The 119,808-nt window shown below is 38.8% G+C and overlaps 12 protein-coding genes and 1 long non-coding RNA gene across 17 annotated transcripts; 6 read left to right on the plus strand and 7 right to left on the minus strand.

The window, feature by feature from the left end:
* The first annotated feature begins 1,196 nt into the window (after nt 1-1,196).
* LOC145901078 (uncharacterized) lies at nt 1,197-1,634 on the plus strand. Its single transcript, XM_082988909.1, has one exon. It carries the CDS (start codon nt 1,197-1,199, stop codon nt 1,632-1,634), a length of 438 nt encoding a protein of 145 aa, XP_082845035.1.
* A 5,207-nt stretch (nt 1,635-6,841) lies between these two features.
* Nucleotides 6,842-34,725, minus strand: LOC145917826 (uncharacterized). The gene is made up of 19 exons (XM_083003116.1): nt 34,584-34,725; nt 34,326-34,415; nt 33,748-33,836; nt 33,439-33,637; nt 32,612-32,752; nt 31,612-31,779; nt 30,663-30,813; nt 14,853-14,976; nt 14,568-14,721; nt 14,099-14,319; nt 13,889-14,032; nt 13,611-13,689; nt 13,467-13,552; nt 13,115-13,313; nt 12,902-13,039; nt 12,269-12,430; nt 11,942-12,089; nt 11,540-11,720; nt 6,842-6,971 (listed from the first exon to the last, which is right to left on the minus strand). The coding sequence occupies exons 1-19, from the start codon at nt 34,651-34,653 to the stop codon at nt 6,885-6,887; spliced, it is 2,631 nt and encodes an 876-aa protein (XP_082859242.1). The 5' UTR covers nt 34,654-34,725; the 3' UTR covers nt 6,842-6,884.
* LOC145913008 (rhamnose-binding lectin-like) lies at nt 16,692-19,862 on the plus strand. Its single transcript, XM_083000517.1, has 9 exons — nt 16,692-16,743; nt 16,833-16,950; nt 17,377-17,549; nt 17,764-17,881; nt 18,324-18,505; nt 18,836-18,956; nt 19,030-19,205; nt 19,418-19,535; nt 19,691-19,862. Exons 1-9 carry the CDS (start codon nt 16,692-16,694, stop codon nt 19,860-19,862), a joined length of 1,230 nt encoding a protein of 409 aa, XP_082856643.1.
* On the minus strand, nt 25,352-28,092 carry LOC145912280 (uncharacterized). Of its 2 annotated transcripts, none has more exons than XM_082999714.1 (6): nt 27,863-28,092; nt 27,217-27,444; nt 26,500-26,697; nt 26,085-26,202; nt 25,876-25,916; nt 25,352-25,699 (listed from the first exon to the last, which is right to left on the minus strand). In XM_082999714.1, exons 1-6 carry the CDS (start codon nt 28,077-28,079, stop codon nt 25,518-25,520), a joined length of 984 nt encoding a protein of 327 aa, XP_082855840.1. In that variant the 5' UTR covers nt 28,080-28,092; the 3' UTR covers nt 25,352-25,517. The 2 variants fall into 2 exon arrangements, with proteins under 2 accessions (XP_082855840.1, XP_082855832.1); XM_082999706.1 differs by having other exon boundaries at nt 27,214-27,444.
* A 1,054-nt stretch (nt 34,726-35,779) lies between the features above and the next one.
* Nucleotides 35,780-36,137, plus strand: LOC145917829 (uncharacterized). Its single transcript, XR_014405725.1, has 3 exons — nt 35,780-35,823; nt 35,880-35,935; nt 35,998-36,137. It is a non-coding gene; the product is annotated as an uncharacterized LOC145917829 (long non-coding RNA).
* A 133-nt stretch (nt 36,138-36,270) lies between these two features.
* On the minus strand, nt 36,271-42,065 carry LOC145917828 (uncharacterized). Its single transcript, XM_083003120.1, has 13 exons — nt 41,760-42,065; nt 41,518-41,687; nt 40,551-41,392; nt 40,421-40,489; nt 40,280-40,348; nt 40,082-40,153; nt 39,352-39,426; nt 39,134-39,219; nt 38,697-38,877; nt 38,153-38,293; nt 37,890-38,048; nt 37,605-37,761; nt 36,271-37,473 (listed from the first exon to the last, which is right to left on the minus strand). Exons 1-13 carry the CDS (start codon nt 41,802-41,804, stop codon nt 37,347-37,349), a joined length of 2,193 nt encoding a protein of 730 aa, XP_082859246.1. The 5' UTR covers nt 41,805-42,065; the 3' UTR covers nt 36,271-37,346.
* LOC145917827 (uncharacterized) lies at nt 41,806-50,982 on the minus strand. Of its 3 annotated transcripts, none has more exons than XM_083003119.1 (17): nt 50,871-50,982; nt 50,373-50,500; nt 50,041-50,102; nt 49,805-49,974; nt 48,529-49,364; nt 48,387-48,461; nt 48,260-48,307; nt 47,858-47,932; nt 47,688-47,747; nt 46,845-46,946; nt 46,478-46,569; nt 45,355-45,535; nt 44,954-45,094; nt 44,674-44,832; nt 44,355-44,493; nt 42,159-43,725; nt 41,806-41,845 (listed from the first exon to the last, which is right to left on the minus strand). In XM_083003119.1, exons 2-16 carry the CDS (start codon nt 50,437-50,439, stop codon nt 43,602-43,604), a joined length of 2,331 nt encoding a protein of 776 aa, XP_082859245.1. In that variant the 5' UTR covers nt 50,440-50,500; nt 50,871-50,982; the 3' UTR covers nt 41,806-41,845; nt 42,159-43,601. The 3 variants fall into 3 exon arrangements, with proteins under 3 accessions (XP_082859245.1, XP_082859243.1, XP_082859244.1); XM_083003117.1 differs by having other exon boundaries at nt 46,830-46,946; XM_083003118.1 differs by lacking the exon at nt 50,871-50,982 and having other exon boundaries at nt 46,830-46,946; nt 50,373-50,582.
* Nucleotides 50,983-52,043: 1,061 nt separating this feature from the next.
* Nucleotides 52,044-54,769, minus strand: LOC145908424 (uncharacterized). 2 transcript variants are annotated; one of them, XM_082995705.1, is made up of 4 exons: nt 54,529-54,769; nt 53,715-53,991; nt 53,257-53,442; nt 52,044-53,047 (listed from the first exon to the last, which is right to left on the minus strand). In XM_082995705.1, exons 2-4 carry the CDS (start codon nt 53,953-53,955, stop codon nt 52,395-52,397), a joined length of 1,080 nt encoding a protein of 359 aa, XP_082851831.1. In that variant the 5' UTR covers nt 53,956-53,991; nt 54,529-54,769; the 3' UTR covers nt 52,044-52,394. The 2 variants fall into 2 exon arrangements, with proteins under 2 accessions (XP_082851831.1, XP_082851840.1); XM_082995714.1 differs by lacking the exon at nt 54,529-54,769 and adding an exon at nt 54,355-54,469.
* Nucleotides 54,770-55,473: 704 nt separating this feature from the next.
* LOC145902170 (MICOS complex subunit MIC60-like) lies at nt 55,474-63,099 on the plus strand. Its single transcript, XM_082990043.1, has 17 exons — nt 55,474-55,611; nt 55,683-55,750; nt 56,119-56,274; nt 56,547-56,731; nt 57,245-57,376; nt 57,893-58,054; nt 58,120-58,257; nt 58,892-58,994; nt 59,247-59,382; nt 59,600-59,729; nt 59,941-60,164; nt 60,509-60,654; nt 61,494-61,642; nt 61,865-62,001; nt 62,154-62,342; nt 62,585-62,749; nt 62,940-63,099. The coding sequence occupies exons 1-17, from the start codon at nt 55,573-55,575 to the stop codon at nt 63,051-63,053; spliced, it is 2,373 nt and encodes a 790-aa protein (XP_082846169.1). The 5' UTR covers nt 55,474-55,572; the 3' UTR covers nt 63,054-63,099.
* A 1,493-nt stretch (nt 63,100-64,592) lies between these two features.
* On the plus strand, nt 64,593-84,086 carry LOC145899855 (glypican-6-like). The gene is made up of 13 exons (XM_082988784.1): nt 64,593-65,028; nt 65,410-65,568; nt 76,541-76,673; nt 76,773-76,956; nt 77,982-78,062; nt 78,409-78,574; nt 79,619-79,749; nt 80,254-80,517; nt 80,890-80,993; nt 81,538-81,723; nt 82,017-82,171; nt 82,471-82,555; nt 82,861-84,086. The coding sequence occupies exons 1-13, from the start codon at nt 64,836-64,838 to the stop codon at nt 82,979-82,981; spliced, it is 1,962 nt and encodes a 653-aa protein (XP_082844910.1). The 5' UTR covers nt 64,593-64,835; the 3' UTR covers nt 82,982-84,086.
* A 330-nt stretch (nt 84,087-84,416) lies between these two features.
* LOC145903960 (general transcription factor 3C polypeptide 2-like) lies at nt 84,417-90,889 on the minus strand. Its single transcript, XM_082992161.1, has 10 exons — nt 90,426-90,889; nt 90,100-90,296; nt 88,727-89,323; nt 88,151-88,377; nt 87,893-88,077; nt 87,022-87,179; nt 86,457-86,624; nt 85,797-85,991; nt 85,309-85,412; nt 84,417-84,841 (listed from the first exon to the last, which is right to left on the minus strand). Exons 1-10 carry the CDS (start codon nt 90,859-90,861, stop codon nt 84,637-84,639), a joined length of 2,472 nt encoding a protein of 823 aa, XP_082848287.1. The 5' UTR covers nt 90,862-90,889; the 3' UTR covers nt 84,417-84,636.
* A 2,092-nt stretch (nt 90,890-92,981) lies between these two features.
* Nucleotides 92,982-97,646, plus strand: LOC145902416 (ileal sodium/bile acid cotransporter-like). The gene is made up of 5 exons (XM_082990372.1): nt 92,982-93,285; nt 93,913-94,141; nt 94,595-94,811; nt 96,144-96,274; nt 96,513-97,646. The coding sequence occupies exons 1-5, from the start codon at nt 93,063-93,065 to the stop codon at nt 97,030-97,032; spliced, it is 1,320 nt and encodes a 439-aa protein (XP_082846498.1). The 5' UTR covers nt 92,982-93,062; the 3' UTR covers nt 97,033-97,646.
* Nucleotides 97,647-97,793: 147 nt separating this feature from the next.
* On the minus strand, nt 97,794-100,822 carry LOC145906579 (complexin-2-like). Its single transcript, XM_082994015.1, has 4 exons — nt 100,726-100,822; nt 100,047-100,222; nt 99,517-99,646; nt 97,794-98,429 (listed from the first exon to the last, which is right to left on the minus strand). Exons 1-4 carry the CDS (start codon nt 100,754-100,756, stop codon nt 98,347-98,349), a joined length of 420 nt encoding a protein of 139 aa, XP_082850141.1. The 5' UTR covers nt 100,757-100,822; the 3' UTR covers nt 97,794-98,346.
* Between the last annotated feature and the right edge of the window lie 18,986 nt (nt 100,823-119,808).

Below are 119,808 nucleotides of genomic sequence, written 5' to 3' on the forward strand. Positions count from 1 at the left end.
CACGAGAAAGGTTCGTCTTTATTTTTCTTGATCCGGAAGATGGCTTTTAACATCGGCATGACTCCCCCGCATTTTAGAAACGGAGACAATTTTAACTCATTTTTACAAGTTTTTAATTCTAATTGCGCCAGCATAAAAGCTACCGAAGAGGTTAATAAGCACCTTTTCTTCACAAATGTTGACAAAGACTTTATATGGGATATTCAAAACGGGGCCGATAATCTGTACGAAATGCAATTTGAAGAGATAGTTACTAAAGCCACAGCAGTCGGAGTAAACGCCACTGGCCAATGCGCGCTGAGAAGTCAGTTGGTCAACCGAATCCAAGGGCCACAAGAAGACGGTAGAACTTTTGTGTATGCCATAGAAGCTCTAGCCGCCCGTGCATACCCGAGGGCAGCCGACGCCGCCATAAAAAATGAGGTGATGCTTCTCGCTTTATTGCGGGGTCTCAAGGACCGCCAACTAGTGGATTCAGTTAGACGAAAGTGTCCACAGCGGGATTTCAGTGTTTGTGCTAAAATGGTCGTCGAGTCCGATGTGTCACACGGCTCTCTTCCCGTTACATCGATAAGTTCAACCCGAAATCCTGAGTTGGTCGAACTCAAAAACACTTTGGTCGAGCTTAATTCGAATGTGCAGCGATCTATTGATAGCTTTCGTAACGAGCTCGATGCCATGCGCCGTGATCTCGACGTTTTCCAGCGACCCGGACCGCAATTATTCTACTATACGCGAAAAGAATTGTTAGCTGTAGTACACGCCGTTAAATTGTATAGGTGTTATTTGCTTGGCAGGCATTTTCTACTGCGGACTGACCATTCGTCACTCCGGTGGTTGTGGAAGTCGCGGGAGATGTATGGCCAATGTGCGCGTTGGTTTGCGCGCCTCGCAGAGTACGACTTCACACTGATTCATCGCCCGGGAAAAAAACACGGCAACGCCGATGCACTAAGCCGCTTGACCGGTGAAGAAGAAGAAGCGATGCCGTTCCCGGTCAATACTTCCTACGGCACAAACAGTCGTCGCAACGGTACAGGAGAAGTTTATTCCTTAGACTTGCGTCGCTCCATTGGACTGTCATATGAGGAAATAAGTAAAGCCCAACACGACGACCCCGAAATTTCCCCGGCTTTTAGGTGGTTAAACCTTGGCAAGAGACCACCTTACCGAACTGTTAGGTCTGCCTCGACTCCATGATACGGAATTACGTACAGCGCGATGAACGGTGCTGGGATGAGGCGCTGTCGGCGGTGGTCGCCGCCTATAATGCGAGTGTCCATGAAAGTACAGGTGTGTCACCACATTATTTGTTAAATGGCCACGCTCTACGACTCCCAGCAGATTTATTCGGTGCTCCCGCCCAGCGCGATCCATTCCCGGCACCACTGGAAGGTCTACGCGCTAGGCTCCAGTTAGCTGAAGAGGTGGCCCGTGAGACGTTGCGGAAACAAAGACGGCGCATGGCGTCGCAGTACGACCGACATAAGAGGGGCAAACCGCTGAATGTGGGTGATTTTGTTCTCTTAACAGACCCCGCGGTGAAGCCAGGGATGGCGAGGAAATTCTACCTTCCGTTCAAAGGCCCGTACAAAGTGGTGGACATCAAGTCAGCATCAAAATGTGACGTATGAGATCGAGGACGAAGAAGGACACCGAAAAGTCTGGAACAAAAACAATGTGCAAGGCATTTCAACTGCTTGGTTACAAAACTTCTTTCTTCTTTCTTCTTTCTTCTTTCTTCTTTCTTCTTTCTTCTTTCTTCTTTCTTCTTTCTTCTTTCTTCTTTCTTCTTCTTCTTCTCTTAATGTCATTTGTTCTGTAGCCATTTTGAGTTACGGGATATAACGCCCGATTTATTCTGATATGTACCAGTAAAACAGCACCACAGGTACATAAATTTTGCCAAATCAAATTCATGCATTTCAGCAATTTTTAATATCCTAGTTTGTTTGTAGAGATATGCAGTGTTGCAGCGATAAGGACTGTTTGCAACTAGTTTCAGAGCTCTGTTTTGTAGGACTTGAAGACGATGGAGGTTCATCTTGTTGGCGAAACCCCATGAAAGTAATCTATATGACAAGTGAGGGTGAATTAGGGCATGATATACAGTTCTAAGTGTTTGCTGAGAGAGTTTGTGCTTTAATTTAGCTAGGACACCAATGCCTTTGGCCACTTTGCTGCAGACCAAATCAATATGTTTTTTCCAGGTGAGATCGTGATCTATCATGATTCCAAGATATTTGATGAATTGTACTTGTTCCAATTGATGACCATTGAGTGTTAGATGAAAGGTAGGTGTGGATTTGTGATGGTTTCCAAACAACATATACATTGTTTTGAGAAAATTTAGAGAAAGTTTATTTGTATCAAGCCAATTTTTCACTTCCTTTATTTCCTTGTTTACAGATTCTTGCAGGGTATGTGGGGTTTTGGCTGACAACCAAGTGTCATCCGCAAATAATCTGGTGTTGAATGAAGTGGAGTTCGGCATGTCATTTACGTAGATTAAGAAAAGCAGGATTGAACCCTGTGGTACGCCACATGAGATGTCTTGCAACGTTGATCTTTCTTGATGCACCATCGTATATTGTTTTCTTTGTTGCAGGTAGCTTTGAAGAAAATGGCAAGTTGTCCCTCGAAAACCATAGAACTGTAATTTTTGATGGAGTATGGTGTGGTTTACTGTGTCGAATGCTTTGGCTAGGTCGAGGAAAATTGTGCATGTTACATAATTTTTATCATTGGCTTCAATAATATTCTCATGTATTTCAGCTACAGTCATGCTGGTGGAGTGGGATGACCTAAATTCGTTTTGAAATTTCGACAATAGCTGATATTTCTCCAAGTAGTTTACCATTCGTTTGTATATGAGTTTTCCAAAAATGTTTGCAAGTATTGGAAGAATGGAGATTGGTCGATAGTTACTTTTTGTTTGCATATCACCCCCTTTGTGTAGGGGCAGCACACTTTTGCCATTTTTAAACAGTTGGGAAAAGTACATCTGGCTATGCAGGTATTGTACAGATTACACAAAATTGGTGTCAGTGTCGGAGCTGCTAGTTTTATGAGCTTTATTGGGAGGTCATATGGACCAGCAGCCTTATTTGTGTGTAGCATTGAAATTGTGTTGAAAACTTCGTTCTCCTCTATGTCCACAAAGACAAAGGAGTTTGATTTAGAGTTCTTTAAGTAGTTACGTGGTGACAGAAGTGTAAGTTGGATTGATGATGCCATGTCAATTCCAATACTTGCAAAGTAATTGTTAAATGTATTTGCCATGTCAATGTGGTTTGTTATCAAAATGTTATTGTCAATAATTTGAGATGTGAATTGTGATTTTTTCTTGTTATGTGAGGTCAAATTGTTAATTATTTTCCATGTTGCCTTGCTGTTGCCTTTGTTTTGATCAAAAAGTGTTTTGTAGTGATAATGTTTTGCAGTCCTGATGATGTTTTTAAGTTTATTTGCATATGTTTTGTATTTGGTTGTTGTTAATTTGTTTTGTATGCATTTTTTGTACAATTTGTTTTTCTTTTTTACAGATTTTAATATACCCATTGTTAGCCATGGTTTATTGATATGTTGTTCTGTAATGACTGTTGGGTGAGGAGCATGCTGGTCAAATGTGTTTTGGAGGTGAGTGATTTTATATGAACATTTGTTTCATGTGATATGGCGTTGCTGATTTTAATGATATCTTCCATGAACTGTTCTAAGTTGAATTGCCTGTAGTTTCTAATTGTTTTGCAAGATTTCAGAGTGGTTGTGACTGTTTGATTTATCATAGCAAATACAGGCATGTGATCAGATATATCAAAAGTTATTATTCCTGGGGTGATGTCATGCGTTAAATCATTTGTATATATGTGGTCGAGTGTTGACGATATACCACACCAACTATGATGGAAACGCTGTCATCAACATGCAGCTGTATCCATAAATTTTCGCATTTGGGGATATCAATGTGGTAGGTTTCTATTTTGCAATACTGCAAATAATCTCTAATATATAATCCCACTCCACCAGCATGGGTCACTGAATTTTCTTGCAGAAATATGTAACCAGGAAGACTAACATTGTCGGAAGTTTGTGCACTAAGCCTGGTTTCTGATATTGCAATTACATGTGGAAGTAATTGACATGACGCAAGCAATTCTTCCAGAAATGGTAAATTGCGTGATAGACTTCTTACATTTAAATGCATCAGTAATAAATCTTGTTTTCCCATGCAACTAATGAGTGAATCAAACTTGCTGGTGTCATAATATTGGGACCTTCTAATGTTAGTCATGTCAAAGTAGCTTGGGGGTTTACTTTACTAAGCAGTTTTTCGAAGCGCTGTGTGGGATGTGAAATGTTGTGACAACATGCAGTATAATAAAAACATGCAATGTGTGTAAGTTTCTGCCCCAAAAAGTAATGTAATATTGCTTTTACACAAATGAAAAGTGACACATTTTGCACAAAATTTGCAGTGGTGCACATTTGTCAAAGATCTATTCAAGTGCTTGAAGTTCATGTACCTAGTTCTCCAATGGGATATTTTGCTTTTGAAGTTCCTCTTCAGTCTTGATTGCCAATTAGGGGGATGATTCATTTTTCTTCAGCATAGTAATAAGTATTGCACTCCGCAAAGCAAATTAGGTGCCTTGTTTTTGTAATGTAAAAACTCACCAAACTTTTCCAGTTTTATGTAGATTGAAGATATTGCCATATAAAACAAATGTCGGTTTCATAAGTTGATGCGATATCTGTGCTGTTTGACAGAAAATTCCTCTGGGTCTATTGCTTCCAATTCCCCCATTATCTTTGTTAAAAAAAACATACTTTCCAACAAAGGAATCAGTTCTGCTACTGGCCCAGTGATCTGTGAACACAATACTCGAAAACAATGCAAAACCATCCCGGTTTTAAGACACGCGGTTAGGTTTTGTTGACCGACCAAAGGTGAACATCCGTTCAAATACAAAGTAGGCCTACCTAGTCGATTCCAGTATGATTCCAACTATAGTTTTGAAAACTGCCATGACGTATTTTATTTTGTGAGCATCCTTCGGTTGTGAAACTTCACGGATGTCGTAGAAACGTACAAGTGTTCCCACAGCCGAAGTTCAGATTTGATAGACACATTTTTTTTTTTTTTAATAACTTGATTTCACTTCAATGACTGTCCCTTTTTTTCACCACGGAAGTGGCCAAACAAGTGAGTAATTACATTAACGCTTGAATGTGAGAAGAGGTACCGATTATAAATTGTCTTACATTCATTGTACAGGAACTGGTTGAAAACAGTAAAAAATACTCATTTTGAGCTCATACTCTGATACTGGTTTGTAAAATTCAGTGTTTGGTCGTGACAGATGCATCCAGCAATCTATTCCAGGCAAACATTTTGGTGATTGGTGGAAGGGTAATGAGAAGAATTAATGTGTTAAGTATGATAGCATGACGAAGCTACTAAAACAGATGCCAGTAACCATACGAAAAAGTTTGTCCACTAATACAAACAATCGTCTGTGTTGTGGAAAACAAATTTAATTGTAACGTTGTGAACTTTCGAGCGTTCTCGCCCTGGGTTGCTTGGATGCCGAATTTTCAAAAAAATTTCACGGTTCATCCGATTGTGCGGTTGGCGGACCGTTCCTTTCTCCTATGTAGACATGACCACATGCGGGTGGCTCGCTCTTCGCAGCCACACTTTCCCAAACAGTTCGCGGGCAGCGACAGATTCTGCCGTTTAAGTTTATTAATTTCGACCTGCATCGTTGCGATTGAGGCTCTCAGTCCTTAGGCTTGTTCCGTCTATAATATTTCAATGTGTTCCAGCTTGTCCAGCACCGTTTCCATCCAAGCATTTCTAGACTGCACTGCGGTGACTTCTATAGGGGCTGGAATTGGGCGATTTGCAACGAAACTGCAATTAAACTTGAGAGGGAAAGCGGTCGGTTACTAATATACACTACTTCGTTCTTTAGTGGAGCCACTGAAACAAACCTCATTTTTAAAAAAAGTAGAAAAACACAATAGCTGTGTCTTGCTAGCGAAAAAGTGGTGACAGGCAATTCCAAGGAAAATTCGTATTGTAAATGTACCATTCTCCACACAACCTCCACACTACTTCTACAAAACGCACAACCTTCGGTGCAACGACCCGATGTTTTCCTTCGTTTATTCGTATCCCTCCGACTACGTTTGGCGTAGGGCCAGCCTAGCAGTCAATGCGCTGCACTTTGAACCTTTCTGTTAGGTACAAAAAGAGAGTTAAGTTGGTGGCGATGAAAGAACACGGTGGAGACATGTTTCATTGGATTTTTTCTTGTTTCTGCGCGACATTTTTTGCGAAACCACATGTTGCTCGGTATCTTAAGTCGACACGTCATTTAACTGCAGGTGAGTCATTTAACTGCAGGTCATAACACTTCATGTTTCTGTCGCAGTGATAAGGTTAACTAGCACAAAGCTATAAGTTGGTTTCATACGATAGCAAAAACGAAGTTGAAGCATGAAAGTCATACTAGCCGGATATTCGAAAACTGGAACAAAAACAATTTGCAAGGCATTTCAATTGCTCGGTCACAAAACATACGACTTGATGGAGCACAAATATTATCACTACAAGGATTGGGTGAAGATTATAACAAAAGGTTCAAGTGTTAAGGATTTACAACGTATGTATGAGGGAGTTGACGCCGTCACTGATGTACCTTGTTTGTGTATTGGGAAGAAATTCATGAAGCATTTCCAGATGCAAAGGTTTACTGTAGTGCAATAACCATTCCAGCAATACAATATAAAAATCAACTTGATTGCAGATAATTCTTACTCTTCGGGATGAAAATGAGTGGTATAAAAGCCTGGTTAGACAATTTGACGAATATCATTCAAATTACATGATGTGGCTTTTCAGCATCTTTTGTCCTGCTTGGTGGATTCGACGAAGTTACGATTACCACACATGTAGGTTCTATCTGTAAAAAAATTCCAACTTTTACCGACTATTTCCAGTCAAAGCATACATCGAGCTGGCCCGCTTCCCCAGCAACAAGGTTACTCTGTTCAGTGAAAGAATGCTCAAACAAAGATATAGAAAACACAATATTTACGTGATAGAGGTAAACACAAACCCAAAATCCTACATGCACTACAGGCCGCATCTCACAATTAAATCCTAAAAATTGAGTTTTGGAAGTCATTTGTCATTGTGCACCTGGTTACAGTTTCTCTTGTTTGCCAAAAACAATTGGCGGGTCTGATGACTCATGAAGGGGGACTACTATTGCTGAACAAAAAAAAATTGATTGCAGCTGCATGGGTTTGCAAAGGCTAACTGCTAAACTGTCACTCCTAGGGGGTGTACAAACAGCCCCGGTGGGGCCCCAAGACAATTACAAGACATCTAATTCTTCATGAATTGTGTAGAGGAGGGTTGGTGGCTTCACTTAATCGCAAATGGAGGTAACTTTCTGTGATTCATTTTTTCACAAAACAAACCTACACTTTTTTCTGCTTTTTTGGCCAAAATAATGGCCAACAGAGGGTCAAAATGCCCCCGGGGGAGCAGTTTAAGTAGTTATTTCCATTATAAATTTGGCCACAATTCCTTGCCAAGGGTCGGCACTAACAGAAAATCACAAATTGAACATACTTTCTGTGATTCATTTTTTCACAAAATCAACCTCAATATTTGGGTAGTTTTTCAGCTACATGTACAACAGCATCCTCTACCAATGTACTGCCTGACTAATAGCCCTGAAAACCAAAGTAAAACTGTCCCAAACACGCTGAAAATCGCCCTGGTAACAGCCTGTTCATCTGCGCTCATTCAACCAAAACACTGGCGCCCATGCATGACCCATTGCATTGTTACACACAATTTTACTCTGTTACGCAGGAGTTCAAGAAGGGCAATTCCCAACCGGGAAAGTCTTTTCCATAGAAATACAGAGATGCGGCCTACAGTTATGCTTAAAAAGTATTTACTGATAAACTCATGAAATTATTTGTTTGCTATATGATTATTACAGAAAGCACCCAAAGACAAATTACTTGTGTACGAGGTTTCACAAGGTTGGACACCATTGTGTGAGTTTCTCGGAGAAGTAATTCCAAATCAACCATTTCCTCACAAGAACAAAGGTGGAAGCCCTATTTGATGAAATGAGCCAAGAAAATGACGCCATGAAAATTCTTGTTCAGCAGGGCATGGTTTCTCTTGGAATTGTTGTTACTTTATTGAGTTATGCTGGGTACAAAGTGTTTCGCTCAGTTAAGTTTCATCGCGCGTTCATGGGAGCCTTTCACCACGTTAAAAATGTGAGCACTTGGTTTCGATTTTATTCAAATGTTTAATTAATGAACATTCACTCCCAGTTCTGGCCCAGACATACAGTTGCAGACAATATTTTAGCAGACATGCAGTTGATTCAATTGAAAATGTTCAGTTCGCGGACAACTATGTTAACCATGAAATTCATTATTTTTTTGTACAGTCCACAAAACAATCAAAAAAGTCGTGGGCCGCTAAGCACATTGCTATAGAAGACACAGATATATTGGATGTTGCAGTGGGTTTTAAGGATTCCAAGACTTGCGCCATCCATGCTGTTAGTCGTTATGATATATTCGGACACATTCTATGCAATAAACGTGGCTGTTCCACATAGATTTTTAGAATTTGAAAAGTTCATAATTCAAACGTTTACATTTGGGCATAGAAAGTGAATTAGTGCATGTGACACGGAAAAATAAAACATGTTAATAATTAAACTAAGAGATGTTCATAACTTTAAAACATTTTTGGCAAAAAAGTAGCTTGATACGGCGACTGGTATCTGAGCTGATCAAAGTCGCGTTTTTTACCGCTGCGAACGAAATTGTGCGAAAGCGAGATTATTTTATATTATACGTGACGTCATAGAAGGCGCTTTGGTCGTGAGAGTGCTGGCAGCAAGCCTTATGCGTAGGAATGGAAAACATTGTAAAACTGGTTTAGCATATAGTTTTGCATTAAACAGGGGACAGCACGAAAGTGCAACAAACGGATTTTGATGTTAATTTGAGCTGCAGAGAGATGGCCACCGTTTCGACCTAATATGTCTTATTTAGTTGTGTAATTATAAAACAGTTACTGGGACAGGGTGTTCTTGTTGTTGCAGCATTTATGATCGCTAACGTGATACATAAACTTTTGAAAACACAACAGAGACATACCGTTAGTTTAGCATTGTCGTTTCGTCCACTCACAGCAAAAGATAGAAGTAGGTTAATTAAATTTTGAGGCTGGCAAAGACCGCCGAGAAAAACCGATCAAATTAGCTGATTATGCAACACAGTTATTCTGTCATAGTACAACTTTTTGCCTGGCAGTATCGTTGCCTACGAGTTCGCGCCATAAATGATTTATTTATTTCGCCACAATCAACCACTAATGTATTTTTCGCAATATAGTTGTAACTAGAAATATTGGAATCACCAAATTAAAGTCATAATTACGGACAAATAAGCCTTTGGTTTGTGACATCACAGTGACATATTTTTGTGTAACCTGGTACTGACCTTTGAGGTAACGTAATCTGAACTTTCTCCTATGTTTGAAACTATTCGATATCTGCAATATAAGGCGCCTTCTCCTATGTAAACAATGCATTTTTTTGTCAATTTCGCCACAGCGCAAAAGGTTTACGATTTTTGGTCGCCGCTACTTTCCGTGCAGTTTTCTACATTTTTAGTTGACGTATAACCGAAAAACTTTGGAAATATGTTTGTTGTAGATGTACCTTTAGTTTTACGCAAAGTTGTCATGGCCGTGTCACATGCACTTTAAATGCTTTCCAAAGCAAAATCAAATCAAATGTTGCTGAGCGAACGCAGAATAAATTTCGGTTCATAATCCGGTTGTCACGTTGTCCTTGTTTAACATAAAACAAGGTTGTGACCTGCTGTAAATATTCATGTTGCCAAGTCTATTGTAAACTGTGTAAAATTGTTTTCAAAAATCGTGATTTGTCAATTACACATCCCGCGTATTCAGAAGTTGTCGAGGATCCTCGGACAACGATCTACTGACCTGTGATAGTTTATCACCTATCATGTCGGTGATATATTGGTTTATATGTACAGAGATGTTGGTTTAAATTTAGTGTTGATCTAGCCTTCTGCAAACGCGAAATCATTGCATTCTACGCCAAGAAGTCTGACGGGTCAACACACATGCGTTGCACATAATCCAGCGTATTTTACCACTGCAATCAAAACAAAACGTCCACAATTTAAAAAGCACCAAGAATGAATAATTAAAACACGTAAAATGATCTTTCCGCATGTGGAAGGTATTGAGGAAAAGAAATCTATATGTTTATATCCAACGAAAAGGAAACAATAATCAACATGAATCAAATGCACCAAAATAGAGCACATGCAATTACCAGTAAAACTGGTAAAAAAAATATTTATATGAATGTAAATATCAGCTTAAATTTACTTTTAATCAGCAAAAGAATACTACAAGTAATTAAATAGCTTGAGAAGTTGCGAAATTGAACAACTCTTTAGTTTCAAAACATTCAGACCAAGAGTCTGCTTCTGCATCGTAAACTTCCACAGAACTGTAATACCTATGACAAATTTCATAATAATATCATCCGCTCATTAATGCCGCAGTCTTACTGTTTTGAAATATCACGTTATGTGTGATTACTTGTTAATTGATTTTGGGAATCAATTCCCTATCTGTTCCAATTGGCCCTGACGATTTCCACCTTATGTATAGTTATAGTACAATCACAGAAACGTAAACCTCCAGGTTAAAATCTGTCAGTATTGCTATATAAGACAAATATATTTCGCTTTTGAGAAAAAGCGTCCTCTGTGCCTTTAAAAACAATACAAGAAGTGGGGTTAAATTGAGAAAGCTCACCACTACCTCACAACACGCCCAAGACAACTAAAATCCTGTCACGTGCAATAGGTGGAAGCGTTGAGAAACGTATGGGAAAGATAAAGAGCACGGGGAAAGCAAAAACACGGGAAACAGTGTTTCTGTCAAAATAATCGGGACAAGCAAACGCGTCATTCACATCACGGTAAAATCATTTTTTGTATATAAATTTTAGCATTAGGTTGCATTACAGCGTAGCTGGATCAGCCAACAAGTCGGAGCTAGATTTAAAAAAACAAGGTTTGAACCCACGTCCCTAAGCTAACCAGGCCCCACGCTGTTCCACCTGAGCTGATGTTTTATGCAATAGCATGATTGGCAGGATCGCCCCCTGCACAGGTCCTTACTTGGCGATCATAGCTAACGTAACGAGATGTGGCACGGTGACTCGACCAACGAGTGGCAAAACTATTTTCCGTTTGGCCCACATATTGTTCCTGACAGTCATCCACACTCGTTTTCAAAACATCTACCAATTGAACTATGCTACGAGCGAGGTCACATTTGTTAAGAACCATGCACTGCAAACTTAGACGTGGCCGAAGGCAAACGGTAAAATAAAATAAATGCCAACATAAATATACGAAAAAATAATTTTACCGCGATGTAAATGATTCGTTTCCATGTCCCAATTGTTTTGACAGAGACACTCTTTTTTTGTCTTTCTTGTGTTTTTACTTTTCCCGTGTCTCTATCTTTTCCATATTTCTTAACGCTTCCATCCGTTGTACGTGGCAGGTTTTCAGTTGTGTGCAGGGAGTGTTGTGAGGCAGTAGTGAACCTTTTTTTAACTCACTTCTTGTAATTTTGTTTTATAGATCATGAGGATGCTTTTTCTCGAAATCGAAATATATTTGTCTTATTAATTACAAATCTAAAATTCAAAATGTTGAAAGCAAAACTAAATGCGTTTTTTCCGCACATGTCACATTATAAAATAAAATAACAGGCATTTAATATAACTACATTCTAGTCTTGGTACATATTTTAGTGTACACTTACCCTCCAATCACAAAAATTTTTCCAGAAGAAACACAAGCAGAGTGGCCGCTTCTAGCTTTCAAAAGAGGTGCAACATAATCCCATTTATCAACTTTGGGATCATACTTTTCAACCGTTGAAATATCTTTATTGTTGTTATTCATTCCACCTTAATAAACAAACCAAACAACAACCATTTAGAATGAAAATAAATCACAAAATTGAAGCATAGGTGTGTGGTATGAAGAAAATTTGTTGCTTTAAGTAAACAGAACGAAACACAATTTTTAGGAATGTGGTCACAACTCACAAATACATTTTTTTTAATTTATGTACTCTATGCCCCACCTATAGCATAAAAACAATGATTCAAGACAACACACACAAAATACATCCTCCCTTCATTAAGTGATGCAACTTCATTCCACCTGTCGTCAGATTTGAGAAATCTTTCGCATGATTTTGTGTATTGTCCGTCCTTATCCATACCTCCGATACAATAAATTGCCCCTGGGTTACAAGATTTAACTATTAATTAATAGGAAATATACATCTTACAGATTGGTTTCCATCTATCTTACTCCATAACATTTTATGTTGCCTTAGTTTTTATTATTTAGAGGAGGAAATACCCAGATCGATTATATTTTAAATACACAAAATATAGACGTCATCCTACAAATATTCAGTTTGAATAACTTGTAGTAAACTTCATATTTTCTACATTTGATGCCACAAAAGACACGCAACGGATGTTCTTTAAAAGCAATGTTTTCCAACGATATTAATAGAAATGTTTTCAGAATATTTGATATGTTGCAAAACGTTTTTCAGTGCTTGTGTTTAGCTAATTGAATTGTGATACTTGTTCCTTTAATAGCGTAATACCACAACCAAATTAACATAAATCAGGTATATTTTTAAAGCTGAAAGTTATGCCTTAATTTTTCAAGTAAGCAGGTATATTATCCAAACATTGACCTTGATATGCAACACATCCATGACCATATCTTGCATGAATCATGTCAGCAAATTCCATCCATTTGTTGGTACTAATTTCAAACTTTTCACAACTTGTCATGGCTCTTTGATTGAAACCACCAGTAACAAACATGATCCCTAGCATTAAAATCTTGTCAAATACGTATAGTTTCAAAAATTATAGAAAAACAACTTAAAAAAAAAGTTTTTTACCATCAGTATATCCTACACCACAATATGTGCGACAATGAATCATGTCATTGATTGCATTCCATGTAGTTGGGTTGTTCAAATCCAAAACTTCACAACTGCTGTAAATTTTTGTCGCATTTTTAGTTTCAGCACCACCTATCACATATATTTTCCGCTCCACTTTCACTGATGTTTGGCCACATCGGCCAGTGATTAACTGCTGCAATAAATCATTTAAAAAATATAATTTTGCATTAAACTCAATAATATAAAAATCCGGTATGAGCAACAGTCTTGTATTTTAGGTAACTGATAAAATATATTTTAAGATCTGATTTGTGAATATCTTATGAAAATCATAATGCAAACTTACTGGCATTTGTTTTGATTGACCACTTTCTACATCGTACTTCACACATTCATTCATTGAGGTCTCGCCACCCATTACAAGAATCTTACCTAGAGTTTGAAGTCATTATTTTATGAAGCACAAAAGTTGTACAAGCATTTGTCTTACCTGTGTCTGAGAAAGTAGTAATACTTATGTATGTGTCAATCAACGAATTACACAATGAGTGATGAGAAACAACTAAACTCTATACGAAAAAAAATAGCACATATTTGTTGTTTGTGCACATAAGATATAAAACCTCATCAAATTAGTTCACCGACATACCACTCAAATTAAACTGAAACTGTGATACATCATGGAAAATTCTATACACAAAATCTTGAATAAACATGACAAAGACATTCACTTATCAAATAGATCATCAAATTGAAACTAGACATTACTTGTTTAGCAACTTCAGCAAGAAAGGAATTCGACATTGCTGAAAGATCAAGTAGAGAAAACAGTTTCTCAAAGAACTCCTCACGTTGCACTTTGTCATGGTTAACCCACTGGACAATTCCATTAAATGCAGCTTCCTCACTATTCTAATGTCGACATGATATTGGTATTAGGCACAACAAGTTAGCAACAAAAAATAAAATTCAACGAACCACATTATTGTTTTTTTCTATGACAAAAGCCTCCATTTCTTCATACTCAAGATCCAAAAAATAAGCACTTTGCAATATTTGTAAAAAACTTGTTTTTATTGTCTGCTCACATTTTTCCAAAACATCAGTTAGGTTGTGTGTTTGACCAAACAATTGAAGTTTCAAACAGTTGTCAGGAGTTACCACTGACTGAATGAACTTCGCACAAATTAACTTTAAATCTGTAAATTAATTTGCACTTAACGTCATGTCCAAGTGAAAAGCAGTTTTGAAAACCAAGGTGTGCTTAATGTAAATATCATTTATAACAAATATTCATGGAACAGTGATGTACTATGTACATTTATCAATTCTGTGTAAGTTATTCCTGATATTCAGAAACAAATTTTACACAAAATAGAAAGTGTTTTGAAACAGCTGATATTTCACAGAACTTCATTAAATGGCATTTACCAACTCCTATACATACCTTCCAACTGTGTATATTCTGCATCTTCAATCACATCCAACATATTTTCCTCATTAACAGATATTTTGCCAGTATAAATGTAATCAATTATATTCCCAAGACGTTCTGGTGGAATTTGTTTGATGACAACCTGTTCTGCATATTTTTCTTTCATCTGTAAACAAGCCAATTTGAAGAGACAACGCAGATACATGTTAGGTTAGAAATAGAACCTTTGTGTTTCCCCAATTTAAAGGTCTTGACTGCTTGTAAATTGGGGACTTATTAATTTTTTTTATGTGTTACCTCAACTGTGAACATGGTTTTGAAATACTTGGATGAAACCATCAACACATTTTTGTGAACATGAAACTCCTTTCCCTGTGAGTTTAGAATCAAATCACAAGTGCTATCTTCAGTATTTCGATCTCTAAGCAAAAAGTTACAAAACTTACATGTTAGTTTGGTATGCATGCAGATTGCGAAAAAAATCACTTACTCGTCCAAAAGCTGTGCAAGCCTGGCTTGATGTTCCATGACTTCATTGTCCGTGATGTCCATATTTTGTAATAGGCTATACCAGTCATAAAGGGTAGCAGCAGCTTGTCTGGTTTAAACAAAGGTTACACTGTAATGCCTCAATAGAAATACAGAGCAAAATATTAAACAATTCAATACAAGGTTGTGATTTTGAAAAACCTTTAAGGAAATGTTTAGCTTGTTTAAACACGGATTTTGTCAAAAATATGCTTTGAGGAACTATAAAACCGTTAGGGAATTTCCCTTGTGGAAAACAAAAGTTGCAACAAATAGAATTTCTATTGTTTAAAGTACGATTTCTACACATAATGCGTCACACTGAAAAAAGGGCACAGTTTACAAGATTAAAACCCTGCGGTAACTTAGCTAATATAAATAGTTGCTTTTTTGGTGAGGTAAAATATTACGGATGTGTTCGCTACCTTCTGCACTCGGTTGTCTTACCAAAGCTGCGTTGTACAATGCAGCACTTTGAATTAAATTAATTTTGCGAGTGCCTTTAGTGCAGTAAATCCTACCAGGTATATGAAATATACATGTTGACAATTAAGGAATTATCTCTATACTATTAGGATAGTGTAAATAACTCTAATTGTCTCGGAAACTGTCATCGGCTTCGTTAAAACGGTATATTGCAACTCTTCAATAGAATGTTGAGAGAATAGAAGCGAATAGAATCGAGTAGAATCGAGTAGACTAGACTTTACATGTAGAGCTTGGGCTTTTTAAAGCTCTCCGTACTGAGCGCTGATTGGTCACATGATGTCATGAGGCGCTTGAAGTAATATAATACAAGAACATAGGTGTGGTGTGACATAGGCATAGGAGAACATTTTATGTGGTAAACAGAATGTTAAATGAATTACTTTACTCAGGAACATTCGATTGCAATATTTTTAAATCGATTACTTCCGCCAATGAATATTAGGCAGCTTTTTTCTTTCCTGTTAAGTGCCTCTATATAACGATTAACGAACCGAAATGTGGTCAGTTTTATTAAAATAGATATTTTCCATTTGATCTAAATTTTACTAAACATCCACAACCTGATGTCCCATTCAGCGTTCAAAATACGAAAGTGACCTGTATCTCTCACCTGCTAGTGGTTGCCATCAAACTTCATCTTGTTTTAAAGGAGTAACGAGGTCATATTAGTTAGATAACTGGGCAAACTGTCCTTTGACGTAATTGGGGTTGTTAACATGATCGAATTATCGGTAACAGCGTTCCTGCAAATACTTGTACAAATACTTGTAGATACACGGATTCATAGCGAAGTAACCGAAGTGGGAGTATCAGACAGTAATACCATCATCAGGTTATATAAAATGCTGGCATTTAATTTCGAGTTGGACTTCTATTTTGACAAGATATGAGTGGTGTCGATAATGCTTTCGACTTGAGAAATGGTTTCATTAGACAGACAAGCATATGAAACAAATAAACATCGTTTCGCAAAGCTGTTAATGTAGAATTTGAGGTTTACCAGTAGACCATCATCGTCCTTACTTCTTGTTTTCAAACGTATTTTTTTAATTTTCCATCTTTTGCTATCAATTTCAAAGAAACAGGTATACCCACATACACAATTTAGTTCATCAAAAAATGTCGAAGATTGTAATCGGGCTCTTGGTGATAATTTTTAGTGCAATTACAGGTAACCACAAATCTTTCAATAACCTGATGTCTTGTATATTGCTTGTAGTCTTTAGTTTTGTGGATACAAATGTTCTTTCTACTTTACAGTTAAAGCTGGGATACAAACGGTCTTTACTTGCGAGCATTCGGAAGTTACAGTAACATGTCCTGTGGGAAAGGTATTGGATGTTTGTTCAGCTTTTTACGGTCAGAGAGAGCCTCACAGGTAAGTTCCTAACTGTTGCGTAATGGCTTACGTCACATAGTTCATATTTCATACAACGGTAAACGAAGTTCCAAGCCAACTACATAACACCGTGAGTCAAATAACTTACTTGCGAAGGGTAAAGTCTCGCGGGCACCATCGAAATCTTACACAGTTAATGTCCCTATGTGACGCAGGTCATCACGTTACAATAACTAAACTAAAATATGTTGAAGCACTGCACAAGTTTCAAAACACACCGTACAATAATGGTTGAACAAGTCAAATTAGTGGTTTTGTGCAAGTGATTTAAAAAGGCATCTTATGGCGCATGACTTTTGATAAACTAAAAAATCATCAATTTAAACTTCCGTTTTGAATACATATTGATCAAGCATCAATCTTTCATATCATTTTGCGTGTAGTGACTGTGAAAGTGTTTGCCAGATGCGATTATTCCGGAAACATCACTTGCGTTGCGGAAGGTTCCCTGGAGAAAATAAAACGGATATGTCAGGATCAAAATACATGTACACTGGCCGCTAACAGCAGAATATTTGGTGATCCATGCCGTGGTGTCCCAAAATATGCTAGGATGGATTACAAATGCGTGGATCACGGTATGCTTGCTTTGAACAATGCAGTACATTACAGTGTTGTATCAAAGTTTTACATGCAGTGTTTTTTCGGAAAAGTTTTGACCTTTTACAAATTCGGTAACTGCTGTCACACCATCGTTTAAATTTAACTTTTCCTGCTAACAGGATAGTGGAAAATGGTTGTGGTGAGTCTCATTTGCAAAACTTATTCATTCTTGTTTTTTGTCTTTTGTAGTCCGTTACAAGCCCCGGAAAGCGATTGTCTGCGAAGACAGAAGTATTACAATTTCATGCAGAACCGATGAAGTCATTATAATAACCAAGGGATTTTATGGCCGAGACGACGGCGTTGGGTAACTGATCAAATATTTGTTGTTATAAGTTTGATCAATACGTTAGTGTCAAAGTTGTTTTAGTATTGTTGAGGTGTCAAAATTTACCCACAGGCTTTTTAATATCTTTCAAAGATATTTTTTATCTACTTCGCAAACAACTTTGCTAAGGTTAGTTTGTGAGGGAACTTTTCAATACCAAAATGTAAAAATCTGTACTCCAAAAACCATAACATGCGTTTAAGTTGTGTAAGCTGCAGACAGATGGCCACTGTTTCGACCTAAAAGGTCTCATCAGTGAAGCTAGTGCGACTTTCAGACGACTTTGCTGACCAAACGGCCAAGCAAAGACTTCCACTTTGTGGTGACTATACAATCACCGTCACCCGTTGGGCACCAAAGTAGATGCAACCTTACTGTGAAAACAAGGTGGAGACACTATTGCTTATGTTATGCGTTTAAGTTGTCCAGGAAATATCTTTACTACGAATTGTGCTGCTGATGGTTCATTGGATATCTTGCGTACGACTTGCAACAACAAGCGATCGTGCACCATCTCAGCAAGTAATGACATCTTTGGTGATCCGTGCCTGTCCACCTCCAAACTTATCAGAATAGAATATTATTGCGTTCAAACAGAAGCAGGTCGGTTGTGACTACATTAATACAAGGCATTATTTATTAGAGGATTGCTGGAAATCAAACATAAAAATCAAACATTAATTCACATATGAATGTTGCTAACTTTATTCATAGCAATATTCTTAACCACGACTAGTTATATTTTCTCAACTAGTTATATTTTCTATATTCCTAACAAAACTTTGCACATTTGTCAATGATTGTCACGTGTAGATAAACCATCAAATATCCCTTTAAATCTTAACAATTAATAAACGATAATTATCTCTATCTGAAAATATTCATTTTTTATCAAGAATTTTAACGAATTATCACATATTTTCACAGCGCCAGCCGTCATACAGTTACGACGCGCATTGGCTTGTGAACAAAGTGCTGACGTCAAGATCAGATGTCCTATAGGTCAAGTAATAATAGTGGCAGAAGGCTTCTATGGACGTGATGAAACACAATCGTAAGTGCTTGTCGACACTAAATGGGGCACAGACACTTGCAACGTCATTATAACTGTCGTTACGGATGGTCAGGTGCCCAGGAAATGTGTATACCACATATTGCAAAGCCGAAGATTCCTCAGCTTACCTTACATGCAACTGCAACAACGAGATATCATGCCTTTTGCAAGCTTCTAGCAAGGTCTTTGGTGATCCCTGCATCAACACCGATAAGTTTATAAAGCTCGACTATTATTGTGCTAAACCTCGTAAGGAAAAGAATGCAAAACATTTTTAAGCATGTTTTTCTCAGGTTTTACTTAAAACCTTTTAGTGTTTACTCAATAAGAGGGCTTTAATCTTGTCCAATAGACTGCATGAGATGGACTAAATTGCTTATGATGAAAAATGGAAAATTTGATTCAATTTTTATCAGAAGAAAATTTAAACAAACATGACAAGTTTTTTATTTTAATTGCAGCCAATCAGAATCTTGTGGTTGCTTGCGAACACCGCAACTCTGTCACGGTCCAATGTCCTGAAGGAATGCACATTGCGGTGGAGGATGGATTTTACGGCAGAGATAAGGATGTTGCTACGTAAGTAACACAACATGAGCCTTCTTTTACACTGTCAATTTGATACAGGGAACTGAATATAAGTTTGTGGCATTAGTATGTTTGTCTTCATGGGTCTGACTATTATATTACCGTGAAAAACATGATTTGTAATTAAAAATGCCTTTCACGTTTAGCTGTCCCGGTAACGTGTTCACTACTGACTGTGTGTTTCCTGACACTCTTGCAATGCTCAAGGAGATCTGCGATAACCGAAACATGTGTAATCTGCACGCAAGCAACTCCGTGTTCGGAGACCCTTGTCTTCACACGAACAAGCTTATCAAGATGTATTACACCTGCGTTTAGTCGTGTTCTTAATTCTGGGTATCGTTTGCGCAATTGTTGGTTTTGCGAATTTTTGGTAAAAACAATATATTTGAAAATAGTGATGTTAAATTTTGGAATGTTTTCCTGTATTTGAAGGAAATTAAAAAAATTACATAAACCTACTTAAATTCAAACGCTTCATGCGAAGATGGTCCCTAGAGTGACTTAGTATTTGTGCAAAGTAAACAAAAACTATTCCCTTGGTGTTACGTAAGGCTTGTCCTAGAAAAATTGAATTGAAAATAGACTGGGTTAGACTTCAACCCAACTTAATCATCATTTAATATAACTACGGGGTTCAACTATGTGCCATGAAGCCGTTTAGGTGTGTCACCTGTACTTTCCGTTTATATTTGAACTGACGTAAAATTTTGGCAAACGAATTAAGAGGATCGAAGCATGCCATGAGCCTGAAGGGTTTGAGAATCTCTGATCTGGGGATTCTCATTAAGTTTTGCCGGCAGAGTTGTTGATATATCGATGGCAATAATCCATGTCGATATACCATTTTCGCAGATAGGCCTATAATAAGTTCGACGTTGACCGAAAGGTACCACAAAGTGGAGATTAGTGTGCCTGCTAGTGTAAAAGCTAGCACAATGCCACTCAACAGCTGCACTGATGGGACCTTACAGGTCGAAACAGTGCGTGTACACACCCTGTCTGCAGCTTTCCGGCCTATAATAAATTTCAGCATCAATTCAACAACCAAACATGTAACTTAACAGAACGATTCAAACAACAATTAACATTAAACAGATCCATCCTGTCAGTACTAATTTTGCATCGATGTTTAGAGTTAATGTTTGCGTTAAGTGGGTTGCTGGTTGGAAGCACGAATACCAGAAAATGATCCTCTGTATGAAGTTCTAACTGTAATAATATCTGCACTTTATCATTACAAAAAGCTTTAGTTAAAACTTCCAAGTTTGACGGTTCTTGACGCTCCTGACGATTCTTTTGATAAGTGCAACAAAAACAGCAGCGTTTCTTTTATAACGAGCCCATGGATGTTGGGCTTTAAAGAAAACTATGAGTTGCTATGTTATTCGTAGCACACACCTGTTGGGAAAAAAAATTATAGATTTTTGTGTTAAATGTTACAGTAAATACAATTGTTAAATAATAGAAGCGCGCCCCAACGTGCATATGACAGAAGGTGTTGCAGAACACAAACCAGTGCATCTACACGAGTATATTCAAATAAAACTAAAAAATAAGATCGTAAATCAAATGCAACCAATTTAACACGATTTGTAGGCATAACCATAAAATTTTAACAAAATAATGCATTCCATATCCTTGACATGCAGTAACATTCACTTCGCATACTTGTACCAGGGTCGGGACAGGACGACAGGCAATAGTGCTAATAACGCAGCCAAATGTAGGGTCATACTTTCAGATGGAACACGAATATTTTCTCACAAAAAAATTTGGGTTAAACTAACAATAAAATATCATAAAAAGTGTCTGATTTCATGCATTTACCACTAGCCTTTCAAGCGTGATAAGTTTACATGAGGCCGTAGCTGCAACACTTAGGTTGCTTACGGTCATTGAGTTTCAGTTACAATCCATGTTGTTGCAAATGCTAAATGACATACCGCTTCCAACTGGTCTTAGATTGGCTTGTATTGAATACACAAACGTTTTTGAATAAAAACTCCTACGTAGTTTGGATGAATCAGATATTTTCCCACGTGGCGAATCAGCTGAAATAAAGCCAAGTAATTTATTAGTCACAGCACGTATTTGGGTGCTTTTAATTTCCGCCTTCGTGTTTAAGTCGACAAAGAAAGTTTAGGTAGTCGTTGTTAAAGGCAACATCGGCTAATTGCATTTGTTTCTGACAACAAGTAATCTTCACAGAATGTAGTTGATCACAACGCACACTTATCTAATATACTGACACTTTCCGTTTATATTGCAAAACTATTACGAGGATTGATAAACGAGTGTAAAAAAAATCACACGGAAATTTTGAATATGACAAAATTATGTAAGGGTACAACACAAAACTGGAAATAAGTAATAACATTAAGACGTGCGTAAAAAAACAATTCACAGCATGAGTCATGCAACGTCTTATACAATTATTCGTGCGCTGGACTCTCACAGGCGCAATTCACAAAATGTAACAGTCTCAAGAATTTTTTCTTTGAGCTGCTATTTACATAATACTCTCGGATAATCGTCCAGCTCTAGAATGTATTATTTACTCTGCCCTGTAGTCCACATTTAGCTTGGGGAAAATCTATAAACAGTATTATTTTCGCTACGAATACATCGGTCTTTGTGTAGATACATTGGGCAGTAGTCAAACAAGCACAATTTGAACGCAACGCGACGTTAAGACGTTAATCAAACACATTTACTAATAATAGTATGTACAAAATGTGATTACAAAACTGCATATTAACGAATTTAGGTTGTGTAGTGATAATGTTCTTTCAGGGACTCTGTGCTTTGTTGGGTTTCCTGACTGTTGTGTAAAGTTGATCGGCAGAGGTGGAGGCAGTGGTATTCCCACTCATATGTACAACGTTGTTCAACCGGTCGTACGTATTTCGGTCATTGGTGTCTTCTTCAGGCAAAGATTTGTTTCCCGATGCCTCCAAACCGGCAGGTTGATTGTAAGTATCCTTGTCGCCTCCATCGCGTTGCACCGTGCTGTAGACATAGCAATCGTTTAGGCGACCACTGGTATCGGAACAGCCTGCTACTTCCGGATTTGTGGCAACGTCATAGAGATTGTATTGAGGATGTGTGACGTTTTCATAAGCAACTTTGCGTTGCAGGCTGACGTGGGTTTCGGTTGGAATTTCGGCGTATGTTGCTTCTTGTTCGTAGTTGTCTGCGGCTGCAATGACATTTTGCCCAGTTAAGTATTTGACATTACAAATCTCGGTTTACCCAGAATGATTGAATTTGTTTAGGTTTATTTGCTTACCATCTGCATTGTTGGCAATTGACTGTAACTCTCTTGGGGGCACAGACCTAAATACACGGTAGTATTATGTCTAACAATAAACTAAAAATATATAGTGAAACATACACATGTAGACAGTTTACAGTGGTCACTTTGCATTGCAAATCTATTTCCACTGACTTAAACACTTTACACAGACTGGTCTAAGAAAAAAAGGGGTCATACCTTTGAGCCTTACGTTTTTGTGAGATCACGATGAAAACAACAATGCAGATAATAGCGATTATGCCGATGACACCAACAATCGAACCAATCACAATGGGTAGATTAACGCTTTCTAGTGTTTCTAGCACATGAATATATTTTGTCATATTTTCTTCTAAATACACATCATTGCTCGCATACGACACACATGTGAGTTAAAATATCACACAAACTTATATTGGAGTTGTGGTTCCCAACCTGAATTCGCGGATCCCAATTGGTCCGTGGGATGGTTTCAGGGGGTGCGTGAATGCAAAAACTGTTTTTTTTTTCCTAAAATTTTTTCGTTATGTCACAATTATCCTTTATTTAAAGAAATGCACGACTTAATTCGAGACAATACGTCCAGGGTGGTTTATAAATAGAGTTCATGAGCAAAAAAAGATTGGAAACCTATGTGCTAGAGAGTTTGCAAGTTGAAGTGTTAGAGCTGATTTGAAACTCGTCAAGTTTAGAACTCACGTTTATGCAAGGGAGTCAAAACCGTGGTAAAAGGCTTCGCAGTCGGCATAGATTCGTTACCGACTGTCGCTCTGCTGGTGCTCGTTGCAAGCGTGGTGACATTGCGGATGGTTTCAGTGTTTACTGGAAAGGAGATGGTTGTAGTGGCTGTGGCGGCTGATGTAGTGGTTGTTGTGGTAATAGATCTGGTGGTTTTTGTGGTGGTTTCTTTGACAGGACGTGTTGTAGCTCTAGATGACGTTGTAGTTGCTTTTAACGTCGTTGAAACTGTAAATAGGTCTTATATCATGATGTAACCAATCACCCCATTGAATGCAAACGTGTTGTATCACACTTCACACAATTTAAAAACTTCTATATTTATGTAACCACAATAATAATTATTATAGAGCGATTATAACAGACCATCAATTTTCAGAAAAGGAACATTCGACGTTTGATCGTGAACACAGTGTTTACATGACAACTTTTACCAGAAAAATATACTTAGGTTTCTTTGTTTAAACGTAATGTTGAGAATAATATTTTGACTATGTTTTATTTTTTGTTTCTTTTGAATACATTAAATTTAGGATTAAATTTGAATGGGAAGTGCTTAATACGGCAAGTTAATTGATATGATTGACATTGTTGAAAGAAAGTCATTCATATATTTTACAGCAGTACGTTGGCGTTTTTCCTGTAAATGTTAATAGTTGTACATATTTTTTGTTAAAACCTTCCTAAGGCATCCCACCTGAAAATCTTTCACAAATGTATCGTGACGCATATTTGCATTTAACATCAACCCATTGCAACTTTGGGTCGAACTGGAAACGATAACCCATAGTCACACAATTTTCCTTTCCTTTGAAGTTGTTTGGTTCGTTCCATCTCCCCCTTTTCCTCCACTGTTCGTTTACAACAATTGTTCCATCTGACCAATCAAAGTTATCTGTCCCAGTAATTCGTCTCGCTCCAATGAAGTAGGAATAGGGTGGGTCTAAAATCAAACACGTGTTATTAATTTAGTTCCATATTTAATTTCATTTTAGCGGAAAACTTCACATATGTAAGTTTGCATTTTACCTTTTTCTAACAATCCAACAACACAATAATCAAATTGTGAACAAAACAAGACTTACTTTTTAGGGTTCCAATCTTAGCCACCAAAAAATCAAAAATATCTTTCGTTTTGACGTTGGCTACATGTGCGTTCCATCTTTCACATGCAGTTTCTGCTTTAGAATAGCTGTTGACTTTGTTCGCTCTTGACCCAATCAAATATTCACTTGTCCCATGTTTATACCAAGTTTGGGAGAAGACAACAGGCAGTAGTGTCAATGACAACACCAAATTCATATTCATGTCTTTGAACAAAAATTAGATACTACGACTAAAACTGTATCAGGATTATCTCTAAAGAAAGGAAAACGTTTTTCCGGTTCGTTTGTAACTTGTTGTGAGGGATGAGTGCGTCATCGGTTCGTGGAAGTTAGGAATCACTGCTTTAAGTTGAAACAATCAACATGCTTGCAGTACTTAACCATACTTAACAACAGCTAAAACTTTTGCTTTCAATGACTGAATCTTCCATACCGTGTTTCAAGCTACAAATTTACATCAAACCGTATCCTACTATCTCAACGAGTAGTATCAAAATTAAGGGAATAAACTTCCGCGTAGATCAGTTCTTTTACTTTCAAACGAATTCAGCAAAAATGATGCCAAGTCTTTCATTTCTCACAACGCGTCTTTGGATGGATTTATTTCCGCATTCGAAGTCAACGACAGGAGAAATAAGTACATGATGACGTATTTGGTCGGTTGGCAATAGAGCGGTGTCGCCTGCTGGCAATTTCTATTATTTTCTATAACGATCTTTAAAAATATGTGGAAAATATCATGATTAGTATCAACATGACAAATATAAGCAAGAAATCAGTTTCCAGAGGCTTTCCTGGAGACTTCGCGACCACTTTGAAACCGACAGTAATCTAATTGCAATTAACGTAAGGAGATTCGTTTGTGGTGTTTACGTATACAGGGTGTTTGATGACCTCACAATAGTGGACGTCATGATTTGGTTGGTCCGGTGGATGGTTTCTGGATGGTTGTAAGTTGTAATACTGGACAGTATTCTGATTAATGTAAACTACATCTTGGTTGAGGTCAGCAGCTGGTCAACGAAAAAGAAAATTAAAATCAATAAAAATTTACCGACACAAATCCAACATTCTAAATTCACAAATCTTTCAGGAAATTTTTGCTTGAATTTTGTGGTAATTAGTTTTGTAGTAGATATTTGGTGAAGTTCGAATCACACTTCATTTCAGAGTTGGTCATTTTACTTACCCTCTGCCCGGGCGTTCGGATCGTGTGTATTTCCACGTGCGCTAAAAAGCATGACATTGAATTCAACCAAAAATACGAAGTTGACTATTCAAAATTATGTGAACGCTCATAAAACAAATAGTGTAGTGAAGAGCCAATATTTAAACTAGAATCAAAGAAAAAAAGGAATATATCATCACAATCATCAGTTTAAAAAAAAAGAAACTCACTTCTGGTTTCTACTCCGTTGTGACGTCATACAGACTGCCACGCATATAACACCAATTAATACGACGACTCCAAAAATCGAACCAATTATCATAGCCAGGTTGCTTTTTGTTTTTGTGACTGAAACAGGAATAAGATTAATAAGTTGAATGTGACCACTACTATGAAACAGAATAAATTAATGGACACTTGGATAGTGGATTCACGTTTTGCGGCGATTAAGCAATGTTTGTTAAGTGGGAATATAAACAATAGTCGCTGTTTTTTGTGGGATGTAGATTTGTGATTTCATCGTTATCGGACCATTTATTTAATATATGTTGTTGTGTGCGATCTTATAAATGGTTGGGAACCTCTGTGTTATAGATAAGCATAAAGTGTTGAAGTTGCTTGAAGAGGATCCTTTTTTTAACTCACGTTGGGGAAAAGAGTCCAACTGTGTGGTTGAGAGCTTCATAGTTGGCATAGATTTGTTACCGACTGTCGCTCTGCTGGTTTTCATTCCAAGTGTGGTAACATTGTGGATGATTTCAGTGTTTAGCGATGAGGAGATGGTTGTGGTGGCGGATCTAGTTGTTGTTGTGGTAATAGATCTGGTGGTTCCTTTGTTGGTTTCTTTGACACAACACAAGTCAAGCACTTAAAAAGGAATCAAAGGCCACTCCAAACATAACATTGTTGAAATGGGTAGGCTTGGCATTTTCGAGTTTGTGGAGCAAAAGAAAAACGTACAGGATTAGGGAAAACGAAAATTAGTGTATCGCGGAAATAGTATCATATGGATCGAGGGGCATTAAATATCGATGCCAAAGCTATGAAGTAACTGCTAACATATGCTATAGTAATGTTTTAAACACAGATCGACTCGAGTTATTGTGGCATTCATTTAACAACATTTCGTCGTAGACAAAGACAATCCTGCTCGACACGTTTGGATATAACATGTTTTAACTTAATAATATGTTGTATAACAGGCGAAACGTCGGAATAAAGGTACGTTTTTATATATGCCAGAAGAACAGATTATTAAGATACAATATGCCTGGCAGCAAGAAAAACATTATAACATGTTTTAGCTGCTTCAAAGCTTTCATGTTCGAAGTAATTGTTGGTCAAAGAATTCGCTCTTACCACGGTTTCTTTCACAAATATATCTTGAAATTTTTGTGCATTTGGTGTCCCACCATTCATATATTTGGTCGGCAACAGAATAACTACCCATTCTAACACAATCTTCATCAAGTTGATTAGTAGGTTGGTGACGTCGCCACTTCCCGTACGTAACATTACTTCCATCCGTCCACTGGAAGTATTTCGTACCTGGAACTCTTGTTGCTCCAATGTAGAAAGAGTGCGGGGACTCTTTATACAAAATGAGGGAAATTGGCAACAGTTTTGAAAAAATCCAAAGTCTAATGTGCGCATTGCACCGTTCTTTCGAGAGGTATTGTTGAAATTGTATAGTAGTAACGCCTGGCATACTCATGCGCTCACTTGTAAAAACCCATTTAGGAAAAGAAACTTATAAATGATCGACCACTGAAGGATGTGTATTGTAAAAAGTTTACAAGCGCCACAACATTATTGGATCGAAACCTCACACTTCGGTGACGTCATTTATATTATAGAGCACACATTGTCGTTAGTGGCTGATCCAGCTTGGCGACTTTGTTTGGCTGCGATGCCAGTGAACTAATTGTTAATTATGACGCAACTTTTGCATGGAAAGCAAATATCTACTTAAACATATACCACTGTTAAAACAAAAATTACAATTCACCTTTAATTTTTTGTACTTCTTGCTTTAAAAATTGGAATATATCTTCTGTTTTAACGTTGGCCACATGTGCACCTTGTTCATTGCAGGCTCGTTCTCCTTCTTCGTACGAATTCACTTTGCTTCCGATTAAAAATTTGCTTTCATTAAAAGTGCGCCACGATTGAGATACGACGACGTGGGGGAAGATTATGCACAAAACCGCAGTCAAATGTTTCATATTTTTGTTCAAATGTAACACTAAGGTTCAAAAATAGAACTTTTATTAAGTCAGCTGTAAACGATTCTTCAATATTTCATCCATTTTCATTTTCTTTAAGAAACAATGCTTCCCTTTCCTCTTTCACTATAATTGACAACAGTAAATAATAAGACCTACCAAACCTCGAGACAACCTGAATTCCAATCCATGCTGAAAGTGCCATTGCATGAAACATTACTGCATGCCCTGAGTGATGCTGAATTTCAAATATGGGAAGTCAGTTACTTCCAATATGAAACACGGAAGAAGTTAAGCGAAACTGGAATAACAATGGAACTATCTATAAAAATGTGGCATAGTAAACCTAACATTACAATGCATCATAAATAGCGAGTAAATATATACAAAGAGATGATTGAACACAGCTTTACATGATCTTCTTGTAGAAGCGGAAAATCACAGACGCAGAGTAAATCTTCCTCACACCACTCGGTACATCTCACTTCCATCACTTACACAGTACAACATGAAACGACGTTTATAACGGGCTAAAGGTTGATACTCCTCCACTGACATGAAACGCATGACCCCCAAGCATCCAAGAAAATTGTAAACAAACCGACCAAGCTCAGTGATGACAGCACCGTAGATGACATCAACAAACAAAACCAAACAGCTGGTAAAACTCTACTCTTTGGTCTGTAAAACTGTTATTTCCATTATCGTGTTACAAAATTGGTAACTCACCATTTATATTTTACGTTACCCCATGATCATCAATTCACGTCAGCCTGCACTGAGTTATTTTCCTTTCCCACATTCCTGCTCATGCAAGCGTTCCGCCGACACAATGGGTGACAATGGTGATAGCCATACAAGGACATTCAATAAAAAATTTATCCGCATTGACGTTTAGTCGTTCTTCAAACACATAACCAATCAAAAGTATACAAAAGGTAACAAAAAAATAAGTTTAGAATGTTACTTTGCTGCCAGGCATTGTTTAAATTTAGAATATCTGACCTATTGGGGCAAAAAGCCACGTAGATAATATTTTAACCGATCGTCAAACTGCCATCTGGCGAAACTTCTCCAGGCTTAGGTATAGTTCTTGCAAATAAAAGTTGTAGTTTATTTTCACACAAAACTGCGTGTTAACGAATTTAGGATGAATGGTGATGATGTTCTTCCAAAGACGCAGATTTATATTGGGTTTCCTGACCGCTATTTTCCCACTTACATGATCAGCGTTGTTCAACCGGTCCTATGTATTTCGGTCGTTGGCGTCTTTCTCGAGCAAAGATTCGTTTTCCGATGCCTCCAAACCGGCAGGTTGATGCAACTGTGGTTGGTTGTAAGTATTCTGGCGGTCTCCGACAGACCCATTGCGCCTGCGTTGTCATACCCTTTGCCAAAATCGGTAACCAGACAATTTATGCAGGCCCCACATCTGTGTTAAATCCCCCAAATCAAGTGTTGAGGGTTATCAGCATTAATACAGAAGCCTAGTGAATTGCTTTTTTGCCAAAAACGATGCCTGCGGCTTGTGACCCATGAGGGCCTATACTAGTTCTACGTAAACGGAAAAAAATGATTTTAGCTGCATAGGAAAATGCACAGCAAGGAGCCTCCAGGAGGATCTTATGTCCTATACCTATAGGAACGCAGGAACAGTCCTTGGAAGCTGCCAAAGCAAGTTTCCTATGATAAATTTTGTCGCCATTGCGTGGAGACTAAATTGCAAATCGGGTATGGTTTTTGTGACTGATTTTTTTCACTAAACCAACCTACATTTTGCAGCAGTTTTGTCCGACCATATGGACCAAATTCCACCTAAATATTTGGATGTTTGTTTAACTAACTTTTGGACTACACTTATCACCTAATGACTAGCTGACTGAAGTGATTAAAAATGCACTAAAACTGCCCTAAAAACGCTTTTGATCGCCCTGGCAACAGCACATGTGTACCTGCCTATTCAAGCCTTAATTTGGTGCATCACCGGATGCTTTGCTACGTTTCGTCTTTCTTTATGACAGAGGAAAAACTTATATTTTTGCACGCTGCCAAAATTTACTTTAATAGTGTACGATCTGCACCGCGATAAAAACTGTGTTGCATTAAACTATACATACAAAGATGACAAAAGCAGAGAGCCACAAACAAGCGGCTTGCCTGTGGAAAAATGTCCATAAAATTTTACCAGCCTTAGACACCAAATAAACATGTGGCATGCAGCAGTATCATGTATTGTGGAAAGTTATACTCCAACAGCAGTAGCACCCCAAATTTCATCATTGCTCTCAAACTCTGTTGCCCAAACATTCGAAGCAGGATCATAAACTTCCACCTGATTTGTAACTCCAATATTGCCTCTAAGGTGAAAACAAATAACATGGTCAAAATACACACAAAATTCTCATTTTTAAAAAAAACATTTTAATTGTGATAAATTAACTCCCAAAACTGCATTTAATTTGTGGATTGCTATTTTGTTGAAATCAAGGTAACTTTATACAGAAGAGGGCAATAAAATTTTAAACACCAATAAAACTCTGTCAGGAAATTAGCTTGACAAAAAGAATTATATAAATATCTTACATTCCTCCAATAACATAGATCTTGTCTTGAACAACACAAGCACAGTGATTTTGACGAGGTATTTTTAGTGATTCCACATATTCCCATTTGTTTTTGCTGGGTGAGTATCGTTCAACTGTGGCCAACTGTTTGCGACGATGAGTTGCACCTCCTATGAAAGACCGATATACACAATATTAGCTTTTTCAAATTTCTTTTAGGTTTATTGGTTGTCTCATTCAGTAAAATTCCAAAATGTATTGTTGAATATTAAAATGCACTGTTACTGATGCTGCCACTGCCAGGTATATTTATTGCTGAATGCTGCCCTTCTGGCAAACTTGGGCAGTATTCAGCATTAAAATGCACATTCATTTACAAAAATACCAACTTTATAGTTTGACAGTCTTTTTAAGCTCAGCCATGCCTCGTACAGCCAACAAAATGATAATCATTTCAAAAAAATTACGGGAAATTCTTGTCATGGTCATATTTTTCCACAATGTCTTATAATTTTGCACAAATATTACATTATTTTGACCAAAGTCCCAAGCCACATTTTTGCACTTGTTTTCACTATTTTTTTCACACATATCATAAATTGAGAAAATTTTTTTAAACTTCAGGTTGCTGACATATGTTTGGGTAAAACTTTTGATTCTCGGTATGATTAAGCTTCTGGCTCACATTTTACTCCTTAGATTTTGAAAATGCGGATTAATTTAAAATAAAATACTTTCTTATTGTTTATTATGATTTATAAAAGCCCTAAATAAATATTATCTGTAATTCACTAAACCAGTTTCTCCAATATCAATGATCTGTTTTAGAATATTGAATAAACACACTAAAAATAATCAGGAGCAATGTCAATACTTGATTTGACATTTTGTGTGAGGCATTTTAGAACCACCAACATGTCCCTTATTGTGTATTTCTCAACCAAACTGCATGGCAAAATGTTTCTTACCAATGGCATATATCATTCCTCCAAGCTCAACACATGCTAAACATGCTCTTGCTGCTTTGAGAGAGGCTATTTTCACCCATGTATCTGTTTCCACGTCATAGCGTTCACATGATGATAAAGGTATGTTGTCAAACATTGTATCGTTACCTCCCATACAGTAAAGTGAACCTGGAAAAAAAAAACATCGTGACAACTTCATTACAGGACCATTCTGAAAAAACAAAATAATGAACAATTTTATGAATCAATTCCAACTATTTTTGCACAACACAAAAGCCCAGAATAACATGGCAAATATCAACACAGTATCATAACACAAATTAGTGCAGACCAACAAGAATCATGTGTAAATCACATTTCATACACATGTGAGAACTAAACATGCCCTATGCACATACATTTACTTCTTGGCCATCGTCGTTTTCAAATATATTACCAATCTGGTACCGGGCGTGCGCAAAACAATAATACTATCAAGCACTCCAGTAAAGAACGAGGGAGACTTTCCAAATCCAGGGTAGGCAGCCTAACCTGGGTATTTCGCAGGTTAGGCTGGCCTTCTCTGGGAGATAGGAATCGACGCCTATGAGGTACTATTGCATTGCTGCATGGAATGGTAAGTTTTAGTGTTTGAAGAAACACCTTCTCTTCAAGTAACTCCACATTCTTTTCTGCAAACATTCCTTGGGTCTGTTTATGCCATGCAACACCTTCAACCTAACCAACCAACTATTGTACTAGATTACAGTAAGCTGCATTTTTTTCAGCCAAGCTATCATTGTTTTGTACAGCAATGGGTTATACAACTGCAATAGTATTGTTTCAGTCTCGCCATCTTATTAACTACACCACTTTTTCCAGTCAGCGTCTCAACACGTGCTTTCGGTTCAACACAAGTTGGTTCTTATCGCTGTAGTGACATATTCGTTTTGCAAAATTGTACATGCTACTATGACAAAATCATATATGTTTTGATAATGATTATGATAAAATTTCTTACCATTGCAAGCAACAGTCCCATGTTCTCTTCTCTTGTGCAACATGTCACTGATTGAAAACCATTCACTTTTGTCAACGTCAAACTTCTCGCTGCATGAAAGAACTTCCTTCCTGTTCGATCCACCGGTGACATAAATGCAACCTAGAAGCAGATTTGACAAATATGTTATAGAAGCCCTGATGCAACACAAACATAGAAGTTAATTTTGTGACCTGCAGGCAGCTTGGTGTGACATCAGTGCAGCAGGATAAAAAAAACATTATTTTTTCAAACTCACTTAAAAATTGAAATATTGAGATCTACCCAAAACTGCAGATGCAGGCCTAGCGATCACTGCAACTTATTTTATAATACTAAAATCCTATTTGAATAAGACGTTTTTAATATCATTCAATGTGTTTACTGAAGGAACTGAAGATGCCCATGGGGCGAAATATATATTCCTGATTTATAAGCCAGGCTGATCCTGTATAAAAAGCTACTGCTTTTTTTAGTATTATTTTTTCAAATTAATCTTATTTTAATGCATTTATAGCAACAGGAGTAGAGTTGGAAAGTGAGTGACTATCAAACAGATTAGTCATTGCAGCTATAGATTTATAGTTGCTTAGCTGTATGTGTTTATGAAACGCGTCAGTAAAAAAATTATTCTTTTATGTATACTGCAGTACTGGTATAAAGAAAACTGCTTTGTCTGCATGCTGGGAAGGACATTAGAAAATGGTGATGATTCTACATCATGTGGTAAATGTAGCATAATAATCAGTCACTATGAATAAATTATAATTTTCACAATACACTGCCACAACATATTACACAAACATTACCAGCAATATATCCAGATCCACAATAAAATCGCTCCTCCAACATGTTTGGCATGGTCTCCCAATCTCCTTTTCCATTCAGGTCTAATACTTCACCACTTCGTTTTGGAGTAAAACTGTTGTACTGAAAGTCGCCACCCATAACATAAGCCTTGTTTTCAATGTTCACGGAAGTTGCACCAAGCCGTGCAATTTTCAATTTCTGAAGCATGAATAAAACTTTAACAACATAAATAGACACATAGCTATAACACTAATTTGTATTGCATGTAAAAGCCAGTATAACAAGAAACAAATAAAAATGAAACTTACGCTTAAATGTTGGTGTTGTTTTGTTGTGACATCATACTTCACACAATCATATCCTTGACGCCAATTTCCATGCCCAACAACGAGAAAACCTCAAAAATGTACGTACAATTTTACAGGATAATGTTACTAATCAATACAAAAATAACAATTGCAATTAAAGGTAAATAATTTTAAAAACCTTTCCATCACGGTTATAAGCTACATATGTTGTGATTTCACAAACAATTTTTTGTTTGTTAGGTTTACTGGCACCCATTGAAAGCATTGCAGCCAAGCTGGATCAAAGCCACTTTTTTTCTGAGAAAGTCATATCAAGCTACAGAACTGGATTTTAACTGATGCCCCTGAGCTAATGATCGATAAATACAATAGCTGAATATAATGGCATGATCCTGCCTGGTCATGCAATAGCATGATACAATACATTTTTTGTTATTTTTGCGTATCAAACTTTGACATAAACAAAAAAGGAAGACAATTGAAATGCTGTTGGCACCTATAAAATCATTCATGTTATGCATCACTCTAAAGCATGACTAACTGTACTAATCACAACACATAAATGTTAACATAATTACCTTGTACTGGATACGTGACAGGGTTTGTCAGTTTTTCTGTTACTTTATTTTTGCTTGTGCCAGGGCCATCTAGTGATGATTCACTTGTTTCTGGAAAAACATCAAGTAACATCAATCAAAAGGAAAAAAATCTGGTGGCTACAGTATTTCTTGAATGATTAGAACTGTTATGTGGTCCTTCTACCATGACAAGCTTGCCAAACAACCTAACCAGTGTTATGAGAAACAGTTAGTATTGAAGATTCAAAAAATAGCTACCATTGTTTCTTGTTAAAAAAGAATTTACTTTCCCAGAAACTTTTTTCCAAAATCGTTGAAATCCACTCATCTAATGTGAACTTTGGTTGTAATAAACAATACCTTTTTTGAAAAATAAAACAAACGCAACAAAATCGAAACAATCCGAATCTATTTTGGTAAAATGGGGAAACCCCCTGTAAATTTCACACTTATTGGTAAACAGCATAGCGCCCTCTGGGAAACGGAAAATAAGAAAACTTCGGGACCCAGATACCAAAGATTCACACGACAACTTTATCTTTACCTGTTTCCCATTTTTAAAACCATTGGTATCGTAGGTCTTTCGGGATCCTTCGACTGGATCTTTTCGGAAACTCGTATCACCTACCTCAGGCGTTCGATCGCGATATTACGCAAGTTTGGTATGGTTAGAAAGGGTTTTTATGTTTTGTCGGTTGGAAATTTTTTATCGAACTCGTCTCTAGGTGACAGATTGGTCGACCTTTGATTTACACATCAGTCTGTGAACAAAGAATTCGAAAATGATTCAAAACCATCGCGCTGTAAACGTTCGCACTTTCTTTTAATAGTTAAATTCGCTGCAATTCAGTCACGTGTTAAACGCGCTTGAAACAAATTAAATAAGCCACCTGGTAATTGCAATCGTGCCTTTCAATTAATAAAGTCTGCCACGGACTCGAATTTAGTATTAACAGCAAGAACACGCAAGCAGACTTAGCCTCAGCAAAGCAGCGACTTCTATTTGTACGCTACAAAATCATTCAAAGATTTTGAAAAAAAGATTGTTGGGTTTGTCGCTATATTTTTTGGTATTTTACCCTTAGTTTGGGGGAAAGCTGCATATGCGTATGTTTGGGCAGCAATTACCACTGCTTTAGGTCCAACAGAGCCTTAATTCAACACAAGACATGAGCCTTGTTTGCCAAATGGTTAATCTATAGCACTGGCCTGACGTTTGGATTTTTCCGGGAATGTCCTCAATTGAACATCAACTTTAAAGTAGGTAATGGGAGACTCTATAACCAAATGAGGTATAATCACTGTTACATCTTATTTGCCAGCAATTGCTGATTTCTATTTCGGTGCCTTTTTCTTTTCACCGCTATTATTGTTGCAGTCTATTGCGGTTTATGACGTAACAGTTAACGGGTGGTTTTGTTGAACTGAAGTGGTGAACTCCTTTTCGTGTTTGACTTCCGTGAAGCACGTTGCTATGTCGCAGAAAGCTTATTGATCGGTGAGTTGCTTATGTGTATGTGGGAATTTGTGATTATACATTGCTTCTTTGTTTAGGCGTGACACTGAACCAGCAGTTTATTCGTTTTGTATGCCGGTTCCGAAAACAGTTGGTGAGCCTATATTGAATTTGAACAATTGAAGTGCATTTGTTGATGTGATGCATTTTGTGTAGAAACCGTCTTCGAATATATTCAGAGGAAGTTCAGGAGGCGCGTTTTAACCTTCACTCGTGTGACGTTCCGCTCCACGAACCTGGGAGCACATAACGGACGTTGCAACCACTTACTTGAAAGGATGTTGATGGGCATGTCAGTTGAGTGATTACGATGTTACAATATGAGATAAGAGCACAATGTAATTAGGCAAAAATCCAACTATACATAATTGTTATGAATAAACATTTAAATAGACGGTTGAAGCAGAAACATTCAATCGAATCCAAACTTCTATCTGTTGGGAACGGCGAAAATACAAAATGCCGAAAAAAATGTCCCAAGTAAAAGAATGCAAATCATTTGTACCTTCAATTGCGTCCAAAATACACGAGTTTCCAGGCAAACCGGGTCTGAAATAACCGATTCCCTGCAATGAGCCAAATAACAAAACAACGTCGCGACTGTAAATAAGTCTAATGGTCTCAGAAATATTTAACAGGGCCCCGATAGCGTTTGCGCGGGATGAGTCTCTTGGGTTGTAATAATTTCTTCTAACCTCGTCCTTCTAAGTAATTGGACCTTGGATAATTCTCTGGATAATGATTGTATTGAAATCGGTTAAATGCTTCATCAAAACGGTACATTACGAACTATGTAATACGAACGTTGATTCTATACCAGGTTCAGAGAATTGCAGTAGAATATAGTAGAATGAATTTACAGGTACACACTGGGCTGTTTAACCTCTCCCTACTGAGAGCTGATTGGTCAATAATGTGGGCGTGCTTCATGAATCGCTTGAAACAATATATTACAAGAAGTAAGGTACAGGATACGTTCAGCAAGGACACATCGAGATTACATATAAACCGGATATGTGATTCACATGTGCTGATGGTGAATGCTTATCTGAATCACTGTTGGATACATTCTGGGGGAACACTAACGGAAGGCGATCGCTCGTGTGTTATCTGGGACGCATTCAAATGGTTAGTTTAATACAAGAATAAAAATGTATTCTGTGAGAATATTTTATGTGGTAAACAGGATGTTGAATGAATCACTTTACTCGAGAACATTCGATGGATTAATCTTTTGAGTCGCAATATGAGGTTATGTTTACATTTGGGTCGGAAACTGCAAAATATCCAATGCATATGGTAACCGGGCTTGCAAATGCTTGTGCAATGCTGCAAACAAAATGAATTGTGCAATGTTGCACACAAGACATTACGCAACACAAGTACTTGTTTCTGTGATGTATGTTACAAATCCCTCAACAAAAAATTACTGGCTATAACCACGTTTCGCGAGAATGTTTTTGTGCATAAACGAGCTCTTATCAACCTAGGACCAAAAAGGCTACTTAAACAGCCACAATGCAATCATATGCGAATGATTTCTCGAGTACTCCCCACTGAGTCCAGGCGCCTGAAGTTGGATCGTAAACGTCAACCGTTCTGAGATCTATTGGTTCAGCAAATTTAAAGCTCCTGCAAAACATTCAAACAGAGACGAATCCGATTAGTACGATAAACTGAATGCTGTGAAACGTATCGTGATAGCAAAACAAAAGCTACCTATCACTTTGCATATAGGATATGTTATGACCAACTGTGCTTACTGTCCTCCCACAACAAATATTTTGTTTCCAATTACACAAACTGGGCAGCTGTAACGAGGAGATGGCAGAGGTGTTAAAAATCTCCATTTGTTAGCTTCAGGAATGTACTCTTCCAGTAATGACCTGTCTTCAGCTATTCCAGGCGGCGATGCTTTACCTGTATTTAGCAGAAGTGCTGGGTTTACTATAGGAGATAAATTTAAATATTACCAATGTGATGCAAAAAAGGCCAAAATTAAATTCTTGTATAAATTACCAACAAATACACACGAAGCCAACTCTGACCTATTGCATACAACTTCCCTCCTCGTGCCACACAAGCCACGCAAGAAGTTGGATTGTTGAGGGGAGCAATGGGTGAAAAAGTTCTCTCACGGACATCCCGAAACTCACAAGAAGTTGAGGGGCCATATTTTTTGTTTCCTCCAATACAATACAGCAAATCTACAATAAAATGAAAAAATGCCTGCTGATGAAATACACTATTATCAGCAAAAATAATTTCGATTTTTCTAAAAACTGATTGTGGGTTCTTGACATGTTTTTACTATTGATTGAGCACATTCCATGTCCAGATCTTGGTTGTGACATTGGAACACTTTCCAACCATCTGTCCCCATTGGTGTCATATATCAGACAAGATGAAAGCTCCTGGTATTCCCCAACACCTCCAGAAACATATAGTTGATCTACAGACAACAAGCAAAACGCCTATGACTTAAACAATAGCAGGTATGTAATGGTTGTCAAAGACTTGGATCAATTCATAATAGTTTACAGCCAAATCATGGTATAATTTACAAATTGTTTATGCAAACTAAAATATCACATTACTGTCGTATGCAGGTAAACACTTGTTAATTTTTACATTACAGAAAAAAAACAATGCGCTTCATTGTATCAGCTCCAGCTATCCCTCAGCAACTAACAGGCATAGGGCCAATCTACATTGATGTAGGACCCATGTTACTGAGGTAGTGTAAATATGCCCTTCATGTTAGTTAAATATATGCCCTACACATAGCACCACTATTTTTAAATAATTTACTTGACAAAAATATTTTACTTCAAAATACACCTCTACACACCAACCTTGCACAACACATGATGCAGAGGAACGCCGAGGCTCTGAAACATCAGCAGCTTTTGTCCAGTGTTTTCTACTCCCCAAATCCATCATTTCACAACTTTTCTCACAGCTCCTGCCTCCCACAACATAGACCCAATTACCAACCTTTGCAGAAGTGGAGGAAACTCTTCTGAATTTTAGTTTCTAAAAAGTAGTTATATGATTTTAGAACTAAAGAAATCATTAGAGATGGCCTTGCAACTGTAATTATAACTGCCATCATTGTGGAGTCAGAAAATAAAACAAAATGTTCACGAGTGTAATGTTCTAAATAAAGGTGTTTTATGGCTGTTTCTTTTAGAATACTTCAAGCAAATATTAAGCACTAATTATGATGCATGGAGTATTAGTATCTATTTTAGTACATATGTAACCAACTTAGTAAACCATTAGAACATACTGGAAAGTCTTGATGTTCTCTAGTATTAACATTGTACTTGGTACAATGCAGTCCATAGACACCATTACCTCCAATAGCTAGAAACCCTGAAAAATAATTTTGTTTCTCAAAAGCTGACAATTTTACCTAACATTAAAAAAAATGTATTAAGACAACAAATGTTAGTAACATTTTATGCATAGTGTGCTTAAATCGGACAATAATTACTGTATTATAACCTGTTTCTTCTCCGTCTGGTGTTTGGTTTGGGTGTCTATCTTGTGCGACAGCACGTCTTGATGGACCCGCACTTGCTACAATATTGTGGCGTACATTTTAATTTATAAAACATTATATACTTTTGAAAATAAAGGTAGGATCTTGGTAATCATTTATCATATTAATCACTAAGTTACATTGATTTTGCAGTCAAGCTGAATCAAAGCCACTATTACCACACAAATTGAAGTGAGGTATGAATTGAAAACTATGCTCTTAAACTAAAAATCTTGGGCACCTCTGATCATCCGCTGGTAACTCATCTAACAGTGGTTATAGTAGTCACACAAGTGGTTACCAGACAACCATCAATTATGTGTATACATATGATTGGTCAACACACATTTTGTGTTGACAAAACTTTCAACTTCACCAGAAATGTAATGTTTCAAAGCTTTGTCCATCATATAAAAGTGGCTTTGATCAAGTTGGTGGCAATACAAGTACCACTAAACCATACATGAGTATTTAATTTATGAACATAAGTTACAGTGCTGTAACTTTCACCATTTGCAACACAGTCCATATTACTAAAGAAATTTAAATCACTGCTGCAAAAGTTTTTCACAGTTAAAAATTACTTGCTGTAAGTTTTGGATTTGCAACATTATTTACAAGCTTTCTAATGCAAGGCTATCTCCCATATTGATGTTCATAATTAACATATAAACATTATAAAGACATGTTTACCTGCTTCATATGATGAGTGCAATGCAGCATAATCCCCTGGTAGGCCATCATGAGGGGTGGGTCGAGATATATCTGTAAAGAGAATTAAGCTTTCAATATTGCGGCGGGGCACAAGAATATGTTGTCTCTATTTTGCAATAAGTTTAAATTTGGTAATTATTTACTCCTTTATTTATTTAATTTAAAAATATAACTTTCCTTGGACTGGTGGTGGTGTTAAAGCAACAATGTTTTCATTTCCTGGTAAATTGCTTTCAGACTGAGGATCTGGGAATATGCACACCTTTATGAATTGAACACAAATAATATCCAAAGAAAAAATTGTTTTGCAATGCTTACTTGGGATTTGCTGAAGTTGCTGTGGGTGCTCATGTGACAAAACATCAATACTAGCTTGAGGAGCTGCAACTAAAAATAAATTGTGATTGTTCCCAAAACAGAAAAAAGGTAGTATGTAAAAAGATATTACCACAAAATTGCCAAGACTGAGAGGACAACAAATGAAGTGGGACAGTTGGATTGTGGGTTGCCACTGGATCAACAAAATGCATGTTACTTGCAGCGATGGCTACTTGTTGCAAAATAGCGACTGGATCTTGCTTTGAAAGCAGTTGTTGGAATATGTCACGGATGCTGACCATGTCGGGGCGCTTTTTTGGGTCTTGATCCCAACATTTCACCATTGCTCCCTCTATAACTTCCACAATCTCTCTGTTGGCCTCATTACTTTCCTCCTTTAATTCACGTATGACTTCACGATTGGGTCGAAGTCCCTGTCTAATTTTTTCCTTGCATTCATTTTCTGACTGGTAGGGCTCTTCTCGTGCCAACATCACAAAATACACCATTCCACAACTGTATGTGTCATGCTCTTTTTTGGGTCTTGCAAATTCCAACAGTCTTTCTGGAGCTGCATAATATAGTGTTAAACCCTGTGGTTGGTCTTGACCTAGCAATTGAGTTGATGCTGCCGCTGTTAGCTTGGCAAGACGAGCGCACCCAAAGTCACCAAGTATGCAGTGCAAGTCATGTGAGATGAATATATTTTCTGGCTTTATATCTTCGTGTACCAACCGTTTTGTGGTGCCACAGTTATGAATATATGCAACGGCTGATGCTGTTTCCGTGGCCATGCGGAGAATTAAACCATGGCCCAGCTCAATTAGATCATTTAACAGGAGAACTCTTAAATTCCCACCACCATAAAACTGCATTACAATACCAATAGCTCCTGGCCACTTGGTATACCCATGCACTACTGATATGTTGTCATGACGGGATTGTAGCAGCATACTATATTCTTGGCAAAATCTAAAATAATGTAGGAAAACATTTATAAAATTTATCAACAATTATTAAAAAAACAACTTTAGCAGGAACCAGCATATAAACAAGCACTTTATTACACAAGTTAATAACACAACCAATAAACATACTTTTGTTCCAAGAATAATTGTTCATGTTCTCCACCTTTAACAGGAAAGGACTTAACGGCAACAAAACCAGCTTTTTCATCCTTGCCAACAAAAACTCTGCCAAAAGCGCCACACCCAACTTGGCACTTTCGGACATCACAAAGGATTCTTTCAGCATCAAACTCTCTCAACTGAAATTCAATAAAATATATTGTGCAAATTAGTTCTAGTGCGAAAAATAGTGCTAAATTTAAAGTACTTACAATGTCCAGTGAATCAGCACCAGCTATGGAAGAGGCAAAGGCCATGGCACATTTTAAATTTGTCCCCAAGACCAGTTAACAGTCTTCTGTCACAAGTACAATTCAATGTTGAAATATATTCTAACTTTTATGTGACAAGGCTAAAACATATCAATTTTGTTCTGCACAGTTTCAAAACTAATAAACAGCTTACATGTTTAATTTGTAAACTGCCTAGGCACAGACTTTAACAATGTATATTGACATTGTCATCATGTGAGAGTTGTTTGCACTTAAAAGTCAACAAATCAGTTTTGTTTATTTAACAGCATTATCATACACAGCAGAAATGATTAATTTTATTATAAGCTAAAAATTTTACTAGGATTCTTGTTTTAATTATGAGTTTCTTGGCCTTACATGATTTAGAGGGATTATCTTATTCTTGAAGTCAACCGATCCAACAAATGTGGGTGACAGTTCATGCATGTTGCCACATGTACAAAATCACTCATGCAATAAATTCAAATACAAAGAAAGAAAATAGAACTCTAAAGTAAAGTCAAATAAACACAATCAAAGAAATAGGTAAGGTTAGCAGTCTTGTTGTAACATTATTGGTATCACAAAAATTTCATTAAAACCTAAACAACACAGACGTAGTTAATTCACTGTTGTTTTACTTATAATGATTGAAAAAAATATTAACTTTGGTAAACTAATGTTCCAGTTCATTTGAATTGCATGCGGTTGCAATAACAACTGTATATTCACAACCAGCACCCCTTGCCTTTTTTATTTACAGGAAAGAAAATGCTCCATATATTATTTACCGAGAAAACCACAAAAATCAGACAACACAGAAATGGTGGATATACCCAACATCAACATTATGGTCACCTGGCAAGTTTTGCACTTGCACATCAGTTTAATACGACCACAATACACCTGCTGCTGGGCTACAATGGCTCCAGGACCCATGAGTTCAAACTTCACCAGAATGCATGGACTTGTTAAAAAAAGGTGACATATCTGACTCAGCAGAGATTTGTACCTTTTCATAAACATACAGCATGATAGCTGAGATCGCCTAGTAACGGCACTGGCTTATGAAAGCAAAAACCGTTGTGCAATATCTTTAACAGTTAAGTCAGTCTGAATGCTAAAACTTGGCACCATGCACACAACTTTGTTGCCGCGAAATGTACTTAAAACAGTTTTGCAATTATTAAACACAAAAACAACACTGTATAGTAGCAAAGGTCATCACACCAAAGCACATGTTTTCATATTGCAATTAACAGAAACTGTTTCTTGTGAAAGTTGTTTAAGTTATCACACTTACTCAATTAATTGGCTACGTTTTCTCTGCATTTTGATTAAAGTAATTTAAATCTATGCTTAGAAAGTCGACAAGACAAAAAAAAAAATTAAAATATGGTAAAACAGTAAAGGTTTGGAAAATCTACATTAAAATATTTACAAGATAGTGATGAATAATCCTAAGTCATCTGTCTTTATAATTTTTTTTCGACATATATATTTCGCCTGACTTGCAGGCATCGCTAAAAACAACAAAACAACGAAGTTAACCAACAGTAATAAAAATGGTATAAAACCTTACAAAAGGACGTTTTATCGAGCGTCTCCACACAAAGCCGAAGCCGACAGTTCAGTTGCACCTTACCGAATCGCAAAATCTGATGTAAGTATTTTAACATTTTTATTACTGTTGGTTAACTTCGTTGTTTTGTTCATGTCATGTAAATCATGTACGACCATAGAGAATATACAGGTGATTCCTAGAAATCAAACTCTCATTTAAAATTTTTACCAAACTAAAATGCAAGCAAAGTATTCAACTTAAATAGCAACCACGGAAGCATTTGAAACCGATTTCCTGAGTTCCCCCCATACACTCCAGCCATCCGTGGGATCGTAAAATTCAACTATCTTCGAATCCATCATATTGCCAAATTTGTTGGTCCTAGAAAACAAGGATGGGTTAATTGACTTTTCAAACACTAGTTTTGCTTGTGAAAACATAAATTACTGATAAAAGTCAGAAAAATATTCTTTTGTCTGTCTAAGCTCTACAACTGCATATGATGACGCATTGGATAACAAAATGATAAAAAGTCGAAATTATAGAATAAGCTTTATCAGTCTCCTATTGGTTCTTTTCTAGGATGTCATGTGTTTTATTTTGCTTCATTGGGTGTTATTGACACAACACACTAAAATGCGGGTAAAAGCACAATAGAATGTTCGAAATTTTGAAAGTAATCACAAATATATAAAATTATTATTAGATTTGAATATTACATACATAAATTATTAGTTCAGACAAACAGAAAACGTTTGTAGTCAGATTATTTGGCATCTGGGACAAACTCATTTGCATAGCAATTCCCAAGATAGTATGTGTTGTATTTGACAGTTAGTGACATGCATTTACGGTGTTCTGTAACAATGACACAGACATAAGCAGATAAAACACATTAGCAAAAAAAGCTCCAGATATTAGTGAGAGAAATAATAACCGATACCTTTTGTCAAGATTCAATGCCCAACAATACATAATGTCCATTATTTAACTTCCAATAAAATACTTACATTCCTCCCACCACAAATATTTGGTTTCCAACTGAGCATACAGAACTTTGATAACGAGGAGTTGGAAGCGGTGCAACATATCTCCATTTGTTGGCTTCAGGAATGTACTGTTCCACCGTTGAACTGTTGTTATTTCTTCCTGTCAGATACATCCTCAAAATATTTTTCAAAAGTGTAGGACTGGCACATCATTTATTACAAAAGCATTGTTTATGATAATTCAAATTAGAAAATAAATGAAAAACAAATAAAAAATAATGACAACATATAATTGCCTAGATTATCACCAACAACTATGTAGAAGGTTGTTAACTCTAACCTATTGCATACAACTTTCCTTCAAGGGCTGCACAGGACAAGTACAATTTTCCTTCATTTAGAGAAGCAATTGCTGAAAATCTTTTTACACGGACATCTCGAAACTCACATGAAGTTAAAGATGTGAACTTGTTTGAACCACCAATAATATACAGTGAATCTATAATACATTCAATATACATTCAAATATAATTTACTGTTAAAAATAAAAGTGTGGTCACAGATATAATCCACCAATAAGGCTATTTTATTTGATAAAGTTATATGGGTTCAAAATTTACTGTTGATTGAGCACATTCCATGGTTTGATCTTGGTTTTGACATCGGGACACTTTCTATCCATCTGTCTTCAACAGTGTCATAAGTTAGACAGGAAGAAAGCACATCACGCTCTCCCACCCCACCAGATACATACAATTGATCTAAATAAATTGATAGTTTAGAAAAATTTGCTTTGGTCTAATTTTCAAGGAAAGGAACTTTAGTCCTTATAAAAGAAAAAAAAATTGTCATGTTGTTGAAGTTCTAGTTCAAATCAAGCAATAGTATCAAGCAGTATAAGCACTAATGTAACAAAAACTAACAGTAGACAATTGAGTAAAATGCAATTCAAACTAAATACCCACTTTTTACAATGTTTTACAATTTAAAAATGTTGTTTAGCTCTGTTAAGGACACCAACCTTGCACAACACATGATGCAGCGGAATGTCGAGGTTCTAAAACATCAGCAGCTTTGACCCACTCAAGTTTACTCCTTAAATCTATCATCTCACAACTTTCTTCGTTTCCACTTCCACCCACAACATAAACCCAATTACCAATCCTTGATGATGTTGATTTACATCTTACAAAATTTAGATCCTAAAAAATGAGGATCTTAGTAATGCTTTTGGGTATGTTAATCACTACATTTTACTGCTAAATATGTCAAAAAACTGATATCATTATATGTTTTTCCAAAGAACTTGTGTTGCATGTTCAATCAGCTTATAGACACAAGCTTGATGAAAAATTAGTAAACACATACTAGTATAATTTGCCATCCATTAAGCATTGTTTTAACATCTACAAAATAAAACTACTGCAACTGTTTTTAATGCATGTCAATGAAATGACAAGCTCAGACTGAAGTGACCTGATTTACTATTTCAAAAAAAATCTGTTTTGTGCAATTAGAAAGAAATACAATCTCACAAAAAAAAACACACTGAACTTAGAGTGTTGCATTTTTGGATTTGGAGCACCACTGCAGTTCACAGTTTTTATAGTATGGTGACAGGGAACAATGTGCTTCTAGCTTTATTAATTTTGATGTAGTTTAATGTTATATTAACAGAAACTGATCATGGCTATAGTACAGTGCTTCTCAACCTTCTTTTACCAAAGGCTTCATATCTGTATTTTTATGATAAAAGGTTTTGCCAGGGGGAAATGCCCAACTAGTAATCCACTGTCAAAATATAACAATGACATAACAAAGCAATCAGTGATGCATGGGGGTCAATTACACAGTTAAGTGAGCACACATGCTCTTGCTAACTGTCCCATTCAGTTGCAATATTATTTGTTAAATTTAAAGAATATTAGTCCCCTTACAAATTTCAGGCCCCAGTAACAGTTAATGACAAACATGCTACATTGTGTGTTATGCTACATTGTGTTTTATGCATTTTTTTCATTCAAATGTAACAGTTAGCCTTGCTGTGCAACAGAAAATCAGCTGAAATCAATTCGAACTTGGTGCTTCATTGAAACAAAAAACATTTTAAAGTGTATTAGACTACATTGACATATAGACCTTACCGGGAGATCCTGATATTTTCTGGTATTGACGTCATATTGTAAACATGCCCGTCCAGAAAAAAAACCACTATAACCACCAATGACTAAAAACCCTGCAAAATAACAGTACTTAAATACCCACATACCAGTTAAATTTGAATTTTAAGTTTGTGGAAAAACAGGGCACCCTTCTGAAGAAATTACAAAAAATTGGTGCCTCTAAAAAACCATTATTCTCGATTCTGTTCAATTGTGTATTAATAGGAAAAAATAATGTTTTACGTGTAATGAGCATCTAAGTATGCATGCTCTAAAATGGAAGTTTATTGTTCTGCAAATACATGCAATATTTTAAGGGTTGATCAAACTTAACCTGATGTCTTGCAACCTGTCTCATTCCTGCTTGGTGTTTGGTTGAGGTTTTTGTCTTTTGACACCAACTGTGGTGTGGTGACACCCGACAATTTTGATGAACTTGCTGTTTCATCACCTACATAATAACCATAATACACATCAGAATATATTTCACTGGTTTGGGTAAACACAGCTGCTGTATTGGACTGAATCATTGAAATTCCAATTTGCGTGTGAAAAAAATTTCAATTTTGAGTCAAAAAACAAAGAAAATACAGTAAAGCTATAGAATACAAAGAGGTAAGCATATTGTATGGATATTCAGTAGGATGCATTGGTCAAATGTGTTGTTTGTTGTGTGTAGAAATTGTCTTGCAGGCCATGACTTTCGATAGGCATTTAATTGTGTTTTTTTGTCTCTATGTGCATTTGTTTTATACTAGGTAAGGTGTTTTATTTATTTAAAAGGTTCTGGCAAGAACTTATGTCATCCACAGTTGAAAAGAACATGCCATCAGTATGATTAGTTCTGAGCATATTACTTTACATAGAAACCTGGTGGTACGCACTGACAAGGAAAAAACTACCTATAGTATGCCATTACAATAACATGAAAACACTAATATCCTTTAATGTATGGTGCAAAAGCACCAGCATATTACTAAAATTAAAATAATAAAAACATTTTCAATATATCTGAGCAAAAGTTATTGTAAGCTGAACAGCTAGTTCACAAAACCACTGTGCCGTTTGGCTCCTTACATTTAATTTGTAAAATTTCGATTTATGATTATTATTTTAGTTCTTCATCTGTTTTACAAAAGTATTGCAAGTGTTTGATAATAAAGAAAAGATTGATTTTCAACATAAATATTACCTGGTGCAAGTTTTAGGGCTGGTGCATCACTTTCATACTTTGCAGTGTCTAATTTTACTCCTACAAAACAATAATGCTCATAAACTGCTTCATTTGTTGAAAAATGTAACATTCCTTAAGATTTGTTGAAAAACACACCAAAATCATGTTACTACTTGGTATTAAAATACCTGGTGATTGATGTGATGAGTGCAAGGCAGCAAAGCTGTTTTGATCATTAGTTTGAGGTTTGGCAGTAGGTGAATCTTGAAACACAACTTCCCTATGAACTTTTGTGATGGGACAGTTTTTGTGAATTATATTTTGCAATGACTTAAATGGAACATGTAATATAGTTTGATGGTAATTGTTGGAATACAAGGATTGTTAGGTACAAAAAACTTTAGTGTTTAAAAAAGAGAGCCAAATGCCATTATTGCCAAAGCGGACATTTCAAGTAGCATATTATCTTTGGATTTAGATTTTAAATTTGTTATAATATGTTTAAAAAATATGTTTAAAACAAATAAATTTTCTTGTATTTGTGGTGCTACTGCTTTATCCACCTCCATTACCTGATATTTTGTCATTACCTGGTAATTTTATTGCACGCAGATTATTGGAAATTTCAAGCAAAGATTCTAAAAAAGGAAGAAATATATGTATGGTAGTAAATTCAAAGAAAAAAATTGAATTGTGTCATGGCATAAACATGCTTACTTGGCATTTGCTCAGGTGGCTTTGACTGTTCCTGGTTGCTGGGGCTGTTCAAAACATTAAGACCAGTTTTGGGACCTAATGGTAAACAGGAATTTAGGATGCCCTCAAATCAGTAGAAAATTATCAGCAAAAGAATAATTACCATGAAATTCCCAAGTCTGAGAAGACAACAAGTGAAGTGGGGTGTCTGGATTATGGGTTGCCACTGGATCCACTACATGCATGTTACTTGCAGCGTTTGCCACTTGCCTCAAGATGAGAGCTCGGTCTTGCTTAGAAAGCAATTGTTGGAATGTGTCACGGACACTAACCATGTCTGGTCGCTGTTTTGGATCCTGATCCCAACATCTGACCATAACATCCTCCATTACTCCCATGATTTCCCTGTTAGTATCTGTACTTTCCTCCTTCAATTCATGTATGGGTTCAACATTGGGTCGAAGTCCCTGACGAATTTTTTGCCAAAACTCATATTCTGACTGATAGGGATCTTCTCGAGCTAACATCACAAAATACACCATTCCACAACTGTATGTATCCTGCTCAATATTAGGTCTTGCAAATGTAAAGAGTCTCTCTGGGGCTGTATAATACAGTGTTATACCCTGGGGTTGACCTAGCAGTTGAGTTGATGTTGCCGCTGTTAGCTTAGCCAGGCTAGCAAAACCATAATCTCCAATTACACAATGCAAATCATGTGTAATGAATATATTTTCTGGCCTTATATTCTCATGAACCAATCGTTTCTTAGTGCCACAGTTATGAATATACGCAACTGCTGATGCTGTTTCCGTGGCCATGCGGAGAATTAAACCATGGCCCAGCTTAATTCGATCATTCAGCAGGAGAACTCTTAAATTTCCTCCACCATAAAACTGCATTACAATACCAATAGCTCCTGGCCACTTGGTATACCCATGCACTACTGATATGTTGTCATGACGGGATTGTAGCAGCATACTATATCCATGGCAAAATCTAAAAGAAGATAATGAGGGAAGAAATGACAGTTTAGTGCAAAGGTTGCCAACTTTTAACATGCAAAGAGCCTGTTACACTCTTTTTCACTGAGCTAAAACATGTACTGAGCAAAAATCTTGATTTAATTTGACCCTTCTCCACACATGGAACATATAATAAGCATCACTATACATTTTTTGTGAAATGGCAAATCCTACACCACCATGATTTTAAATTGTTTTCTAAATGTGCTTTCCAGTCTATGTAGCCAAAATGGAGCGCAAAAGAGCAACATGTGGTTTTAAAACTATAGGTTGCCGTCCTTGGGTTCAGGGTAAAAAAAGGCACCAACATTGTCAGATGTTATTACTACATGGCAGTAATTTTTGTCATACGATTGTAACAGTTAAAACTCACAAACGACGTGTATTGATTTAGAATGCAAACAAGAAACATACTTTTGTTCCAACAATAACTGCTCATGTTCTCCTCCTTTTACAGACAAGCTCTTGATGGCAACATATCCAGTTTTTTCATGTTTGCCAACAAAAACCCTTCCAAAACTTCCACGGCCAACTCGGCACTTTTTGGCATCGCAAAGTATGGTGTCAGCATCAAACTCTCTTAACTGAAATTTAAAACAATTTACGCTCAAATATTTTGAAAATAGTCAATGTCTAATAAAAGTACTTACAATGTTGAGTGCATTTGAATCAGCTATGGAAGAGGCAAAAGCCATGATACATTTTACTTGGTCTGAAAAAACATTATAAAAAGTTTTTCAACATAACCTCCTGAAATTTTAGAATTTCTATTGACTGAAGAAAATAATGACATTTATCAAGTGTATTCATAAAATTTTATGTGACAAGGTGCAGATTATAACTATTTATCTCAGTTTGAAACAGCAAAACCTAGCCTGTAAGCAGCATCATTAGACATTGTGACAACTGTGCATGCATCGACCTAAATCAACACTGCATATTGACACTGTGACAATTGTGATAGGCACCATGTGATATTTACCATAATGCAAACAAAGACAGGTGATCCATAAAACTGCAGTTTTGTACCAGCTTAAAATGACATCCATTTTTTGTTCATTGGTATTCCAAATCTCTCATACTTACATTGTACAAGAGTGTTGTTACAACCTATCATGATAATAATGTCAAAGACACCAATTTTATCACATAATAAAAATCCAAACTCTTTGTTCTAATATTGATTGAATTGTCACAACTGTGGATTTAAATTACATCTTTGTAATTGTAATAATTTTAGGTGTGTTGTTTGAACTGTGTAATAATTACAGGGAAAAAGTACACAATGGGTCAAAACATGAGATCGGTTGGCCATCCCAACAATTAAAAACCCTAATAAATAAAAAACCAAAAAAAAAACCAGTGTTTGTCCGAAATGTACGAAAACGTGCTTTAAGATGTAGTGGTGAACATGCCCACAATTGTGTAACATCGGCATCATAAATTTATCAACGGACTTACGGTGTAGGGTTGTACTCACAGTTTCGCTGCTAGATTTGTAGCAGGATACGGAGAGCACGCTACACTTTTCGACGATATTGTGCGTATTTTTTGCATTTGCAAGACCATATATTTGCATTTTACCGAAATAAATTCCTAGTAGGGAATTGCCCTTCTTCAATTCCTCAGTCAAAAGGTCAAGATGTCCGAATCAGTGATGCGTGGTAGGTGAGTACAACGGTTGAATGAACACAAGTGGTTTGGTAGATGCCTGAACGAAATTACGAACTTTACACAACGTATGCGTTACATTAGTAACTTGTTTTACTTTGTCCATGTTGCTTTTGTGTTCATTGTCCATCCAATGTTTTGTCATATGGCATCAAAACCAAGATTGTTTTTTTTACAATATAAAAATACCTCGTGTCTAAACGTATTTTATTTCATGAATACACGTCATCAGTTCGAAAACACAAAACAGAAAGATAAAGGTAAAAAGTAAACATGTAAAACTGGCAGAACATACCTATAGCTGCTATAGTGCCATACTACCTTTTGGGCACTCCGAGCAACAGTGACACTTGAACCCCTACTTGCGTATAACACCGCGTCCGACACCTTTAACTTGCATGTTTAGATAAAACGTTACATTACACTCAGAGACTTGGGTAATCTGCTAAATTGATTGGGAAATTGCATGATGGCAAGTTTACTTTAGCCGACCTATAACATACACAACACTCATTTCCAAACGTTTATAATGCATAACCGCGACCATACAGGTCTATTCAGAACAGTAAACAACACCCTGATGGGCCGTGTTATAGAATAAGAGGTTTTCAAACAAAACGAGTCAGAGTCAAACTAAAATATTTGTGGCAGTCGAAGTCAAATATTTTTTTAATCTACAACCCTGCTTGAAGGTAAATATGTTTTGTGCCTGCTATAAAAAGCTATAGTCCAGTGCTAGAGTCGCCAGCTGCACTAACGAGACCTTGTAGGTCGAAGCAGGGTGCACAACTGTCTGCAGCTCACAATATGTTTTGGTTCCGCAAGTAACTTATACTCATATGTTTAGACCAAAATTCGGCAAATAAAATTTCTGGGAATATTGGAAAACCGGTTCAAATCACTTGCGGAGGAAATCTGAGACTTTGCTTCCTTTTTCAGAAATCAAACGATTTGAAACATTAATTCATATACTGTTTCGGCTTTTTAATATCGCTTTTTATAAGTCAGAATATTAAGTAACATATAGGCTATGATATGTTTTACCAAACTCCAAACTGTACACGCAAAGCATTACAGAACATGTTGAAAGTTTGAAAACGCAGTTGTTGCCGTTGAGTTATGAGGTTTATACCAAACTTTACTAAAACATTCTGCAAATTGAAATTTTAGGGAAAAAATTCTAAGACATTAAGGCATAACTGACTGCTCGCGAAGATTCGGTTCGAAAAAACAGAAAAACAGACATTGGGTTTTAGGGGGCAAATTGTCACAATGGGGCAAGCAAGATAAAAAAACGAAAACAGCCATTGGGAATTGCGAGAATTATACGTAATCACGCGAAAAGAGCCGTATCCTTTATTTCTGGCAGCTGGAACTGCGTCCTTTCTACTTCGGTCCGCCCGCGTTGGACTGCCTTCTCGTCGAGGTAATTGAGATTCTTAAGCCAGTTGAGAATGCGAATGGTTTTGTCCTGTTGCTGTCTGGACGCTTGTTCGCGGCCCGAAGTTGGGTCGGGTTTCAAATAAACCTCCTTTAGCGGCAGATGGTTGAGGGACACGACTTGTACATCCATCTTTGCCGCCAACGCTTCTTCCAGCGGCACACCTCCTCTTCCCTTTGCGACTAAATCCCTTTTCCTAATGGCAGCAGCATCGTTAAGGCCTTTGTTCAAGTCCACGGGGTTTAGCGGCACGTCCTTGGGGCTGGGTAATGACGGTATCGTGCGCTTGCCGCCCCGGAAATTTAGCTTAGGGGGAAGGGTTACTGCTCCTTTTGCTTGAACGGGATTATTCTCCCTTTCTTGCGTCGGGGAAGGAGTGCGCGCAGCCAGGCGACCCGTTTGCTGGACTTCGTGGAGCGACACTTCGACTCGTTTGACGACCACGGGTTTTGGGACGTGCTGGTGGTGGCCTGGTTGGTCGACGAAGGTGGATTTTCGCTGTTGCTGCTGTTGTTGTTGCTGCATTGTTCGACTGTGCTTGGGTGCTAAAAAATTGCTTGAGTATTGTTTTACTCGTGATGTGGGTTGTTTTCGGCAAGACCATCACATAGTGATTGTAATTACACACTGTTTGCTACACTTGGTTTGATACCAATATTCGTGCGACTAAGTAATTTTTAATGTATTTAGGCAACCTTCTGACTTCTGTACTCGGCTTTTTTTCAATAACGTTTAAATTATAAACAAGATTCACCTGGAACCACTGAAAGCTGTGGGAGTTGCTGGCTGTGTTTCCGTCCAGTGAGGGACTTAGATCGAACCTGGGTGAAAATATGCATGTCGGATCCAGCACCGTAGAAGGCGGCCATTGGGAATCCAGTGCGCATTCGTGTCCCACGATAGTATCGCGGCGTGTAGCTAGTATCGGCTCGGTAGTTGCCTGCAAACGCGTAATTAGTTGATTGTATTGTGTATAGGTCGTGTATATGCAACATTTGGACGCTTTGCATTAGAGATCATGTAACATGGGCAGCATGAATATTTGTAAGTAGTAACTCATATTAATTATCAAATGTACCGTATCAGTCTTATATGTCTACGAACTGAATTTTCTTGATTTGGCATTTTTTTAAGAAGACTGACTGTTGTATTAAAAAATGCACATTAGCTTTCGCGAGTGCCTCTCGCTTCACCAGGTTTAAAATCACCTACCATGGCTTGTATGATTGTGGTGTTGTACAATATCCGCAAAATCAGGACTAGCTGATTTGTAGGGCAGATGTACTGCCTCCTTTTTCAAGGATGAGCCTGTTGGGTGTCGGATCGACTGTTGCGACTGTGCGTAAGCCGGCGAAGAGGCGCTGGTAGCTCCGGGTAAAGCAATGCGGATGGAAGGTTGGTGCTGGGTCAGGGAAGAGTAGCTTCTGTTGTCAGCTAGCTGGCCGGTATGCATCAGGTATCGCTGAATTTTGTCGCCAAAGTATCAAATCTGTGACAACAGTTAAAGCAAAAATAAACCATCAGGAATTTCAAAAATAAACCTTTTTGTTCGGTATCATTGATACCTGTTTTTCAATGTGAATGCAAAACATTGACATCATAAAGGGAAAATCTTTACAAATTTTCGCATGCGTCAATTTTATTCGGATTCCAAAATAGTTAGATCAGCAAAACGACTGCAAATGGTAAAGCCAACAACTTTAAATTGGTTTCTGAAATCATTCTGAAATATTCTTATCAAATGGCTCACTTGTGGAAAAATAAGCGCCTGTGTCCGTATTTGTATAAACACGCAATGCTTGCAACAAAGTACATTTTTTTCAAATTACAAACTCTCTGCCCTTTATCTTACCAGCATCAGTTGAAATATTTCACCAGTATAGGCCTAGTACCTGCCCATCTCATTATTAAACCTATCAAAAGTAATTTCCAATTTTTGTCAGTTAACAAACAATGCTGCCAATCACAACCCCAAGCGGATATATAGCACAGGACGGAATGCGGTTATGAAATATCTTTTTCTCACCTTGACGACTTGCTCCATATGTTTTGATAACCCTTTTGGTCCAACCCACCCGACTAGGGGGTATATTGTCAAAATTTCTACGGATTCTATATCTGTATTACATGTAAGGTTACTACGAACAACAATTAGCTATGTCTTCACTCATAAGTACAGCATTTGTTTAGCGAACGTCAATCTGCTATTACTAAAACTTGTCAATAGGTTTGTCGTAAATTCTTCCTCCGCTTATAGGCTATCAGCAGCACGCGACCCACCATCAGAAAACAATCGCACAATGAGGGGGATGATTTTGTACACAGCGGAGATAGTAGTTGCTACGGATATGGTTTCAATACCTATTGACAATAGCTTCTGCGGCCGTGTTCGAAACGCAATCAGATACGTTGTGACCTCCAAGATTCAATGTGCGCGACACGGAACAACGCGACGCAGGGTATGTGTGGAAAGCGTGGGCCTCTGCTTGTGGTCTGTCGTAATAAGATTTATTATTGCGGTACATGGAGCGCATGTCATGCCACCCAATAATCCACTTGCTCTTGTCGTAGTCCGGCCATGCGCCACTTATTGTTGCAATTTGTCAAGCACAATTTGTTCCTTTTGTCAATCGTACAGTTTTAGGAAATGCAAAAATGTTATTTCCAAACTTTCGCTCGGAAACATTCTGTCCGATATATATTATTTCAAACAAAAGAACTGTTGTCAACAAATAACCCTTGGAACAATATTTGGGAACATATTGTGCCACGAAAATGCAAAGAAAAAGAGAAAAGAGAGAATTAGAAAATCTGATACCCAGCATATAAAAATATACATAAAAGTTTTGCTATTCTGTCCAGTTTGGTCCCAGAATATTATGTCAAATAATCACAACATTTCTATGAAAAACTCTAGATGAATGGATAAATTCGGTGTCGGTTCCAGACGAGTGCACATGCGTGACCTGCGGAGATAGAAAAGTTGAAGTGACATCAGAAGGATTTTGTTGGGAGTTTGGTAACAGATTAAAAAGTTTATACTTTGCTCGTATTCAGCCATTACATCCCAATGCTACGTCTGGGTCAAAAAGCAGCTTCGCGCCTTCAAGTAATACTTCCTACTTTTGTATTTGTTCTTAATTTGATGCTGTTATTTTAAAAACAAACTTTGCATTTCAGAATGATGTCCAAACAAATTGGATCGGCTACGGACGTAGAAGTTTATCGGGTGGCCAGAGCTCATCCAAGTATGTTGAGTTTGACTAAATGCTGTAGATACTTTCTAATACTAAAACAACTAGCGATTCAATGTCAAAAAGTTTAGCGTAAAAAAGTATGAATGTTTTTTTAATCGTGTGGCCACATATGACATGATGTGATCTATCACAACCATCATCTCACAGTCTAATTGTCTGCAATCCTGAAACTAATAACCCTTACAGTTTTATTGGTGCATATAGCCTACCATTTTTAGTTTTTAATGCTTTTTTGTTCATGTGTGTGGATGTTTTTAATGCAAAATAAATCATTTTGTTTTATTGCTAAGAATATATCTGAACAAATTACCCCTAATCCATGACATGATAAATTCCATATGCTTACTAAACTTTTCTAGCACGGCCAGAAATGTTTTGGTTGGATCCGGCCTTGTAGCCTGTGGATGTGGGGGAACCATTGCTTACGCCAAATTTAACCCTGATTTCCGAAAAAGTATGGAATCCAATGTTCCACCAACAAAATCCATGTTTAAGATGATTCTTGGGAAGCCACGGTTTGTTTAAGAAATAATATGTTGGATCTTGGATGTATTTTAAGTGTGGTTTGGTAGTGGCACTTTTCTCAAATATTGTAGATTCTAATGTATTTGTATAAATGTGATTATGCATCTGTTTGCTTGTCATGAATGAAAGCATTCTGTGTTACCTTTGGTCATTGACTCTAGGTTGTTACTTTAGTAGTTTTTAACTTGACAATCATACATACCTTTAGATTTATGGTTATTCTGCCAAAAAGTTTAAAAACACCGACTGTTTTTGTTTTCAGAAAGGAAATGAGCGACAGGATATCATCTGTTTCAAAACCGAAACTAAAGAAAAAAACCACAGACCCCTTGGAGGCTCCTATTAAGGATTCTCGCAAAAGCCAAGCTGCTGAAGAAAATTCTAAAGTGGAAATGCCACCATTACCAGTAGTCCCAGCCCCACAAATTGAGGAGCCACCAAAAATAGGTAGGGAGGATGAAAACACAAAATACGAACTGCACCTATATGACCTGATTGATCAAAACAGTAACCACACTGTCTGCTGCCCACATGTAACCTATTGTTGACATTTACTGGATAAACAGAAAAATTGGGTACATAAAAAATGATCACTTGGCCGAAATAATTATACACAGTGGATGTTTTTAGAATTTTTGTGTTGAAAGTAATAATAGTTTATAATAAATGATAATAAAAAATTAATTAATTAATTTCATAAATGTTTATTTTTTTATGTCTAAGTGAGCTCAATGGACAGGGCAACTTTGCATTCACTGTCACAAAGTTGCAGTGATGAGATGAGACCCAATGGGTCAAAATAATCGCCCTGTCTGGACCTCACTCATATATATTTGCCTCAATCGCCTTCACATATGTTTGACTAAAGACTTGGTTTTACTATAAATATATATATGTATATATACACATAGAACTAGTAGTATTGTTTAATGTCACCATATAACTGTGATTCTATGTTAGTTGAGGAGACACAAGTTGAAGAAAATTTGGAAAAAAACGTCTCAGAACCACCTACCCCTCAAGCAACAGAGGTTGAGGTGAAAAGCAAAGTTGAAAAACCAGTTGAGAGTAAAGTTGTTCCTGAAAATGCAGGTTTGCTAAAGAATGCATGTTTTTGTTTGTCTTCTGGTGTTGTTATACTTTTACTTTCCATACAACATATTTGCTACTGGTTTCCTGGCAACAATATTGGGCATTGTGACTTGTCATACAGAATTTGAGATGGCAGCAAAATAAATTTTCTACTCATAAACCAGTTTGCTGTGATCCTTTGGCTTCCAACCTTTGTTGATATAATTTCTTCTGTCTGTTCTAAAACTGGTCATTTCCTTATACATAACAAAATCTCTTTTTGCAAGACACAGTTCACTAGTTTTGATACAAGAGTTTCAACCAAAGGGAAATTGACTTTGTTTGTTTTGCAAAAGAGATGATAAACAAAGTATATGAGAAACTGTAAAAGTGGGCAAATGCTAACTTGTTAGTTGAGTATATTTTATTTTGAATGTCCATGTACTGCTGTCCTTTATTCTTATTTCCTTGCATTCTTATGACCAATACGATACGTTATAGTTCTAACAATGTTGAACGTTCATTTTTTTACACCAGATGCCACACAGACACTTGTTGAAGAAGCATCTCCTACTGCTTTGACAGAACAAGCCGATAAACCACAAGTATTGGATAAGCCAGAGGCGCCTGAAACCTCAGGAGATGAGGTGGAGACAAGGATGTTACATCAGGAGCTGGATGAATTAGCGGATGCAGCAGGTATGTTTGTTGCCAATTAAACTTGAAAACGGACTTGCAACTTTACAATTTTTTTGTTTCTTTAGCAACATCTGTCATTTTGGATGAACTGCTCAATGCATGTTCAATAGCATGTTCAGATGCAATTTTGTCCAATGTTAATGCAGCTAATGCAATCTCTTTGCATTCTTCTCTGTTGAGAACTGCAACAGATGATAGCACAGGTAATTGTTTGTACTGTGCATGTTATATATATATTAGAGGCCACTTGTATGTAACATTTTGGCAGTGACATCAAATCCCAGTATTTTTTGCATTTGAATGGCTAGGTATATTGACAAAGTAAATCTTTCTATAAATATGTGTGCAGCTTTTGGGTGTTGATTGTCAATTTTAGTTTAGTTCTATGTTTAATGATTAATGCAGTAGTTGTGGTGCGATGGAAAATTTCCAATTGTTTTCATTCATGCAGGGGTGAAATCAGTTGTGTTTTTTTTTCCTTTAGCCCCTTTTAGCATTTTCTTTCACTGCAAATTCTTTCACTGTTCAGTTCCCAAACACTGGGGCATGGATCATTTCAAGTATAACTAAAAACAAATTGAAAATCTGCTCTATATATTTACTGGACTGGTGCATAATTTTGTAAAACACTTGTCATTGTTGTGGGGCCTAAATTTTGAAAATATTATAAACCAACTAATTGGTCAGTCATTTACTCAAAATGTTAGTTCGAAATAGACTTGAAATCCAGATTTACAAATGCAAGTTGTGGGTTTAATTCTGATGGGGGTCTGATGAATTTCATTTGAAAACTACTGGGCTGACTGAAAAATGACATGAACTTATTCATTTGTTTAGTACATGCAGCTGAAAAGAGCTTGCAGTGGGAAGATGTGGCACATGCTTATAATGAAATGACCAAATCTCAAACAACAGCTGAGAGAGCTTTTCACAATGCTATGTAAGTAATGAATGCAAGTTGCAGTGCTTAGAACAAATTGTGACATCGGATTTGCTTCATTTACAATAATCCATCATTTCACATTTAAACAGGAAGAGTTGTGCCAATGTTTTGTTGTATGCAGTTACCTGTTTTGAACCACTGGTTATAACATTTGAAATATATGGAAGTTTTAAATATAAATTTTTGCAACAACACCTGTGACCTCCCATGTGTTGTTAGAAAAATTTGAAATGACTCTTATTTCTTCAGTGAGGAGCTAACAAAGATCAAGCACTTGTTAAAAGAAACAAATTGTGAAAATAATCCTGACTTAGCAAGGAAGGTGATTGACGTCGATCGTGATTGCATGAACATGTCACATGATATAGAAGAAGCCAAAGCGAAGGTGACCTATGTTGTTTATACTTACTTATTTGTTTAGTTCTTGTCACAACACGTTTACAATACATTTTACACTACAACACTGTGTAAACAGCAAGTCCCAATTGCTGCTCTTTTAGTAATTCACTGGTGATTCGTTGCATTGATGCTTTCTTGGGCAACCAACTATTTATTATGTATATATGTTGACGAATGGGAACTGACGTATATTTTTAACACAGGTCCAAGGCAAACTTCTGGAGGCTGAAGTTCTCAACCGTTATTTGCATGACATAGAAAGCATGAAAGAAAAGTTTCGCGGGGAATTGGAATTACCCACAGTGAACTTAGAACCAGAGTGGAAACGCACAGGTAAAATAACCAATTTGATTTGTAAAGAGACAGTTATGCACATTTGCATAATAATTTTGTTCCAAATTGTTGTAGTTACTTGCTTACTACAGGGTTAACTACAGATTTTAAAATTGTGTATAACCTAATTTACCTGTAAATTTAAGTTGCTACATTTGCACTAAACATGTCCTTTGCTGTGTACTCCTCTTAAAAAAAATTAAATTTTCAGGTAAAAGGGTGAATCGTGAGGAGGAAACGACGATGCTTCTTCACATGCAACATCGTGTGGAGGAACTACAGAAGGAGCTGTCGGAAGAGAGAACTCTCGGAGCCGAGAGGTTAGAGGAAGTGGTGGAATCTGTGAGATCTGAGGTGGAGGACCATGTCCGGAAGTTGGCCGATCTCGACCTTACAAAGAGACTGGAAGAGGAAAGACTGAACCATGAAGAGCAGGTGATGATACAAATTTTTGCACCCTTGCTGTTTTTTTTTGTATCTTATTCCATTGCGTTTTGGGTGAAAGTGACAAAAATGTTTTTGCATTCATAGTTTGTGTTATTGTTTGCCAAATACTGGCTGACATTATTGGCAAAATTCGTCATATTCTAAACCATTTCTCAGCCTTTTTTGTTAAAATTATTTTGTTCTTCTTTAAAGAGTTTTTAAAGAAAACAGGTGATGCCCAGTTCCATCTGCTTACGATTATACAGAATACAAAATCTACGATTTTTAAACGAAACGTTCTCCATGCATGCATTATCGCTTTGACGCTTACACTTATGAACTGTTTCGTGCAGGTGGCGGAGATGCAGCGTTCCCATGACGACGACATGCGACGTCAGCTCAAACGTCAGGCGTCGGCCCACGTGGAACATATGTCGGAAGCGCTATCGTACATGGAACGCCAAGCGGCGTCCAAATATGAGAAGCTTCTGGAAGAAGCGTAAGTCGCACTGCCTGAAAGAGGATGGTCGATCTTATGAGCTGAAACCCTGGACAAAATTATTGAACTGATTATATGCAGCCCATGTATGAAAGACTTGCGGTTAATAACAACGCCTGAATAATTAACTTCACTCTGAGCATGCCTCCATGAAGGGACCACATCTTCATATGGGTTATTATTAAGCTTTTTTTATTCCATGCTGATAATGTCACAACAATGAGGTTTCAGGTTAATTAAAACGTCTAATAGGACACTGAAGATGACGTATCATTGAAATATATTTTTCACGTAGGAAAGACGACAGATTTTTTTTTCATTTTAACATTGGAAATAAACGTGAACCGAAAATAAGAAGTAACAAAATTTTAACAGAATGATTCCCAAAATCATTTAACAAGTGTAGTGTAAAAAATTGTCTTCCAATATTATGGCTTTTTCTGCACATATATTGCATTGGCGTTTTTGCCTCTAGCGCTATCGGTTACCAAGCAGATCCGTTTGGCCAAAGTGCGCCCCACAGTGGTTCGTCTCTGTTGTTTGGTACTCGGTATAGGGTACGCAACAGATCGACGTTGACCGAAAGGTGCCACAAAGTGGAATTTAGTGTGCCTGCTAGTAAGCTAGCACAGTGCCACTGTCAACAGCTGCATTGGTGAGACCTTACAGGTCGAGACAGTGCGTGTACACACCCTGTCTGAAGCTCTCCAATATGCACATAAATTATCTACCTTGTTGTTGAAATAATCCTACTCGGCAGTAATTTGTGATCAGTGCAAAACGAAAACAAACTACTGTAATATTTTCTCCCACATCCTAAATGCTGTTGAACTTTATAGAGTTGAGAATCAGAAAACCGAGTTTCTTGCCATGATGGAAGCGGAGAGAGCAGCGAACGAGGCGAAGACGGCTTCAATCATCGATCAACACCAGTTGGAACTGGAGATGGCAATAGCCAGGGTGCGGGGAATCGAGCAAGCTGTTGACGGTTAGTTTCTCGTGTGTTCCCATGGCAGGAGTTTGCGTTTTACCAAACATTCTGGTTAGCGTTTCTTCACATCGCAAAAGATGTGTTTAAAGTATAGGCAACAGTTTCGTTATGGGTAATATTTTTGTTTTGTCACTTTACAAAAATACTGACTTTTTCACTAAATTCACTAATCCTGTTTTTACATCAAACTGACGCATTATTGTGATTTAAATTTTCCAGGGAGGGCACACATTGACAACGCCACCCGCAAAGCTCAGGAGCTCTCCCTTGCATGTGACGCTCTTCTCATGAGCATAAAGTACGGGGACAAGGGTAAACCTGTACCACTCTCCACTGAACTCAACACAGTGAAAAAGGTAAGTTTGGTTCGCACCCAAATATCACCAAACAAGTTGTTAGTTGACGTACCACAGTATAAAATAGTAGTGGATTGTATATAATACTGCTTTAAACATTCCATTGTAAACTAATAGCGTTTGTGGCAATACATTGGTGTTACTATCAACAGGTGTATGACTGCAACGAAGCGGTCGACGTATTTTCATCCGCTGTTCCCACGGAGGCGGTAGAGAGAGGCGTATACACGGAAGATATTTTGCGAGCCGCTTTTACACGCATTGGAAAACTCTGCCGCAGGGTGTCGCTGGTGGACCAGAACCGTAATTCTCTCTTCATTTACTTAATGTCGTATTTAAAGGTGAGAAACCCAAAATTGCCACTTTAAAGAGGATATTACACCGAAATAACTACCAAGCCTGTTTTAAACGGAGAAAGTACAGAATATCGTATATATTATATATGTATATAGTATTCATATATGCCCTAAGGGTGTCGTCAACACCCACAAGCAAGACATGTTATACAGTGTTTTATTTATCGCTATTGGGCTTATGGAGATGCTACAATAAACACACGCAAATTTCCCTGTAACTTTTGCAGTCTTTATTAACCGTTTCGAGCGCGCAACTGGCCCCGCCCACCGAGATCGACCAATCAACGCTCGACGTTTTCACAATCATTTCTTACGCGAACTACTGCCTTGAGCACGGGAATCTGGAGCAAGCCGCAAGATTCGTAAATCAACTTACCGGAGAACCACGTCGGGTACGAGTTTGCTATCAAACCAACATGTTTTAACCAAAATGTATTATTTGAACGTAATAAAAACACTGTAATCGCTTTATGTGTATGCACCGGTCATTTTTTCATTCAAACAGATTTTCTGCAACATTACTCGAAAATCAAAAATTCTTCAACTATGACATTTAATAAAATCGAGTTTTGCCCGTTTTAGGTTGTAGAAGGTTGGCTAAAAGAAGCTCGGCTGCTGTTGGAAACGAGGCAAGCGATTGAAGCCTTAGCAACCGTATCCAAGGGTCTTGTCATCGGTTCTCAGCTGGAAATGTAACGTTGTGCTTTATGTTCTGTCGTGCTTAAATAAAACAATTCTCTCTTATTATCTACCAAAGCTTGTGCGAGTTTAAGAACGGCGTGGTACGACACATAAGTACGTTGGGATGAACCTCAAGAAATTCCGTGGTATTGTAGCAGGCAAATTTGACCTTGCTTTTCATAAGTTGTCAACATTTTGGTATGAAACCGCCAATAACATTCAAAATACCACAAAGGGAAGCAACTATGAACCACAGAAACACAGAAAAATTACGAAAAAAAATAATGCGAAACGCTGTGATTTAAATTTAGGGCAGTTTTGTCGGTAAAAGTGTTTTTGTGATGGAGAGCCATAAGATAGAACAGATAGCTGGTTTGGAATCTTTGTTTCAAAATAAAGAATTAGTCCAGAAAGAAGCTTGCAAGCTTTGTAATACGACCAGCTTGCGAGGATTGGGTAAATCAGTCATAAGTTACCTGGTCCTGCTCATGTATATTACGCTCAAACCTTTTTAACGCAACATATTCACTAAACATTGTTGTTTTAGAATAACAAAACCAAGTAAATTTTAATGTAGCAGCGTCAAAATAGCGCAATCAATCTCCAGAGGTAAGGTGTGGGACGATTTGTTTTTTGCTGAGAGCTTACTCGATTTGTAGGGCATTGACCTGCGTATAGGTGATAAATGTATTGGTGCCAATCTGTATCACGATTTTATGATAAATGATTTTATGACCTCGTTAAAAATGCCAAGGCTATTTGGCATTTTCACAGTTAACGACTTTTACGACACACAGCATGGGTTGGAAATTGACAGAACACACCAACTTGGCTTTCAGCAAAAATACAGGTTTTCGAGACATTATAGAAGAAGTATTTTCGTTTGTGGTTTGAATTAAACTGTTTAAAAACGACATGAATAAATTTCTTGTTATAAAACAGATGTTTTCGTATTGTTTGTTTGTATTTTGGGTTAATCTGTCACCTTCCAAACTTGCTTGATATCAAAGCCTGTGTTTTCTATGGACTTCGGCCGTAGTTAAAACTCGCTGTTTGTTTGCTTGGAGAAAAAAGCTCGCGGCTTGAAACTACTTTTTTCTCAATCGCCCCCCCGCTGCGATCTAGCTTTTATTCAAGGAAAGACCAGCCAGCGTGCTGTGTGTGCATAGAAGAGGGAATGGGAACATGCAGCTGTTACAAACAATTGAAGCGGAAATTGAAAGGTGTCCTAATTTTTAAATTTCTTATTTTATAAAACAACCAGCAGTGCGTAATTTTGGATGTCGACAAACAATGGATTTGTTTTTGACTCTTAGCAGTTTCTGAAACACAGTTCACAGTTGTTTGTATTTCAGGTGCTTTTAAAAATTGTCAGGTTGCGCGCTCCCTATTTAGTGAGGTTCATGTTATGCCAATAAAAAGTATGCTTTGGCATTGTTGTGAAAAATGAAAAATGTTACAGGCAGATGCAGAAAAAAAGTTGATTGTTGATTTTTTGACATTTTGTGTTATTAAGATAAAACGATCATACAGTCAACATTTGCTTGATACAGTCAACTATCTTTGATTACAAGGATTTTTACCATTGCTTTAGTTCCAACATTTTGCTGATTTGTTGTGTCTGGGTTGCCTTTGTCAGTCCAAGGAATTTCTGTCAGTTTTCACCTGAAGTCATTTTTACCTGCTTTGGAGCGAAGCAAACAAAAAATATTTCTGGTTGAACACTGACTTTGCTTTTTGTCCAACACCTACTGTTGGTGTTTTTGCATCACAAGCAAAAGTTTCCTATAAACTGAGATGTTTAAAAGCCTATCCAGGACTATGTGTTTTAAACATGGAGCTTTGATACTTGGAATTATGCTATTTGCAACTGCTACTGCCCTCAAAACGAATAGAAGGGGCCTTAGGGCCACAGATCCATGCACAGAAACTAAGAGGGCACTCCAGCTTTCTGGATTAAAAGGACCGATACCTCACACAGCTGTAAATGGTATTTAAAAATTTTATTGCTTGGTTTGGTTAGCCTATGTTTATTGTTAAATGTTAAGAAACCAATTGTATAACCTTATTTGATTCACCAGTTTTTCGTATAACTTTGGTCGAGTGAGTTAAATAAACAGTTACGCAAAAACATATTTTAAGAAGCAGTATTAAGCAACGAAAAAGTTAAACAAGATGCCAAATGACAATCACAATTCTTATTATAACCTGAATATCAAATTCATTCTTGCTTTTTAAATTACATTTCCCAGCTCGATCAGGGACGCTTATTTAAAAAAGGCCAAAACAATTTGATTGTTTCACGTCAGAGCAATTACTCTGTCAAAACAAATGGTTAAAAATATGTCCAACCGTGGGTGTTTATTTTTAGGCCGAGCATTGCAGGTCTGCCCAAGGGAATACAGCTGCTGCACACATGAAGTGGAGGCAAACCTAATCACAAGAAGCAACCTGGACTTTGAAATACAAGTTGAGAGAAAATGCTCGCTGGTCGAACACATGTTCAGCAACAAATCTGCCAAAGTTGATGGTATGTTTTTATTTATAAATGCACCAGTGCTACTTGTGTCTGACTAGATTTATGCATGTATAAAGTATTTTGTGAAACCTGTATGTTACCAAGTTTTTTTGGAATACATGTATATTTTTTAAGAAAGGGATGCCATTGTCTTTGATAATAACATAAGAAAATCTTTCTGCAGTACTTTTTATTAAAATGATCTAGGATTACATCTCAATTCATATTTGTGGATAATTCCCACAAGGAGAAAAACACATGTTGCACGCCAGTAAAATCTGTTAATGCCATTGCAACATGTTCTTATCCTGTAGAATTCGATGTTGAACAGTGTATGACATTTGCAGAAAATATATGTGTGATAGACGTGTGTTTGGGTAGTTTTATTGTTTTTAATTATTCTCTGCAATTCACATTGTTTGCTGTTTAATTGGAAACGAAATCCAAGTGATTAGCTGCAAGTTGTTGTTAACTACTTCCTTCCTCATTGGTTTTAAATTACTTGCAACGTGGTCCCGCCTTCCTGGCCATAGCAGACCGCCCCAATGTATTTAGAAAGCAATTTAGGTCTATTGCAGACGCGCTCGCTTCACCTTTCAGTCTGCCTTTGTTTGCGCACAAAGCCCACCTTTATCATTTAGGGGCGGCAAACGCGCTCTCCATGGGTCGCACTTTTGTTCCTAATTGTCGGCGATGACTGATGCTTTTTCAAGGTTTGTCTTGCCCACTGGACAGCAGAAAACTAGTCCCTAATTTGTAGGTCTTGTACTGGTGTTCTTAACCAAGCAACCGTGATGTTGTCTTGGTGGTGCGCTTAAAAAGAAGTTTGCTTTACAATGCGAATTTAATTTTCTTTCCCGTCATACGGGTGGTTGAAATAACTTCCCCGACATTGCAACTATAATGAAATGCCATAAGCTTATCATTATCTTGTACTAGTGCAAATACGTTTATGTGCGTAACGACGCTCCAATTTCACAGCCGCATGCAATCATTGGATGTTTTTGTGTGTTTTGCTGGGGGTCGTTCTTATTGCGCTTCAACTCTTTAATTAGCACTTGACCGAATTCACACGTTTGCCATTACCAGAGTTGTGCGAACAAATGCGAATTCAAGATCTGATATGTAAGCTTGCAATTGTACTTGGTGAAACATCATTTATGCGTGTTGCTTAAACTTTGACTACGTGTGTAGTTTTTTTAAACGAGCAACAAGAATTCACGCGACCCTTTGCTTCCATGTTAAGCATTGCTTCTGGCTGCCATAACGTTGGGGAAGCAATTTCATCTCTGTAAAGCCGTGTTTAGGAACATAACAGGACCCCAGCGCTCCCGCGGTGACATGGGGCGATCGCATTACGCAACCCACCCTCGATGGAAAGAATTTGGCGTGTCGCTGTCTTGCGTCTCCTTTGCACTACCTCGAATGACTTTTTTGTGGTATGTGCTCGGTACTACAGAAAACCGGTTCTTCACAAGTTTCTATTTGGCGTGTTGCCAGTCCAGGATGTATTGCGACACGCAAAATAGTAAGAATGCTTGCCTTATTCGTCACTTCAAGTTAGTTGTCTGTTTCGGTGGCAACCATTTATCACCTTGATGTCAGGGACTTTTTTGTTTTCTTTTGCAGTTTCATTCCTGCCACCGGTAATTCAAAAACAATATACTACAATTCGAAACACAGAAACACAAAATTAACTATCTACCCAATAGGAAGTTCTCCTTGACTATCCACGTAGAAGCTTTAACAGATTTTTGTGACCGAATTTCGTATGCTTTGTGGTATACCATCGCAATTTATTAAAATCCAGACATGCTTGCGGTTCAAACCATAGGTTTAGGCTAAAGTTACGGTATAGGTTACAAAACAACTTGCAAATGTTCGTAACACAAGTTACGCAAGTCAAAAACCAACGGCAAACTCGCCAAAGTTCGTCCGGTCACGGAAAAATTGTCTCCCAGACAAAACAAGTTGGGCTTCGGCGTCAAATTACTTTACAATGGCATTGACGAAGGCGCGGAAGTTCGCAGTTATTCGCCACCGCTCGCGGCCAAATGCCCACTTGCTAACGTCAAATCTGAACTGGAAATGCGACAAGTGAAGTCTCAGATTACAGTCGGTTGGCGACCAGGCTGGTAACCTTGGTACTGTGTGTCTGACTTGAAGTACAGTAAACGGGTATATAATATATATTACAACAAACAGTTGAAAACAAATGCTTGTACTTTTGGGCTTGACCAGTTTTCCGAATCATCGCATAGAATGACAAGTCACAGTGGAATTTTGTACTCATTTTGATTTAATACACATGCACTTGCCTAAACACAAGCGCAAGGTGAGTCATCATGGATGTTTGCCCATTTAGGGGGTTGGTCGTTATCTTTCCTATCGTATTTCCACTAAACGATCCACTCCCTGGTTTGGACCGACTCTGGAAACCCAGTACGTGTCTCAAACTTGTCCCGGGAATATAGGTTCGTGGTACCTTGACTGCTAATTGCTAAGCAAACGTGCCTTTTAGTTGATTCTCTTCCCCTGTGAGTACGTCATGCTTCTACGCAAACCCCAAAGCATTCAAAGAGCGCTTTTCCTCTATTTGTGCGTGCCCTATCAGTTGGGGCGCACTACAAGGTCTCGTCTGTTTCCGAAACTTATTTCCGACTATAGAAAGCCCAGTAGTTCGCAATCGCAACTAGCGCTGTTGTTGAAATGTCGATTTAAACGCTAAGGTTTGGCACTGTATCAGTCTTTTTTATTCCATATTTTTTGTTTCGATTTTCGTCACAGAATTTGCGCAGTGCGCCAGATGCAAACACCCACCAGCAGTACCCAAGCACACTATCCGTGTAACAAGCTCTAAATTTTGCGATTTGCGCCGCACCTAACCGCTATGACAGCTTAAATATTAGATTATTGCTTCTTCAACGCATCGGTGCCCTCCAACATTACCTCGACTGGAGATTGCTTTTGCAAGGCATGTATCACCGACTCTGTTTTCATCACTGAGTGTGTGACGGAAGCCTGCAAGCACGTACCTCTGGGCAACCCATTTCCAGCAGTGTTTGTTTTACTTGGCCCACAGCCCGCGATCAATCTACCATCGCGGGCTCTTCGCGATTGAACAAATATTTGCTCACTAGCTGCTCGATGTTGACAATCCAACGCAGTGGGTCGGTTTATAGGAGCTGGCGTGTGGTTGTGTGTGTTTTGGTCCGTATGAATTATGCGACGAGTCCGCCCTGTAACGTACTGCGTGAGTATGTTTTCGTCGTTACTTTAGTTGAACTTTGCTGCGATGAGTCATTTTCCGGTACAACTAAATTTGCGACGTAATTAGCGGCTTTTGGTATGCCCAGAAAACAATATAGTGTGTTTCCCGTATTCTTGCACACAACCCCTGTTACTTGGCTGATTCAGTTGCTATGTTGTCAAAGTTCGGCGTGGCTTTGTGTGTATGAAGCAACTGGAATAAAGATACTTTCTCCAGTTGCAACCGCGACAAATGAAGCAGCGAAGGTATGTTTTCAACGACTCGCATAGTTTAGTTTTTGTTTCGCATTAGAGAAATACACTCCAAAGTGACCAAAAATGCCATTACAGTGAAACATCGACCAGCCCGTGTCGTACAAGATCCGATGACAAACGAACTTTGACCTTATCTTATCGTAAATCAGAAAACCTCCCGATGTCATCGGAAAAGATGACGCATCTTTTGGCGAGGGTAATCATGTCACACTCTCATTCTCCGTGTCAGCATCCTCACATTGCTTTTCTTACGGATCCAAATGCCATTTTTAGTCCCCGTTTAAAAAATAGTTTCTATAACTTCTCGTATATACCCCGTATCGCCTTACCAGGGCATGTGCGTTCAGCTTTGAGATGTCTTAGCGGAGCCCATTAGGAAAAGCCGCGCCCGCAGTTCGTTTCTGTTGTTTTTGGATCGCTTTTCGGGGCCTGTTCGTGACCCCTTAAAGTCCCACACAAGTGAATCTCACCATGGCCAAACCTCACCGTGGCTGTCACGCTATCGGGAGCGATAACAATGAACCGAGGCTGCGCAAAAGTGCCTGCGCGCCTGGAAATTAAATTTGAACGCGTCAAGGCCCCCGTGGCAGAACGATTCCGTCTTGTCTTATCAACACTCGATAAGCGAAAAGAAATATCCGGTTGCGATCAAGCGGCTGAAATCTGTGACCCCGCAGCCCAAACACTCTCGATTTGCGGACAAATGTGAGGCCTTGAGTGTTGAGAGGGCGTTTAACTGACGCCCTAAACAACCCTACTGGTTTCCTTCTTTGGTCGGTCTTTTTTGGAGGCAAAAACAGTCGGTCGTGTGTAGAGTTACCATTGTGGCGTCATCAACACTTCTGTGACCATTTTCACTCCTTTCTTCGTCTAATGGTGACTGAATCATAAACACTGGCGGCCTCTGGGGCGTTACTAAGTGTCTGATTACGATACAGTCTAGTCAAAGTCAAGTTGACGTTCGAATACATTTTTGTCACGGATTAGAAAACCTTCTTTCGCTTGCTTTTATTTTACGCTCAAGCGCTGTTCAGAAACTTCAACGTCGTGTGTAAAGATTCCAGTGGTTGTCGTATGGGACAATTCAACGTACTGTTTTGGTGTCACCAAAAAGAGGGGAACTGCAGTTGATTAACTTTTCGGATCGTGAACCCTGTCTACGTCAGAACAACCCGACGGCGAAATGTCTAAACTTCGATGTGCTCGGCGACTTCGCTGTGGTCTCGCGTTGGTGGAAATGTCGCATCGCCTGCGGAGACCTCGCTGGTTTGGTTACAGCTTTGTTTACGCCCGCATCAATGGCCCCGGCAAGCAACCGTATCCCACGACAGCCCGTGCGACCTTATAAGTAGCAACCAACGCGAACTTGTACCTGTTCTCATGTTATGTACGACTCAAAACCGTTCGAGCTGCGGTTTCAGGAGGCTTGCCAGGTCGAAGAGCGTTCAGTTTTTTGCCCTTTGCATGTTCGTGCTTTTATTCTACAGCTATACACAATTCTACAGAATTGGTTTAATGTGACGTTTTTCAAAACTGTGCGCCCGCCAACAGTTTGCTTTCTAATTTGTGAACGTTCCTAAATCACCTTTTCTTTGCAAAAAGCCTCCTATTTCACCTTTTGATCAGTTACGTCACCCATGAAACCTCGCCCACACGTTCAACCCGGAATCGCCGCTGCCACTCACGTTCTTGTTGGTTGTTGTTCGAACTTCGTGGCCCGACGCCTTGTTTTGATTCGCGTCTGTTTCCTGTCGAGGTCAAAACAAGCAAACTAGGCTGAGTCTGTCTTGGGATGTCGTATGGTTGAGAATGAGGGGCACACCTTGTTGTACTGACACATACCGGAGTTATCCGTCACACACATCCTGACATTCGCAACCGTTTATTTGAGTTACATCTGCCAAGTTGAAACCTTACAACATTCTTGAGAACACCGAAAACAGATTATCCGTTGCGATTTTTTTTCCTTCAGCCACGAAAAATTCCTTTGCCTGCTGGGGTACGACGTGGTTTTGTTGAAAGCAAAGTGCGAATAACACGTGAGTTGTTATCCCACAAAAAAATACTTTCATGCACCAAGTGCACTTTGGACCGTTTTGTTATGACTTGAGTGCGCGGAATTTAGCTTGTGAATGCCATTGAACGGGCTTCGAAAATGAAAAATGCATCCAAAAAAACTCCCATGACCGTTAAATCGGATAAATGACGGCAAATCCACTATGCCAAATTACAAATAGTTTGTTTAAGTCTGGGCGTAACTGCCCCTATTACATGCTGCTAATCCCAGAAAATTGTCAAATTACACCGGTTTAAACGCGTCAACCGCGACGATAATGATGGAGCTATTTCTTGTTTTCTGCCTAGTCGCCGTCTGTTATTGGTCGCAACTCTCTGTCTGCATCATGAGGATCCCAGTACAGTTGTTCAATTACTCAAGGAAAAAGTTTCTGTTGTTATTGCTAATGCGTATCCGGAAACTTGACTTGCAGTGGTGGTTGTGTGCTGGGCTGTTGGTCGTTCGTTATGATTCATTCGACCACTAAATACCACCAAGTGTTTTTGGGAAAGAATATTTAATTGAATTCGTTTCGCCGTTCCTGGCGGGTGGTACGCGGTTTATTTTAAATAACAACTCTGAAATTGGACTTTCCCGTGCAGTATTGTTGGAAGAAAAGCCGAGTAGTCGATTGACAAGGCCGTAATTATACAAAAACGGCATTGCCGTTGACTCAAATGTTCATGCAAATGGAAACCAAACTAAAATTTTAGCATACAAATTTTACATTTATCATGTCTTCGTTTCTTAAAGTTTAGAATTATATTGAACTCGCTAAAAAGTATTGCATGGTATTTCCGAGCTCGTGTAATTTTCCGCTGGGGCAAGATGCTATTTTATCTCAAAGACATTGACATTGTGCTGGAACTAAAACACAATAATTTGCACTGATGCGCTTTAGGCAGTGTAAACTTGATTGTTCGGTGAACCGAATGATTTTTGCTAAAAGCTTGTTACGTCACAATGAGAAGTTTAGGGATGTGATAATAATATTAGTCCATTTGGAACAAACGGCAAGATTATGAAAAAGTATATGCGTTTCTCTATTTGTCGATAAACAAAACAACCTAACGACCATGGCAAAAAACGCGACATTTTTAAACCGCTTTGCGGCTTCTAAACCAACCGTTTACAGAAGCCAAAAACAGTGCATGCCGCACTCCACCCAACACCAGCCCAGAGCCCAGTAACCCTCTTACTGACGGTCGATCACTTCATAAACCTCGGCATTGAAACTAAAAGCGCAGACACGTTCACCAATCCTTTCATCACGCCGCCGCCCCGAGCAACAGCTTTGTACATAAATCTTCCCTTTCCTCTTGGTCGCCTTCCCGCTCTGCCTTGACCCTCTGTAGCCAGTTACTCTACTGTGTTGCTTGTCTCGTTCACTCACACTTTGAGAGTCGTTTCGCGTTGCTTTGGGTTTGGATTACTTACACTGCTCTCCATGCTTGTGGATGGAAACTTCTGTACTTGCATTTTTGCGTAGTGATCACGGTATTGTCTGAAATTATTGTTGCCAGACTGTAAAAAGCCAACTAATGTTGTGGAAAGATCCTATTTGTCCGTTCGCCTTCATTCCGAAACGTCACACTGTGTAATAATGCAATAGCAACGGCACAATTGTATGTTAGGTCATTTATAATTATTAGTCCGTCCACGAATATGTCTGGTAAACTATCAAACACTTAATCTATGACCGATGAGCTGGCGTTCTGTGTGAAACGTGTTAAAGGTAATGGCCGCCTAAACACTAGAGTATTGTGTAGCCTGAACCAATGCCGACCCTCGCGGAGCCTTCAAGTAGGACACTTATACGGTTTGTAGATGGCTATCGGTACCCCAGCGTCCGGCCGAATCACTTCGCGCGTTCGTTGAGCTCGCCAAAGCAAACAAATCTCGCGCTGTTTTGGTCGCCATCGATAATACCCTCAACATGTCATTTTTTCGCGAAAAATCGGCCATTGTGCGCTCATTGGGCAGCGATAACGAACCGTTGGCCGCTTTTTGCTTCCATACATTAAGATGGGTGGTTTAATAGCGTTGCAGTATTTCGATATTTACTGCACAAAACTTAAGGAATTTACCTGATGTCTTATCAGTTTCCCCTAAGTGTTATTGGCCAACTTCGCCGACCTTGAATACACGTTAAATTGTTGGATCTATGCTCAGACTTTTGTAATGTACAGGTGTTTATCCTGTGGCTTTTTCGCTAACAGCCCCGCCAACATGGTAAACATATCCAACTTCCATGAAAACGCCTGTTTTTCCTGTAAAATATCTCCACTAACTAAACCGGATTTGCAAATGCGATTTGTCTAATGTTTTTGTATTCGCGGCTGCGGGAGGTGTATCTTATTCAAACAAGTCGCTCTACCCGCAAGCACGATCATTTGTTTGTTGTGATCATAGAGCGGTATGCGGCAGGGTGAGTTGGGGCGGCCATAACCTCGAGTTGACCTTCCTGTGTTTGCACTTCGGTCGTCGGTGCCTTTTAATAGCAAGATTCCAGGGGCAAGAATAATCACAATGTCATGGTTCTACTCCCGTGTTGGTGTAAAAAAACGTTACCGAAAATATCGCTTCGAGTTCGCAAAGATTTGTCATTTCGGCAACAGTCTGATGAAAACCATGCTAAAAGTATTGTCCGTGATTACGATTTGATTCACGTCAAGAGGAAACAAACGGTTTTTCTATAAGTACAAGACGAAAGTTGAGTTGTAAAATTGACACCAGCATCAAACCTTATCCCACTTTGTGTAAAAGTGTCTGCGCGCCATTCACCCAAGTGTATCCCAAATGCTCATGTAGGTGCTATTGAACTAATAAAGGAACAATTGGCCACTGTCGGGCCCTTCACAACAGCCCAGCTGTGTTTGCCCTCTTAATCCTCTTCGGGGGCAGCGAAGTGCCAGGAATTTGGCGCCAAAGACCCGCTCCTTGCGTTTTCCGTTCGATGTTGAGGTTTTGTGCCGATTGTGGCACAACGTTTAATGTCACGCTATACTCGTTTGACTCCACGTCAAAAGCGAGAGGACTGCTAGACTGAGGAAACCGACACTTCAACGACACATGTTATTAACGTGGTTCTATATTTGGTCTTGTGGTCATTATTACCTTCACTCAAACCAAACCATTGTCGTGAATTAGGTTTGACCTCAGCTATTTTGACCCTAGGTAGAACTATGAGCTGTAGTTTATTAGGTATTTGCCTGCATAATTAGCAGTGTCTTTATTGTACTGTTACTCCAAAACCTCGCTTAATAAGGTCTTGAAATAGATTTGATTTTAACAAATGACCTCCAGGTAGTTATGATTACACCCGTTTTTTTGAGAAACAGGCGCCAACGCTTGAATATAATTATTTACAATCAAACCATTAGGTGGAAGAGTAGGAGTTTGTGAAAAGTGATAATTACGTGGGCCGTGATTGGCACGAAGATCACGGTTTAAGGCATGACCGCATTTCGTAAAACTTAGGAAACAATCAGGAACAACAATTACCGCCTTTTTGTGCAGTCAAGTGCCACATTCGAGAGTTAATAAAACGAGCACTTTAAACGATGCTACATTCCATCTAGCATTACCTGGGGCGCTGCAGATGAAGCGTAACACCGTACTTTGAAACGGCCGCCCGAAGTTAATCCGCCAACCATGGACATTCCTTGCATTCCGCAGCTAAACGTAGCTTATAATTAACCTACCGAATCATTAACCAGCACATTAAGTCATATGAAGCTATTGCAAAACAAGCGGCCTTAAATTGGTCACTGATTAGAACTGACAACAGTCTGTTTCATAGTGACTTGTTTGTTGGGTATAGCTTCCTTATTTTGAAATACGTTCATTTCAATTTGCTTTGGAAACATCGCATTGACGAGTCCAGTTGGATAGTATTATTTGCTCCTATAATCACAACAAATCGTAGATAAAATAACCTTGCTTGTGTGTGATTGCTGACACAATTGTCGAGCTTTCGAAAACGCTTGTTCGCGCAACAATGGCCCTTTGTTATTTGCATGTTTGTTTGGCTTAAACTTCATCGTTAGCTGACAAGCCATGTTGCTGTGCGGTTTGTAACCGATCGTTTGTTTGGCAGTTATGGATAGCTTTTCAACCACAATAACCTATTATCAACAGAGTGTACTGCTGTGGGCTTGAAAACATCAAAAACCGTTACGGTTGTGGGTATGGGGCTTTGCGAATTTATTACTTCCAAAATGTGTTTTAAATTTGTCGCAATTTAATAACGCCATGTTGCACAGGCCCAACCAAACACACTCATAGTGTTATTGATATCTAGTTTAAATATTGAAGCAGTTAAATTTGTGCGGTCACTCGAATTCTTGTGTGAATGGCCTATTAAGCCGAGTCTTGCTTCATGCCTCATTTGCTTACAATGCCATGCCTTCCGTTAGTACCCTTACAATTACCTGTCACTCCCAGGAGCGCGGGTTCGTCCTGCTCGATTTAAATTCGCCCTTTACCTCGGTATAAGATAGGCCATGTTGTTGGCATTGCTATCAATCAGTACTTCGATAATTCCTAAACCTTTTGCATGGGCAAAGGCCTTCGAATGACATGACGCTGCCCACATTCATCCAAGAACAATTTTGGGACCTACTCGTTACGTGGGTGCCGCTTGGCTAAACCAAAGCTTTGTGGTTAAAATGTTAAACAATGGTTAAACAAATCCATATGTTGTGCCATGCCACATCACAAGAACTTGTTCAAGCGTGGAATTTGTCGATTATGTCATATCGCAAGTGAAACGTCAACGCTTCCACGTTCAGTGAATAATCAGTATCAAGCTGGTAGGGGATAAATTGAATTAGAATTGAATTAACCTTGGCCAGATGGCGGATGGGGATATTTGGTCATGATTTATGACTTATTTTGATTCGGTGATCAGGTATGCCGTCAAGCCCAATGCCTTGAGGCTGTGGCCTTAACAAAACAGTCACAATGGCCTTGTGTCGCCCCTCCACAACTGTAACTAGATTGCCGTTGTCTGAAACTCAATCATCCACTTAAGCCACAAGGTTGTGTGCTTAAAGATTGGATTCCAAGCCAAAACAAGTTACTAGACGACTGCTTTTACCTGCTACACCCTCAGGCTCCTATTGCCAGACTTGGTTATCCTGACTTGGCTGAGTGTACATTTAAATGGAATATTAAATCAAATGTGATTTTCTTTTCAATATTTTTCACGTTGTATCCCATCCTATTTGTTGCGCGTTGTAATTAAATAAAATAATTTGGTGACCCCGAACGTGGTCACGACGCACAATTTGAGAATCCCTAGTCTTACAAATAAAATAATATGCCTGTGATATTGGTTTATACCTCATTGATGAAAGGTAAAATTTCTTGGTTACATCAGGCATGTTTATGTGTTTGCAGAGTTTTTCCAAAAGCTAGTGGACAACGCCAAAGACTCTCTCGATGATCTGTTCCATCGAACATACGGTTCACTGTATGTTGATAACTCCGCGATCTTCATGGAGCTATTTGACAATCTAAAAACCTACTACCAGTAAGTTAACATGTTGTAAATTCAGAGCTACTGATAAACAACTCAAACAGGTATCGGATCTCGTTTTAAATGGGATTTAACGTAAAAATTCGTTTGCAGTGGCCAAGGGATGCCGATGGAGGAAATCTTCGACAAGTTTTTCTCCCTGCTCGTACAGAAGGTCTTCAAGCTGATGAACGCCAAATACATCATCGACGACAAGTACATGCAGTGTATCGGAGACAGTGTCAATTCGGACGTCCTGCAACCGTACGAAGACACACCGGAAAAGCTTTCCAGCAGTGTAAGTTTAGGAAATACCGTAGTTGCATGCTCTATTGTGGGTGATTTTTCCGTTTCCAATGGCGCCTTTCACAATAAAAACAATTGTAGCGGCAGAGATATGTACATAGCGTTATTGATCCGCTGTGTTTTAAACAGACTTCAAACAAGAAAACTTTTCACTTGTACTCAGTCATCAGTCGGTATATGCGATGTATCATTTTGTTTTTGAAGCACAACCCTAGATTTCGGCAACGTCGAAAGCTTAGAAAAAATCGTTTATACCCCGAAGGGCAAACCCTTCATTGTTTACACAAGCGAGCTAAATTACCTTCCCTGTCTAATCATAATACATCAAAACACGTTTTTGTTCACGTTAAATTCTTTGCAAATAGTCGAGGGTGTTTACAATAACGTTTCTCCTTTTTAAATTCAAAGGCGTTGGATTAAGCGAATAACTGGTCCGTGACTAGTGTTAATTTTGACGAGTTTCTCATTGCTTACTTTTATGATTTATGTTGAAGAAAAAAGAATAATGCAAGTACCAAAATCACCCATTGCTTTGTATTCGGTCCATACATACATCATACATATTTTACGATATAGACTGGATTTTCTTTTTGTCGTGTGTTGAAAATGTATGACTATTTAAAATTAACATAATGCTTCCGCTGTTAAAGATCATTGGTGTGCAAAGTAATTCCATTTGTCAAGTCCTTGCGCCATAAAAACAACCTATAAATATTGCCGGCAGGGAACAGCGTATGGAGCAAAGTATCGTATTTCCGTTCGAAATCGAACCCTTACCTCACTATTGATGCACCTACTTACCTTATTTAGCTTACGAAATAAAAAAAAACACTGCGCAACACCATGACCTATTTACCATTGTCCGTATCTGCTTTATTTATACCCCTCGAACCTGTTTCGCTCGGAAAGCTTGGGCTCAACAATGCTTTTCCTGTCGCAAGCCATCAATAAATATTGTTGAGCCTTCTCTTCAACCTCTGCCCACCCTGACGAATGCTGACAATTGTGTTTACTTAGATTCAAAAAGCTTTCGTCACCGCCCGCTCCTTTATCCGTGGCTTGGAGGTTGGAAAGGAACTGGCTTATAACGTGGCGAAGGTGAGATCTTGTATTTGTGCAGTGATGCTATTTGTAAAGTGCATGTTTATTCACGTGTGTTGTATGATTATATAACCGGGTTTTAACCATTACATAACAATGCTGTTTTGCAAGAAGACGTCGCAATATTTGTCTAATGTTACCCAAACAAACCTGACGTTAACTAACTGTTGGTTGCGCCAATATCAAGCCGCGCCCTTAAATAAAATCGTTCATATAGCAAAGGGTCTTCTACCCATTTTCCTTGATAAATACAAACAAATATAAATTGGGAAGCTTTCGTAACAAAATACCTGTACCTCTCTGAATGGAAAAACTAGTTTTCAGTCCAACTTTTTGCTCACAGTTCGACCCGACGCAAGATTGCACTAAAGCCTTCATGAAGATGTCTTATTGCTCCAAGTGTCAGGGTATCGCCTCAATCAAACCATGCAACGGATTGTGTCTTAATATTATGAAGGGTTGTCTGCATGATTACAACAGACTCGATGCTGTCTGGAACGAATACATCGGTAGGATTTTTGTGTTTCACTGTTGTTTGTTGACAGGAAAGGTGCATTGGTCCTAAAGTTTGTTCAATTGATCTTATGTGTGAATTTAAATGTTAAAAGTGTTTCAATGCAAAACTAGTGTTTTTTAGTAAAAAACGTGTAATCGAAATATATACATGCACTTTTACTGAGCTTGTCATTAAACTGTTTTGTGTTCTATACAACGTAACCTTATAATGTGTTATCGGCATATTAAACTCCCTTGCAAAAACTTTTCCAACATTATTGGTGACCCCGAATCACATTCAGCTACTTATGTATAAATAAAGTAAATTTGACCGAAGAGCCGACCAAAACCGAGCTCCAATATTGCAACAATTCGCAAAACGCGCATTTAATCCCCTTTTAGCCGTGAATGTGGTATTTGTCCCTCGAATTTTACCGTTAAGTCGCCCAATCCATCTTCGACCCCCCCCAACAAGTGGCCACCCCACGGTTTCGCGACAAAGCGAACATCCGACAGTAATCTTCTTAACCACGGCCGACATGGCCTTCTTATCGTGTTGCGCAACATTTTGACTGCCTAAAATCACAATCGGATTCCAGTCTTGGCGCGCTCGCCATTTTCAAGTCCACTTCTGCTGAGCCGCAAGGCGCACTTGGCTTTGTTTACCCGCTCTCTGCTTTCTCCTAAAATAGCAGGACTTGTTCCGCGTTATTTACCTGCTGGCTATTGTTTTGATAACAACTCGCCGCCCCTGGGTCTTGTGTCCGGGTGCGGTGTCCCGGTATTTTTGTATTTAGCCGTTTTTTGATGTTTTGTGTTGGGACTGACGTCAACACTTTGTTTTGCACCACTTGCTGCCATACCACGACTTCGTTTTCAATTCTATGCCTGAGAATATATTTCAAAAACTGTCTTGTCGACAAATGGTTTATTTTTTTCGCTAAAATTTTGTATTTTTCTCTGACAGCAGTGTTCGCATTCCAGTACACCTTCCATTGCATTCTAAAATCCTTTTTTTAGACTCCGATTTTCACAAAAATATTTTTGACTGCTTTCAGACGCTATGCAAAAAATTCTGGACCGATTGGACGGACACCACAACATAGAAAGCGTACTCCAGCCGTTTGCCATCCGAATTTCGGAAGCCATCATGACGTTGCAGGAAAGAGGAGCCCAACTTAAGAGCACTGTAAGTACATGATTACGTAAAATTGAACTTGATGGCTGTACTTTGGCATCCCACGACAAAACCTCTTCAGGGTGGTTTTTGTACGTGTCTTATGATGACGTATGTCTCTTCGTGTGGTTCAATGTGAGGTTATGCCCTACTGGCATCGGCAGTTACGATCGCATTACAGCGTTTTATTTTCTGGGTTTCGTGCCCTCTTGAGTTTATACGCCGTGCTGAAACATTCTATATATGATTTTATATCTGCTTTTGTGCTGATACGGGTTTCCTTGCAAATTTTGTTCTAACGACGCATATTGTCAACGTTTGTACGTTTATAAGGTTTACAGGCTTGGCAGCCTAGGCATTGCAGCTCGATATAATAACGGTGATCGCCAAGTAAGGACCTGCGCAGTGGGGCGATCCTACCAATCGTGCCGTTGCATGAAACATTACTGCGTTGTTTTACGTTTATAAAAAACTGACCGGGGTTCGCGCCTTTTAACCTACTATCCCTATACACAGATCTTCACACTTTGCGGTACTCCACCGAAAGTGAACACAAGCGACACGGACGATATGTCCTTCCTCGGCCTGGAGAGCATGGGTTCAATCCCACTGCCCCCGTCTTACCAGTGGCCAGACCCCGTCCCAGGGGTAAACCCTTCACCAGTGGAACTGGAATCGCTCTTTCCCGGCAGCGTAAAGCGAGCAAAGGGTCAAGTTGAGTTTGATCTTACAGCGACACGCGAACGACGCTCGCTGGACGAAAACCACGGCTCGTCAAAGGTAGCTTGTTTGTGTGGTCGGCTGTTTAATTTGATAGCTAAATTGTTGCCTTGCTTTTGCTGCAGACTTAATGTAATTTTAAAAATATGTCCATCTGGCACAATTAAGCGTAGATTATAATTCCTTAAAGTTGAAAGCGAAAAGTTTACAGCTAAATTTAGGGCGATATTGTGTTAGATACCCACCGCATAATCTACACTAAAAATCGACCCGGAATGATGATTTCTCGCATTTCATGCGTTTGTAGTTATCAAAACCTTACGAAGGAGTCAAACAAATCACAACCTCACGTCAACAAAACGTGTTTCCAAACTCGTTCGCGTGTTTATCAAACTTCACAATTCTGAAAAGCAACAATGATTTTGTAAACAGAAGTCAAAAAGAGGCCGAAGAGGAGGCAAAAGACGACACCACAAGAAAAACAAAGAGGAGTTGCAGCTTTACCACCAGTTCCCGGTATCCTACGATCCCAGCGAGTAAGTGTGAAACGCGTTCGTTTAAAGCTTGTTGCTATGACTTCCATGGTAATGCGAACCGAGTGTAGACGCCAAGGCATCGGGCAAATGTTCCTGTGTGAGGTGTTTTTTTGTAAGGAATCTAATTCTTATCGATGCTGCAAATACTGGCGTCACCTAACCAAATATAAATGCAGCAAAATCGATATTCCAAATTAAATTGAGCGCCTCAGACGAACCTCACAGTTCAAATAAAAAAAGAAAAGGAAAATATTTGGTTTGCGTTTTGTAAAAATTGTAGAAACGAACGACGGACGAGATTAATTGTTTATTACGGGTAGAAAAATAGTTGTAATGCAAAAACTTGTCGGAAATAAAGCATTTGCCGAAACTTCCCGACCCGCTACTGATTTTACACTCAAACATAACATATATCCAACACCGGACTTGACCGTTTGTTAATTTTTTCAGATTTTCTTGTTTTTTTCTCTTTTACCCGTGTTGTCTGCAAAGAGGCGACAATTTAAATTTAAAAGAAAAATCTACATCAACATTTTCAATGTAGATACGATGGATACACGGACTCCAGTTATGAGGTACCCCGGACCAACCTCAAAATGGTGGTGACTGAAATGCGGATCACCCTGGAAGCAACCAAAGATCACTGGAGGAATCTTCCACATGCAGTATGCGAGGACGTGGCAGCACCCGCCAGCAGCCATTCCTGTTGGAACGGGGAGGCTGAAGGAATGTAAGTAGAACGTAATAAGCTCAATTGGCGTCACTGTTGGAAAATTTACTGCGTTGAATAAATATATACTGTGCTATGTGCATAGCAGCCATGGCATTGCCGCCAAGCTGGCTCGATTTTTTTACAATTTATGATACAATTTCGCCTTTAACAGTAGCGATCTTGTCCATCATATATGATAAACAGCCTTTGTAATTGTTCTGCTGCAAGTGGACACAGCATTTAAGTAAATATTTTTTCACCGTATATTGTCGAGAGTCTACGTCGTTTTTAAACCTCCCGATGTCTTGTAGTTACACAAGCCCCACAGTGGAGGAAGGATCAGAAAACCCAGAAATCATCGGACAAATTCCCGACCAAGTCATCGAGACACAAACTGATGCCATGCGTCAAATCATCGGTCAACTTAAGAACGTTTACAATGAAAGGAACCGTTTCCCTATTGATGGTAAGTCGGTTTAGACTGCGACGTCATCGATTACGTAACTATGTGACGTAATCGTGTTGATTGTTTTGCGTTTTCTGGTGCCGGAAGTGCGGCTAAAAATTGAATGGTGTAGAAAACGACCATTGTGACGTCAGAAGGTAACAAGCGTGACGTCAAGTACGTTGCTGGGGTGTTTGGTTTGGTGTGGCGGAAAATTGGTTATTCTGCTTGTATAAGTGCGATGACCAGAGTAGATTTTTATGTTAAACGACGACAACTGTTTGCTTGTTTATGTTCAAACAATCCTGTTTGTTGAACAGATGAGGTCACCGACTCGTCGGGTGATTATTCGGGTTCCGGTGACGGGTCTGGCGATCAACCGGGTGCGGATGAAAGAAATAATGGGTCAGTGATACTTTACAGTACTTTCTATGATGCACTGCTTATTACGTAACGTGTCGTTATAAGCTTATATGTTCAATGATAATAAATTTTGTTTCGAGTTTTCAGACTAAACAGAGAACATGTCACAAACTCTTTACATTAGGTCATATTTAGACGTTTTGGTCATAACAATAATCATTTTCTGTGTGATTCTTTAAGAGCTGTTCTTTTTACGTCTTGCGCCTTGTTGTACATCTGTGTGTTGTGTTTATAACAAGGAGGGCGATCAGTAACCTTTCTAACTTTTTATTCTGTGCATTAAACAGCGACGATAGACAACCGTCCGAGGTGAGCAAGTGTCCAACATGCGGCGCCACCATTCCAAGGAGCTTTTGGCCGCTTGCGGTGCTATCGAGCATCGCCCTTTGGATATTGAGACCCAACTAGAAGAAGCAAAGTCACAATTTCATCTACCTCCGCTGCGTATAAACAATTCTACTTCCAGTAAAAACAACATTTCCTGCTTCAGAAGTGACGTCAAAGATCAGTGTGACGTCACAAAGGCGGTCTAGAGGGCTTAATGTCTTACGGTGCTGCGTTTGATTTTTTTGTTTTATACTTCAGTATTGTAACGTAGACTCCCCGAGGCCCGGGCATTAGTGGGGTTGCAAAATCCTGCTTTGAAAACCAGTTGTCATGCTGTGAAACGCCTCAACGCGAATCGTGGTCAAGGTGCAGCCGTGTTTGTAGTTCCGCAAAAAAGCGCGTTTCAATTTATTCGCGAGTGCAGACTTTTATCGACAGCCAGAGCTCGTTGGTTGTCTTTCAACTTTTGCGATTGGCATTTCTGACGGCGGTTGTAGCTGTCCTGTTTATCCGAATTCGCAAGTTCGAAACTACGCTGTCGTTGGGTCGTGTTATTCACGGGGTTACCGTTAAGTTGAATGCGTGTCTCTCCCTATGCAAATTGTATGTGAGCGCGCAGGGCACATTTTTTACCGACGCCTTAAAGTTGATTCAAAATAATCGAGCCGAAATTTGCTTTGCTTGCGAATCATGATCTCAAGCGCTTTTAATACACTCTTGATTAGTTTTTAAACGTATTTCGTGATAGGTTACTGCACAGAATTGACCGTTCGCGAAGATTATATTACAAGCGCGACCGCAACGAATTTAAGCGCATACCTATTTTGATGTAACGCGTTTTACGCCTCATTTCATGTTTTAAAATCGGTAAAAGTGACATCTTGACTTTCAAACTTTTCTATTATCATGCACCTCGCCTTACCAACGTCGAAGCAATCGTGGTCTTTTTTATGATAAGTGCCCAAATGAAACATTTTCTAAGTGTCGCCAAACGCGATGGTACCGTTTTGTACATTACGCTATAGCCCCGAATGCTTTTGAATCGCGAACCGTGCGATGCTATTCTTATCTTATGTTCTTACCAATTCGTTTATTTCATTTGTGCTTGTTTTTTCCCTACTTGTACATTTTGTGCCTTTTCGTCGCCGAAAGAAGAGTCTTGGCCTCTAAAATAAAGCGTTTGTATTTGAAATAATTTTGAATCTATGCAGTGTGGAGGGTAGCAGTAACGTTACTTGCGTTGTCTGATTATAGTGGTAGAGGTCCCCTACGTATGTGCGAAGGTGTACCTTAGCCACAATGTACCCCGTGAAACCGCTGAGCTCTTGTAGCTCAGTTGGCAGAGCGTTGAGCCTGGTTAGGCCAGGGTTGTGAGTTAAAACCTCACCGGGAGCTTGATTTTTCAGATTTCGCTCAGACTTGTCGGTAAAAATGGCTTATCTAGCTAAGCTGCTACGCCTGTCCTGTGAAGCCTGTAAACCTCATGATGGTGAGGAGGGAAGGGGCGCAAGTTGGGTCCATTTGTTTTTGGTGTTTATTAATTTTAAATATCCACCGTGTCGGACACGCAGTAAAAGCAAAATAGTCAGGACCTGCAGTCTTAAATCTCTGGGGTCGTGATAAAAAAAAACAGAGATGATTCGTAGAAATTCGAGTTTAAAACTTCATGAAACAACGCAGCACTGACGACTTCAAGATTGTGAGGCAATATTCCGAAAGCGAATCACCAAAATATCTCAGCCGTCGGAAGCTCCCTCGCATGATCGCTGAACATCTTGCAAATCTCTGGAAATCATTCCAGACACACAATGGAGACGAACCAACCCCGAGTGAGTTCCACTCGCTATCCAAGTAAACGACGATTTATTTGGATTCCATCGCATCTTCAGTACTCCCGACACTGGAGGGCGGTATATCTCGTCGGCGAAATCGTCGTAAGTTCTGGCAGTAAAGAATAAAACGGTTTTTGTTCGTAGCGCAAATGTACATGTCGATGGCAAACAATAGCTGAAGTTGTAGGGAAGTGCTTAGCAATCAGTGGGTCGTGGCAAACTAATGTGTCCCAAGCCGATGCCAGGCCATATGTACAAACTAATATACTTCACAAATAACCTTTTTTTTGGCAAATTTTGACATTACCACTGTTGGACAATTCGTTAAGCCTAATACAAACGCTATACCCAAATTGCATAAATGCGACTACTTTTATTGTGACTTCATAACCCTTGTGATTGGGTTGAGGATTGCCGCGGGAGTTTGAGTGTTTATAAGTGTGACGTCAGTGATGGCGGAAACAAATAGTTTGTGCTTTAACTTACAGTGTTTCTGGTGGCTTGAGAAAATATCAATGAACATAACTGTATAAATTTTATAATCGTAGCCATGACGAACCAACGTTAAAACCATACCTGATTTCCTTGTGTGCGAGTCGTTTCTCCCAATCACCCAGCGGTTTAGTCATATCCGAATCGAAGAACACAAGTTTGTATTCGTAGCTTTCTTCCACTTCGACCTAACAAGAGAACATTATGTTGGATGAAATAAAATTGTTCCGCAGACCGGCCAGTGTATATGAACATGGAGGTATTTATCATCAGTCTCTTTTCCATGTTAATCTATATTTCAGTGAGGCAATTTTTTTCCAAAAATATTAGAATTTACCCTATAATTTCACATTTAGTCCCATAAGTTTCTTGTTTTATCAGTCAAGACAACAAATTTTTCAAGTGAGCTGCAAGCTTGGCAACTGTTTCTACCTATTAGGTATCATCAGTGTAACTTTCGGATTGTGCGACGATCTTGCCGCCAAATAATCCCACTTTGTGGGGCTATTGCTTACATGAATATAAAAATAGCCACCTTACCTGAGAAACAGAATTCAGACAAACTATTATACCTCTGGTTGTTCAGTCGTTTCGCTTTCGTCACTCCACTGAGCTAAAGACTGAAACAGCAGCATTCGTGGCAACTTCTTCATGTACGAGTTGCTCCTGTTCAAGTTGTTACACGTATAAACCATGGCATTTCCCGCCGTGTCGCCACCGGCGGCGCTATTGAGCCAATCGCTGCATGTAACGGTGAAGCAACATGCCTACGAAATGAACTTGTCAAAAAGTGATTTGCTCTTGAGATCCAATCTTGTTTTAGTTAATGAGTAAAGCAAACACATCTTAGAACGAAAATAAAATTGGAAAGTGTTCAGTTTTAGCGCTCCTTTTGCCACCTACCACGCATACTATACAATTTAAACAGGACTGGTCTTGCATCATTTGCTAACAAAGCTGGAAATGCCAACTTCAAAACTTTTGGTTTGTACGTTGCCCGTGGGTATTCTTTAAATGCGACAGACTGATGGTTAACATGCTGACTTTGTACAATGACATCCTGCTATTTTTCGAAAATTTCGTGTTAAATATTAAATCCCACAAGGATACCGTGGTAAAATTGTCTTAGCGATCGTCACTACTCATGCTGTACATAGCCCTTTAGGAGAATAAAGTTTGGTGAAGCCCTGGTTAGACTGAGGGTATATCCCCGAAATAACAATCAAACATACCTTGGTGGGAAATATGTTCTGCAAGGAATTGGTGACGGAGAAACTCGCGTAAACGCAACCATGCGAATACGGAATCGAAAAGCTTGAGTCGGTGGCTGCATAAACCCCGTTATAAAGATATGGCCAACATATTTCGTTGATAAGACTTGCACGGGGAGCGACGTTGTCCTGTGGCAAACACAACAAATTATCGATGGCCTTCACATGGTCGCCTGATTCTATAACCCTGGTGGTTTTATTGGTATCTGATATAACATTGTCGCATTATATCATATGTACATGATGCATGAACAGTAATTTAGCTCATGGCGTCGTTGTCTACGATTCGTTCTATTTGTGAGTGGCTACCGTGTGGTCTTTTGCGTTAATATTTGGTTATAAGTAATGCAGGGTATTGCACCACCACCAACTGGTACCTACTGGGATCTTTAAAACCGACAACTTAACGCACATTATGTCACTGAGTATAGTTTTTCTTGTATTTAGCTGGAAGTCAGGTATAACACAATTGGAGCAATAAAATTAGGACCGTTTTTGGGGTAAATTTGAGTAAAGTCCGACCAACCTTTAGATCACACTCCGGTCTCCTGCGATCCCATACTTTTATAAATCTATCGGCCCCCGCTGTGGCAACAACATATTCGTCGAATGGACACCAGGCTATTCCCATGACCGGTTTAGAATGGGCTCGGAAGGTGAGAATGGGAAAAATCACTTTGCCGTCTGCCACCCAAAAAGAGAGTGTTTATTACTTTGTTCAAAAGTTACGTAACGTACATAAGTTGTTAAAAATATATATGGGCAAGCGGAGACCCAGAGTCGATCAAGAACCCCTGTTATATATGTGATATAAATATTTTTCAAGCGCACACTATTTTTGTAATTGAATCAGTTTTGGACTGGCGAGACCTACAGAAAGTCAATAAACGATGCCCCAACTAACTTATGACAGACTGACTACGAACACAAATGCGATTTTTCGTAGGATTAGTAAAAAACGAGCAGAACGCAAACGCAGTTCTGTTCTCATGTTTTAATTAATCTGTTCTTCTGGCACAATTTGAAACGTAACTGTTTTTACCCATTCACCTGCTATTTAGCTAGGCTTCCTCAGAGCGATGGCGCGGCACACAACCAAACAGATTAATTAAATATGCCTGGCAGCAACACAATATCTGTATATTACACTCAAATTTTGCGAAAATGCTTTAAGACAAAATCTTGACACTTTAGACAAACAACATTTAGTATTTTCTTCCTAAAATCCACGTTTTCCAACCAACGCCACTTGTTGTGCGAGGCACAGTTGGAAACTTCACATTTAAAATTTAAGTATTAATATCCTCATGTGAAAACGCAGTTTCATTTAAAAAAAACATGTTTTGCTAAACACAGTCATCAGCTATTATTCAAATATATTTTAACTGACAACTCACTCTCTTCAGCATGAGACAGCAACAATTTGGACGTGGTGTTAACATCCCAAATGGCGACATGACCAGAAGCAAAACCACCAGCAATAAACCCACATCCATCGCTGACCGACCAAGTCACAGAGAAACATTGACCGAACAACAACTTTTCGTTGGCCATAGGTTTCAATGTTATAGATGCCTCAATGCTGTAAAGCAGTGAAAATGATCCTTTTTAAATAAGTTTTATGCAAACTGTAGGTAAGGGTAAATATAATTTACCTTTTTATGCTTTGTGTTTGATCTTTGCTCTCTGAATTTTCACAGGATGACTGAGTTAGACCAGGAATGGCAAGGATATTTACATATCCACAACCCATTGCCAATGCTAGGATTCCCAACCTTCCTGATGTACTTTCATCAGCTTGGACAAACCCTCCAAATGGGCACCACTGCAAATCCCAAACAGGTCCCCCTTTTAATGTGAAAGCATCTGCAAGTCTGGGAACCTGAGCAAAAATATATTTCAAAATTAAGTTAAAACAGTGTATAATTGTATAGAGTGTATAATGTACTTTCATACATAGCTACTAGTATATGTGTATGTGAACTGTAAAGGAAATACATACTTTGAGCTGAGAAACATTTTGCCTTCAGTTAGCTTTAGTAAAACTAAAATGGGCAGTTCAAAAACCTTCTTGACGACGCAAGAAAAATCATACAAACCTAAAACTATAAACAAGCATAAAGTACCATGTGGTGTATAAATATAAAATAGCCCAAGGCCGTTAATTATAATACTTATATCTAGTGATCTTGAACTGCATTAAACAGCTTTCTGTTCTTGAAAAATCTTACCTGTGAGTTGATTTTGGTTGCATGCAAATTGCCACAATTCCACAGTTGCAAAACTGCTGGCTCATCATAAGTTTGAGTTGGGGTAACCAGGTGTTCATCAGTGTGTGTGGTCAGCGATAATATCTGGTCCATATTATCAACACCACATGGGTACGGACACCAGGCCATAGCCCACACTGGGGCTCCTGCATAAAATGTTTGAGACTTCAATGTGTCATCATCAATGGCTTTAAATAGGTCCAAAGATTTGAATGACAAGTTCTTCATGGCATCAGCTTTTGTATTGGCAACTTTCTTTTGATTGAGAGGTTTATCCATCAGGCTAGTTTCAATGGCAAATGTGGGGGATTGCAGATTCAAATGAAAAATGTTGGTCAAAGTTTCACAAGAGAGTGGGTTTGAAGAAATTTTTGACATTTCAATTGTGGCATTTGGCCTGCATTTCTTCTCAATATCTTTATAACGGTTGAAAGTCCACTTGAAGGCTTTGGCTAAAGGTGCATTTAAATATGAATATGTGTTTGCTGTTCCTATTTGGGATGAAGACTGTCTCTCAGTTTTGCGAGCTGAATTTTGCTTTTTTCTTGAAGGCGTTCCCTAAACACAATCATTGTTAAAAAAGAAAGGAACGGGGTCTATTCACTTTATGACCGTGGTTCCCAGCCTTTTTTGTCCTGTGCACCCTTTTAGTCGATAATCAAATCTAATTCCCCCCTACAAATTTAGTTTGCCAAAATATCGTTTACAGCAATAACACATAGCACAGACAACCAGTAAAAGATTAATATTGTGACACAAATTCCCCCTACAAATTTCAAAATTTCCCCCTAGAGGAAACAGTATGGTTAACTAGTTTATATATACCTTTATCCTTTTCATAAAATTTTTAAAAAAATTTAATTTTTCAAAAAGTTTTTAAAGTCATAGACTTTATTTGAGGAATTCTAAAATCAGCCCTGTAACTGCAAATTATACCTAACATGTTGTGGAGATATACAAAATAACACACAAGCTAAAAATTTAGTGCTTGTGAAACAATCATAATGTTAAGCAATGATTATTGGCTCCACATTGCTTATCATATGATTATTGTGACATGGGGCCTGACGGCACTATTGGTTGAGCTTGCTTGGCCGTAGTGTTTCCACCTTGTTTTCTCCGTAAGGTTGCACCTAGTTTGGTGCCCAACGGATGACAGTGATTGTATAGTCACTACAAAGTGGAAGTCTTTGCTTGGCCGTTTGGTCAGCAAAGTCGTCTTATAGTCACACCAGCTGCACTGATGAGACCTTTTAGGTCGAAACAGTGGCCATCTGTCTGCAGCTTATACACAATCATAATGTTTTTACAACAATTTTTTGCCCATAACTTACTTCATGCATAAACTGTTCCTGTGCAATATCCTCCCACATGACTTCAGCAAGCTCTTTTGCATCAGGATTGTAATGTTCGTCCTTATCTTCATCGATTGGAGAGTCACCTGATTCGTATGCATGGATTCTAGTTGTTTCCCAAGCTGCTGAACGCCTGCTACTATGTGGTGTTCCAACATATGGAGCTACATGAACATCTATAAACGCATACAGGAATATTTTTTTTTATTTCTCTGCTTGGCAGCGAATTTCTCTGTCAACATCCAAGGTTACAACCTCCACTAAACATGGGATAAACTTTTACTTTGTAAATTTTATATATATACCTTTAATGTGATCCGTGGCAAAGACTTGTTCAGTAAAAGATTCGTTGCACACAGCACAAATATATGGTGCTTTCGGCAATGCTGGGCAATGAACAATGTGTGCCTTTAAACCAGCCACACTTCTGTAAGTCTTTTTGTAACATCCTCTACAGTTATACACCATTTCCTCCCCTGGTTTTGTGTTCAACTTCACATCTGACACCTCATCTTGAAAAAGCTGAGACAAACGTGGTGGTTGAACAAAGTTTATCACTGCATTGTGCATAATGTAGTCAGCCAGATCTTTTGGGTCTTCAAAAGCTGGGTTATCACTCAACACAGTGTCTGCTGCCGACTGGAGTTCTTCTGCAGTACCCTGCTGATCTTCAACATGGTGAACCGCAACCAACTTTTTCGGTGACAAAGTTTTTCTGCGTCTTGCCCGTGTTGAGCTCATGCTGCCTTTTAAATTGTGTTTGATTTGATTGATTATCTACAAAAAACAAATGCATTCTGGCGTTAACGATTTAACGCAGGCTTTGACACAAAAATTATACATTGCCGATAGACAATTTAAATGACGTTGAGCAGTTTAAACCACAATACGCATGTATGTAACTGAAATACGCCAAAACTGGTGTTGTTTTCCTTTTATCCTTTTCGTAATTCATGCTGCATGTAAAGAAATGGGAAATCCCCACCAGTGTTATTTGTGGTAAGTTGTGGCTAAAATATTGATTGGGGTGGTGATTTATATCAAAATTATTTAAACCATACAAGAGCTACCGTACACAAGGATTTTTCCAGAAATTTTAGTGCCTAAATCGACGCAAAAGAGTAATGTCAAAAAATATTGTGCCAGTAATTGCTCGACAACGTTTTGGAACTCTTTTTTGTGACGCTGGTTCAAATGATTTACAAAATGACTTCGAAACATTATTGCGAATTGGTTCTTTAGTATTTCTATCCTTATTCTTGGTAAGCGCAGTAGCCTATATGCTTTTTTTCAGGTCAATTGTCAAGATTTGCATGAGGCCCAGCAGAACTATAATCCAGCACATGGGAACACGTTGTTTAAGGTGGCGTTAAAAAACAGTCATTTTCTGTAATAGAATTAAAATTGTCATAACAATGATAAATATAACACGAGAGGCAGCTAGTAAACAAAACCGACGGTTACAATTAAATAGCCTCGGTTTCTAAACCAGGTTAATGAGAACCCAAGAGAACGCCGACTTTGATAAGCACCACTCAGCAGAGGCCATTACAATTTAGAAGTATAAAAGTCCTTAAAGTAGAGTGCCCTTGAACTATCAGCCCTGCGCTTATTTTACTGTTGGGAAACTTGTGAAGAACTTTTCAGCAAATTTGCCTCAGACTGTTGCAATCAGGTCAGATTTTACCACGAACTGATACGCAGTGCGTTTGTTAGACATTGTTTGTTTTGATTTTTGGAATTTACGCCATTTTACTTGGAAAAATCTCTGTCGTAAAAATTCTCAGGCCAAGGTATATCCAAAAACTTACTGCGACTCCCAGTTTGAACCGGTTGTAGGCGTTAGCTTACCGGATTGAAGGTTGTGCTAGCCCGTGTGACGTCACAGTGGGAGCCGGCAGCCTCTTCCTGGGCAAAGCATTAACGCAGAATAGTTGAACACAGTGGCGTTAGTATGGTGATTCACACGCCGTGCGTCGTCCAAATCAACGACTGAAGACTTCAGCCTGCTGTTGTTTGTTACTGTTTATGTGTAGTTGGCTTGCCAGCAGTACATTGTTTTCGTAAACCTCGTATAACGTTACAACTGTAGGGTCAGTTGAGTGAAAGGCTTAGGCGTTGTTTCATCAAAGCGGATTTACAGTAATTAATCCAGCTGTGTCATGCAATTGGATTTTTATTGGGACTGATGTAGGGCGTAGCCATGTCATCATAGACTGTTCAATTGAAGTACATCGAGGCCTTATGCGACGTCTTTTCGTGTCGTAGATAGTTCAAAGTTGTAACAGCAGATATGTACCAGGCTGTCGCATGCTTTAAGCAACCTTTGTATTTATAATCGATTTCGTTCATTGGTATTAAAGCAAGAAGCTTATAGAATGCAAAATGACGTGAGTTAAATTGTAAAAAATAAATCATTTGGCGTTTTTGCAGTTTAAAAACCGCTTTGTGTTGGCGTTGCTGCGTAGCTACTGCCTAGCAGGAAAGAGTATTTACCATAACGTTTACAAATGAGGCACCGGATATGAACTGAGCTGCCATTTCTTCACTTGCGACGCAATACCGTTTATCAGACGAAAAGAGATTGCTTCATTACACAAAAGCGTATAAGAGGCGGTTGTGGAAGTTTTGTGGTAGCATGCTTGGGCAAAAATGGAAGAACTTCGTCTTTTAAAAGCTGTTTCATGTACACAACTGCACAACTGCAGTAAACTTAATTAAGTTGTTAAATCCTCATTACTTTCTGGTTTAAATGAAATTAAAACAATCCACCCATATCAAACGTCAAGACAGGTTCATCTTTGGCCACGAGACTATAGCTGTGGTTTTAAACAACGTATTTTACCACCAAACACAGGTTTTTGCCATTTGCTTTTTTATCTGTAATATTCATTGTTACTGTAACTTGGAGGCCAGTAACAAAGAAGGTCCAGGAGTCTTAAATGGCATCGGAGACGGCAATTTTGGATGCAAAACTCTCAAAAGACAATCAAACATTGGATTCATTCCAAACAAACACTAATATGAGCTCCAAAGTTACAATCGAGTTCACCCCAGATGGGATACCAATAACAGATTTTTCCAATGACCCTGCTAAACTGATGATGGACTCCACTATCAAGTGGCTCTCCATATGTATCTTAATTGAAGTCATGCTTGGAATGGGTAAGATTTTGGTCCAAGTTTAGTTCTTGCCTCTTTGGAGCAGGTTTTGGTGGGCTATATAGTCTAACTAATTCAGGTATAATATGTAGATATGTTTGAAGCAATGATTAAATATTACCCTTTGTATTTTGGGATAAGCACATACTCCAAAATCATACATGCGTTTGTTTGCTCCCACTGACAAATAATTAACACATTATTTTTTCAACTTTTGACTGTGCAAAGTTTCCTCCACGATTAACTGTCACAGCCAATGTGAAATTAACAATGCGATGACAACATAAAACAAACAATAAAGCAAGTGGCTTCCGATAACGTTACCAGTTGAACTTACAACCAATTTGTCAAATTCGTTTCGACATCCCGCAGTTTTTCTTGGGCGTATTTTCCTTCAAACTCATAATATTATTTTTGTTTAAAAAACTGGAAATGGTGTGGAAAAATGTTACTGTATGCCAAACTATACCCGCTCGGCGTTACACCTTGTGAGCTATTGTAAAAAGTCGCCAACGAGACTACCTCCATAGGGTAAATTGCCAATTCACTTGAAGCTTTTGCCAAAAACTTTAAGATACACTACACACCCATACCCAAGTCAATTAAAATAAAAACAACGCTTTTTTCCAGGTTGCACCGTTGATATTCACGTCCTGAAAGAGCACGTTCGCCGCCCAATCGGTGTGGGAATAGCCGGTTTCACCCAGTTCATCATATTGCCCTTATTAGTGTTTGGAATCGCCTCAGCATCCCGCATTCACACAGTTGCGGCTGTGACTGTCCTCATAACAGCCAGTGTCCCTGGTGGAACCCTCTCCAACATCCTAACTTACCTCATTGAGGGTGATTTAGCATTGAGGTAAGCAGAAAGGCCCTTTGAAAGTTTAGGTCATTCTTTCAACATGTATAGGCTGCTTTGTTTTTGTCAAAGCATGCAACTCGTTATTCGGAATCTTAACGGTAACTGCTGGCGTCAATTTCAGACGTATGCTATGACGTTATTGTCAGCAACACAGACAAACGGACCGAAATCGTGTCCTGTGTATGACTGAAATATTGTTTTGATTCGTGTCACGGCCCAACGTAGCAGAAGTCATGAGATGTAATGTTAGTTTAACCAGTAACGTCAAAGCGCATTGTGACAACAACGTCATGTTTACTTGTGTGTTTGCGATTTAAAGAAGTGCGTCGACATGTTTTTACGTACATTGCAACGACTATTAACGTAACCTTGTTGTAGTTGGTAAGCTTGCCTCGTCGGTGCTGACGTCTTTTGTCCACTTCATGTATTGCTCACTTGCGTTTCTTTCAGTATGCTGATGACTGCTTGTTCCTCGATATTGGCGTTCGCCTTCATTCCTCTTAATCTCTTCGCATACGGTTCGCACTGGTTGCCAGCTGACACGGATTATTCAAACCTTATCCCGTACTCCTCCGTAATCCTCTCACTTATCCTGATGATGTTACCAGCTGGTGCCGGAGTCTTGATTAACTGGAAGTGGCCGAACGTTGCTAAATACATTGTGACGGTAAGACGTGAAGGTACTAACTTGTCGTCTGTCGGTATTGACAAATCTACTGTAGGTTGATTTACCAGCAAAACAAATTGGGGGTCGCAACTTTGCAGGGACGCACGACGAAGTTTGTGGGTCGTGAGGAGTATTCACCAATTTCACACGCATACTGGGTCACTATTGACCATGAAGTTTTTCAGTCGTTTCATTGTTCAATAAATGGGCCAAAAACTTAGATTCCTATCAAACTCGTAGGTGTTGCAAGCGAAAACGTGCAGGTCCCGGGTTAAACTTACAAAAAAACATTTCAAAGATGGAATGTTTGTGGATCCGAACCATGCGTCTTTATGCCCCCGAACCAAGTTTGCAGATTGTTTTGTTTTTCAGAAAGCGTACAGATAAAATGTAAAAAAATTTATATTGACATATCATTGCCTCGTTATGTTATCAATAACAAAGGTCGGTATCACAGTGACAGCCTCAGCCATTGCGAAATTAATAATGCTATGACGACATAATAGCAGCGACGTAACAATGAAGAGGTTTCCGGTAACGCCGACAGTTCATCTAATGAACCAACTGCTAAATTAGTTTCCGTTTTGTCTTTGCGTAGTTTCCGTTCCGTTGTATTACCTCACTGCTGTATTGCAATATTTTGTTATAATTTTTGTACTGGCGGTGATACCAAGTCAGGGGGTTGGTAAACTCCTGACACCGCTTGTCGGTTAATAAATCATGTCGAAATTTTAATGACCCCGCGCGTGCCAACCTATATGCACACGTCAATTTTACCTTTCTGTAGTCACCACTGTCGCTACGGGATCCACATGAATTTTTAGATGAATTCAAACAGTATCCCTAGATTTAGGCGACGTTTATTCTTTCGTCCTGGCGCTGTACAATTGTATCTTGGGGTATAAATTCATAAATAATTTGGCGATCATAACAAATTACCTGGTGTGCCGAACTAGGCGTGCGTGTCAGGGGTTTCCCATCCCTGAACTAAGCACTGAAATACTTTGTAATGTCCGCTTTCGGCAACTGAGCGACTTTTAAAAATGCTTAATAACCGCAGTTCTTGTATATCGACTGTTTTTTTCGAGTAACTCATAAATAACAGCTCAAATGACCATTACATTATTTGGGACGGCTTCATATATCTGTCATCTAGTTGATACCAAACGGACCGAGTTCTACTAAAATTAGCTAAACTCACAAATGCGCTATTTAATTCAAAGTCGTTTGGTGAAGTATGACAACACCAAAACATCCTGTCTTTACGGGCTTTTATCATCACAATTCCCTTGATTGTTTCAAGGAAGCTTTATTAAATGTTGTTTCTTGAAGGCCTGCAAAGTCCTTCTCGCTTTCACGATAGCAGCGTTGGCAATATTGTCTGGACTGCTCTACGAGGACACCCTTCTTCGCTACATGCCGAAAGAGATGTGGCTTTTTTGTGTGTTCATGCCTTTAATCGGGTAAGATGTGTAGGCCTGTAACGCTTATTGGTTCTGATATTCCCATCGGTCGAACAGCTTTTGTTGGTAAATTTTATCTGAGTTTACACAAAACTATCAAGAGAATTTTGTATCGTTTGGCAATGCACCAAAGAGTCATGCCCTGTACCACAAACACTTCTTACATAAACTTGGCCACTGTGGCCGATATGACAGTAAAACAAACCCCAGCAATCAGTTTGAAGGAAATTATTTTCAGGTACGGCCTGGGTTTCTTTTTCGCTTTCTGCGCTCGAATGGATAGTGTCCATCGCCGCACGGTGGCGATAGAGACGGGTTGTCAGAACGGCCAGCTTGGATGCGCCATCCTAAAAGTTGCTTTTCCCAACGAACTGATTGGAAGTTTTTTCATATTTCCTCTCCTGTACTCAGTGTTCCAACTGGTGGAAGGACTTGCCCTGGTGGCGGTTTTTCGTTATCGAAATCGTCCAAGCGACGCTGAAGAACCAAAAGACGCCTCGATGTTTTCAGCGGGCGCGCACAGGATCCGCACGGTGTCGCTACGTGTGATCGAGAAGGTGCGAGAGAGGACGCGGCGATCCGGGTCTTCAAGCGATATGGAGAAAGCGGTGATACAAGAGGACACGACAGACGCTAGTGAAATGAGCAAGGGCGAGTCGTGCTCTACAGACCCGGAAAATAGCGAAGAAATGTCGACGGGTATTGGTGGAGTTGTAAATCTTGCATTTGTGTTTGATTCTGATGAAAAAAAACAGTAAGAGGACAGTTCAATAGTTGTTGAATAACTCCGCCACTTTCCTGTTATTTGGTCTTGTAATGTGCGCAACATGCAAAGAAACTCAACATAAACGTTTTTTTTTTCAAACAAATTTCAAACGCATTGACAGTATAACTTTTACTAATCGCTTAAAATACATGACAACTGCTTCCAAGTATTTTAGGTAAGTCGCAAAGCGAGAATAAAAACCTTCTGTCTATCGAAACAAACACATTAATATTGTTTATTTATAAACCACTTACTTGCATGTAAGTATTTTGGTTTTTGAACCATGCTGGTTAATAAAATATACTCCTGGAAAGGTGTTATGATAACAACATAATTTGTAAGTGCGTGTGTTCATGAGAGCTGACCACAGATTTTTTATATTGGTATTCACATGTTATACGCAGATCTGGCAAAGTAGCATCAGCAAATTGTTTCTTCAGTTTATCATGTTGAAGTTTTTCAAACCAATGTTTTTTCGTGCGTGGGTCAAAGACATGAAGTTATCCGAGACGGATTGCTGATCTTACGATTCTTACCACCGTATTTCAAATATTAACTGTGCTTTTTCTGCCTGGGTATGTTTTCAGTGTGTTTGTCAAAAATGCTTACGATGCAATACATTTGCCTTGAAACAAAATTTACGCTGTTCGCATTGAAAGCAGATTTAACGCTGTTTCTCAATCACAATATAGCAAAGAGACAACTTCGCACGTAGTAAACAAAATATTCACGAAATAAAGTATAGGTGGTTTGAGGAATATTATAGATCTATTATCAACGATGGGAAAGTACCCAAACAGGTAAAATATACGTCTATATTTCAGAAACGTGAATACAAGAAAAATACACGAAAAAAAACAAGCAATTCTGATCGACTATGCAATCGATGTAACGTCACCAGCGAAGGGAAAGAGGGAAACAAGTTTTACAAATAAATCTCAAGAAGCAAAACAAAAAACTTTTACTGCAAAAGGTTAATGCACCTCTTTTGTGCAAGAATACAACGACCACATACGAAACAAATAGAATCACAATATGTGTAGAATATATAGGGCAGTGATTAATGAAAGTCGGTCGCAATCCTATATAGTGCCATACGTCACATCATTCAAACCTTGACACACAAAACACCAACATCTGCTTTCTCGGTTGGACGGATTCAAAATTAAATAACTATAACACTGAAAGGTGAATTGTCGTATCCAATACCAGGACGGGATTAGGCTTCGCCAAGTTGTTCGTGCGCAACGGAGCGAAACGCAGCATTGACGGCCGTGAGCACGTGACCGCGATTTGATTGGTCAAATTAGGATATGACACAACCGTCCGCTGCGTTCGTCACTTTTTGTTGGAGTTCGTTGAAGCTTTTTTCCGCTTGGGCTAGAAGTCCTACAAACCAAAAAGCAATGTTGGTTCACTATTACTGTCGGTGTGATGACAACGTTGTTTCGATAACTGATTTTTAAAGCTTATTTTTCACAACTGAGAATAAGCATGAGTATTTCTCTGATAAACTACATATTTTGAAAAATTAATATAAGTGTTCGCGTAATTTCAACACAAAAACGACTTAGGTTAAGTTATGTGCTTCATAGACAATCATATGTGGCAGAAAATAATTTAAAATGTCGCGTCCACTGAAACAACCAAAACTTTACCACGGTAAAAAACTTTTTGGATTCATAATTACCAGTAGTTTACATATAAATATTATAGTGCAGACGTTGGGACGAATCGAAATGCGATGGATATTGACAGGGAGGTTTAAAAACGTCCCGAATATACGCTTTGCGGCGACACAATCCATGTGGGAATATCGATCTGCATCGAACGCCATATCAGCCCATTACACGTCAGATTTTTCAAATAATATTGATCATCTGGTGGAAAATGTTTTACCGATCCCCCTCTGAGATCGAAAACATGTTCGGACTTCATAAAAGTAATCATTTTTATTTCAGTCCCGTATGACAAATCCCTCTCAGGGAAAAGGCAAAGGGATTAGGGAAACGGTTTGACGCCACGACTTTGCAGCTTTTTTTTACTGCGTGCTCGTTTTGCAAGTTCTTTTTGTGGATATGCGAAACTGGTGTAAAAATTATAACCTTTAAAAGCTTTTGCAAAGAATTTTCCAAAGCGATATAATGTCTGGTTCTTCGGGGCTTTGTTTACTTCCCCGTTCCAACCTAGTTTTTCTTTTTCAAATATCTTAAAACACTCGCTTCATTTCAAATTTACAAGTGCATTCCCAGCAAAATTTTAACATGATTTGATGCACTACAGAGCCTCTGGTTTCCAAAAAAACAAAACTAAATATAGGTTTCCCCACTGTGTGGTACTTTTTAGTGAAAGTCGATCCGTTGGATCCGTTTAAATAAGATAACAAAAAAACAGAGACGAATCACTGTGTGGAACGCACTGCGGCCAAACAAAGTTTAAGTTGCTTCAACATTTTCCCAACACGTTTCCTTTATACCTTCATCTTCCTCCAGGCTCTCCTGCTCATCCATGGATGGCTTCTTATTGCGAGTCAGCCTTCCTTCCGTCTCCCTCTCTCGGTTGGCTTTCTCCTCCGCCTCAATCTCGTCCTTGCGTTTGAGTCCGTACTGAGGACATAAGTGGTTATGGGTTAGGGATGCTTTTATCGATCCCGTATACAGTTTTGCGCTTTTCAGCTACAGGAAAAATGCTTACAAATTCACTGCAACGGTTTTCAACATAAGATTCGCTTTGGGTGGCGGTTTTATCCATAAGATATATATGTTTCCAAGATGACGAAATTTGTTTTTGTTGGACATCCGCGTTGTATTTTATTGGTCAAATAATTATGCGCAAATACAAACTTATAGAGATTTTTGAAAATTTAGTCGGAAAATTATTGAGGATCATTTGCATAGAGGCCCGTTTTTACAATTTGTTAATTAACGGGAGTTTTGTGCGTATTTTGTCGGAAACATTAGTTGTACATGCGTGCATAATAATACCATTCTATTTAAAAATACGAACCTTGTCTCGAATCTTTTGTCGTTCTTTCTCGCGTTCAAGTTCGGCCTTTTGATGTTTTGCCTTTCTTTCGGCTTCTTGTTCAGCCATCGCCTCCAAGGCCTCTTTCTCCTGTTCCAAAGCTTTTGGATCCGCCTCTTCACCTTTGTCCATCATCTTGTTAAGATCCTTGGTGGCTCCTGCGAACGTAGGTTTGATTTTGGGATTAAAAAGTTTTTTTTTATAATGCCATAATGTACAGAAGCATATGTTTCATCCAGCTTGTGAGGTTTACCATGAGATATAAAGGGATTGCAACCGTGCAGGAATCCTCTTTCTGCCTTATAGTTGACTCAGAAAATGTTTCGTGCAAAGTGTTGCATTAAGGTTTGCTAATTTCTAAGATTTGTTTTTTCGTTTTTTTTTATCTTTCGTCTGAACGTAATAATTTTCGCTAGATTTGTGGCGCAGTGTCATAAACGTTTCCATAGTGGCTAAAAAGTATAGAGTCTCCAAAATCGAGTAATCTGACTGGATAAATCACAATTATTTTAATTTCGCAATTACAACGCCGCGCCCAAGTTTTGGTCTTGCCCGATGGTAACCATGGGAATATAAATATTATAAGGCAATTAATTAGGTCAAATTTTGGCTGTGATTGGACAAACAACGTATATAGGCTATATACATCATATTAACTTACCACCAAGTGCTTGCTTGACAATAAAATCCATGTTCTTTTATCAGGAAAAGATTTGCAAACGAAATGTTGAAGTTTGTCAAACGCTAATGTAACCTTAAGAAAGACTTGGTTATAAAAAACTGAGCAAAATAACTTGCTGTATACGACATCATAGATAAAGCTGTGAACGCATGCAGTCTCCGCGTAAAGGAAAAACATTCGCAAAACAGCTGCACTGCACATTATCATACTTATCTTTCTTCCTACTTGATATGTAGATAGTGTTTAAAGTTCCCTTTAAACCTGACCTTAACCAAACCTACATAGTATTGACAAAACACATAGCTTGACAGAGCAACAACGCACAAGAGTTGTCAATTACAAAAACATTCTGAAATCCTTCGAAGCTGCGCCCTTTATATTCAGACATCACAATATCGAATTCAACCTCAGGCGCCCTTTCCCATTGTCATCTTGTTTGACAAAACTATGAACCCAGTAATTTAAGATTTAGTGCCCATAAAATCTGTTGTGAATCTGAATCCACAACCACCAACTTACGAGATCAAAAAAGGTCTGACGGAACTTCTTACGTCAGGCAAACACCGATCTACTGGAATGTTTGAACACGATGAATCCGAGTCGTAAATTTGTCCGTGGTTTAATTTCACCAGCGCAGTAACTGTTTTTATTCGGGCGAGTGAACATTACACGCTATACCCTTTTCCACAAGAACCCGTTCAAGGCGGTATTGGAAACGACGCGTAACTTCCACAAAAAAGCACAGAAGCGAAATGCATGACTTTGTTTTACTAACACTGAAAGTTAACCCCAGTTTCGTACTGCCGTGCCAAGTTTGTGATATTTCAACGAATGAACAAATGCCCTCAATATGATTTATTGCCATATCACAGGGATTTTCATTTCCTTTAAATTAGTAGTTTTGATTTGCTATGTCTAATTCTATTCTTCATTCTCGTAACATATTTTTACATTTTGCGATTCAACATTACTATTGCACGATTAGCCAAAACAAAACAAACATTTCAACAACACAGGTATATCCTGAACAACCTGGAACTGTCAGCAATTTACTTTTGACACAAATGTCCTGCGTCTAAGTGTGCTCTTAAACAAACTTTCAAGGCAGTGATACCTTCTCCAACCGCAGACGCAAATTTACTAGTTCTGCTTCAAATCCTAATGTGACTGCAATCCAAATGTGACTGCAAACGCATCTGCTTTTTTTCCTTCTTGATGTCAACCGCATGCGCCTAACATTCTTATCAATATCGATTGCATTGATTTTTTTCAACTTAATTAGCTGCGAGGCAAGCTCACCAACCCAGTTTTGTGCATTGACTTGGTCTCTCAACCTTCTGTCCCAGTTAGGAAACACTCTGCAGGGATGTATGTTCCAGGTTCATTCATAGAACCGCTGAAAATATTGTACATGATTTAATTAAACGCTATGGTCGATATTTAAGATTATCAACTTTGTATGCCCACTTTAATTTGAACAAAAGGTCGCGCAAATTCCCATAGCGGGCGTTGTATTTAGAGTCAGTAACTTTAGTCTTGCATGCATTTTGTACAGTTCAAAGACAATCAGGGGTCATTGAATGTTTAAATAAATTGATCCGTCACACAAAAGACCTTTTTCATTTAAAAGTGCTTCAGCGCACCAGGCAAAGTACAGCAGTATGGGTAATGTGTTGATACAGTCTTCGACGAAAATCACGGACTGAAAGCTGTTTGCCTAATATTGTAATCACATAGTTACCATTACCAGTGGTGTTTACCATTACCTAGTGCACTTGGGAGTTGTTTCTCGATAGGAAGCGCTCTGGAACTGCAATTATCGCAAACAACCCTTTTGCGGCGCGGTTAGTAATTGGAAGAGTCCCAGATGCACTTTCGACAGAGCGTTTTGTTCATCCACTTAATCACTGTGGCTTGTCAATCTCGCTAATTGCGCCCGGACGGTAAAAAGGAAACTATCCTTTTCGAATCGATATTGCCACAATTGTATGCTCGGTGTCAGTTTCGCTTGATTGAGCAACTGTGAGTGACGCAAGAACTGAGTGATCAGTCGCGGCAAATTTCCAATGCACTTTTCGAGTAAAGAAAAAAATCAATAACGTGTGTGCGTGCTTCTGTAGGGTTTTGCAATTAAAAACAGCAAGTTGAAAACTGCTAAAAGCACTTTTTATGGTCAAGTATAGACAGTTTTATACGACATTGCCACGTTTCAACAATATAGTTGCAAAAACATGTTTTTGAAGACGTATACAACACAACTAAAAGTGCAACAAAAGTATGGACATACCACCTATAAAAAAAGCCTTTACAACAAAGATTGAAAAAGGTTTTTGCAAAATTGCAGCATTGGTGACGACAAATACAACACGCTGACCTGGCAAGTATTTACGGCAAACTATTTCCACTAAGTTGTAAATCGATACCACTGTTGTGGCACTTGCAGTTATATGAGGACTTACTTGTCGAAAAATCAATTCCCAGCATTGCGTAGGTTAACCTAACGCCAAGCAAACTCGGTTTTAGCAATTTACTTTTCAGTGTGAATAATTTACGTTAACGGTTGCGGACCCATGAAGCGACGGCCGAACATTGGCAATGAATTATTCACAGGCACTCCGGATTGGTTCGATGACCCTCTTTGGTAACGTTCAACAGTCAGCCAGTAACAGATGGCACCATCACTTTTAAGGGATAAGAGTGAACTCAATTAAACTCGTGCATTTCCATAAACCTCTTCTGGTTTTCCGAGGTCACAGCATTAGAAGAATTTGACTATTTCGCTGTTTTCTTTGACTTTGCGCGCGTTTTAAACTGTTACAAAACAATGCATTTACATTGCCCCCATACAAGATTTTAAACAGTAAGGACAACAATACCCGTCAAACAAACGCCATTGTTTTAAAAACAGCTGTACAGGTTGACTGGGCAAGCTTTGCTGGGACCAAGAGATACCAGGCAGTTTATCACACTGAAAATAGCAGAATCGTATACGGTGCGTGCAGGTAATGTAAAACGGTTTGGTGGCTTCTAGCATTGAACTAGTCTTGGCTTTCAAAGCCGTGAAGCCGAAATCCTCCACCTAAAAATTAGCCAAGCATGTCTTAGTGGGCCAGACGACTCAAGAACTTCTCCAATCAAAAGCAAATATTTAACAATCGTCGACGCCTCTCAAGGTGGTTAAATATTTATCCCAAGCACTGCTATATTCTTGAAATTGTGTAAGCCCTCGTCCTAGGCTGAATTTTCAGTATGACATAAACCTTTCTGTAATGCTGATGTACGCATCGTAAAATGTATACGACGTCGACTGGTAAGTGTTTTACGGCACGATTCCACAATTTATATATCTGCGTATCACATTAGATGGGCACCCATATATGCTACGATTTGTCTACGTTATAAATAAATAAGACCTATGTCGACGCTCACACAACAAATATGCACAAAACACTGAAGCTCAGCATGCTCATCATTCACTGCTCTCCAAAGGAAAAACAAATGCAGCAAACAAGCTTTAGCAGCTACAATACCAGCAACAATATATTCTACTAAGACGTTTGCCGGTAGCAGTTGAGTCGCTGGAGTGTTCTGCTATGAAGTCTTCACGCACGTCTGTTCAAGCAACCGCCGGTATCGACTGGTATTCCTTCAATGCACATAAAAGATTGGCGCCTTACCGCTTGGCCGCCCTTTAAATTATTCATGGTCACTTGTCCCGACCGCTCGCCGCAGCACCCAAAGGACAAAAACGTAAAATCAGTAAGCCTCTGATGGACCACAGTGCCCAAGAGAGGGCTTTCGGGAATCATAACCTGCCAATACTTCAAATAGGTTTATGTCAATAAAACGTCTCACGAAATCGGGTCACAGGGTGCATTTCAGACCAGCAAGATTTGACATTGTACAAAGTGAATCATTAAGAGAAGATAAAACCGCATCTGTATCCTAGCATATGTTGCTTAAAAACTAATCCGCACCATAACCTGGTCCAGCCAAAAAATTAAATTTTTTTTAAACCAGTAAACATGCCGAAGACCACTGTGGATTGAGATCTTGTCCATGCAAAGATACACACCAATGTACCGTTTTAGTAATAAAATGTGGGTTTCCATTGTTTAACACCTGTTTAAGCTTATCTTAGTGAATATATATTAAAATTACAGATATTTTTAAGGAAATAGCTTATTGTTGCTAGCAGTAACGCAGACTATGTTTTAAATTCGTCCGATAGTTTTCTTAAATACGATATAATATTCTTATGTATTTGTCGTTGCATTGGCACGCGGAAAAGTTGGTTTTGTATTACACAAAATTGGATTGATTTTTAAATATCCGCCAGTGGGCGCAGTGGTGTCATTTGTCTCTTTATTGGGAGCCACGTGCTTTGCACGTAATTGCGTTGTTGTACGTCAAAGAAACACACACAAAATCGGACATGTAAGTCCATTTCAGACAAGGGCATCATAATAAAACCTTATACTTAAAAGTAGTTACTTTTTCTGTGAATTTTTTTTGGGGGAAAGGCCATTGAAACAACCTAATTGACATCGTTGTAGTATTTGTCCTTTAGTTTGTAAAACGTTTTAACAAAAACACGGGCAATTGCTCAGCCAGTTAAAATTGTCTTACCGATCCGCTCAACTCAAACCACCTTGTAGATCTCCTCTACAGATTAACGGTGAAATTTGCAGGATTTATTGTCTACCAACTACTACAATCCCTAAATTACTGCGCGGCGAATCGAACGAACTTCGAACACAGGTGCGGCCGAACGTGACACAATGTCAACCTCGAGTTTGGAGAAAACTTCGTTTTGTCTGTCAGGTCAAAGTCGCGGGCGGCCTCAATGTTGTCAAAACGCCGCCTTTGGGCGATGTGACGTCAATCGAACGGTCCCTGCGGAAAACTCTACATGTTTCTTTGAAAAACCACAATTTTCAAAACGGTGTTTTTAGTCTATCTGAAACAATCGATAACAGCACTTTTCCCAATTCATCTGTGCGTTTGCCGCACACGTTTAAGGCAACCATATAATCTGACCGTTTACCAAATATGGGTAATTTTTTTGACAGCTGTTATTTTCTGCTTGTTATCGAAGAAATTTTGTGATGAAGTTCCATTGGAGAATTTTGCAATCAAACCATTGGCGCCATAAACGTATTGAGGCGCATAACAACGAAACCGTGAAATTTGTGATTACACGCAATATCCGATATCGAAAAAGCGTAGTAAACAAGCAAATATCCGTCCTTATCCTCACATCAATATCACTTCGTACGTTGCGTGATCAAATTAACAAAGTAACATGGAATGTTTGATTCACGATCCGGTTATTGGCATTTCTCGTGGTTATTAATACAAAATCGAACGCTTTACAAGACGTACAGAAACCCAGGGGGATTAGGAAAGGGACTGCCAGGCATCCGTGAACATCTGCTTGAGTCGGCAAGATCACCTCACTAATTTGGCTGCGCCTGGTATCCAAGCAAAGGGGCAACGGGCTAAATTAATACCACTCCCAGAGGGGGCCCGACGCCTGTTGACGCCGGGCACGTCACATCGCGAAGCGTCGGCTAATTTGACATTTCGTCACGTTGACGCAAGACGGTCATTATCGCCGACTCGAAGCGCAGATGATAGTGTGGAGCCGGGTAATTCCCACATTAGAAAAATCAATCTTCTTCTAACTTTCGACTCTTTTACAGCTCAGAGCAAATGGGAGCTAAAAATAAATAAAAAAAAACCTGCGGTGACAGAGCGTTTAAAATACTTGCCTTGCTATACAAAGCGTTTATACTGCTATATGTTTGATGTGATAGGACCGATCAATATTAACGAGGGGTATTTTGCATTACGACAGCCGGAAACTTGCTTACTAACTTATTAAAGCCAGTGCTTCCACGTTGGACGCGGAGGTTTCAACTTCAACTTTGTAAGATCTTCCCGTGATTACTAAAAGTTCGAATTTCGTCACAATAACAGTCTTTATCACTTTTACATTTTCTATATTTTTATATTTAAAAACGCCTAGTTGTTCTAAAAAGTATTCCTACGTTTATAAAATCGACGGAAAGAGCCCCCGAAGTAGGTTAAGCCGTTATCGAAATCTTATCGGTTAAACCTTTTGTGAAGTTAACGTTTATTTACCACTAAAATTCCCCCTTAAAAGTTAAGGTCGACTGCAAACAAACTTCAAAGGATGAATGTAAATTTAACAATTTTTTTCTTAAAATTTTAAATTGTTCACCGCCACTTATCCTTCTCATGGTCAGGACTTGCCAATATCATAAAAAAGAATCCATGGCGTGAGAAAAAATGCGAGCGGCGGGAAAATTGTAGCCCGCAACTTTTGAGTCGAATTTTTATTCACCACAATGCTGTATTTTGGTCTTTGGTTTTTCCCCCGCATTCTTCACAGATCACGTGTGGTTTGAAACTAAAACTGGGTAAAATAATCTTTCAATCTTCGCCGACGTTGCATGGTTTGGAAGTCATGATTGACTGCGCAACGAATGTTGCTTTAATAGGATGCGCGTATGTATTTCATACGTTTTATTTCACTTTATTTTAGAAAAATAAGTTTGCTAGTGCGCATAAGTAGTTACCCCATAGGGCGGTAATTCTTTTGCTTGAAAATGCCGGAAAATTTGTAAGGAAATTTCCACTAACTGGTCGTCTGCGGAAATGATTTTGTTCGGTGACTGCATGGCGGTCGTGTTGGCATTAAAACAAGAACAACTTCTGTTTCCGCGAAATACAAACCATAGGCAATCAAATAGACCATTTTTCAAACTTGTATTTTTCCGGAAATACAATTCTCACGTTAGCGTTACAACCTTCAATTAAATAAACGTATTATTTGGTTGCATTGTCTATAAATAGAGTGCGTTTTTCTTCCTTTCATTAAACACGGTTAAAGTGGTTGGGCAGTTCGCCTACTCCGAATAGCAGATATCCAAAAGCACGGTAGAAAACAATCATGTTCCAGCAAGAAAAACTGATAATTTTGGAAAATATTTTTTTGAAACCGATGTAAGAACTCAGAGTTATGACAAACTTAGGCCGCATTAATTTAGTTCGTTTTATGCATTGCCTGATAATAAACCGATACCGAAGGCTCGTCAGTTGCGCCTAAAGTCGATATATTAAGAATGCGAGCCAGAAATAACCGCGGTATACAGTTACTGCCGTTCGATGTCAAGTCTGTTAAGCGCGGAATCTCGCGTAATCGCACACCGCCTACAGCGAGGTATTGATCCCATGGTGGATCGACCGCATTAGTGAGCGATTTCCTGGGCAGACAAAACTTTTTGCCCTGCGGGTTATTGTTTTCATTTGCTCATGTGATCTCTTCGCCGTCTTCTTTCGTTACGGCCTCACTAATGAGGACGCGAAAATTCCGAAATAAAATGGAAATTGGAAAACACGTGGCTCTTTCACATTACCCGCTATATGAAGCCTGGGACAAATACGATTAATTCACAAACAATTAACATGTTTTTTTTCTATTATTAATAGACTGATTGCACTTTAATGGAAGGTAACTAGTAAGGAATGTTTAAATATGGGATCTCTCCATCTTGTCGAAGCAATACCACCCTTAGGTGTCTATTCTTTTAATTCAGTGGAATTATTGCATACAAAACACAGTAGCAATGAATCATCCACTTGCTAACCTAAAATGGGTCTTTCAATTACTAAGCATCTCATTCAAATTCCTATGTAACACGACCACCTACAGCCAATGCCGTTTAAACAGGTCGGCAAGTTTATCGGATTATACTAAAATATGGAAGTTAAACACCGTTAAAATAAACGTGTAGAATTTGTGCGCTCTCGCAAATCTGCCGTGTAAATTAATATTCTGTGTGGCAAGGAAGTGCGCGTTCATGGCAAGGAAACTCTAAAACAGCTCGAGTTAATTTCATAAACTGCCAAAATTTGAAAAAAACTACTATGCTGATAAACAGTTTAAATAAAACTATATTCAAAGGGTTTCGAGTCAGACGCCCAAGAAAATGTTCCGGTGTACATCAGGACCGCTTGACGGAAACAGTTGCACTGAGAATGATAGATTGCGACAGGTCGCATCGCCAGGCCAAAGATAAACTTTCCAAAACGCCAACGCCATACAAAGAACTGATTTCCATGCAGACATTCAGTTCTGAATTTCGTTAACGCTGCGACAACGCAGTTCCAACAATCGTAAACCGACTACAACCTTGAAATTGGACCAGAACGGTCAGAAACGTCGTTCTTGTGAAAAGAATTCTTTTCGGTTCAGCGTTGTGGTAAGAATTTAACGGATGGTAGGTTCCAAATAGTAATGCGAAACTTTCCACCTCGTAACGCGAAAACGCAGTGGTTTATTCTTTGTCTGTATTCAATCGCTCCGGTAAAAATGTTGTTTTACTTTCACCAATGCCAACGACAAGGGAAAACAATAACAAACCTCTGCAAAATAAGGTTAATTTTTCCAATCCCCACCACATAAGCTGTGCAGGTCGTGCCTGTGAATACAGCCGAGTTTTAAGGATTTAACGGCGTCGTAATTCCTCGTTAATAATCGGCGTAAAGCGCACAATACTAGGAAACCCAACCCACGGGAAGGATCGACAAAAGCCGATTTATGTCTTTGTGAAAGGGCGGGAGTGCAGTTCGGATGCAATTTTATCGCCTGGCGACAATTTTATTGCGTTACAAGCGCCAACTGTAAACTCCGCGGAACTTGCAGAACTTCTTCGAACCTTTCAGTGGAAGCCACTTATCGCGGATATTGTTTATTATATATATTCAAACAAGGCACGAAATCAGAAAACCCTATATCGCTGTCATCATACATGGCCAGTGTAAAGTTCTATGGGACAGCGACAACGAACAAATTACTTTCAGTTTTCAATTTCAAAAACTTTAGTGTACTTTTTTATTATTTTATATTCACAGAAACTGATGACGCTTTTAGCATCTGAGCAAAATCGATATTTCTAATATATCTGCTGACATAAATTAGAGGCTTGAAAACACAAACCTATATATAGCAGTAACAGATTCTCCCATAATTAAGGAATAAGTGGTCCCTGTATATGACTTTTGCTTCTGGGCATAAGCACAGAATAATTTAAGGACGCCCAAAGCCACAACAAAAGCGTTTGACGCAAGAAACATAACCAGTATACACAGAAAAAAACAGCAGCCAGAGGCCATCGAGTCATCCCTTGAAAGCACACCGGTGCTCAACTTGCGTTGTAAAATATCTGGGAGAATGGTTCTTTACGGAGAATCGCCACTCGCCACGGTTCGCGTTTCTTTGACAAATGTTTACAAGTTAGGTGTCAGCCACTTCGCTGCCTTGATAAGAATTACTCGAAGCGTGATTTACGTAACAGATTACGATACCACATCTACAACACAAAATTTTCGTTATCAGAGCTGTAGAAAAGGCAAACAAATTTGATATGTGTTAAGGATCATAATTACAATCATGAGAGATAATTTGATATGTTGCATGACAGGAATTGTGGCATTGGCTGTGGCTGTTTGCTTGGTCATAAACTTTTTGTCCCTTGGGTTTGGATCACATTCACATATTCACGTATATTTAAAAGAAAAAAGCCGGACACGTATTAACAGTTGTCGTATATTTAAGCATGGAACACAAACTTTCATATAAACGTATTTCCTGATGACTACAAACAATATCACAAAATTTCGACCTTGCAAACAGTTCAAGGTCAAAGTTGCGAAGTTTGTTCGGGAAACGCTTGTCATGATTTGTTGCAGCAAGTTAAATTTGTACAAGAGGCCGGTGTTCTACGAATGGCAAATATTTGACAACCCGCCGGCGAACTACTAACGTGGGAGATCGAAGCAAATGATTAACCTGCCGAGTAGTAAGAACCGTCGTATTTCTTTAAGTTCCACAAACCCGAACAATTTTATGTGGTAATATTTGTTTGAGAAGTGTTGGTTGGATGGGTATTATTTTACCGAATATTTACTATATAAACGTGTTGGAAGTAAATTTGCAAAAAATTATCCTCCAAAGCTTTTGCCTACTTTCAAGGTTATAATTAGTGATGTGATGTCGTATAACATACAGCAAAAACATTCATCTTTAAACAGAAATACGGATGCCGTATAGGCGAAATATATATTTTCTGTGAACCAGTATCTTAGATGATGGTACAATAATCTAGGTCAGTCCTAGTAATTACTTTTGAAAGAATTTTAGTGCCACGATCTCGAGACCAATCAAAGTTGTCAGTGGGAGAAATATGCTTTAATAAAACATTTCTATATCTCATGTGAGATACGACAAATACGGACTGAAATTGATGATTCGACAAAACGTAAATAAACTTGTCGATAAGCCGGTAGAAAACCTGCTCGCAAACTGAAACATCTGCCGCCCTCCTCTTAAATGTCATCGACGATGTGACAACAAACCGTACATAACAGGTTAATTGCAATGGTTTGGCGCGAGTGCGACTTGGAGGTTGTTCTCCTGTTTGTATATTCGCCGCACACTAGAGTTCGTACACAAACCGTCAAACACTCCATAAATTATGCACGTGGCAATTTTGTATCGCCGGGCGGAATTATTGCGGCAATTTTCAAGTATGTGCCCGCTCGGAAAAACAAGTTTCTGATGTGGACAATTAAAAGGTGCAGAAAAAATGCGGATTTTTATCGGGATGCCAAGTTCGTAATTAGCCTGCAACGCGTGTGATATATAAGGACAAGTGAATTTTCTTGACCTAAATCCTCTGCTTGACCTAAAATATTTGACATATGTTACCCGAGTTCCCGTGTTTTACGTTAGATCCATTTCAAAAGAAGTTTTGTCGGAAAAAAATGACTAAATCAAACGTCCGCTGGTTTTCGCATTGCATATGATTCCTTATTTATCGGGTATTTAGGAAAAAGTGTGACTTTGATTTCGAGTATGTAAGAATAAGTGCATCGGATTTAGTTATACGTATTGACTGCACTGTCGCAATGAACTATATACATTATCCAAACAACCTGTGTTAATCGACCGTGTATATGTCCCCTTTCACGCCTCAGCGCATCGCCTTGTGCGTCACAAAGACTGCATACCGACGCGAAAAATATCACCGGTCTACCTGCTGGGAACCTATGATTAACTAACCAACGGTGACAACCTACAACGTCACGTAAACACATATTATCCGTCGCCATGTTAGGCTTGTGAGACTATAGCCGTTAATACGGTGACGTATTGGATTGATTGACCTAAATATAACGGTTTAACCTCGGTAGCTATTTCGCAAACGCAGGATTAGCGGAAGTTGCAGGCGTTGCTATTACTCCGCGAGCTGTCGGCGGCACTCGCCTTAACAGGGTTTTGAGGAGATTAGGTTGTCATCGAATTCGCGACAGGTTCGAATGAGTTTATTTGTCATCAAAAGAAATGTGGCCGAAAAGGAATTGAAATATCGGTTTTTCTTTTACCGTAACTGCGAAAATCCAATATCCTTGTTTATTACCGTGAAATTTCATTGTGTTGTATTTGTAACCACGTGAACAAAATAAGCCAAAGTTTATTAACATTATATTTGTATTGTCATCAAACGAAACGCATGTGAACGCGCTACACATTTCCCAAAGTAAAACAAGATGGGAATGAGGATTACACTAATTACTTGTTGATGCCAAACCTGTTTTCCGCCTCCTTTGATATTGCGTGACGTAGCCGCAAACCACCCCTTTCGCTTTTCTTCTCTTTATTGCGAAAGGAAACTGTCAGGAGCTAATGACCATGGCACGAAGTTACAGTCTGATCAAAAAGGTTATTTCTTCGCAACGATTTTACATTTCACGATTTGCTGCTTTTGTTGCTTGCTTTGGGAGTTAAAACCATAAAACTTCGTGTCTATTTGCCACAACCGAAAACGGGTGGTTTAATATTTGCCTAATCGTTGCAATTCTAAAATTCGATGCCCAATTTCTATCACGATAAGAAAATCAGGCAAATGCCAACATTTCGTCTCAGTCAACAGCTGAATTAAAAGATGTTTAGTCAAGGTGTCAGTGCTTTACACGTAAAGTTGTGCGATTGAAGTTTGAAATTACAGCCAACACCGAAGCAACTCGACTCTCCATTCAATACAAGGAGTGAGAATTTACGCAAGTACACGCAGCTCCTCCGCTCCTCCGCTCCTCCGCTCCTCCGCTCCTCCGCTCCTCCTTGTTTCTTCTATTCTCATTGGCCACACTTACTCCCGGCGTGGGAGCATTTCTGACGTGTGTCGCTTGTAATGTTGCTGACACTTCAGGCGCAGGTTGCCAAAAATAACTGAATACACCGAATACATTTGCTTTACAATGACGCCGGACATTATGAGTTGACGTTAAGGTAAACTGTGTACAATACCTAAAAATAAAATCATGTTACTTATTCAACCGTTCTGCAGTCAATGTGGATAATTATAAAACACCACAAAGGTGATATTACAGTGCACACTGTTCCCATCTAGTAGGCCTCATCAGTGCAGCTTGGTGACGGTCTTGCCCAGGTAAAATATATTTTTGTGTGATGCGTGGTTTGCTGTATTCTTATTCAGATATTTAAGCGTTATTCCTGGCACTACATCCAAAACTGCAGTTCATCTGTCTAACTGTTCCAACAATTGTTTAACCCAATCCAAGACATCTTCCAATACATTGGAAATTTATTTCATGAAAATCGTGATTTTTGAGTGGGGGCTGCTGAACGTCTGAAGAGAAAATATCAAAAAACGATTCTTCGTTTTTGAAATTCCACTTCATGAAAAGTGCTTCACGTCGAAACACGTAATATTTGGACAAGCGCCAGACCCACCGCGGTTTCCCCGACTTGAAAGAACTAGACTGCGCATGACTTGACATGGAGGCGGACACGCTTCGTTGCATTTCAAACGTACACAATGCGGGTATCACCGTTGGTATTGGGCAGTGGCAATCCCAGACAATAACCGGTGCGATTTTCCCCGACTTCAGACAAATTCCGGTTCACAAATAAAGCTTTTAAAAGTAACCTCGGTAAGTCCGAAAATTGACAAGTTCGACGTGGCATTTCGACTGGAATTTATTAATAATTTACCGACGACACGCAGTGGGCCGCTTATCGATTCCGTCCAACCTCACCGTATCTGCCTTCGGGGGATAATGCAAAATGAAAATAGCGAAACTGAGTTGATTCGGACGCCTACATATATCCACTAAGTGGTTAAGAAGTAGTTTTTGGAATGGGTGTCGTCAATCACAGAGGAAGTCGCTGCATTGGATAATAGGATGCATAGTGACCGGCCAACTTGAACGGTTTTTTTTGCATGCGCAGGGTTTTGGTCGTTTAAATTTTCGCAGAAAGAGATGAACTTCACAATCATTTTCATCCAATTTTCTTTACAAGCGCTTTGAGGCACAAATTTCAACTTGCTAACAAAATTGTAAAAGCTTCAGACCGCCATGGTTAATATTACACTTCGAGTAGAAACTTAAAAGCGCACACTCGTCAAAAGTGCAAGTGTAAACCCCACACAAAGCTAAACCTTTTGAATCGACGATCGTAAATGTCGCTATTCGGGTTTATTGCTCTTTGAATCTATTACAATCCATACCCGAGGCGAAACCTTATTTGCTGTATGCGGTAAGCCTGTTATCGTGCCGCCAGATCTCGAGTTAAGCCGCGTTCGAAACAACTGTTTACATTGTGACGTCACAAATTCTGTGGTGGTCTTATGCGACGCGGGCAACTTTGCCTCGTCCTCGATTTCCTGTTGACGACGTCACGGCTCAAAAACGGACGTCATCCGAAGATGATGATTCACTAAATTGTAATGAAATATTTCGGTTTCGTATTTCTACTTTGTTGAATAGACAATTTTTTGATTTATGTCGCATGATGGAAGAACCTTGTCGTTGAACGCAATAATACAATGGTTGTTGAACTAAACGCAGAGTTGAACATATATTGCATGATGTGGACGCACCGATGAATTATTAATCTAACAATCCCTGCGTTCAACGTAGATAACCTTGCAGATGTGAGACTTGGTAACAAAGTGCCGGGGATTCATTGAAAATCGACTTTGCTCTAACGAAAGTCAACCCTTTATATCACAAATAGACCGCAGTTTGAAATGTCGTTTTGCACGAACAACGCTTACTATCGATCGGTCGGTATTTGCGGATAATTAAACGCGGCGATAAATCTTTAAAAGCATGTTTGTTCCCGGCGTAGGCAGTTTGTCAACATTAATGAGGTATTAGGTTTAGATTTTGTGCGAAAATGCTTCTTTCAACTTATTAAGCCAAAGTGGTGGAGTCCAAGAAGGCATTCATACCTAAAAAATGAATGATTTATGTGAAAGCTACTACGTTGCCCAGGAACATTTGCCCGAAAGGATGAGACAAATTTAAACTATCTTACAAAAATTCCTTTCACTACCAGTTCCTACATTGCAAATGACCACGCATGCTTGCGGCATAATAATAGCGCATCCTTGGAAGGGCTAACCGCAAGCCTTTTGCTCGGCCCCGTGGGACGTGGGCGTTGCTACCTTTTACAGCGGAACGATGACGCAAACGCCTACACACCGCTCAACTTATATGTATTGTTACGTGATCATCAGCGCAAACCAAGGTCATGATGTGTTTCACAACAGTTCACCATATCAGATAAGGCAAAGGAACAACGATAGGCTTAGTGCCCTTGCCCTATCCATCACTGCCAGTTTGGGATTTAGAACGGCTTTTGTGATGTACAGAACGGCCAATGTCAACAAAAAATAATGAAACTATATGTTGCATGCGAAATGCAAATCACAATATCAACAGATTGAAGCGAGCGATTTTTTTTTACAACCACGTGTTATGACTTGAAACCGGTTCTGTATTGGAGATATATACCTGTTGTTTTTGCTCAAAAATTGGGCATTTATTTGTCATTTCGTGCTGTAATTATGAGTTACAGCAAGCAATAAAAGGGTGGCAAAATATTATTTTGTCCTAAATATCGTCAAATCTACAAAACCCTGTAACAAAAGTGAAATTGATATCGCATTTTACGTTTGTGCCACATTTTTCTGTTCCCTACACCGCTCATGCATTAACGCCGTGGTGGATGACGAGAGTCTGTTGCTCGCCCCTCATTAAACATTTATGGAATCTAGGGCAACAGGATTTGTTTAGTGCGTCAACAGCAAATATGTAGACAAGGGGCAGCCTTCGAATAGACCTGATGTTTTGCGATGTTTAAAAGAGTTCAAAGTAAATATTTTACTTTTCCCGGGCAAATTGATTTCCCTGCCCTATTGTTGATATGATTTGTTACGAACTACAAGATACAGATAAAAAATTAATTGGAGCAACAGTTCATTACATACGACTCGGCTACCCTTTAGGCGTTTTTACAGTGCACGTATAAATGAACTTATTTGATCATTGCGTTTTTTCAAAGGCAGGTTGTAACCTTTGAAACAATCACATCTTGCATGTTCCATAAAGATGCAGTAGCATATATAACTTGATCAGGATTGGGTTTAACGATGAGAAATAAAATATCAAAATCGTGACTGTTAGGCTATTTACGCGCAAGATATATTAGCTCCTTCAGTTTCAAAATAAACAGCTGGGCAATTTTTTTACTTAGGTGTGGCTCAATAGTATTTGATTCATCAGCTTATCCAGAAACGTCACGTGATAGCGATGACCGCGCAGTCGTGAGGGAATATAAATCACGTGATACAGCTCGACGCGTCTTCGGTCGTAATAATGCGCAATTAGCTTGGCTGTTAGAATGACGGTGGCAAATTGTGAGATTAATCGTTCGCTGCCTCTTTGTAGTGGCTTCCCATCCTTTGCTAACCACACCTTACACGGTAACGTTGACGCTACAGACTTGTGATTTTCCATCACAAACTTTCGGATATTATTTAATCGTTACCTTTTAGCGGGTGTAATAATATGTTGTCCGACAATGCGATGATTGGCAAATACAGAACAAAGGTATTTGCATTTGTGTGCATTGGAAGTGGACAAAATGAAAATAAATTAAGATATTCTGAAGTTTAGGGATTTTGATTTTGCAGTAACATTTTTTTGACTGGTATTTCATTCCATAGTTTCGTATTCTTGTATTCGGCATAATAGTTTCTGAACACAAAAGCATGAATAATAACCGCAGAACAATACTCATGGCAAGCAGCAGTAACGAGGATTTGTCAATTTCAACAACGGCGCCATTGCTAAACCGTAAATATAAATATGTAGCCGTGTTTTGATGCCTACCAGCTGTTCACCGACCCAAGATAAGCGCGTCGAGGGTCGGCGGTCTGGCAGGAAAGGAAAAGCACTTGCGTTCGGTGGAAGCTCGCTCTTGGGCTGCTGCGCCGTAATCTGATATCACAAGATGTTTATTTAAGTTATGCTAAGATTCGAGTCACGCCGGAATGCGAAACCTACACGCCCGTCGTGACGTTTCTAAGCTTTTACCTTTCGGAACTTGTTCGAAATTACTGCCAACAGTACGTGGAACTTTATCGTTTACGCCTTTCCTGCTTTACTACAACTTGTGGTGGTGAAGACAAACTGGTTTCAGAAAAACTGACAGTGTGTAAAATAGAACTCTTATTTCGGCTATAAATTAAAAGCATTGACTATCAATTTCGCGGAAAATGTTAAGCGGTTTCAAGACACCAGCGATAGTTGCGCTTATTAAACTGAATGAATGTCAACATATTTGAAATATTATGGTAGCTTGGGGTGGGAGAAGGAGGCGATACCTTCAATTTCCAGATCAAATCCCAGTTGTAAATCCGCTCAACATTTTATTGCTCTGTCGTCTTGTTCAAGTCGGTGTAACGTTGGAAATAGCGCGTTTGCAGTGCACACGAAACGTGCTTGATAACAGGGCAAAAGTAAATATTGAGTTAGCCACAGTTGTAGCCAGGGGCCTTTTAATGTAAAAACGGAATTGGGGCTACGAGCCTTCTCTATTACCACCCATCGTGTTTTGCGTATTACTTGGCAACAGACGGGTTCAACATGTCTGGTTGCTTTACAGCCTGTAGACATCCTTTTCCAAACAAAATCACGCCAGGAAAGGTTTATAGTTACATGGCTTAGGCGTGTGTCACACAATGAAATCGAACGGCAGGAAAATTGAGACCGGCAATTTTCGCTTGGGCGTGCGAAATTTAGCAGCGGTTGCGGTGGAACTGTAGGAGAGGAATCTTATCAACAGAACTTTTTATCAGCCGGCGTGTGCTTTCTCATTCGAGCGTGAACAACTCTCGAGGATAGAAAGCAAACCGCAAAACAGAAACTTGGTGTTGTCATGGCGCGCACCGGGACGCTTCACTCAATACACTGTAAACACCTGTCGTAGACCTTGTGTTGAAAGAGAATGCTGGATAAGTGACGTTAAAACGGTTTCTATTCTGCGCCTTTGTTCAATTTTATAGAAAACAACTGGTCAAATGTAAGAGCGATTGTTCTTTCAAAAGGTTAAAACCGCCGACGACATAGACCGAAGAGGCGAAGGTGTTTCTTTAAGGTTATGATGGCGCAATAGTTGGTTACAGCTTGTTTTTATGTCGTAAGCTTTTTAGTTTGTGATATTTAATGGGTTGGTATTGTGTCTTATACTATACCAAGTATGGTGTATTTACGCTTGACACACTGTTTAAATATGGTGAAATATTATATTTCTGGCCAGGTGCTGTACGGTGGTCGTAATAATAAATGTGCATGCGCCCAAGCAGGGTGTTTGCGGTTTTGTAAGGCGTCAAGAAAGTGCTTGGCGTTGTTAACAACTTGTCGTGGAAAATTTTTGGTCGCTGTCGTTGAACATTAACCAGTTTACGTATAAAGTGAAGACATAGTTTTTGGCATGTCAGATTAACGACTAAAAAGATAAAGTGCTGAAAAAAAGTACATTTTGTTCAGTGCACGCCAAGAAAAACAAAATGTTATCCGTGGGATAAGTTCATATGAGTGAGCTTGGATGGCAATTGCAAGATACCACAGACACAAATTTATTGGTTCGCGTCCGTCTTAACTCTTGTCAATCTTTGTTCGAATAAAGTGACGTCACAATTGACACAGATTTAGTTTCAAACGACGACTTGTGTGATGCAATCACTGTGACGTCGAACGAATTCGATGACTGAGTCAATTATTTTGAGACTAAAAACGTGTTTGTTGAGCATAACTTTCGATCTGTATCAGACATGCTATGTTCCGTTGAAATTAAATTTTTCTAATTTACATAATTTACTACGTTTGCCACAAATTCTGTTCTGTAATTTTTAAGAGATGATACAGTAAAATCCACGTGTTTGTACAATTTTACCCGCAGCTCTTGAAACAAGGTTTGTCAAATTACCAAAACTTGGAAGGTCTTAACCGGGCAGATGTTTTCGTTGCATGAGGTGATATCGGTGTTGAACGGACGCCGAACAGGCAGCGCAATCGGTTTACATAGAGCTGATCTTGTCTTTTCGCCCGCCGCGCTCCCTTATCTGCGCCGCTAACACGCCGACCGCCTTGTCTCAGTTTGCCTTTGTCATCGATTTTTTTCAGAAATTGGACTCAAAGTCGATTAGGAGGCCACTTGTCCGAAACCGCGCGTATTAAATTTGATGCCACTATGCACTGAAAAGTTGTATTAATTGTTCTTTGGGTGAGGCCAATACACACCAAAATGACAATAGGAGATAATGAACGCGTCCTGTTACTACAAGCATTTGCTACCGTGGGTACATCAAAGTGTATCATGTGTTGTGTACGAATGTGTATTTATAGAAAAGTTACCCAAACGTTTGTTATAAACAACATCGTTTTTCGAATACCCATGGCCACGTCTGCTTTTAAAAACCAGATGCGTATTTCTTTATTGGGATCAGACGTGCACAACAGATTGCAAGGGTCTTTCAAATCATTGTTTGCATGATCTCAGCGGGTCACGTGGTGACAACGGCGCGTTGTGACTGGTTTCTTTTTGCGGTGTAATGTGAACATCCGGTCGCGGTTTGTCCGTTGTTTAGCCATTAGGTC

This window comes from Ascidia mentula, chromosome 1 (genome assembly GCF_947561715.1).
Source record: "Ascidia mentula chromosome 1, kaAscMent1.1, whole genome shotgun sequence".
Lineage (NCBI taxonomy): Eukaryota > Metazoa > Chordata > Ascidiacea > Phlebobranchia > Ascidiidae > Ascidia > Ascidia mentula.

What these genes read in the sequence shown, in the direction of transcription:
- LOC145901078 (XM_082988909.1), top strand. Translation starts at nt 1,197, where the DNA reads ATGATACGGAATTACGTACAGCGCGATGAACGGTGCTGGGATGAGGCG.
- LOC145903960 (XM_082992161.1), bottom strand. Translation starts at nt 90,861, where the DNA reads ATGAGCTCAACACGGGCAAGACGCAGAAAAACTTTGTCACCGAAAAAG. An exon ending in AGAACATATTTCCCACCAAG is followed by an intron (nt 85,992 to 86,456) that starts GTATGTTTGATT and finishes TTCATTTCGTAG; the next exon opens with GCATGTTGCTTCACCGTTAC. An exon ending in CTCGCACACAAGGAAATCAG is followed by an intron (nt 84,842 to 85,308) that starts GTATGGTTTTAA and finishes CTTTACTGCCAG; the next exon opens with AACTTACGACGATTTCGCCG.
- LOC145908424 (XM_082995705.1), bottom strand. Translation starts at nt 53,955, where the DNA reads ATGCATACCGGCCAGCTAGCTGACAACAGAAGCTACTCTTCCCTGACC. An exon ending in CCACAATCATACAAGCCATG is followed by an intron (nt 53,443 to 53,714) that starts GTAGGTGATTTT and finishes ACGCGTTTGCAG; the next exon opens with GCAACTACCGAGCCGATACT. An exon ending in ACAGCTTTCAGTGGTTCCAG is followed by an intron (nt 53,048 to 53,256) that starts GTGAATCTTGTT and finishes GCAATTTTTTAG; the next exon opens with CACCCAAGCACAGTCGAACA.
- LOC145917826 (XM_083003116.1), bottom strand. Translation starts at nt 34,653, where the DNA reads ATGAGTGGATTTCAACGATTTTGGAAAAAAGTTTCTGGGAAAGTAAAT. An exon ending in TGTCACGTATCCAGTACAAG is followed by an intron (nt 33,837 to 34,325) that starts GTAATTATGTTA and finishes TACATTTTTGAG; the next exon opens with GTTTTCTCGTTGTTGGGCAT. An exon ending in ATCTATGTTATTGGAGGAAT is followed by an intron (nt 14,977 to 30,662) that starts GTAAGATATTTA and finishes CTTTTTGCTTAG; the next exon opens with AGATCGAAATACTGAAGATA.
- LOC145902170 (XM_082990043.1), top strand. Translation starts at nt 55,573, where the DNA reads ATGCTACGTCTGGGTCAAAAAGCAGCTTCGCGCCTTCAA. An exon ending in TGAGGAGCCACCAAAAATAG is followed by an intron (nt 56,732 to 57,244) that starts GTAGGGAGGATG and finishes ATTCTATGTTAG; the next exon opens with TTGAGGAGACACAAGTTGAA. An exon ending in GAGAAGCTTCTGGAAGAAGC is followed by an intron (nt 60,655 to 61,493) that starts GTAAGTCGCACT and finishes TGAACTTTATAG; the next exon opens with AGTTGAGAATCAGAAAACCG.
- LOC145899855 (XM_082988784.1), top strand. Translation starts at nt 64,836, where the DNA reads ATGTTTAAAAGCCTATCCAGGACTATGTGTTTTAAACATGGAGCTTTG. An exon ending in ACCTCACACAGCTGTAAATG is followed by an intron (nt 65,029 to 65,409) that starts GTATTTAAAAAT and finishes GTTTATTTTTAG; the next exon opens with GCCGAGCATTGCAGGTCTGC. An exon ending in TGGCTTATAACGTGGCGAAG is followed by an intron (nt 78,063 to 78,408) that starts GTGAGATCTTGT and finishes TTTTGCTCACAG; the next exon opens with TTCGACCCGACGCAAGATTG.
- LOC145913008 (XM_083000517.1), top strand. Translation starts at nt 16,692, where the DNA reads ATGTCGAAGATTGTAATCGGGCTCTTGGTGATAATTTTTAGTGCAATT. An exon ending in TTACAAATGCGTGGATCACG is followed by an intron (nt 17,550 to 17,763) that starts GTATGCTTGCTT and finishes TGTCTTTTGTAG; the next exon opens with TCCGTTACAAGCCCCGGAAA. An exon ending in GGACGTGATGAAACACAATC is followed by an intron (nt 18,957 to 19,029) that starts GTAAGTGCTTGT and finishes ACGGATGGTCAG; the next exon opens with GTGCCCAGGAAATGTGTATA.
- LOC145917827 (XM_083003117.1), bottom strand. Translation starts at nt 50,439, where the DNA reads ATGGATGTCATTTTAAGCTGGTACAAAACTGCAGTTTTATGGATCACC. An exon ending in CTCATCACATCAATCACCAG is followed by an intron (nt 47,748 to 47,857) that starts GTATTTTAATAC and finishes ATTGTTTTGTAG; the next exon opens with GAGTAAAATTAGACACTGCA. An exon ending in AGGAAAGTTGTATGCAATAG is followed by an intron (nt 44,494 to 44,673) that starts GTTAGAGTTAAC and finishes TGTATCTGACAG; the next exon opens with GAAGAAATAACAACAGTTCA.
- LOC145917828 (XM_083003120.1), bottom strand. Translation starts at nt 41,804, where the DNA reads ATGGCCTTTGCCTCTTCCATAGCTGGTGCTGATTCACTGGACATT. An exon ending in GCAACTTCAGCAAATCCCAA is followed by an intron (nt 40,349 to 40,420) that starts GTAAGCATTGCA and finishes GCATATTCCCAG; the next exon opens with ATCCTCAGTCTGAAAGCAAT. An exon ending in AACACCACCACCAGTCCAAG is followed by an intron (nt 40,154 to 40,279) that starts GAAAGTTATATT and finishes TTCTCTTTACAG; the next exon opens with ATATATCTCGACCCACCCCT.
- LOC145906579 (XM_082994015.1), bottom strand. Translation starts at nt 100,756, where the DNA reads ATGGATTTTATTGTCAAGCAAGCACTTGGTG. An exon ending in GACAAAAGATTCGAGACAAG is followed by an intron (nt 99,647 to 100,046) that starts GTTCGTATTTTT and finishes TTATGTCCTCAG; the next exon opens with TACGGACTCAAACGCAAGGA. An exon ending in GAGCCTGGAGGAAGATGAAG is followed by an intron (nt 98,430 to 99,516) that starts GTATAAAGGAAA and finishes TTTGGTTTGTAG; the next exon opens with GACTTCTAGCCCAAGCGGAA.
- LOC145902416 (XM_082990372.1), top strand. Translation starts at nt 93,063, where the DNA reads ATGGCATCGGAGACGGCAATTTTGGATGCAAAACTCTCAAAAGACAAT. An exon ending in TGAAGTCATGCTTGGAATGG is followed by an intron (nt 93,286 to 93,912) that starts GTAAGATTTTGG and finishes GCTTTTTTCCAG; the next exon opens with GTTGCACCGTTGATATTCAC. An exon ending in GAGGGTGATTTAGCATTGAG is followed by an intron (nt 94,142 to 94,594) that starts GTAAGCAGAAAG and finishes CGTTTCTTTCAG; the next exon opens with TATGCTGATGACTGCTTGTT.
- LOC145912280 (XM_082999706.1), bottom strand. Translation starts at nt 28,079, where the DNA reads ATGAAACATTTGACTGCGGTTTTGTGCATAATCTTCCCCCACGTCGTC. An exon ending in TATTTGTGAAAGAAACCGTG is followed by an intron (nt 26,698 to 27,213) that starts GTAAGAGCGAAT and finishes GTTGTGTCAAAG; the next exon opens with AAACCAACAAAGGAACCACC. An exon ending in TCCGAACGCCCGGGCAGAGG is followed by an intron (nt 25,700 to 25,875) that starts GTAAGTAAAATG and finishes TTCGTTGACCAG; the next exon opens with CTGCTGACCTCAACCAAGAT.